The 144,179-nt window shown below is 39.2% G+C and overlaps 1 long non-coding RNA gene and 1 other non-coding gene across 2 annotated transcripts; one reads left to right on the plus strand and one right to left on the minus strand.

The window, feature by feature from the left end:
• Nucleotides 1–15,591: 15,591 nt before the first annotated feature.
• On the minus strand, nt 15,592–114,221 carry LOC143661044 (uncharacterized). The gene is made up of 5 exons (XR_013164396.1): nt 114,026–114,221; nt 112,973–113,045; nt 103,124–103,233; nt 80,711–80,816; nt 15,592–15,638 (listed from the first exon to the last, which is right to left on the minus strand). It is a non-coding gene; the product is annotated as an uncharacterized LOC143661044 (long non-coding RNA).
• LOC143675281 (U6 spliceosomal RNA) lies at nt 97,020–97,125 on the plus strand. Its single transcript, XR_013171518.1, has one exon. It is a non-coding gene; the product is annotated as a U6 spliceosomal RNA (small nuclear RNA).
• Nucleotides 114,222–144,179: the final 29,958 nt, after the last annotated feature.

The raw sequence follows: 144,179 nt of genomic DNA on the forward strand, positions 1-144,179 counted from the left end.
TGTTCAAACTAATCTTCAAAATCAAATAAAAAATCAAACCAATGAGGTGAAGGAAAATATGGCAAAAGAGATGAAGCATATAAAGAAGACATTGGATAATCATACAGAAAAACTCAAAAGCTTGAAAAAATAAAATGGCAGGATTTATGGGAATGAAAGGCACAATAGAAGAAATGAGAAACACAATGGAGATATACAACAGCAGATATGAATAGGCAAAGAAAAGATCAGTGAACTATAGGACAAGACATCTGAAATCTTATACACAAAAGAACAGATAGGGAAAAGAATGGAAAAATATGAGCAGGGTCACTGTAAATTGAATGACAATATGAAGCACATGAATATACATGTGAGGGATGTTCCAGAAGTAGAAGAGTAGGCATAAGAGACAGGAAGAATAATGGAGGAAATAACCACTGAAAATTTCCCATCTCTTATGAAAGACATAAAATTACAGATCCAAGAACTGGGGCATACCCCAGACAGACAGATTCAAATAGATTTACACCAAGACACTTACTTATAATAAGATTGCAGTTTTGCATTTCCTCAGGAAGCTAAATATAGAATGGCTAGGTATATATTCTGAGGAACTGAAAGCAGAGACATAAATGGATATTTGCACACCGATGTTTATAGTAGCGTTATTCATGATTGCCAAGAGATGGAAATAGCCCAAATGATGAGTGGATAAACAAACTGTGGTATATACATATGATGGAACATTACACAGGAATAAGACAGAATAAAGTCATGAAGCATACAACAAAGTGGATGAAACTTGGAGGACATTATATTGAGCAAAATAAGCCAAAAACAAAAGGAAAAGTACTATATGGTCACACTAATATATACTATAATGAGCAAATTTTGAGAGTTAAAGTTGAGAATGCAGGTTACCAGGAGACAGAAAGAGGGTAGAGTTTGGACACTTGATACTGAAGGAATAAAATGTTCAACATGATTGATTATAATCTTGTAACAATACTATGTGCTGGTTACACAATATTGTAAGTACAATGAACAATGCTGTATGTGAGTATGGTTGAAAGAGGAAGGCTAGGGGCATGTATGATACCAGAAGGAAAGACAGAGGATAAAAATTGGGACTGTATAACATAGCAAAATCTAAAGTGGACAATAATGGTGAGTAAATGTACAGATATAAGAAAGTTTTTACTTGAGGGAGAACAACTGAATATCACCATCACAAGGTGTTAAAAATGGGATGTTATATGGAAAAATAAAATTAATGCAAACCAGGGCTTATGATTAACAGTAACGTTACAGTATCCTTTCATTATTTGTAATAAAGGCAATATACGAAAGCTAAATGTCAATAAGAGAAGGATATAAGGGAGGAGTATGGGATTCTTGCTGTTTCTTTTTTCTCTCTCCCTTCTCCTCTTTTTCTTTCCTGAAGAAATGGAAATGTTCTGATATAGATTGTGATGGTGAATGCATAACTAAGTGATTATATCAGGAACGATTTATTGTACACTTGTGATGGATTTTATGACATATGAATAAAGCTGTTTGAAAAATAAACAGAAGGATATAAGTGCTGGAGAAGCTGTGAAGAGAGAGATGTACCTATTCACTGTGATAGGGAAGTAGAGTGGTGCAGCCCCTCTGGCAGGGTGGTGGGTCCACAGGAGGCTAAGTATAGGGTTGCCATATGATCCTGCAATCCCAATATTAGACAAAGACTTGGAAGAAATGAAATCAGGGACATGAAAAGGCATTTTCACACTGGTGTTTATGGCAGCATTTTTCATGATTTGTAAGGTGGCATAAGGGTAAATCTACTGATGATTGGAAGGGCAAACCACAGTCTATATATACAATGCTATAATGAGTGGCTGCAGGAAGGAATGAAGTCATGTGGCAGGCAACTAGGTGAATGACTCTTGAGGACATTATGTTGAGTGAAATAAGCCAGAAACAAAAGGAGAGATACTGTTTCTCCACTAATATAAACTATTATAATGAACAAACTCTAAGAATTGAATTTGAGTGCACTGGTTATCAGGGGATAAAAAGTGGGCAGAGATTGGGCAACTGATCATTAAGGAAGACAGAATGTCCAAACAGGACTCAGTGTAAAGCTTCCCAAAGTGTAAGCTCTTACAGCAGTCACAGCTGTTCCTGAATTTTAACTGTTATTTCTAAATTTTGAGAGGCCGTGCTCTCCATGTGTAACCTGGTAGTTCCCTGGAACACTGGGGATCTGGGTGACACCTCAGACTCACAGGTAAAGCCCTGCAGCTCTGGAAGTCAGCATTACTCCACACAGCAACTGTTAAAGAAGTTGAAAAAGAAATCAGACTCCAATTAGAGAAATGTAATGGACCTGGGTAGGACAAGATAAATCATGATAAAGGGTAAAGGATGGTATTGTCTGCATTTTAAAACCTCAATTTCTATGTGAGACCAAAGGAAGAGATGATTAGTTGGTCCAAAATTTAAATTTTCTATGGCACACTATCTAATTTAACTTGTCTGGTGAGCTTATTTAAACAACCTAATTATATGGAACCTAAAATAGGGAATGAGATCATATTATTCTGTATAGGTTCATGTAATACCCAGATACATCCAGAGAATTGTTAGCAGAAAATAAAAAAGTATTTGTAAGTCCCTCTAAGGAACTGGGGGAAAATGTGGAACTATTAAACTTCCCCACCTGGGGAATTCCTGATACTCTCTCAAGTATTTGGGACTTTCAATTTAATAAGCTTGCCCTTAGGAAACTTATTTCTGCAATGGTGAAGCCAGGCTGCTTGTAACTATGCCTAAGAGTCACCCCCAGGAAGCCGCTTTTGTTTTTCAGATGTGGCCTCTCTGTTTAAACAAACGCTGCAAATATACTCACTACCCACCCCCTTACATGGGACATGACTTCCAGGGATAATGTAAGCCTCTGGCTCTGGTATTATAGGAGTGAGAACTCCTTCTTGACCAAAGGAGGAAAATAAATGGAAAAAAATAAAGTTTCAGTGGCTAAGAGATTTCAAATGGCCAAAAATTCATTCTGGAGGTTATTCGTGTGCAAACTTTATCAGACATTCCAAACTACCTCAGTATGCCAAACCCCAACCAACAGTATTTCTGAAAACCCTATGGAGTTTTCAGAACCCTTAAACTCAATCAAACTCTCTATGATCTTTTTTCTTAGTAAACTCATTTTTTTTTTTTTCAGAAACCTAAGGCTTCCAGATTAATCCTAAAATCCAGAGGTACTGGTCTCTCCAAGAACATCAATCAGTCTCATTCCTCAACACCCCTTTCCAGCATGAAGAAGTTAAAATGGTCATTGCCCAGATATCCCCGAAGACTGAGAGGAAGATGAAATGAGAGGGAGGAGGTGTTGCTGAGAGATTACGGTTTAGCAAATGACTATGACTACTGACTCATTATACAGACTTTTTTTTATGTCTATTGTTTTAGAATAGCCAGAAGGAAATACCTAAAGTTGTTGAACTGTAATCCAGTAGCCCTGGTCTTTGATAATGATTGTATAACTATACTGCAAAAAAGACAAAGAAAAAAAAGTCAGTTATCCATGTTTATGTGGATCTACTGTTCAATTTTTTGTTCTGGTCCGCTGATATCTATAGCTGACAATATTACACTGTCTTAGTTAATCCACCTCTATTGCAAGTCTTAAAATTGGGTAGAGCCCAATACTAATGGTCAGTAAGAGGGTTGGAGTAAGGGGTATGGGATGTTTGGGGTTTTCTATTTTCTTTTTCTTTCTTTTTCTGGAGGAATGCAAATGTTCTAGAAATAATCATGGAATTCACAAATATGTGATGATACTGTGAACCACTGATTGTGTACTTTGGATAGATTGTATGTTATATGAATATATCTCAATAAAATTTACGAAAAACAAAACAAAAATAAAGCAGGCCCACCGGCACCCACCAGAATGGCTGTGCCAATGGGACAAGGATCCATGAGAGTGAAGCTTTCGGAAAGAAACAGAGACATGACTGGAAGTGGACATATAACGATGCTCAGCAACAGCCTGTCAAGACTTCCAATGAATGTTCCTAACTGAGGGTAACCATGTGAATTATCCCCTCATCATGTGCTGCCAGCTCACAGCCTCACTCTCAGACTTAGGCTGAAATACATGTACAGAGGCAATGTGATCTTACCATAAACTGGCTTCATCCAAATGCCCAAGCTTTTTGAGAGCACTAACTCAAAAAAAGAGCTCTGAGGAGGTTTAGGACTACACTAAACTTGTGATATTAAAATGGTTTAGAGGCAGGAGAAGAACAAAGAAATGAAGATGGTTGCTGTCTCCATTCCCCCCATCCCTCATCACCTACTGATAGGAGAAAGCTCTGGATTGGAATTCAGAGAATGGGTCAAATCACCAGCCATCCTATTTATTGGCTGACCCAAGTCCTTGAGCCTCAATATTCTCATCTATAAAATGAGGTAACCAAGATTCCTCTCCACAGTTCCTTCTTTCTAAAGTTCTGTGATTCGTAGTATGGAAAAAAAGAATTATAAGATTAAAAAATAATCCAGTTTATAAATAATTGTGTAGGTCCCACAGAATTCCCTATTCTGCATTAGGGTGTATATATTAAAAGAAAGTGCCTCTGCTCTCAGTTTATAATTCTGATCTGATATTAGAGATGATTGAATAGTCTACTGCAATACACAAGGTTGGTAAGTTAGAATGAAGCCTGCACTAAGAATCAGAAAATCTGACTCTGAACTCCAGATGCATTTCTTCCAGCTATGCATCCTTCAGAAAATCACTTAGCCTCTCTGAGTATTACCCTCCCCTTTTGCCTACTCCACAGAGTCAGCTAGTGATTAGTGATAAAATGTAATGATGGAAGTGAAAGCATTTTGTAATCTTTCAAGCCCTGTACAAATGGAAGATTTTACTTTCATCATTACCGTTCCTCTTATTGTGGCCGATTCATCGAGGCGCCCCACAATGTTTCTACCAAGCCTGGAGTACAGTGTACTCCATACTATTCCATTTGAATTGAGCACCAAGATAATGGCCAAAGGTCAGCCTGTCTCATCTTTGGATGAGTCCTGGAGCTGAGTCCATGGCTGACAGACAAGACATAGTCACGGGAAAACGTGGCATCAACAACCGAAGGACTAGGAGGTTGCTGAGATAACAGAGGAATCAGCAGAGCTCCAGGTGATTCAGGCCATGTTTAGAGGTGGTCTGTGGCTCAAGCCTCCCAGAAGGATTTGGTCCTAATGAGATTCAGACAAAGGAATTGAGATAGTTTGGTCAATGTGCATTAGAATATTGCTGCAAAAGTGATGGAGTTGCCAAAAAGTTTAATTTAAAAACTCTGCCCTAGATCCTTCTCCCCAGGTAAGATGTCAAGTTGGAGCTTAGAAGCTGAAAAACTTCTTCAGGGAGCTTTGAGGATCAGTAGCCCATGGTGCTGAACTTAGGAGGAGGCTATTATATCATTTTAAGGCTGTCCAGTCTCCTTTGTTATGGTACTCATGTAGGCCTCCTCTCCCTGGTGACTAGGTCCCATTGGCTAATCTTGCTCCCTTAAGGCTGGGGTTGGGTAACGGTCAGGTACCTATAACTATGTTTTTAGGTCACCCATGGCAAAAGCATAAACTAAAACCAAAATCAAGCCTATACACACATTAAGCCCACAAACCAAGCAGCTAGTAGAAGCCAGGTTCCTAAAGCCAAGAGAGAAATTCAACAACTAGCCAGTAAAACGCATGAGTTAAATTCAAGAACTGAGAAGAAAAATCCCAGAACTGAGTTGCCAAACCAACAGTGTGCTTAAAGCCATCCAAGACCAAGCGTTGCTTAGAAAGTTTGGATCAACACAGGCAAGGAAGCACTAGTAGAAAGAGCCAACCAAGAACACCGGGAGTCATTTTGAAGCAACCATATGACGAGCTGCTCCAAGCTTTCATTCACCCTTATTTTCATAAATAAAAGCAATGTTGGATTAAAGAAACCAGCAAAGAATATAACAACACGACCAGCAACATCCTCTTCCCTTTTCTAACACCAAAACCTACTATTCCTAGAATGGAAGGAAATGCATGGAAATAGTGCCAGAGAGGATGGGCATGACTTTATTTTGTCTCTTCTACCTACTTCTCTGAAACATTCTCTAATGACATGTATTATTTTTATAATGGATACAATATAGGGTACACTTTAAAAACAAAATAGAGGAAAAGTTATGATCATTCTTTATATTGGTAATAAAAATGTTTCCACTGCTAGATAGGCTATTAGTAGATCTTTCTACTAAGTATTATAGACAGTACTGATATGCCCATTCTAGCGTCAGAGACTAACCTTAGCAAAAAGATACAACAATGTTGATTCAAGCTACTGTGGGAGACTGGCAGGATTGCTAACCTTAGGTAAGCAGGGATTTTGGTTTCCCTCAAATTATATCCGAAGGGCAGTTAGCTCCTTTGGCTACTTATATTCCTCTCTTTTGGGTCCCTGGAATATCTCTGATGCCTTTAGAGGAGGAAGGGGGAAATAAGAGGAATCAAAGTCATAATACAGTGCATGCACAACCCAAAGGGGCACACACCAGACGAACGCTTCCATCAAGGAAATGCATCTCCTCCAATCCAACCTAAAGCATAATTTGTGTATAAAGGGAGAAGAGCCTGAAAATCCTTCTTTCTTTCCAGCAACTTCAGTTAACACTACATGCACAATCAATTGTGCCCTAATGCTTATTTTGAAAACAAGGTTCCAATGTAAGTGATATGTTAGGGAACAATTTGAGCATAACACAAATCTCACATTTGCTTCGGCATGAGTTTGTGAGGAACACAAAGTAAACGCTGAATTATGCATAGCAATACATAAAACACACACATACAGGACTAAAACATCTGCCCATTACCCCAAATAACCACATGTACTGTGAGCCACACCTATTCATGTTACATACAACTTTCTGTTCGATTTCAGATAACCTTCCTTCCATCACTTCACAATAACCCATTTACTACAACCCTTCCGATGCCCACTTCTGCCAAAAAAAAAAAACAAAACAAAAAACAGGTATTTTTCAAGGCAAAGTGGCATATTTTTTGTAGTTTTATGTATTTCTTAAGTATTTATAAAACTGTGCTACTATTTTTATTAGATTTATATCTTTCTTCTATGTGTTCCTGATCAAGTTTTCGTGGTACCCGAAGGCCCATTTTCTCCCATAGGCTCTACAGTTTTTCTTGTGTGAATTTACACAGCACAGTGGTTTTAAGAACACAAATGTCACATTATAGAAATGACTATATAAGGCTCTGCTCTAGGCTTGGTGGAGAAAGTGGATAGAACCTGGGTCTATCTATTAATGACTTTCCAATATTCCTAGGAAATCTGTGTTTTTCTGAATCTCAAATTTCAAGAACAGTCAAGAAGATGGGAAAATGGGAGAAGATATTATAATTCTCCAGTGAGAATTAAAGTCTAACAAACAACATGGAGACATTACTGGCTCTGAGGAATCTGTTGACTCTGAGCGGGAAGTCAGAGCCAGAAACACTGACACATGGAATCAAAAATGAACTGTAACTGCAGGAACCAGGACAGCAGTAGATACAAGAGAAATGGTCAAGATCTAACCTGTCTGTCTGACTTGCAGCTGTTGACCATGTTATAAGAATTGTGTGTGGCTCTGCCAATGGTGATTCATTCTTACAAATAAAATAAATATTAATTTTTATATGCAGTCATATTCTTCTTTATACAAATTCCTTGAGTGGTGTTCCAAGAAATAAAAAGCTTGGAAGAAAATTAAGCTCTTAATTGTCTATTTGATTCTATGTTGTGCTGTTACCTTGGTAAGAAATACAAATATTATGTTATTTGAATACTACTTAATGATTTTTGTTGGTTTTCCAGTGTTTGAATATTCAGTGTAGGCTACAGCTCTTTGCAAATATTGTTTAAACTATCTGTTAGATATCCTTAAAAAAGTAAAGAGTATAACAAATGTTGAGCATATTTTAAGAATAACTTATGATTTGGGATATTCCTGAGAACTCCTAGGAATTCTGATTTCTTATTCCCAAATCCTAAAGACTATTATCTTCCTGGAATTTGGAAACCCTAAGCCCAGACATGGTCCTTGGCCAAAATAAAGCTTGGGCTGTAAGGAGCCCAAATGACATGTTTCTCAGAGATACAGTACAACCCTGAAAACTGGGTCCAATATCCTTGGAGCCATGCACAACTATTTCCACTAATTACCTGAGATTACTGGAATTAGAAGTCAAGATCAGTTTATTAAAATATATTTTCAAAAACACAGGCTTGGAATTTAACACATACACACAATATACACACACAGAGAGACGAGACCAAAAATATAAAAATATTCTTGCTTTTTTTTCATAAAAGCAGTCTCCCCTGGCCCATAAGTCCCAGTTGCAACCCAAATGATGATAGAGCTTTCCATTTTTCACTCTAAGCACACATCCAGCTCTTCGTCTATGTCCCTTAATTTCAGAGGAAGCATGCATTCTTCTTCAAGGCCCTTTCGAGGTTCACAACGGCACAGCTGCCATAAATCAAACACTGGTGGCATTTGTGAAGTTCAGGAAGAGCACTGCAAGTAACATTTTTCCCAACTTTGCTGAGAAACAGTCAAGTCTAGAGATTAATGAAATGAAATCTCTTCGACATGAACACGAATAAGGCTGCTAGAGCAGTTCTCTCTTGAAGTGATTTTTAATTGGTCTCTGAGAAGATTTAAGCCACATCCTCCAAATCCTGAGGGACAAACAGTCTTCATTCTCCCACCTGGAGGGATAGCCAAGGAAAAACTGCTTTCTAACCTCAGAGCTCTGTGAAAAGCTGACTAAAGCTGGAACATCTTGAAGGCATTGAAAGAAAATGAAGCAAACAAATGTACAATGAATCCAAGAAGAACCAAACTCATCTATGCCTTCTGGGCAGCAATTTTCCTTCCATGGGACAGAGAAAACCTATCATTGGTGATGGCTTGAGAGAGGGGTGGCATGATCTGACGTGTGCACTCTAGATTGAAAACTGACTTCTCTCAAACCTGCAGATGAACTAAGCTATGAATACATGGAAAGATACTGTATTTGTACAATGCAATTATCCAGAGAGATTTTTTCAAGATATACCGTAGAGTCATAAGAACTAGCACATAAAACTTCTAGAAGAAAATGTAGGGAAACATCTTCAATACCTAGTAATAGGAGGTAGCTTCCTAAACTTTACACTCAAAGCACAAGCAACAAAGGGAAAAATAGTTAAATGGGAACATCTCAAAATCAGATGCTTCTGCACCTCAAAAGACTTTGTCAAAAAGGTAAAGAGGCAGCCAACTCCATGGGAGAAAATATTTAGAAATCACATATTGGACAAAGGTTTGATATCCTGTATACACAAAGAAATCATACAAATCAACAATAAAAACACAAACAACCCAACTATAAAATGGGCCAAAGATACGAATAGGCATTTTTCTGAAGAGCAAATACAGATGGCTCAAAAGCACATGAAGAGATGTTCATTTTCGTTGGCTATAAGGGAAATGCAGATCAAGACTACAATGAGATACCACCTCATACATATAAGAATGGCTGCTATTAAACAAACAGGAAACTATAAATACTGGAGATGATGTGGAGAAATTGGGGCACATATGCACTGCTGGTGGGAATGTATTATGGTTCAGCTACTATGGAAGACTGGTGGTTCCTTAGGAAACTAAATCTCGAGTTGCCCTATGACCCAGCAGTAGCACTACTTGGTATATACCCAGAAGAGCTGAAAGCAATGTATCAAACAGACATTTGCACATCCATGTTCATAGCTGTATTATCCACAATAGCCAAAATATGGAAACAAACCAAATGCCCATCAACAGATGAGTGGATGAACAACATGTGGTATATATGTATGATGGAAAATTATGCAGCAGTAAGACAAAATGATGTCCTGAGGCACATGAAAGATAGATGAGCATTGAGGATATAATGCTGAGTGAAATGAGTCAGACACAAAAGAATATATACTGTGTGATTCTACTTTTATGACCATGGTAAAGGTAAAACCAGAGGCTTATAATACAGAATATAGAGGACTCAGAGATACATAGAAGCTAGAGATGGGTGAACAGTTAGCTAATGAAGTTGAACTTCAACGTAAGGGAATAGATACAAATGAAGGCAGTAGGTCTATAAGTAATATTACCATATTGAAGATGAACAAGATTGAACAGGGTTGTATAGACCTACGTGTCCCACTGATTAACACTAGAAATATAAATTAGTTCTTGCAAGAACTACTTCAAAGGTATGATTCATGTGCAGAGAGTGTTTAAGTCCAGGGTACAGGGGGAAAACTGCTGCCACATACTATGGGCTATGTTTAAAAGAAAACTTCAGTACTACCACAGCAACAACAGAGGTAAATAATGGGGGGGGAGGGATAAAAGTTAAGAGGTTTAGATTTCCTGTTTGGTGAGGGTGTGTTTATCGGTTTTCATTTTCTTGGAAACAATGGAATTATCTAAAAGTGAGAGTCTTGATGGACTGTAGCCTTTGGGTACTATACATAATCCCTGATGAATGCAGGTGGCTGAAGGCTGTACTGACAAGAAGTAAATGGCGAACAATGGTGTATGCTTATGAACCAGTGCTGCACTACTAGAAAAAAGGAGTGAAGTCGTGAGGTAAGTAATGACGTGAATGAACATGTGGGACATTTGGTGAGGTAAAATAAGCCAGAAACAACAGAACAACAATGGCATGGTCTCCTTTAGAAAATGCTTACAAGAAAACAGGGACCTAGATTGTAAGCTTTTATAGAAGACACACTTAGTCCTGAGTGGTAACTATTATTTTGAATTTCGAGAGGCTGTTTATATATATATATAAATATATATATACATATATATAAATATATATACAAAACCTGATATTTATAGATAAGAATGTAGCCTATCAGGTTGGGGTCAAAGTAAGTGAGAACACAGTGGTTAGAAAGACACTGTCTATATTTTAGAACCACACATACTCTTTGAGATCCCTGGAAGAAAGGTTTATTTGGTCTGCTACTAAAATTTTCTATAGCGCACAATCTAACTCAATCTATCTGTATAGCTCCTTGGAACAATTGAAACACAGGGAGCACAAAATAAGAAACAGGTTCTTTAATCCTGTATAGCCTAATGTAATGCCTGGATACATCCTAGAGCATATTAAGCAGATAATCAAAACATATTGGCAAAGTCCTTTGAGGGATGGGAGAAAATATATGGAACTATTAAACTTTACCATCAGAAAATCCCCTGATACTGTGTCAAACTTTAGGGACACCCAAATCAATAGGCCATGCCCTTGACCTTGAGGTTACTCTTGTGAAGCTTATGTAGGTAGTGGAGAAACTTAGCCTACCTATAGGTCTGCCTATGAGTTACTTCTGGAGGACCTCTTTTGTTGCTCAGATGTGGCCTCCCTCTCTCTAAGCCCAACTCTGCAAGTGAAGTCATTGCCCTCCCCTTACACGTGACATGACATCCAGGGGTGAAAATCTCTCTGGTGATAGGGGAGATGACTACCAGGGATGAATCTGACCCTGGCACTGTGGGATCAATAATTCCATCCTGACCAAAAGGGGAAAAAAGTGTAACTAATGAAGTATCAGTGGTAGAGAGAGTTCAAATAGAGTCAAGCGGTTACCCTGGAGGTTGCTCTTACGCAAGCTTCAGTTAGACCCTTCTACCTATCATAACCTGCCAAACTCCAACCAGGACCATTCCAGCCAATCCCAAAGTACACCAAGGCCAACACATAACATTCCACAAGGGTTCCATGCAAACTAGAGTAATTTTTCCAGAAACCTACAACCTCCACATATGGCCCTGGACCGCGTAAGTCCTGAAACCCAGAGGGCACAGCCTCTTCAGATGGAACATAGTTCCATCTCCCTACCCCATATTAGTGACAGACTCTTTCAACATGAAAAAGTTAGAAGGGCCGTAGTCCAAACACCCTTAACGAAAGGGATGTAAAGGTCAAAGGTGATGGTGGAGTTATACAGAGAAGATAGGATTTAACAAATGAATATGATTGCTGAATCATTAAATTGATATCTCTTTTAGTCTCCAGTATCTTAGAGCAGCTAAAAGGAAAAACCTAAAATTGTGGAATTGTAGCCCATGTCAAACTCTGAAATAGGTTCTACAACTAACTGTGGTGCTGTGCTTTGAAATTTATTGCTTTTTTGTATATATTATTTTTCACAAAAAAGAAAGAAAAAAGTCAATTGTGGTGTTAAAAAAATATTTAAGCCTTCTAGCTTCCTATATACTGGAGCAGCTAGAAGGAAAAATCTGAGATGATTGTATGTTAGCCCATGACAAACTCTGGGATCTGTCCTGTAACTATTTCTCGCAGTGCTTTGAAAACTATTGCTTTTTTCTTTCTTTACTTTGTATATGCTATTGTTCTAGTTTGCTAGCTGCCAGAATGCAACACACCAGAGATGGATTGGCTTTTAATAAAAGGGGATTTATTTTGTTAGTTCTTCAGAGGAAAGACAGCTAACTTTCTACTGAGGTTCTTTCTTACGTGGGAAGGCACAGGATGGTCTCTGCTGGCCTTCTCTCCAGGCCTCTGGGTTCCAACAACTTTCCCCAGGGTGTTTTCTTTCTGCATCTCCAAAGGCCTGGGCTGAGCTACTTGGGCTGAGATGACATATGCTGAGCTGCTTGAGCTGTGCTACATTGAGCTCTCTCATTTAAGTACCAGCCAATTAAATCAAACATCATTCATTGCAGCAGCACGCCTCCTAGCCAACAGCAGAGGTAATGAGCAACAGATGAGGTTCACATGCCATTGGCTCACTCCACAGCAATAGAACTAGGCACCTTCACCTGGCCAAGGTGACACTTGAGTCTAACTACCACAGCTATATTACACAATAAAAAAATTTTTTTTTAAATGAATAAAGTTTCAGTGGCTGAGAGACTTCAGAGTTCAGAGGTTATCCTGGAGATTATTCTTATGTGTCATATAGTCATAAACTTATGACACATAGTTTATGGTATATAAATATATACCATAAATATATACCAAAAATATAGTTTATGGTGTATTGGAGTGGCTAGAGGGAAGTGCCTGAAACTGATGAACTTGTTCCAGTAGCCTCGATTCCTGAAGGTAACTGGATCACTAAATAGCTTTTATAGTGTGACTGTGTGATTACAAAAACGTCATGTCTAATGCTACTTTTGTCCAGGGTATGGACAGATGAATAAAAAAATATATGGATAAAAATTAAATAAATAACCTGGGGAGAGAGAGGGTAAAAATTGGGTAGATTGAAATACTTGGGTCTATGAGACGGAGGGGTATGGGATGTAGGAGTTCTGTTTTTCTTTTTATTTCTTCTTCTGGAGTGATACAAATGTTCTAAAAATGATCATGGTGATAAACACATAACTATGTGATGATATTATGAGCCACTGATTGTATAATATGGCTGGACCGTGTATAGGTATTTCTCAATAAGAATATAAATTAAAAATGCAGAGGTGAATGTGTCCGTGAAGCATATATGGCAAAATACTAATTACTGTATCTGAGTGGTATGTACATGGCTATTCATTGTACTGTTTTTTTCTATTTTCTGTATGTCTGAAACATATGTAATAAAAATGTTTATCTTAATGAAAAGAAAATACAACTTAAATTCAATAAGCAATATTGAGTTGAATTTGAAATTCAAATCGCCAAAGTTTTTTTGTTTGCTTGTTTGTTTGATTTTGTGCTTGTGTTTTAACCAGTAGATCTTTTGGGCCCCTGGTAAGTCAAGGGCTAATGAGGTACAAAGGCAAAGGTGGCTTCTATAAATAGAATCTTATTATTTCTCCCTCTCTCTGCCTAGCTGGAGAACAGTAAAAAAAAGAACCAGGAGGAGAGCAAAGTACCTCTCAAATGCCTTGGGCACTGCTGGTAAGAAATGAAATCGAGTCCAATGAACAGATACCCAGTCCTTCTAAGGTTTAACGGGAGGACCAATGGCTTTACTAGGCTTATAAAATAAAGATTTCTGAAGTCAATATAGTCCACCTCGTGATGACTTGCTCCAAGTTTTCATCACCCTTTGGGTGTGGCTCTGACAAATGAACTCTATACAATAGGTAGGTAGGGGGTCTTATACACTCTTAACTTATGATAAAAACTCCCTGCTCCCACGAATTATTCTTAGTTACGAATACAGACCATTTTTCTCTGAGCAGTCTTTCAATCCCAATTTATATTTAACTTCTTTGTCCTATATACTATTGAAGAAAAACCCCATGTACAAAAACTATCTTAATAAAACTGATAACTTCCTACTTTACAATTTTCCTATGAAACAGTCCATAATTCTAAGCAATTATATTTCTACATTACTCCTGAACTGATGGAGTAATCATAAAGATGGATGGTAGGAAAAAAGTGGAAGACTCCAACAATCCAGGATTGTCCCGCAATTCCACTGCCTGCCACAAACCAGAATCTGCATTAAGAAACAAAAAAGCAAAAACAAAAACTCCTAGTGACTCACTTGAGCTCCTTTGGATAAAAAGGCATGAATATGTGAAGAAAGGAACAGGAGAAATGGGAGCCTGAGTTCCAGTGTCAACTCTACCTAACCAATTTTATGAATTTGGGAAGCTGGTCAGTCTCTCGATGTTTCAGTATTTCATCTGCGAAACAGTGGACGATGGTGAATGATCTCTCAGTTTCCTTTACAATTCTGAAATTTCGTGAAGGCTGCATTATGTCTTAACATAACACCTCAGCATATTTTAAATATGAATGCTGGTTTCAATGGTAGCCATTTTTAAATTGCTGTTGACCTCACGGCATTCCTGACACTGCTGCCATTGCCTGAAAACTTGGCAAATTAAAGAAAAAGTTAGACAAAATTTGCAATGACTTGGCTGATATTAGGGATGGTACTGGACATGTCTTAGGGATGGTACTGGACAACTGCACTTTCCAACATTTTAGTTACAAATCACCTAAAGACCATTGGAAGAAGGATTGGAAAAACTGGTCATAGTTAAATGGTTTCTGTCGATAACTTCTGGTAAGATGGAAAGAATGCCAAAAACAAAACTTGTAAATAGCTTTCTGCATCTTAAGAGAAAAATCCTGGAGGCAATAGTGAAGCACTCTTTAAAAAAATGCTGCAACACAGAAACTCTTATTGGCAGAGAGCCATGTTCTGGGGGGAAATACAATCATTGACAAAATGTTACAAAATATTTCAAGAGTCAACCTCTGAATTTGAAACTGAAGGAATACTTAAACCAATTTATTTTGTTTATATGTTTCCTTTACTCCATATGCATTTGAGTGATAAATGATAAGATTTATCTCTAAGTCTAAAAGAGCTCTTGCAATAGGTATCACATATATTATAATATAAAAAATAGGATACAATATGATGTAATATAAAATACAATACTGTATCATACCATAACATATTAGATTAGATCATACCCATTGCCAGACAAATTTTCATGCTACCACTAAAAAAGATAAAAATGTCTTCATGTTACCTGTGATGTGTTTTTCTTTCCAACTGGTGACACGTGCTGCAAAGAAAGAAAAATTTTGAAAACTCCAGTCAGCCATTGAAGGTACAGACCTGTGTCTGGGAGCTCATAATTCACTACTCATGGACCCTACCAAAATTTCTTAAATCCTAAAACTGTGAACTATTGCTAGAGAAAATATGCCCAGGCCAGAGAACAACTCATCTGATGCCTACTATAATAAAAACAGTTATCAACAAAAAACCCAACCATTTGGTTTATGAAATAGAGGAGGCTTCACTAAGACTTTTTAGTTCTAGCACCTAGGACGTGTCTTTACATTTGCTTTAGGCCTTGGATTTAGTTCACAAAAACTGAACATGGCCACTAAACCTTATGAAACGTTTTTGTTTGTTTTCCTCCCCTTGCAGCCTGTGAAACTGGATGTACAGGGTGAAAACTGGTGATTTCACCAGCATCCATTTCTTCCTCTTCCAACAATATTACCTGGCTTCCCTTTGTGGAATTTCTTCCCCAACATTCACCCACTGCTGTTTTAAAAAGAATTAAATTAAATCCTAATTGACCTGAGCCAAGTAGAATAGTCCAGCCCCTTGGCCACAGTGATTAATTAGTTCAAAGATTAGCGCATACTCCAAGTCTAAGGTAGTGAGACCTTAACTGGAGCTTCTGGGAAAGAGAAGGACTTGCTCTTCCTCTGGCATCAGAATGAGGATGCAAAAACTTCAGTCGGCTCCAGCCACCTTACTAAAGCAACACACAGAGGAAGTCAAGCTGACAGGTCTCTACTGATCATATTGTTTGAACCCTGAGTCAAGTCACTCCTCTGGACTTCACAATTACATGAACCAAGAAAATCATGTTTTGTTTAAACCATCTTGAGGCACTTCTGTTTACAACATGAAAAGTCCTACGAGATGTAAGATGGCTTAGTTGCATCTAAGATAAGAATACATTTAATATCTATTTTCTTACTCATTTATTTTTTCTTTTTAACTTTTTTATTGTACAGTATAACATATATACAAAGCCAAAAAATAAAAAAGCAACAGTTTTCAAAGCACTCTTCAACAAGTGGTTACAGGACAGATCCCAGAATTTGTCATGCGCTACAATATGATCTTCTCATATTTTTCCTTCTAGCTGCTCCAGAATATAGGAAGTTAGAGAACTTAAATATTTTTTTATCATCACAATCGACTTTTTTCCTTCTTTATTTGTGAAAAACAACATATACAAAAAAGCAATAAATTTCAAAACACAGCACCACAATTAGTGGTAGAACATATTTCAGAGTTTGACATGGGTTACAATTCCACAATTTTAGGTTTTTCCTTCTAGCTGCTCTAAGATACTGGAGACTAAAAGAGCTATCAATTTAATGATTCAGCACTCATATTCATTTGTTAAATCCTGTCTTCTTTGTATAACTCCACCATCACCTTTGATCTTTCCATACCTCTCTTTAGGGGTGTTTGGGCTATGGCAATTCTAAATATTTCATGTTTGAAGGGTCTGTCACTAATATGGGGTAGGAAGATGAAACTTCCTGATGTCCTGGAGAGGCTGGGTTAGGTTTCAGAACTTATCTGTACTGGCAACCCATCTGGAGGTTGTAGGTTTCTGAAAAGTTACTCTAGTGCATGGAACACTTATGGAATCTTATATATTGCCCTAAGTGTTCTTTAGGATTGGCTGAAGTGGTCCTGGTTGGGGGTTGGCAGGTTATGATGGGTAGCAAGGCCAAACTGAAGCTTGCATAAGAACAACCTCCAGAGTAGCTTCTTGACTCCATTTGAACTCTCTCTGTCACTGATACTTTATTAATTACACTTCTTTTCCCCATTTTAGTCAGGATGGAATTGTTGATCCCATGGTGCCAGGTCCAGATTCATTCCTGGGAGTAATCTTCCATGTCATTAGGGAGACTTTCACCCCTGGATGTCATGTCCCACATAGGGGGGAGGGCAATGATTTCACTTGCAGAGTTGGGCTTAGAGAGACTGAGGCCACATCTGAGCAACAAAAGAGGTCCTCCAGAAGTAACTCTTAGGCATGCCTATAGGTAGTCTAAGTTTCTCGGCTACCTACATAAGCTTCACAAGAGTAAGCCCCATGATCGAGGGCATGGCCTTTGATTTAGGTGTCCCTAAAGCTTGACACAGTATCAAGGGATTCCCTGATAGTAAGGTTTAATAGTTCCATATTCTTTCTCCCATCCCTCAGGGGACTTTGCCAATACTTTTTGATTAACTGCTTAATATACTCTAGAATGTATCCAAGCATTGCAATAATCTATACAGGATTAAAGGACCTCTTTCTTATTCTGCGCTCCCTGTGTTTCAACTGTTCAAATGAGCTATACAGATAGGTTGAATTAGGTTACGCCTTGCAGAAAATTTCAGTTCCAGACCAAACAAACCTTTCTTCCAAGGGTCTCAAAGAGTATGTGTGGTTCTAAAATATAGACACTGTCTTCCTTACCCCTATGTTCTGAATTACTTTAACTCCAATCTCTTCAGCTCATTCTTATTTCTAAATATCAGATTATATATATAAAACAGCCTCTCAAAATCCAGAAATAATAATCACCACTCCAGACTTAATGTGTCTGCCCTAAAAGCTTACAATCTAGGCCCCTGTTTTCTTATAAGCATTTTCTAAAGGTGACCATACCATTGTTGTTCTTTTGTTTCTGGCCTATTTTGCTTCACAAAGTGTCCCACATGTTCATTCACATTGTTCTCACTCACTTATTTTTTAAGAATTTACAGAAGTAGGAGCAGTAGAAAAATGAATACTATTCAGACTCTAATCCTCAAGAAGAACAAGGTAGATATGTGAATCCATACAATATAAATAACTGCAATAGTAGAAGGTACTGTGGGGAACACAGAGGATAAAGTGACTATTTCAGACCAAGAGGTTTGGAAAGCAAGGAAGAGTGGAGATGGGACACTGTGGGAGGAGCAAACAGAAGTTGCAAAGGCCCTTAGGCATGAACTGGCCTTGTTCTTCTGGGGAACCAACAAATGTCTGCTATGGCTTACATGTGGGTTTCAAGCTAAGAGCAGAGAGATGTGGCTGGAAAGGAAAGTTGGAATCCAATTATGAAGGACTTTGTACGTTTGGTCATCAGAGACTTATGAGTGGGGACTAACACTGGCAGATTTGAATTTTAGAAAAATGCAGAAAACATCCACAAGTGGCAACACAAGAGGGCATTATCTAATAACCGGAATTTGCCTGGTTCCTTAAGATCCTCATTTGAGCCGGTGTTGTTCTCGTTACACTAGACTTGCTCTTCCTCCCCCACTCTGCTGCAAAGAGGGATTATAAGGTTGATGCTGACAGACTCCTGCACTTTTGTACATTTCTGATATTCATCTGTGCTCTGGAAGATGGCTTGAAATTCCCCATGGAGAGTGCAGACAGAAAGGTCAACAATTACACAAAATGAATAATGGGCTTGAAGCAATCAGGCCATGCAGCTGCTGCAATGAATTCTTTGAAGCCGGCCTGCCAGGTGTCTGCATCTCTGCCCAGGGGCCCTGGCCAGGCTTCCATGGCCAAGCCCGTAGTTAACTAGTATTCCTAGGCAGTTCGAAGAGATCCCTAATGGAAGCTGAGAATCCAGAAAGGCCATAGCTCTGGGCAAGGAGGAAGGTCTTCTTGATGCTTCCTTGGAAGTTCAGGGAACGACCTGTTCTCAGATATAAGGGGTTGAACAATGGGCCAAGAGTTAAAAACTCCAGCCAGGGGACAGCTAAGCATCCATGCACAGCTACAAAACTGCCTAAGGTCACCTTCTGTTCTTGGAGGACACCATAGAATGTAGAAAAATCAGTAAAGCAGGACGACTTTAATGAGAACCTACTACATGAAAGGTGATGTGGGGAGTACGAAAGTGAATCCCACATGGGGCCCAGGAAAAAAACGGAATTGGCCAATGTGTACCAGATGAAGAATGGCAGAGCTTTAGTGAGGCAGGCAGGGAACTGCACACATGCAAACTATAGCATCTGTTGTAATCAATAGCGATTCCACAAGGAAGGTGACATCCCAGCTAATGAGGAACTAAGGACCAGGGAAGTGAATGATCCACGGTAGGAGAGGAGGCCCTGGGACCCAGGTCAGTCTGATTCCAAAATTGTACCTCTTTCTAGTCTGCCACCTTTAGGAGGTAAGTCCCAGCTTTTGAACGAGAGTTATGGGAATTTCATCAAAACCCCAGTACAAGGAAGGGTAAATCTTCCTACAATGTCACCAATGAAAAATTGGGTGCAGGTAAATTATTTTTTCATTAAAAGAAACTCAGTTCTCTTTTGGCCTGTGATGTAAACTTCACAGGCATTTTTAAGAGGAAAAAGTGGACTTGAGGTTATACCAGGAGGATTCTGAGGGCTTCCCTTGGCAATGTGGTGATGGCAGTTTTTGAGAGGTATCAATATAGAAGACGAAAGGGATATGGCTGGCAAGGTAGGACGCAGTGAGGTGGAGAGGACCCTGAATCCCAAATAGAAGACATGATGCTCTGAGGCCATTCTCTGCCCTCTCCCCACTATTCTGTGCCCCAGAGCTCATCATCAGGCTCCCTGCCCTCCAGCATCCAACTGGGTTTGGGAGAAAGAGAAGAAAGCTCAGTAGAGCAGAGGGCAGTGAGGAGTCAAGTCAGAGCATTTACTCCCCATTTCCTCACTGCTGGGTGCCTGCAGATTGGGTTTTCCTCTCTACTGAAGGCCACAGCTGTTTAGGCACCCATTCTATATAGCTCCTGCCTCTGAGTTCTGCTCATTTTTCTTTCCTTTCACCCTTTAAGTTCCAGAGGTAGTAATGTCTTCCCAGTGCTCCCATTCCATGGATCTTGAACCATCTCCTATTGGTTTCACTAAACTGTAAACAGCCCCGTTCAGGGCTAGCTTCATAGAAATGTGACTTGTGAAGTCACAAGGGACCCATGTTCAAAAGGGCCCCACACTTGGTTTAATATTCTTGATATTCTTAACAATTTTTATAAAAGGGGCCCACATTTTCATTTTGTACTGGGCCCCATAAATTATGCAGCTTGTTCTAATCCCTTTATTAAACTCTCTTAAAGTACTCAGTACAAGTGTGCCATCTGCTTCCTGCATGGCCCTGAACCTCTTATGCCAAGGGTAACTGATTTCCTCATAAAGAGGTAAGGATTTTCCTTTAAAGAATTGCTCAGGGAAAAGACTCAGGTGTTACTACTGGGTCAACCCACCCACGGGACAGGAACAAAAATCAAGACCATGGAAGGCAGCAAGTGGAGGCATGGGCTCTGGACTCAGGAGGTAGAGGTTCGAGTCCTGGCAGCATGACATATTAGCTCTCAGAAGCCACTTACCCTCCCTGAACCTCAGTTTCCTAATATTGCTAACACCCTGCCTAATTCAAGAGACATTTTGTCAACCAAAAAAGCTATAGACATGTGCTAATCCTTGGTAGATAATGGGATGTTAAATAAATACTTGATTTGGGGGAATCATCTTGAATTTAGACTCAAGACAGACCATAACCTTGGGAAGGGTATGGCATATAGACAATAATCTACCCATCAATCCTTCTGTCCCAGTGCTTCCTAGAAATCAAGGATGTTTCCTGCTGGAAGTGAGTCAGGTGGGAGCTGAATTCAGAAAGGGCTACAACAAGTTCTCCAGTTTCCAAAGGCTATGTGTCTGAGTGAGCCATCCCAGGACTAGGGAGGTTATTAGGAGGAAAATTCAGCAAGAAAATGGCCCAAAAAATAAGCTATTCCTTCTCTATTCCCTCCTTTGGCAAGAAATGACTAGTACCAGGACTAAATGCTCAGCTGCACTTGGATCCCAACTAAGAAAGAATAATTAATTGTAGACTGGTTCAGCACTATCTAGCCCACCCTTCACTATGGCAGAGGGGTGCTTTGGGCCTCATTAAAACACTAGGTTTGGCTTTCCAAGCACTTAATAAAAACATCCATTTATTTCATATTTGCCATGTGCTGGCACTGCATTATGTGCTTTCCTTGTATTATCCAGACCTGGGTTTGGCAAATTTTTTCTTAAAGGGTTGGGTAGTGAATATTTTCGGCTTTGCAGGCCAGATGGTCTCTGTCACAACTACTCAACTCAAGCATTGTAGTACAAAAGCAGACATGTAAATGAATGAATGTGGCTATGTTCCAATTAAACTTGATTTACAAAAACAAGTGGCAGCCGTAGTTTGCCAATCCTTGATCTAGAGCATCGGTTCTTAAACTTCAATGTGTATCAGAATCACATGGGAGGCTTTTTAAAGCTCAGATTGCTGAGCCCTACCCAGAGTTACTGATTCAGGGAATCTGGAGTGGGCCTGAAAATTTGCATTTCCAACAAGTTCCCAGGGGATGCTGATGCTAATCTTCTGGTCGCCTAGCAGCCTGAGAGGCCTTTCCGAATCCTGTCTCTTTTACCTACAGCTGGGCAATCCTGGGTAGCTAGATTTTCTTTACATTCCCACACTTCATCCATAAAAGGAGAACAATGAAAGCAACAATTTCACAAGGTTTTCCAAGAGGGTAGCTGAGTCACTGCAGATTCAGTGCTTACAACAGTGCCTGACACAGAGTAAGTCCTCAAAAAAATGTCACCTCTCACCGAATGCTTGTTGGTATTACCTCATTTTATCCTCTTAACAACTCTCCTGGGTAGATCAGCTGGCTGTTTTAGATGTGAGGGTGGGAGCCGGGCCATGAGGGATTAAACACACTGATCACAACCACAGAGCGAGTAAAGAGTAAGCTGAGAATCCAACCGAATCTAGGGGTGACATCTCTGACCTCAGCATTCTTCTCCCTTCCTGCCTCCTGAGACAAACAGAGCTCTGGGGTCTCTCTCATTGCCTCTAAGAGGCCCACAGGAATACAAACCTATGGGTGATGGAATTTTGTCAGCCAAGCTTCTAGCTGTATTTCCAGTGTCTTTACCTGGAACTCAAGCAGGACTCATGGGCTACTGACTCAATACTCACTGGTGGGTTTCCTCAGGCCACACCAGCATTAAAGAACAATGGAGTCCACTGCCTCCACCCAGCCCTCCCCAAGGTCAGGAGTTGTCGGCCTGTATGTGATCACCTCGGTTAGGTCCGATGGTCCTATAGCAGCATTTATAAGTACTGGGATAGATGTTTTATATAAATTTATTTATTTAATCCTCAGTATAAGTCCCTGTATAACGAATTAGGAAACTGAGGCTCAATGAGGTTGGGTTAAGTCATGCAGGTAGTGCCTGAGGACATCAAGTTGGAAAACACAGATCTAAATGCTTCCAAAGCATTTGTCCTTTTCACTTATGTGATGTTGCCTCTTCAAAATCTATGAAAATGGGAGTAGATTAAGGAAATGACACACTAGAAGTTACTGCTTAGAGCAAAGAATTTGAAATACCCAAAGTGTAGTTTTATCTCTGGCAATTTTTGTCAATTTCTCTGAAAACTATGAATAAGCTTAAGTGAATCCATGCCTCTCAGATAAAGATGGATTTGCAAGTGTGATTTTACAGACTTGAAAGTGGAAAAAGCTGTGTGGGTATTGCTTGCATGTGGGTGGCTTTTATGAGAAAAGGGAGGGAGACTTCAATGAGAAGAAAGGCAGCGCTGGGGCGGTTTTGACCCCTATCCTTAGAAAAGAAAAGGAAGAATAATCAAATGTATGCTGAAAATATAACAGCAAACAAATTCTGAGGTGACATTTTGGCTATTGGGTTTTTTTCTTCCGGCTCTGTGACAATGAGTGCCTGTTCAGCTAGCTTTTCCCAAAGCCAGAAAAAGGTCTCTTCACTAAAATGTCACAATGCATCTTATTTTCCAATTTCAGCATGTATTCCAACGGGAGACTGACACTCCATCCTGCCCTCACGCACTACTTTGAAAGTAACAACAGCAAAGCACAAAGCAAGATAGGAGGGAAAAGGAGAGTTGTAAACTGGCTCAAACTCTTTCATTTTGCTGAAGGTACAGGCTTTAGGTAGGGATAAGGCAGAGGAGAAAACAATGTGGGTCAAAAATATCCAAATGTAAGTTCCTAACACATCACAATAAAGACATTTGACCTGTTTTCAGCATTCTTATGATCCTCAGGATGCTAATTATTAGAATTATATTTAGCAATTAGAGATTTTTTCACGGGACAACTTAGTGGTTTTACTAAAAGTCTTAGGTCTAAAGATTAGCCATCATTTTGTAACCTGGAGCTTTGAGCCCTAACTCAAAGGAAGGCATGACTCTGTTTCTATAACTAAAACCCTGCCCCTTGGGCATCCAAGACCACATATAATCTGGCCTTTGTCTACCTCTCCAGCCTATTTTCTGACTACTCGTTCTCTGTTCTCTCTATGCTCTATTTTTAATTTTGCTGTTTCATTCTTAGCAAAAGATGGTTTTCAATCATGCCCCTTTTCCTAGATTGTGCTTTCAGCACCCCCACCTCCCAATGCCCTCATCTCTTTAACTCATACTTATCTATAACCATTTAGTCTGGGCCATGTTGTCCAATCTCAGAGTGTGTTTATGGTCAAATAAATATAATCTATACATATTTTCAAAATTACTCAAGTTCTGTACCTATATGACAATCCCAGATACTACAATCTTCTCCCAACTGAATTATTACAATGGCTAACCAACAAGCACACAAGCAAACTTCCCATTTTATTCCATATTCCATGCTTCTCCTGGAGTGATCTTTCTAAAACCTCAATCTCCTCTTCTGTCTATCTTCACTTTGAATCTTACCACCCAACTATACCAAACAAATTACAGTCCTCAAACATGCCATCTACTCTCATATGCCTATGCTTTTACTTTGGTCATTTTCTCAAATTGGAGTGTCCATCTTCCTTTCTTAGCCTGTCCAAATCTTAATCATCTCTCAAGACTCAGCTCAAATGAACCCCTTCTATTTAAGCATTTCTACATCAGGCATTATTACTCTCCCCCTGTTGTTTCTGCTCTCCTCTCTTAGGAGACTTGTGGTATAATTTGCATGACTGTTATTTATTTGCCTGTCTCTATCTTCTACTAGAGGATGAACTCCTTGAAGTCAAGATTTTCTCCTCACTTATCTTTGGGTCCATATCAAAGTGATTTGCATAGTAGATGCTCACTGTTTATTTACTGAGTTTAAATTTGTAAAACATTTTAGTATCTATATTGTATTCTCACATGCATTAACGCATTTTGTCATCTTAACAGATCTATGGAGTCTGTATTATTATCCAAATTTTACAATGAGAAAATTGAGCCTCACTCAGTTAAGTAACCTGTAGGATGTTGCAAAGTTTAAAGGTGGCAGATCAATAATTGAAACTAGGTCTTTAATTCTAAACTTCTATGATTCTTTAATTCTATTCAAAATCTTATGTCAGAAAGGAGTGGAGAATGATTATTTATTAGAATGCAACAAAGAAAAAAAGACTGGCAAATGCTCTTTCCTTATTTGCAAGGCTGTATTATGCCCCATTGGAAATGAACATTATAAACATTAGCTTCAGCAATGTAACATAATAGCAGCTTCTTTTATTATCATTGTTTAAACATTTGGGTAGTAAGCAGTTACACCTCATCCAACATATGCTCTGAGTCAAACATATATTCTCTATGCAAATTTTATGGGGCTATCTTCATTAGGTGTTATTTATTCAAAAGGCAGGAGATGCCAATGTGGACAAAATACTGTACAATACTGGACTATGGGAAAACAGCTTAATTATGTAGGTCAAAAATGTCCTTAACCAGACAACCAACAAAGTCTCAGTAGCATTCAAAAATCACTTTACAAATATGAGGGTGGGACTGAGAAACTGATACAGGGATATGCATGCACATTTTACTCCTGGTACATTAAAATAAGATCTGACTATTGTAAACATGTCTCATACAAAGTCCCTGAAGGAGCAGATATCTTTTCTTGAGGTTTGAAAGTACTTAAATCAGCACAATAAAGGACATGTTGATGTGGAAAGAGCATGGTTTTTATAACCTGCAGAACTTCATTTGAATCCTAGCTTTGTCGCATACCATGTAGGTAACTTGGACAAGTTACAACATCTCTCTGAGCATCCTCATTCTCATCAGTGAGATGGGAATAATGATACTGAACTCACCTGAATGTTCACTGTTCAGAAGATCAGTTGGTACAAACCTATGTGACACAGTTAACCCTATTGTAAATAATGTACTATAGCTGATAATGCAATTATAAAAATTTTCTTTCATGAATTTTAACAGGCATACCATACCAATGCAAGGTATTAATAATAGGATGGCATATGAGAATCTGTATTTTATCCATGAATTTTCTGTAAAACACCCTACAACTTCATTAAAAAAAAAAAGTATGTGACAAGAAAACCTAGAACACAGTATATAATTAATTCATCTTTTTATCACATTAGCTGCACATTCTTTTCTAAACACGAAATTCCAGAAGCTGTGGATGAGGTTAGAGAATTTTTGAAAAGGTATATTTATCCTCTTTCTATTTCAGACTCTAGAATTTCCTTCCTAAAACATACTCGAAATTTAATTTTCCTGGTCCCTTGAGAATGAACATCCTAGTCTCTCCTGGCACTAGCTTCTGTTAAATTAGGAACACAGATATGCAAAATAACCTGGAATGGAAGAGCAGCCAGATAAATTTCAAAGGACATAAAGCAAATACATGTATGAGATGGCCTTTCCCTCTTTGCAATTCTTCCTATCTGAATTAAATTGGACCCACTGGACCAGTGGTACTCAACTCAAGGTGATTTCACTTCCCAGAGAACATATGACAATATCTAGAGACATTTTTGATTGTCACAATAGGGTGTTACTGGCATCTAGTATGTAGAGGCCAAGGATGCTGCTAAGAACAGCCCTCCACAACAAGGAATTAGGTAGTCTAAAGTGTCAATAGTTCCAAGGCTGAGAGACCCTGAGCTGAATAAACTTTGAAGATACCATGCGCCACGACACCAGGCATAGGTAAATGTGAAAGGTACTGACTCAATCAAAGTAATATTTAATGAATTTTGTAATAGTTATAAAATCTTTCACAAGGTCCTAGAAAAAGTGATCTAAGAGAACTTCAAAGCAAGAGAGGAATTTGGCCATTGGCAGACTCATCATTTATGTAGAAAATTCTTTGCTGATTGGGACACTGGTTTCTCTAAGATTAGTCATTGGAATGCTTTTGCAATAGGATACAGTGACAGTTTATGTCACAGATAGTTTGTAAAAATTGCAAATTTTACAGAGTAATTAAAAGAGTATTTATATGCAAATCACTAGTTAAGCTACTTAGCTAGAAGCTGTCTCTAGTTAGAGTCGCCTACAGGAGAAACTTTTGACTCTGTTTTAAGCATTATTTGGAGAGTTATCTACTTCTGACTAGAAATAAAAGGACTAGAAATTTAGTTTGAAATTGTTGTTACTGCTTTTACGGAGAGAGTTGTGAGATTTATTTTTCCATATCCTAAACCCTGGTGCTGCAATATATAACACCATTTTCTTCTTTTCTTTAGTTTCCATAACATTAAAAAAAAAGTTGATAAGGATTTGGAAGAGAGGAGAGGGCTAGAGAATAGGGAGTAAGTCTCTATTCCTCCTGGGGTGTTCTTTACCAAGAGAAAGAGGCTAAGAAAGATTTCAAGGTGAGACAAACTGGCCATGTATTTCTCTCACATTCCCTGGTCTTTCCTGGCTCAGAACACAGCACCCAGCCAACAGGCATAGATAGCACTACGAATAGCTGGTTTTCTTGGTTAGTGAGAAATTTTGGACTCAGATCCAGAACTGATTATCCAAGTTAAAAAACGTCTGTGGGTCCTCTCAGGGAGCTGGTATCAAATAGATCAGTTACAGTTGGTCATAAAGTACAGTCTAGCTTCATGTTAGGATGGTATTGGATATGGAGCATCTGAAAATCTACAGTATCTGAAGAGGGCCTGCTGGACCTTCCAGCTAGCCATAGCGTGTTAACGGGGAGCGTCACAGAACTCAGTTACAGGGGTCAAAATCTGTGGCAGATGGACACAACAGGTTCTCATGGGTCTGAGCAAATGTTAGTAGAACTTATCTGCAGTTAAATTGGTGCATAGATAAGAGGCAAACAAAGTCCAGTGATAGGATAACCCTCCTGTGAAGGATCAGGAGACAGTCTTGAAGAGGGCAGTGAGGACCTCTCCTGCTGTAGGCAGACCAGCCTGACAAACTACCCCACTGGCCTTTAGAGACTGGAGCAGAGAGGAATTATGCGACCCTCATAGGAACCTGAGATATTAGGGGACTGGGTAAGACCATATCTGGAGACAGAAAATAGATGGCTGGGACCCAGACATCAGGCAGAGTAAAAGGATAAATGGACCAGGAATTTCACACATTTTTAAGAAATATTTATTCCCCATATTGAGAGATACAGTCAGCCCCAGAGCCAACTTCTAGAGCCTTAAATGTATCAGGTATTTGGGGAATCCTCTGACTACAGGATGAGGTTTGATAGACAAAGAGTATAAAGGGGCTATCAGTAAACCACAGTGTCTAATCATATGTGAAGATCTCTCACATCCATTGAGTGCTTATAATGTTCAAACTCACATAGCAATCCTGTGAATTCATCATTATTACTCTACAGTACTAATTTAAAACACTGAAGTTCAGAGACATTAAATACCAGTTTCCACAAGATGGACAGAACTACTATGGCCCATACCACAGACAGAGTGACTTAAAACACGGTTTTGGAGGCTAGAAGTCCAAAATCAAGGTACCCGCAGGTCACATTCTCTCTGAAGGCGGTAGCGTTCTGGTGGTAGATCCCTCTCTGCCTCCATGGCATGGCGATCTGCCTCCCTCTATCTCCTCCTCTGGCCTCTGCTTCTGGGTCCAAATTTCCTTTTCTTATAAGGAAAGGCCATATGGGATTAAGGCCCAGCCTCATTCTGTTTGGTCTCATCATAAAATAGGATCTCTGAAGATCCCACTCACAAATGAGCTTATGGAAGATGCTATCCAATCCCAACACACAGAAAGAAAAAGGCAGAAGGAATTCAACTTATGCTTACCACCCAAAGCCTGTCCTTCCCTTCCTCTGCACTGAACAGGCACCCGAAGTTCTTTATAAATGAAAGCCACAGGGAAGCCAGGAAGCAAATGGTGGGAACCTACCTGAAGGACTTGAGTACCGGATTCTAGTTCCCAAAACCATGGGTAAGAAAAGACCAATTTCAACCTTTTGAAGAACTAGCAGCTATTAGCAGAGAATTAAGAGTCACTCAGACAAGAGGGAATAAAGCTGAAGCCCAGTTACTGAGCCTGGGGATAAAGCAAGTGAGGAAGCAATAGCAAAGCTGAGCCACTGACCTCTCAGCCTGGTCTCACATTCCGACTGAGAATGTGATTGCCTAGGTTTGCCAGATAAAAGCCAGGATACTCAGTTAACTTTGAATTTCAGATAACAATGAAATGGTTTTTAGAATCATTAATTTTTAAATATTTCATGGACATATACTAAAAAGTTATTTGTTGTTTATCTGAAATTCAAGTTTAATTGGAGGTCTTGTGATTTTTTTTGCTAAATCTGGCAACCCTAGAAATTGGGCTCAGACCTGAGCTGAGTCACAACTGGGGAGTAGCACCCCAGCTTTATGAAGGCAAAAGGGGCACAGAGACAAGAAACCTAGTAGACAGCTATTCTAAATAGTACCCCCCACACACACTTTGTTTAGCAAAATTAGTTGCCCACTATTCTACAATTTAGTAATTACAGAGTGAATGTTTGGCAAAACTCAAAATGTATTCTTTTTTTTCTTATTTTTATTTTTTTATTAATTAAAAAAAGAATTAACAAAACAATTAGAAATCATTCCAATCTACATGTACAATCAGTAATTCTTAATAACATCACATAGTTGCATATTCATCATTTCTTAGTACATTTGCATCGATTTAGAAAAAGAAATAAAAAGACAACAGAATAAGAATTAAAACAATAATAGAAAGAAAACAAAACAAAAACAAAACAAAAACAACAAAAACAACAACAAAAAACTTATACCTCACATGCAGCTTCATTCAGTGTTTTAACATAATTGCATTACAATTGGGTAGTATTGTGCTGTCCATTTCTGAGTTTTTATATCCAGTCCCGTTGTACAGTCTGTATCCCTTCAGCTCCAATTACCCGTTCTCTTTTTTTTTTTTAATTAATGGAAAAAAAGAAATTAACCCAACATTTAGAGATCATACCATTCTACATATGCAATCAGTAATTCTTAACATCATCACATAGATGCATGATCATCATTTCTTAGTACATTTGCATTGGTTTAGAAGAACTAGCAACATAACCGAAAAAGATATAGAATGTTAATATAGAGAAAAAAATAAAAGTAATAATAGTAAAATCAAAACAAAACAAAACAAAAACCTATAGCTCAGATGCAGCTTCATTCAGTGTTTTAACATGATTACTTTACAATTAGGTATTATTGTGCTGTCCATTTTTGAGTTTTTGTATCTAGTCCTGTTACACCGTCTGTATCCCTTCAACTCCAATTGGCCATTATCTTACCCTGTTTCTACCTCCTGCTGGACTCTGATATCAAGGACATATTCCAAATTTATTCTCGAATGTCTGTTCACATCAGTGGGACCATACAGTATTTGTCCTTTAGTTTTTGGCTAGACTCACTCAGCATAATGTTCTCTAGGTCCATCCATGTTATTACATGCTTCATAAGTTTATCCTGTCTTAAAGTTGCATAGTATTCCATCGTATGTATATACCACAGTTTGTTTAGCCACTGTTCTGTTGATGGAGATTTCGGCTGTTTCCATCTCTTTGCAATTGTAAATAACGCTGCTATAAACATTGGTGTGCAAATGTCCGTTTGTGTCTTTGCCCTTAAGCCCTTTGAGTATATTCCCAGCAATGGTATTGCTGGGTCGTATGGCAATTCTATATTCAGCTTTTTGAGGAACCGCCAAACTGCCTTCCACAGTGGTTGCACCATTTGACATTCCCACCAACAGTGGATAAGTGTGCCTCTTTCTCCGCATCCTCTCCAGCACTTGTCATTTTCTGTTTTGTTGATAATGGCCATTCTGGTGGGTGTGAGATGATATCTCATTGTGGTTTTGATTTGCATTTCTCTAATGGCCAGGGACATTGAGCATCTCTTCATGTGCCTTTTGGCCATTTGTATTTCCTCTTCTGATAGGTGTCTGTTCAAGTCTTTTTCCCATTTTTTAATTGGGTTGGCTGTCTTTTTGTTGCTGAGATGAACAATCTCTTTATAAATTCTGGATACTAGATCTTTATCTGATATATCATTTCCAAATATTGTCTCGCATTGTGTAGGCTGTCTTTCTACTTTCTTGATGAAGTTCTTTGATGCACAAAAGTGTTTAATTTTGAGGCGCTCCCATTTATTTATTTCCTTCTTCAGTGTTCTTGCTTTAGGTTTAAGGTCCATAAAACCGCCTCCAGTTGTAAGATCCATAAGATATCTCCCAACATTTTCCTCTAACTGTTTTATGGTCTTAGACCTAATGTTTAGATCTTTGATCCATTTTGAGTTAACTTTTGTATAGGGTGTGAGAGATGGGTCTTCTTTCATTCTTTTGCATATGGATATCCAGTTCTCTAGGCACCATTTATTGAAGAGACTGCTCTGTCCCAGGTGAGTTGGCTTGACTGCCTTATCAAAGATCAAATGTCCATAGATGAGAGGGTCTATATCTGAGCATTCTATTCGATTCCATTGGTCGATATATCTATCTTTATGCCAATACCATGCTGTTTTGACCACTGTGGCTTCATAATGTGCTTTAAGTCAGGCAGCGTGAGACTTCCAGCTTTGTTTTTTTTCCTCAAGATACTTTTAGCAATTCGGGGCACCCTGCCCTTCCAGATAAATTTGCTTATTAGTTTTTCTATTTCTGAAAAATAAGTTGTTGGGATTTTGATTGGTATTGCATTGAATCTGTAAATCAATTTAGGTAGGATTGACATCTTAACTATATTTAGTCTTCCAATCCATGAACACGGTATGCCCTTCCATCTATTTAGGTCTTCTGTGATTTCTTTTAGCAGTTTTTTGTAGTTTTCTGTATATAGGTTTTTTGTCTCTTTAGTTAAATTTATTTCTAGGTATTTTATTCTTTTAGTTGCAATTGTAAATGGAATTCGTTTCTTGATTTCCCCCTCAGCTTGTTCATTGCTAGTGCATAGAAATGCTACAGATTTTTGAATGTTGATCTTGTAACCTGCTACTTTGCTGTACTCATTTATTAGCTCTAGTAGTTTTGTTGTGGATTTTTCCGGGTTTTCGACGTATAGTATCATATCGTCTGCAAACAGTGATAGTTTTACTTCTTCTTTTCCAATTTTGATGCCTTGTATTTCTTTTTCTTGTCTAATTGCTCTGGCTAGAACCTCCAACACAATGTTGAATAATAGTGGTGATAGTGGACATCCTTGTCTTGTTCCTGATCTTAGGGGGAAAGTTTTCAATTTTTCCCCATTGACGATGATATTAGCTGTGGGTTTTTCATATATTTCCTCTATCATTTTAAGGAAGTTCCCTTGTATTCCTATCTTTTGAAGTGTTTTCAACAGGAAAGGATGTTGAATCTTGTCAAATGCCTTCTCTGCATCAATTGAGATGATCATGTGATTTTTCTGCTTTGATTTGTTGATATGGTGTATTACATTAATTGATTTTCTTATGTTGAACCATCCTTGCATACCTGGGATGAATCCTACTTGGTCATGATGTATAATTCTTTTAATGTGTTGTTGGATATGATTTGCTAGAATTTTATTGAGGATTTTTGCATCTATATTCATTAGAGAGATTGGTCTGTAGTTTTCTTTTTTTGTAATATCTTTGCCTGGTTTTGGTATGAGGGTGATGTTGGCTTCATAGAATGAATTAGGCAGTTTTCCCTCCACTTCGATTTTTTTGAAGAGTTTGAGGAGAATTGGTACTAATTCTTTCTGGAACGTTTGGTAGAAATCACATGTGAAGCCATCTGGTCCTGGACTTTTCTTTTTAGGAAGCTTTTGAATGACTAATTCAATTTCTTTACTTGTGATTGGTTTGTTGAGGTCATCTATGTCTTCTTGAGTCAAAGTTGGTTGTTCATGTCTTTCCAGGAACCCGTCCATTTCATCTAAATTGTTGTATTTATTAGCGTAAAGTTGTTCATAGTATCCTGTTATTACCTCCTTTATTTCTGTGAGGTCAGTAGTTATGTCTCCTCTTCCATTTCTGATCTTATTTATTTGCATCCTCTCTCTTCTTCTTTTTGTCAATCTTGATAAGGGCCCATCAATCTTATTGATTTTCTTATAGAACCAATTTCTGGTCTTATTGATTTTCTCTACTGTTTTCATATTTTCAATTTCATTTATTTCTGCTCTGATTTTGTTATTTCTTTCCTTTTGCTTGCTTTGGGATTAGTTTGCTGTTCTTTCTCCAGTTCTTCCAAGTGAACAGTTAATTCCTGCATTTTTGCCTTTTCTTCTTTTCTGATATAGGCATTTAGGGCAATAAATTTCCCTCTTAGCACTGCCTTTGCTGCATCACATAAGTTTTGATATGTTGTGTTTTCATTTTCATTTGCCTCGAGGTATTTACTAATTTCTCTTGCAATTTCTTCTTTGACCCACTCGTTGTTTAAGAGTGTGTTGTTGAGCCTCCATGTATTTGTGAATTTTCTGGCATTCCGCCTATTATTGATTTCCAACTTCATTCCTTTATGATCCGAGAAAGTGTTGTGTATGATTTCAATCTGTTTAAATTTGTTAAGACTTGCTTTGTGACCCAGCATATGGTCTATCTTTGAGAATGATCCATGAGCACTTGAGAAAAAGGTGTATCCTGCTGTTGTGGGATTTAATGTCCTATAAATGTCTGTTAAGTCTAGCTCCTTTATAGTAATATTCAGATTCTCTATTTCTTTATTGATCCTCTGTCTAGATGTTCTGTCCATTGATGAGAGTGGGGAATTGAAGTCTCCAACTATTATGGTATTTGTGTTTATTTCCCTTTTCAGTGTTTGCAGTGTATTCCTCACGTATTTTGGGGCATTCTGGTTCAGTGCGTAAATATTTATGATTGTTATGTCTCCTTGTTTAATTGTTCCTTTTATTAGTATATAGTGTCCTTCTTTGTCTCTTTTAACTGCTTTACATTTGAAGTCTAACTTGTTGGTTATTAGTATAGCCACTCCTGCTATTTTCTGGTTGTTATTTGCATGAAATATATTTTCCCTACCTTTCACTTTCAACCTATGTTTATCTTTGGGTCTAAGATGTGTTTCCTGTAGACAGCATATAGAAGGATCCTGTTTTTTAATCCATTCTGCCAGTCTATGTCTTTTGATTGGGGAATTCAGTCCATTAACATTTAGTGTTATTACTGTTTGGATAATATTTTCCTCTGCCATTTTGCCTTTTGTATTATATATATCATATCTGACTTTCCTTCTTTCTACACTCTTCTCCATACCTCTCTCTTCTGTCTTTTCGTTTCTGACTCTAGTGCTCCCTTTAGTATTTCTTGCAGAGCTGGTCTCTTGGTCACAAATTCTCTCAGTGACTTTTTGTCTGAGAATGTTTTAATTTCTCCCTCATTTTTGAAGGACAATTTTGCTGGATATAGGAGTCTTGGTTGGCAGTTTTTCTCTTTTAGTAATTTAAATATATCATCCCACTGTCTTCTAGCCTCCATGGTTTCTGCTGAGAAATCTACACATAGCCTTATTGGGTTTCCCTTGTATGTGATGGATTGTTTTTCTCTTGCTGCTTTCAAGATCCTCTCTTTCTCTTTGACCTCTGACATTCTAACTAGTAAGTGTCTTGGAGAACGCCTATTTGGGTCTAATCTCTTTGGGGTGCGCTGCACTTCTTGGATCTGTAATTTTAGGTCTTTCATAAGAGTTGGGAAATTTTCAGTGAAAATTTCTTCCATTAGTTTTTCTCCTCCTTTTCCCTTCTCTTCTCCTTCTGGGACACCCACAACACGTATATTTGTGCGGTTCATATTGTCCTTGAGTTCCCTGATACCCTGTTCAAATTTTTCCATTCTTTTCCCGATAGTTTCTGTTTGTTTTTGGAATTCAGATGTTCCATCCTCCAAATCACTAATTCTATCTTCTTTCTCTTTAAATCTATCATTGTAGGTATCCATTGTTTTTTCTATCTTTTCTACTTTGTCCTTCACTTCCATAAGTTCTGTGATTTGTTTTTTCAGTTTTTCTATTTCTTCTTTATGTTCAGCCCATGTCTTCTTCATGTCCTCCCTCAATTTATCGATTTCGTTTTTGAAGAGGTTTTCCATTTCTGTTCGTATATTCAGCATTAGTTGTCTCAGCTCCTGTATCTCATTTGAACTATTGGTTTGTTCCTTTGACTGGGCCATATTTTCAATTATTTGAGCGTGATCCGTTATCTTCTGTTGGCATCTGCGCATTTAGACAGAGTTCCCTGGGTATTGGATCCAAAAGTTTAGAAGATTTTTCTGTGAAATCACTGGGTTCTGTTTTTCTTATCCTGCCCAGTAGGTGGCGCTCGTGGCACACGTTTGTCTGTGGGTCCCACCAGTAAAAGGTGCTGTGGGACCTTTAACTTTGGAAAACTCTTGCAGTCCGGGAGGTTCGCTAGCCGAAGCGGCTTGAGCCGGTCCGGGGTCCGAACGCAGGGAGGGTTGCTGGCTGCCGCAGCCCGGGAAAGAGCCCGTCCGAATTTCCTAGTCAGCCCGGGGCGACAAGCGTGGAGGGAGGTCACCAGCGGCAGCGGCCTGCCCAGGAGGGTTCACGTTCCCGGGGAGTCACGGGTTTGGAAGGGGCCTCCCCCACCCGTCACCGTTCTCCGCGGCCTGGGGATTTCCGATCCAATTCTCTCAGTTGGTCCGGGGGGCCGCGCGTGGTGTGGGCGCCAGCCGCCGTGGTTTCAGGGGACCGCCTCTCCAATTCTCCCAGCCGGCCCAGGAAGGGGGAAGGGAGTGACTCCGGCCGCTTGCCACCCCGCCCGGTGAGACCTGCGCGCCTCGGTGATCTCACCTGAGCAGCTTCTCTCAGCCAGCCAGCCTTCCAGGATGGGGTATGCTGTCTTTTTTATCTCTGTTGTGGCTTTGGGCACTTTCTGTATCGTTTCTACTCCCCTAGTAGCTGTCCTGGGGAAGAAACTAAGATCCGCGCGTCTTACTAAGCCGCCATCTTCTCCGGAAGTCCTCAAAATGTATTCTTAATGATTTAAAAAACTAAACTAAAATACAGTAGGATAAAAGAAACCTACTATCAGTAGAACAGGAATGAGAGGCCTTACTTACCATGCTAAGCTTGATAAAGAACACTGATCTGAAAAGCAGTCAACTCATACTTGGAATTGCCATTTAAAGAGGTCTGTGCTCCAACTAATAGAAGGGTAACTGCAGGGATCTCCTAGCTGTCCATAATGTGGCCTGATGCCTTTTCCTATTGAAACTGATATCTTTGGCTGTAGGGGTATTTGACAAGTAGATTTTTGCAGGCACTCAGGCTGACAATCATATATAATATTCTCTGCATGAGTAAATATCTTCCCTGTAACAATCTTACACGTGAGTTTTTGTGTGTGTGTTTTGTTTTGTTTTGTTTTGCTTGCATGGGCAGGCACCAGGAAACAAACTACACCTGAGTTTTTGAAACCAATTTCAAGTCTTTCTACAGAAGACTCCACCATGATTTGGATTGTCTTTCTGCTGTCCAGCCTCATCTTAAGTTAGGCTGCCCTGGCTCATTCCACACTGGACATCCTCTTCTCTTTCAAGTCCTAGACCACCACGAACTCCTCCCTGTCTTGGGGCATGTGCCCATTCTTTTCATTCTTGTGGAACTCTCTACCTCTGGCTCTTGGATGGCTCCTTCTCTTTCAAGGTGCCTCAGACAAACCTTCCCTAATAACTGCATTATCTAATGTTACCCATCGAAGAACCATGGAAATTATCTTCACTTTTTCAGTTTATAAATTGAACTTGACTGTTTAACCCCCACTATACAGTATAAAATCTTAAGGATATAGTCTATCCCTGTTCTATTTTCCACTGTATGTTCAGTATCTAATACAGTGCTTAGCAGAAAATAACACTTTATGGAATAATACATGTATAATTGATGAATGAATGAATAATCTAAATGAGTTACTGAGTGAATGAAATTAATGCTTTTATCTTTCCTCTGTGAATCATGCTTTTTTTCCTAGTTTATTTTTTATGATTTAAGACAAGATCTTTTGTCACCTCTTATTAGCATCCTTTAATTGCATGCAGGTGTGCATTAACTTGTTTATTCATCTACTCTTTCATTCATTCCAGATCCCCTTATGTATCAGGCACTGTGCAGATTCTGTCCTTTTGAAGTGTGACAATCCAATTTAATTCAAAGTAAAATTGTAAAACATGTAACAAGATGGCAAATATCACAGGCTATCATAGGTCAATAATGTAGTATGTTATAAATCGATTCCTCTTTCCACATGCACTTCACAAGGCCTGCATTCATTAGTTGTAACTTTTGCCTCCAGCCCCATGTGCTTTCTGGCTCAAGTTTGAAATCCTTTTGGAAGGCAGGTGATGGCTATAAAAGGCTTCAAGGTAGTCTGTACAACATAGAGAAGGGGAGTGACTGGGTAAGACATGAGAAGAGAGCAGAAGACAGAGTTCATGTTAACTTGCTGTCATTTTCTGGGGCAAGCCTGACCAAATAGGCCCCTGTCTTAGTTTTCTAAAGCTGCCAGAATGAAATATACCAGAAAAAGAACGGCTTTTATAAAGGGAATTTATTACGCTGCAAGTTTATAGTTCTAGGCCCTGAAAATGTTCAAATTATGGCACCAACATGGGGTTACCTTCACTCAAAAAAGGCTAAAGCCATCCAGAACACCTCTGTCAACTGAGAAGGCATGTGGCTGGCATCTGCTGAGGTCTTTGGCTTCTGGACACCACTCTCAGCTGAGAAGGCACGTGGTGACATCTACTAGCTTTTCCTCCTGATTTCAAGAGGCTTCCCCAGGGGCGTTTTCCTTCTGCATCTCCAAAGATCTCTGGCTGTGTGGGCTCTGTCAGCACTGAAGCTTTTTCCAAAATGGTTCCCTCTCAAAGGACTCCAGTAAACACCACCACTTTGAATAGGCAGAGACACACCTCAATGGAAACCACCTAATCAAAAGGTACCACTCACAATCGGGTGGATCACATCTCCATGGAAACAATAAAAAATCCCACCCAGCAGCATGAAATGAGGATTAAAGAACATGGCTTTTCTGGGGTACACCACAGTTTCAAACCAGCACAGCCCCCTTCCCCAAATTCTCTCTCTGCAATCACAGTACCTAACTCTTGGTCTCATTCTCCTTCAAGAGTTAGTTTTATGGCAAGTGTTGAATGTGCAGATTGTCTCTATCCTAACCTGTGAATGTAATTTGTATTTATGTCCTCCTCATCGTCTTTTCCCAAAAGCCCATGGTGCTTCCTTTTAGAGAAACTATAATGGCTTTGCTCTAACCTGGTTTGTTTTGACCCACTATTTCCTCAAATAAGCTCCTCTAGTAGCCTGTTTATCTTAGAGACAAGGCTCAGGGTAAACAGAACTTTTCTCTTGGTCTGTATGGATCTTTATTGCTATGGTAAATTATTCAGAGCAGAAATGAAAGAGGAAATTACAGAAGACAGGATAAGAGGGGAAAAAATTAAAAAACTGCTGTCAAAGTCTCCAGTATGTCTTTGGTACAGGATCACCCTAGGTGAAATTATTTTAATTTATCAATTTTCAGAGATAAAAAAATATCCCCCTGCAAAAATCACAGCATTCACAGTAGTGTGTGGCACTGAGGAGCTGCGCCATATGATAAAGCAAATTGAGAAGAGGTATTTGCAAGACCATTTCATGGTGAGGGGAAAATCATGTGAGGAGTTATAATGTGGTTAATGGCATTGCAAGGCTGATCTTGCTAATTTCACAATTCTCTTTTATGCATAGGTTATCATATTAATTAGCTACATCTGGAATATTTGTCATTTTAATAGAGCAATTTTTGCATTTCCCTTTGCTTTAGTTCTGCAGCCTCTGACCTGACATTCAGAAGATCCAACAGGTTTTAGCACATTAACTGCTATGGATGATTTTAAGTGAGTCGCCTTGGAGTGGTAAAACCTTTGAGGATGGCAAGGTGAAAAGTGGGTAGGCTTGGAAATCAGATGTGTCTCTTAATGGCAGCATGGATGTAGCCAATTTACTTAATCTCTCTGAAAGTGTTTCGTCTTTAAACTAGAAATATTGGACCTACCTTACAAGCTTATTGTATTAAAGTAACTTCTCACCTGCCTAACTTGTAGTGTAATAAATGGCCCATATATAGTAATAAAGCACAATTCACTTTTTTTCTATTTGTTTCATGATTGCAAGATCCATGTGAGTGGACTTAATAGGGAACAATAGAAAATTTAAAGATGTTAAAAAGAATAAATTCATATCCCAAAGGTTTCACAACATTCCTTTCCTTTCCATTCCTTTTGAGTAAATCAGAGGTTTTAGAAATGGCAGAGTAGTAAAAGCTAACATTTCTCAGAGATATGACAGAAGATGTCAATAATTTTCCATAATCTTAAAGGGAACTTTTAAGTGAGAAAATAAAAAGTCACTGACTTTGGTTTCAAGTCCAAGACATTTTTAAATATTTCATTATGGCCTGGACACTACATGAGAAATTGGATCCAGGACTTATCTTTTAATCACAACAATTATTGTATCTACAGTAATAACAAAGGCAGAAGGAAAAAACTGCAAAAATGTGAATCATCTGTATAAGCTCATGCCAGCTACAGTTACAACCATCTGGAAAGCTTATCATTTATCCTTAATATTTTCCTCCATAAATTAATTCCAGCCTATACTCTGAAAAGCTGACACAAGGCAATAGGAGTTGGACTGAATCTTGACAATGGTTACCTGTGAAACATTTGGAACATTCTGATGTTTGGTTTTGACAAACCACATCTCTCTCAGTAAAGTATGGATATCCAAAAGCTGTAATTTTCATCCTTGTGTCCAGTGTCTCCATCAGACCCTTGTTTCCTTTCAGGGAGAACTAGTTAATTGGCATCTCCCTCCCTAAGCCCTTAATGCCATATACGCTTCCACCACGATAATGTGCGACTCTTTAGCCAAAACAGAAAGAAAAGAATGCGCCTCAAGTACAGTATATCAGATCAAAAGAGGACTAGTTTACATTCTACATATAATGGAACTAACCAGTGGCCACACAGACCTTTATCATTGCTTCTGCCACACACACCTGAACTCCTAGCAATTCCTGGGAGACATCCCCCCCTCTCTCTCACCCAGAAATTTGAACAGCCTCCCAGTGCCTACAGCACTGTTTCTCCCCTCACTTCAAATAACTCTTAGCCATCTTTGAGTCTCAACTTAAGATATTTCTCCAGAAAATCTTCCCTGATCATTCCCCTAAGGCTGGTTCTGATGTCCTTCCTCTGTGCTCTTCTAACAACTACTAGAGACTTGAGATGTCCTTTTACAAGTCTGTTTCTCCTACTAGACCATAATCTGCTAAGGGCAAGGTCTGAGTCTGCTTCCATCTTACATTGCTAGGACCTTGCACATAGCAGGCACTCAATAACTAGTGGGATAAATGAATTTTAGGAAACCCATCTTGAAACTACTCACTTAATTATGATACCTCTCAGAAGCATAAAGCAAATGTTTCAGCATCCAGCTAATTTCAGTAGTACAGGCTACCAAGATGGATCATTTGGACTTGAATTATGTAGTTTAGTTTTGATAAAAACTTATCATCCAGGGCGGTGTGATGGTGGCTCAGTGGCAGAGTTCTCACCTGTCATGCTGGAGACCCAGGTTTGATTCCGGGTTCCTGCCCATGTTAAAAAAACAAAAAAAAATTATCAGCCGTCAGCTTATCTTTACTTTGCTATGTAGATATGGCTCTCACATTATCGTTTTATGATTTAGGTTCTGATCAAAGCAGAAAACCAAGATATAAGAGAACAAAAGTTCTGGCTCTGCCATTAACCCTGGTGGCATCTTGATGCTCTCCAAGCCTCAGGGTACTCTGTCACTGTCAGCCCTGTCCCACGGGCTCCATGAAGGAGGATGAATGAAGGGATTTAAAGACCCAGAGCGAGCCCATAGGACTGTTGTGGGGATAAATATGCCTATTTTTGCAGTTGAATATCATCAGCCTTCAACACCAAAAACTCTTCACCTTCTCTCTTTCTGTCACTTCCTCTGAAATATCCACATTGGATTCCATTGTTTCCCTGTGGATCCGAGATACAGCCCAGTTCTCAGTTTAGGCTTTACAATTGCCTTTGTAAACTCCTACTAACCAATCCCCTAAGGTCAGTACATTTTAAACACAATTTCAGCTACTCCCCATCCAGGCCAATTAAAGAGCCCACCTGCTGTAGATTGGGTTGCCTCCCGGAATATGACCACATATGGCTGCTAAAGGAGAAACAATGAGGAATGGCAAAAACACATGTTTATCCTTAACCCTGTTATACGTAAGAGCTTTCAACTCTTTGGTAAGAGCGGTTCAGTGGGGAAGCGTGTGTGTCTGCTGCCTATAAGAATAATTGTCTGTCAAGTGGTTTTGCAGACACCACACATTCCCTCAGGGAAGCAGGAAAGAAGGCAGAGGGATTGTAACCTGGAAACCAGAACAAGTTGAGGATTCATTCTCACCTTGTGACATCTGCAGTTTAGGAAATTGGGAAGGCTGCGGAATGATCTCACTGACATGAAGCCTGAGACTCGCACCCCTCCCCGGCTCCTCTGCCTATCATCTGTCTAGTTTTAAAGGCAGGGAATCTGAACTGTACTTCAAAAAACTCAAACGATGCTCACAAAAACCATGGCCCCTGGTTCAACGACTGTATCTACAGAGAGGAGAGTTGGAACTTTGGCTTCATTTTCTGTATCTTCCATTACACGCAGTAGAAAAATTTAATGGCCATTTGAGACTTTGCAATTGGGTTCATTTCGGCTACCCTGGGTACTTTCATCTCCAGGAGAACAGACATTTGGGCCAGCAAAGGGCACTTGGCCTCTTAACCAGCCCTCTGAGCCAGGGAATCCCAGGTAATGATGTCTTAGCTTTTATTTTTCACAAGTAAATGTATTTCAGTCTTTTCCATAAACTTTGTACTTTATATAAGTACCCAAGAACTGCAGCTGAGACAAATCCTTAGCTTTTACTATCAAATCTGTAAGAAAAAATAACAACAGTTTTACCTTATGAAAAAGGCCAGCATGAGGAACATTACAGGATCTATTTTATCAAAACCTTCAGTTAAATTCTCTCCCTAGCCTCCCCCCCATCCCCCCCCCCCCAATTAACTTTGAATGCAACTGGGAATCTCTCCTTATAAGACAAGTATTGATATGAAAAAAAAAGAATTTTTTTTTTTTTAGCAACATTAGAAAATACTAACAGGAGGTTCATACAAGTAGAGAAATGGGATGTCTTCCATACCCAGTGCTTTTATTTCCCCATAGATTCTGCTTAGAGTCTCAGCCTGATGGTTGTCATCAAAGTCAGAGGATGGGTCTCATTTTCCTTAATCTATAAAACAAGGGAGGATGGGGGGGGGGTATGGAATGGACTAGCTGATCTTTAACACAGACCTTCCCACCAGCTAAGCCATGACACCCTGGTATGTCTCAGTAGATTACAAGCACGGCAAGACACTGATCAACCCTCCTGATGACTGGGCACAGTCTGAGGCAGCAAGAGCTGCTAGGCCAGTCACTTTCAGCCACAAGCATCCTTCAGTGTTTATCTCTATGTGTTATAAAATTATTTTTATTTTACATATTTGCCATGATGTGAAAAAAATATTGGAAAACATTGTTTTAAAGTCTCTTTCAGCTCTGATATTCTACTATTCTAACTTATATTTCCTTTAATCAAGACCTGAGCCATGACTATTGCAGAGTCAATTTGTGCTGTGGTCTGTGTGATAGCACCCTCTAGAGTTGTGCATTATATAATATGTATAACACACACTGCCATATACAACAGCTCTGAACCAATGAACCCAATATGAAAAGAAGGAAACACAATGACAAGGCACAGTGGATACTAAAGTAAAAGTGCTTTGTACACAGAGTAGCTTTGTCAGTGTTTTAATTTTTATATCATCTTTGGGACTTACAAATGTCATGGTAAGTGAAAGCTGACCTTATGGGACTCTTTTTTATGGAAACCTAGCACATCTCCTGTGGGAAACAGTGAGGAGAACACAATAAAACAGAAGGGGAAATAAAGAGGAGATGGAAAGGTTTCCACTTAACTCTCAGGGAAGCTCCAAGTTGGGCAGGTATCCTACCTCACAGCACAAGTGAGTTGAGGAAACTCTGTTCAGTAAAGGGAGAACGGGTGATTGCAAAGGGGAAGAGATCACTTGGATGCAAAACCGTGTGGATCCTTATATTTTCCTTTGACCCAGGCATAAGCTGTATTTTGTTTCCTCAAGAAACAGGAGCTGTAGAAAATGAAGGATCCAGTTCATTTGGAAACACTAGGAGTACTACGAGAACCTGAGAACATGAGAACACCTCATTCCTTGTAGAAGAATTGTACCACTGGGGGGGGAAGAGATGCTTCCCACAAGCAACCAAGGGAGATTGTAGAGCAGAGCTGTAGGGATGGGAGAAGTGACATAAAGGTGGTAAAGCAGGAAGGAGTAAATAGTTAGGAGGTTCATACATGCACCAAAAGAAGGCAGTAAATTCAACAACTTTGAAGGCCTTCAGATCAACATTGGCCATAATCAACAGAACAAAAAACAACAACAAAACCAAAGGCAAAGCAGACACTGACTATTATAGGAAATTTGTCTCTTGCTGTTTGCTAATTGCTTATATGTTTGCTTGATTTTTAAAAGCCACGCACACTCATTGTGGGAAACCTGAGGAAAGTGGGAAACAGTAAACAAATAAGAAAAAAATTACCCTTAGGGCTATAGACAAAGATAGGCACTGCTAACGATGCATGGAAAAACTATAATATATTCAGCCATTTCCTTATGGTGGAACTTCTGGGTTCATTCAAATTTTTTATTATTATAAATAATATTTCAATAAACATCTTTTTCCCTGACTTTGATTACTAGGAAACTGAAATCCTTTGTTCCTATTCCTTGACTTTTTCTTTAGGATGGATTTTTTTCTGAGACTGGGTAAGAGTATGAACATTTTAAAATTCCTGATGTATAAAAATAAATGAAGTGTTTTCCAGAAACATTGTATCCCTTCCCACCAACACTAGAGAGCTCTTCTTTATGTCCTTGATTAGCACTGATTATAACCTTTCCTGTAACTTTGCCAAATTGATGTGGTATCTACTCATTGAATTTTTTTCATATATTATTTACCAGAAAGACAATTTTAATGGCAGAAAAGAAATGCACATTGAGCCCTTAACCCTGCTAGGGGAAAGAAGGGATTGGGGTAAGGGGTGGGGAGGAAAAAGCCTGGATTAAGTGGGCCAGATTCAGTCTGCTGCCTATTTTGTATGTGTCCACAAGCAAAGGATGGCTTTTAAATATTATAAATGCTTTGAAAAAAATAATCAGAAAAAGAATATTACCTTGTGACTTGTGAACATATGAAATTCAAATTCCAGAGTCCATAAATAAAGTTTTATTGGAACTCAGCCACGCTCATCATTTACGTATTGTCTATTGCTGCTTTCACAGTGCCACAGCAGAACTGAGTCACTGTGACAGAGACGTTCTGGCCCACTATCCTAAAATATCGATATTCTGGCCCTTTACAGAAAAAGTTTGTAGACCTCTGGTTCAGGCAAACACTTACCCCACTGGGAGATACAAAAGTGTTCAGGCTTGTAAGAAGTGGTTGGGTTGCTCAAGTGCCTTCGATAAGAACTTCAGAAGTTCACCTAAAATAGTGATCTTCTTCACCCATTAGGAGCATGGGACTGCAGTAAAGTGGCCCTGAGCAGAGGTGAGCGTAGTTCAGATGTCCATGGAGAGAAACAAAGAAAAGTAGATGACCAGATTCTTACAAGATAATTTCATAGCAAACAGAATTCGAAAACTATTCTTCTGAGCCACCATATTATTTGCCTTGTTAACAAACTCTGTTAACAGCCTCTGAATTCAAGTCTTGCTAGAAACACACACACACACATACACACACACACCAAAAAAAGATATATACATAGATACATATAATAGAAGAGAACAAAGCAAATCCATCAAGTTACTTAGTAACATAATAAATGATCCAGGTACTACGAAATTTAGAATTTAATGTAGAGTTTGTCATTAAACTGTCATGTAAACTGGGGCAAGTCACCTGACACATCTAAGAGGTAGAAAGGGGAAGAGTTCATTTTCCTGTAGCTCTAGATTCACTGATTTTGGTTACAGTAATTCAGCAGTTCTCAAAGGGTGATCCTCAGACCAGCAGCATTAGCGTCACGCAGGAACCGGCTAGAAATGCGAACTCATGGACACCCCAAATACACAGAATCAGAATCTCTGGGTGTGGGGCATGTAATTCTGTGTTAACATGTTCTCTGAGTAATTCTCAAGCATGCTAAAGTTTGAGAAACACTGGTTTAAATAGCATGTTTTTCTCATAAAGATGACTTCGGCAATTCCAAAAAGAGCTTAAGATTTTGATTCTAAAATGTCAGTGACGCTATTTATATTTGCAAATACCTTTGTCCCAAACACACACACACACACACACACACACACACACACACACACACACACTTCTATCCCATGTCTATTTCTCCTTGAAAACCATTTGTTTATTTGAAGACCACACAGAGAACATCGTTTTAAGCAGGATCACCATCTCTCTGAATAGAGATCACACATTCTAAGTGGGAAGGAGAGAAGAAAGAAGTACTTGGTACCTGTACCACTGTGAGGCTGCAGTCTGGAATCAGCTCGCCCAAGCAGAGGCAAAGACCCTAATGGAACCCCTCATTACTCAGGCAGTGATGTCAACCTTAGCAGTCATATAAATCTTATACTTCTCTATGTTTTCAAACTGAGAGTTGATGAGAACGTCTGAGTAAATTTCTGCCTAACCACAAATGTGAATGCCATCCTATCAGCTGGTGTGTTGGAGACACACTGTTCTGGAAGCCCTGAATGCCTAGACTCCTGTGCTACTCTGCCAAACACTGGTCATGCAACCCTGGAAAATCACTTATCTGTCAAAATCTCAAGGATTTCATGTAGAAACTAAGAATAATACCAGCTATTGTATTCACCTAACAGGTTTATGAGGAAGATCAACTTGAAAAGGGATGCAAAAGCCCTTGAGCTCTACCAAAATGGACATTATGGTTATTCATTAATGTCTAATAGACTTCAGAATATATTGCTTATATTATATTCAGGCGTATACTCAATTGAGAAACTCAACCACAGTGCCTTAAATCATGTAGAATTTTTTTTTTTTCGTGTAGCAAATCCAGAGGCAGGCATCTCAAGGCTGCTTCAGTTGCTTGCGAAATTCAAAAGGACCCAGGTTCCTTCTAGCTTCCTACTCATAATAATGCAGTGTTCAGTTAAAAAGGGGCAATCCCACTTCCCGTTCTTCTAAATGGGAAGAAGCCTTGCCTATTCAATCTGTGCTTTATATCAGGAAAACATAACGGTTTCTTGGAAGCCCATATAGAATTTTGCTAACATGTCACTACCAGGTCACTCAAAGGTATGCAACCAGATTAATAAAAACAACCATTCAAATGAAACAAACAGTACAATTAAGAATACATGTTAAACTCCTAAGACTAAAAATATTTTAATACTAATATAGCAAGAATAGGACTTTACCTTTAGAAAACAAGGGGGCGATGGGACTGTGTAGAGGTATCATAATTTCAGAATGAGTGAGGCTGGTCACCTGAAAATCTGGGATTTTCAACTTTTAGAGTGAGATAAGGGCTTTGCCCTCCAACAAAAACAGGACTTAGGGTACCTAGAATGATTGCTGAGTAGGCAACCAAGAGTATTTGTCATCCCTTGCGTATCTTTCTATCCCTTTTGTTTCAATCTTTTAGTGTCATTAACTTGTCTCTTATGAACATCTTACTATTGGTTTACTTTTTGTTTGTTTTATTATTAACTAATCTAGTATTTTTTCTTTTAATGTATTAATTTATTCCATTTGCATTACTGTGATTCCTAACATATTCTGATATATTTCCATCACTTCATTCACAGCATAGCCTCTTTCTTTTTTCTTTGCTTCTTTTTTCCTTCTTCCCTTTCCCCCTGTTGGAATGGAATAAAGTTTCATTTAGGTCCCTTCTTATGCTCTCTACTGGTATCAAAGAAGACACTATTTTTATTCTGAGTTATCCTTAATTTTTTTTACCATGCATATTTGACTTGGTGACATCTAAAACAAATCATTCTCTCCTTCCTTCTGCAAAAACATCCCAAGACACTAAGTACTGCTGCCCCTATCTCAGCCACCTCTGATTCCCATCCTGCCCAAATTCAGTTCCTAATGAACTGCTGAATTCAAGTTCCCAAATTTCCATCAGTCAGAGCTCTTTCTGCAACAAGTAGAAGGGCACTTTCCCTTTATATATGATACAATTTGGCTGCCCAGTGACTCCAGTGTTTTCAGTTCATTCAAAGTTACCCTTGATCTTTCAGGTTGATTATTTCCTCTACTGTGGAATTTATACCATATTACCAGTAATTGGCCTGAGAAAGGTAATAGGTAACATTATTTGTCTCCCTTCTTTGATGCCATCCTGGAGACCCTGACAATACAGGGAAAGTGCTCTGCAACTCTCCTCTCAACACAGCTGAGTTCCCTCTCTTCCCAATGCATCTACTCTAGGGGAATCTATATCCTCCAAGATTTCTTTGGTATGGTCAGACGTAGGATGACCATATTACTTAGGCTCCAAACCGAGATACTTTTGAATATCATACAGGGTACTAACTTAATTATACCAGGATAACAGGCATTAACCAGGACTGTATTGGGAAAACTACCCTACTTAGAGGTTCTTATGCCTACAGAAGTTCTAGCTTCTTGCCTTGGCCTCCTAAAGTTCCAGACGTTCATTCATTCATTCATATCCCCCCCCTCACATACACACACATACTACATATAAACACATACATCAATACATACATAAATTAGGTCCCAACATGACCATAACTTTCTAAGTGAAATAGGTTCTCAGCTTATATTTTCTAGGTTTTGTTTGATTAGCCTAATGAATAAAACAAGTATAAAAAATGACATACCAGTTAACTGGGGCAGACAGAAACAGGGAGAGTTGCAGAAGGACAAGGCCAAAGGGAAATAATAGGCACTACAGCCACAGAGTGGCAGTTTAGCTTCCCTTCATACTCCCCTTATGGTTTTGCTGAACTGTGCTGTGCCCATTTACCACTGACCTAAAGTGGAGATATTATGAGAAAGTGCTTTATGAGATTCTTTGCTACATTTACTGTCAAAATAATTTGCAGAACATGGGTATTTACTTTACATGGTGTCCTCTTTATAAGAACTCATAGGAGAAATTTCTCACAAGTCTGGTAACCAAAAACATATGTCTATTCTAACAATTGCTTTATGCTTATGTTATGGGCCCAGAACCATGACACTATTTTCTTTTTTTTTTGTTTTGAAAACCATGAGCCTCAGAGCTAAATTTGTGGCCTTGAGGATATGTACAATATGTGTATTTTGTGTTCCAACTTCTCTCTTTTTTTCAACATGTATTTCTATCCCTATTTTCCCTCTAACCTGATTTCCTCACCTATCTTTGTTTCATTTCATCTGTAAGGAGTGTATTTTTGTAAGGTGCATAAGTCAGTTCTTAGAGCAAGGTGAGAGATTAAAAAAATGGTATAGCAGAAACCAAAGCATAAACACATCAGCTTTTACATATGAGGTCCTACTGCATTTCACTTTTCCTTAGCCCTCACAATACAAAAAGATCTAACACCTGGAATTCCAAGGACACAGTCAAGAAATACCCAAAAGCTGTTGTTTCTGCACAGAGTACAGACTGAGACATTTTTGGTAAAGAAATAGTCAAAAAAAAATAAGTAAGCCCTATACTTTCCATAATAATAGCAACACATTTGCAGTTAAATGCATTTTAAATGGAATAGGAATCTCATTCAGTTCTTTGCCAATACATTTACCTCTCCTTTTTTTTAATTGTCTATTTTGATGACTATAGGGACATAAATCTATTTCAACAGTATCATATTCAAAGATGCACATGTAAGCATAGATTTAGGACTTTTCACTTTGCATATGAAAACATGGCAGGGATAAAAATTAGGTATTACATGTCAGCAGACTTAACTCAGAGTTCTTCTTATCAAAGATTCTTCATTAAAAAATGTCACTTGACTAATTGTACTTTCAAATGCCATGAACACTGTCACAAATCATTTAGAGTTTCTAGAAGTAAGAATCTGTTAGGAAGAATGTGCTATAATGATTTGGACACTATCCTGACATTTTATTCCCGTGGTATAGGATTTTTGACAGGCTCTCCTTAATGGAAAAAAAAAAGTTTATAAAAAAGCTGAAAACTTCAATAAATGACTATAGTATAAATAGAATTTCCCAATGTACTCTATTTCTATTACCTTTAGCTTTCTTTTTCTGAAAATTGTTTATTGGCCGTAGATCCAAATGTGGAGCATGGCCTTTATTGCCTTCCAGGAACATATTTCAAGATGTGCTATATAAACTCCCAACTATCCCTCTGTTTCTTCTTGCCAGCAGCTCAGTCATCTGGATGATAAATAAGCTCATGCTGGTGTTAGAGTTTAACTAGCAATGAATTTCACTTTATTGCAATATTTATGAAAGCTTTTTAAAATGTGGTTAAGTGAAAGCCTTCTCATGGGCTGCAATCAATATTTCTTAACATGAAGCAGAGAATCCAAATCTTCAGTTTCCTGCCAATTGTGAAATCTATGCTAACTTCTTGACAAAGGACCCCAATTTTAGTAGTCAAGAATATTCTTGATGTCGGGAATATTTTTTATGGGGAATTATTATTACCATGAAAGTTGAAATGTTTGGTATTTTATTTGGGTACACACCTACCCCCCCCCCCATTCTCACCCACCTCCCCACTATAAGAGAACATGTGGCTGGGGAATATAGGCCAAGAAACCTGAGTGACAATAGTTACCATTTCCAGGCTGCAGCACTGTATTTTCTATTAAATGTGGAGGGCAATTAGCAATGTTTTATAACAGCTGTGAGAATTTGTTCTTTGATCTCATCTGATTACAGCTCTGACACTCTTAAGAACAAGTTGGTAAGCAGTGCAGGCTTCAGAGACCAGTTCTGAGTTTGTAGGAGAAGAGATGGCCTTTGGGGAACAAGAGTCTTAGACAGAAATGGGCTCAAAGGTGGCCCAGGTTGGGAGAACAAATGATCCAAGAAAAATGTTGCCTTGTTAGCATGCAAAGATAATTCTCTTCCTTGGGGTAACTAGGACCTAAGGCAAAACCCATGTCAGCACTTGACAAACCAAGATAGGAACCAGTCAGGCAGATCCAAGGTGGAGAAAAAGACTTTTCTTATTCCTGGAAATAAGTTGAAAGAATACTTTCTAGACAGGGGAAGGGAGACCCAACCCAGTTCTTTCCATTTTCAATCCCCTGATTGATATTTCAGTATTTGTGAGGAGTCCTTTAGGTGCCTTTCACCAAAATGGACCTCAGGCCCCAGCATGGGCTGCTCTGATCTGTGGTGAAGCCAGAGAAGTTCCCAAACACAGCATAGTGACAGGTGCTAAGCACAGGATTTGGAGCCAGCCAGAACTAGGGTTGAATCCCAACTCACTGGTGCCTTGGATGTGATAAATCATTTAACTTCTCCAAGCTTTAAATTTCTCATCTGTAAAATGGAAATCATTGTTTCAAATACAAGATAGAAAATATGGAATAAGTAAAGAAAAAAAATGGTGGGTCATATAGGGGTCAGTGAACCTCTCAGTCCATGGGCCAAATTTGGCTTAATTTTGTAAATAAAATTTTATTGGAACACAGCCATGCTTGTGTTATTGGAACATAGTTACTGATTATGGCTGCTTTCACATTACATAGGCAGAGTTGAATAGTCACAGCAAAGAATTATAAGCCCAGAAATATCTACCATCAGGCCCTTTGAAGAGAAACTTTGCCAATTTTGGTGCTTTATTCAAGAATATATATATTTATAATATTGTGCTATCATCAGCATCATTCAATATCAAACCTTTTTCCTCACCCCAAAGTAATTCTGTGCCCTCTAACATCACTTTTTTTAGAGGGAGAAGAAGAAGAGGATTTGTAGTTAGTCCTTAGAGACCACTACATCCCTAGCTATGCCATGGTGTGTGTAACTTGTCATTGCACAAGTCTCAAACAGAATTCTTTTTGTTGCTGGTAACAGAACACCTAGATAAAGTGGTAGTCTTAAGGGATGGCAGAACCATAGATAGAAGGAGTCTAGGTCACTGAATTTCTAAGCAGAAGAAAGCTCTTAACCTAACTGAGAATCCACTATGGACTATTAGATAAACAAGAAATTAACTTGGATTTTGCTTCTGTCAATCTGTGTTTAGATCTACTTGTTGTAGCACTTTAGGCTACCTCAACTGACAGTCATGAAGACTTTGTTAGAGTATACATTATTCATTATGGCTTCTTATCATGTCAGCATAGTAACCTCCTGCACCAATTAAACTTGTGTCCATTTGAAATGTTTTCCTCTAGGAAGCCTTTTATTTCCCATTCCTATTCCTTCTTTTCTGCCTCTGTGACCTCCAGGAGCCCATTCTCTTTCCTCTTCCTCCCAGCTATCCCTTCCTTTCCTTCTAGTTATCTCCACCCTTATTCCATACAAAGCTTCATCCCTTCTTTGATATAACTGGTGTCCCCCCTTACAGCATGTGACTGAAATATTCACAGAATGTATCTGGTGACAATGGCACATTCATCTTGTTCCCCCAAAATCCATTGACAGCATAGAAAAGCCCTTACAATGGCAATAGTCAGAGAGAGAAATAGATACAAGTAAAACACGTAAGGGAGAAAAGTAAAAACGATGGTCAAAACGTGGTCCCTTCCTATTAGTAACCTTATACTTTAAAACGAATGCAGGAAAACCCAGAAAGTATGTATATAGCTTTTGCTAAGAGATAGGAGAAGCTACTAAAAAGGATATAAAGAAAACCCAAGAGTTTAGATCACAGGGAATAAGATTTGAAACCTAATTTCAAGTTCCACTGAAGTTCATGATATGTGTCTGGAATACTGTCAATACTAAAGAAGAAAGATACATGTTTTAAAAATCCCTCTGTGTTTACAAAAGCCACATTATATCATCAAGGGCTTGACCCTAGATACCCTTCTCCCACAATAGAGGGAGTACAACTCACCGAAGGGTCACATTCGCGTATAGGCCCTGTGCCCAAAAATCCCAATTGAGGAGCTTAGCTCAGAACACTGCACTGGGGAGCTCTACGGCACCTCCACTTTAGGTGGCAAAGAACACTGTGTGTCCATGCATTTTAAATGGAGACCACTTTTTGGTAACTTTTTTTTTGAGACAATGGTTACTGTCTTTGGGGCTAATATACTGAAGCCCTCTATGACTACTGATATCCACATGGCATTTGCCCTTAGGCTTAATGTTTCCCACTTATTATGTATTTTGAGTTCTGCCATCTGCTTGGATCAGTTTTACTTCCAGGCCAGCAGTTGTCATTTTTATCCGTTTTTTATATGGTTGATTCTGTTCAGTCCACTTTCAAAGTTAAAATCTGGTTCTTATGTCAACAACAAATGGACTCAGGATGTCATCAGCATGGCAATGTAAGAAATCCCCTGAAAAAGCCTCCCTAGCGATATAGTGAATAAAAGGACAAATCCCACTTCTTACAACTATGACTGGACTTGAGAAGGACTCCACAAATAATGACTCAAAGAAACAGAAAAATATCAGGTAAGAAAACTCCATCCTGGACCACAATTCCATTCCCATTTCCCTCTCTCTCACACTTGGTCTCATGCAGCCTTGGAGTCTCAAAGAGGCAGCAGAACCGGGGCCCCTGCTGTGGTAGACAGAAATTGTAAAGCAACTGATAGCAGCAAGTTAAAACTCCATGCATATCCAGGCACAGGGACCTACATTGGAAGAGACCCAGGATAAAAAACAAGCCACTGAGGAATGCTGTACACAAAAGGGCCATAAGCAGTTAAAAAGAAAGACTGCAACAGAAATGCTGGCAAGACCTGCTGTGCCCTCACTCAATTCAATCTCAGTTGGCTAGACTACCTAAAGGTAAAATGAACTTTTCTAAAGTAACTCATCTTTCTGGATTGATCCCATCTGTGTCCCTGGGGTGGGACACCCTAACAGAGAAGAAAACAGAGGCAGAAAAGCATCACAGATAAAATAAAAGTGTGTGTGTGTGTGTGTGTTGGGGGTAGTTTTCAGCTAAACTGCTGTAAGATAGGACAAGTCTCAGAACTAAGGAAATGAGTGAGGGAGAGACGTTAAATAAATCATAGGAGCTGGGGAGAAGAGTATACCAAAAAAAAAAAAAAATCCCCACAAAAAAGCACAACATACTCTAAACAGAATCAATCCTAATAGAACTACTCTGAGATGCATACTAATCAGTATGTTAAATACCAAAGATAAGACAGAATTCTAAAAGCAATAAGAGAAAAGCAATTTGTCAAATACAAGGGATCCTCAATAAAACTAAGTGGCAATTTCTCCTCAGAAACAATGGAGGCAAGAACAAAGTGGTATGATATATTTAAGGTACTGAGGGAGAAAAGCCGGCATCCAAAAATTCTTTATCCAGCAAAACCATCCTTCAAAAAATGAGGGAGACTTTAAAGTATTCACAGATTAACAGAAACTGGGAGAGTTGGTCAATAAGAGACCTGCACTACGAGAATAACAAATGAGATTTCTGCAATTTGAAAGAAAAACACAGGAAAGAGTGGCTTGGAGAAGTGTGAAGAAATGAAGACCATTAATAAGGGCGACTAAGAAAAAAAAATGTAAAACCCAATAGGACTGTATCATCAATATGCAACTGCATTCTTTAATTCATATAAGAATCCAAATATAATTAAACAAGAAAAAGGCATATTTCCTGATAAAAGACATACAAAATGAAAGTGGAATAAACACAACCTAAAAACGGGAAACTGAAGAACATGGAAGGCTACAACATGAATGCTACTGGAGCTAAGTTGGCATCTTTTCAAATTAATAGTTTATAAATGTAGGTTTCATAATATAAACCCCAGAGTCACCACAAAGAAAGTATTTTGAAAATATACAGAAACAAATATGAGAAAGATCAGTCAGATACAACACATAAGATCAACTATGTAAAAAAGAAGTTTGCAATAAAGGAAAAAGAGACAAAAACATACATGACATACAAAAATGAGAGGACAAACTGGCTGAAGTACTGTTTTTTATAGCAACAGCACTAAATGTTAGTGAAGTAAACTCACCAATCAAAAGCACAAGTTGGCAGACTCCATAAAAAAAGCATGATTCAACTATATGTTGTCTATAAGAGACTCACTTTAGACTAGAGGCACAAACAGGATGAGAGTGAAAGGATGGAAAAAGATATTCCATGCAAATCATAACCTAAAAAGAGCTTGGATGGCAATACTAATATCAGACAAAACAGATTTTAAGTCAAAAGCTGTTACAAGAGAAAAAGAGGGTCAGTATATTAATAAAAAAAGCAATACACACAGAAGAAATACAATCATAAATATTTGTGCATCTAACCATGGTGCCCCAAAATACACGAGGCAAATACTTTCAAAACCTGAAGCAAGAAATAGACACCTCCACAATAACAGTTAGAAACTTCAATACAGCATTTTCATCAATAAATAGAAATAGACAGAGGATCAATAAGGAAACAGAGAATTTGAATAATATGAGAAAGGGAATTAGACCTAATAGACATACACAGAACATTTCACCACAAAACAGCAGGATATACATTCTTCTCAAGTGCTCATGGATCATTCTCCAGGATAGACCGCATATTGGGTCACAAAACAAGTCTTAATAAATTTAGAAAGACAGAAATCATACAAAGCATATTCTCTGACCAAAATAAAATGAATCTGGAAATCAAGAAGAGGCAGAGAATTGGAAAAGCCACAAACATATGGAAGTTAAATAAAACTTTCTTAAACAATCAGTGGGTCAAAGAAGAAACTGGAAGAAAAATCAGTAAATATCTGGAGACAAATGAAAACAAGAAGACAACATATCAAAACTTGTGGCATGCAGTGAAAGCAGTACTGAGAGGGAAACTGATAGCCCTAAATGCTTACATGAAAAAAAAGGAGAGCTAAAATCAAAGGCCTGCACAGCTAAACGAACCAGAAAAAGAACTGCAAATTAGCCCAAAAGCAAGCAGAAGAAAGGAAATAACAAACTTTAGGGCAGAAATATATGAAATTGAAAATAAAAAGTAATAGAATTAACAAAAACAAAAGTTGTTTCTTTGAAAAGATCAATAAACTTGACAAATCTTTAGCTAGACTGGCAAAGGAAAAAGGAAAGAAAGAAATTCATAAAATCATAAATAAGAGGGGGATGGTAAGAGGATACTAGGAGGGGGTACGGGGGTAGTTCAGTGGTAGAATTCTCACTTGCCATGCAGAAGACCCAGATTCGACACCCAGCCCATGCATTTCCCAAAAAACAAAACAAGCAAAGAGACAAAACCAAACCAAACAAACAAACATAAAAAAAATCAACAAGTGGTGCAACAATAAGGGGATACTTACATGGAAAAAGAATGAAATGTGACCCCCGCCATATAGCATACAAAGGAAAAAAAAAAAAAATACTATGAGCAACTGTATGCCCTGTTCTAGTTTGCTAGCTGCCAGAATGCAATATATCAGAAACAGAATGGCTTTTAAAAAGGGGAATTTAATAAGTTGCTAGTTTACAGTTTGAAGGCCGAGAAAATGTCCCAGTTAAAACAAGTCTATAAAAATGTCCAATCGAAGGCATTCAGGGAAAGATACCTTGATTCAAGAAGACTGATGAAGTTCAGGGTTTCTCTCTCAAGTGAAAGGGCACATAATAAGCCCTTCTCTCTCATCTGGAAAGACATGTGACGAACACAGCATCATCTGCTAGCTTTCTTTCCTGGCTTCCCTTCATGAAATTCCCCGGGAGGCATTTTCCTTCTTCATTTCCAAAGGGTGCTGGCTGATGGACTCTCTTTTCTCATGGCTATGTCATTATGCTCTCTTCAAATCTCTCTCATTCTCCAAAATGTTTCCTCTTTTATAGGACTTCAGAAACTAATCAAGACCCACCCATTTGGGTGGGTACATGTCGTCACCTAACCCAGCTTAACAACCACTCTTTATTGGGTTACATCTCCAGGGAGATGATCTAATTACAGATCCAAACATACAGTATTGAATAGGGATTATTCTGCCTTTATGAAATGGGATTTTGATTAAAATATGGCTTTTCTAGGGGACAAACATTCTTTCAAACCAGCACATCCACAAATTACACAACTTAGATGAAAGGTACAAATTCCTAAAAAAACACAAGACAACCTACAATGACTCCACAAGAAAGAGAAGACCTCAACAGACTAATTACAAGCAAAACGATAGAAACAGTTATAAAAAAATCTCCCATAAAAGGAAAGCTCAGGACCAGATGTCTTCACAGGTAAATGCTACCAATCATTCCAAGTATAATAAGAGTGCTGCTCAAACTCTTCCAAAAAATTGAAGAGGGAAGGAAACACTACTCACCTAATTTTATGAGACCAACACACCCTAATACCAAAGCCAGAAAAAGATACTAAAAGAAAAGAAAATTAAAGACCAATTTCTATTCTGCATATAGATGCAAAAATCCTCAACAACATACCTGCAAACTGAATCCAACAGCACATCATAAGAATTATATACCATGATCAAGTGTGTTTTATCCCAGTTATGCAAGGGTTATTCAATATAAGAAAATCAATTAATGTAACACTTCACACATCAATAAAACAAAGGGAAAAACATATCCTCATCTCAATTGATGCAGAAAAGCATTTGACAAAATTCAACATTCATTCTTGAAAAAATACCTACAAAAGTAAGAACAGAAAGAAAATTCCCCAACATGGTAAAGGGCATATATGGAAAACCCACAGCTAACATCATACTCATTGGTGAAGGACTGAAAGCTTTCCCTCTATGATCTAGAATAATACAAGGATGCCCACTGTCACCACTGTTATTCAACACAGTACTAGAATTTCTAGCCAGAGTAATTAGGCAAGAAAAAGAAATAAAAGGTATCCAAATTGGAAATAAAGAAGTAAAAGTTTCACCATTTTCAGATTACATGATCCTATATACAAAAAGTGCAAAAAATCACAACAAAGCAACTAGAGCTAATGAATGAGTTCAGTAAAGTGGCAGGGTAGAAGGTCAACACATAAAAATCAATTGGGTTCAATACACTAGAAATGAACAACCTGAGGAGAAAATCAAGAAAAAATTCCATTTAAAATAATAACTAAAAGAATCCAGTATCTAGGAACAAATCTAACCAAAGATATAAAGGACTTATCACAGAAAACAACAAAACACTAATAAAAAAAATCAAAGAAAATATAAATAAATGGAAAGACACTCTGGTCATGGATTGGAAGACTAAATATCATTAAAATGTCAATTCTACCCAAAATGCTATACAAATTCAATGCAATCCCAATCAAAACTATAACAGCTTACTTTGTAGAAATGGAAAAGTCAATCATCAAATTTATTTGGAAGAGCAAAGGTCCCAAAATAGCCAAAAACATCTTGAAATAGGAGAACGAAGTTGGAAGACTCAGATATCCTGACTTTAAAGTATATTACAAAGTTACAGTGGTCAAACAGCATTGTACTGGCACAAGGACAGATATATTGACCAGTGGAATTGAACTTAAAATTCAGAAATGGACCTGCACATCTATGGCCAGTTGACTTTTGGCAAGGCTGCCAGATCTGCTCAAATGGAAAAGAAATGGTATTGGTAGAACTGAATCTTCAAACCCAAAAGAATGAATGAGGACTGCTATCTCATGCCTATACACATATTCTCTGTATTAAATAGAGAATATGGATACAGCCAACATTATCATGATTTAATTCTATCAAATGTCTTCATAGCAATCGACAGGTCAGCACTTGCCCAACCAGATGAACAGTAACAGCACTTGGCCAACTTGACACATGAACTTGACCATGACAGTTCCCATTCAATCCATAGCCCATAATGTTAATAGACTGTTCTTTGAATGACAAGAAAAAGATCTGATTATGCCCTTTCTCTAATTAAAATCCTTCAATGGCTTCCCCTTGGTCTTTAGGATAAAATTGCATGAGAGTTGCAGGCAACACAAACCACAATAGCTATTTTAAACAGAAAGAGTTTTAATCTAAGGGAATTGGGTGCTTAAAAATTAGTTGGAAGGACTGAAGGAGTAAGCTCTGGGACAGGTCTGTGCAAATGGGTCTCATATAGATTCAATAGAAGCTATGTGCCAAAGGCACTGCTGCCTCAACCACAAATAAGAATGTGAATTGGGAAGCTACCATTCAAACTGTTGATTTCAAAAATATTGTTGTAGTTGTGAATTTAGAATTAGGAAAGCATTGCACCACCACTGCCTCTCAGCACCTATTAAGAGCTAGAGATCAGAAACTGGGAAAATTCAGTCTTCAACACCATGCTTGCTAGCAGATGCAGTTAAAAACACCAGGAAGATGGGATTCAGCTCTGCTTTCCAAGTTTCAGGGGAGAACATCTCATTGGTAGATGAACAAGATAATTCTGTATGTTAAAATTTTTAGTTTTTTCCGGGCCAAGATGGCAGCTTAGCAATGTGCGCATTTTAGTTCGTCCTCCAGAACAACTAGTAAATAACCAGAAACAATACAGAACAGCTCCTGGGGCCACATCAGTGACTGGACACACAGTGTACCCCAGTCTGGACCAGCTGGACCAGCTGCGAGCCCCCCCCAGAACCGTGAGTTCCCCAAGCCGCAGCGGCTGGTGCCATTCCCCCATGGCTATTTCCCACAGGGGAAAGGAAACAGACTTTACCAGAAGCTGGGGCTGAGCCCAATCAAACACCAATTGTAGAATTAATTAACAAATGCTGACTACTAAAAATAGGCCCCCAGCTCAGGTGAAACTGGTCAAAGTGAAGGTCGCTCATTTTTGCCCCAGCACCAAGGGGGCAGGGCTGACAGAAAAAGGAAAAAGAGAAGGAAACAGGTTTTTGTGGCTGTGTTTCTACAAAGGCTTGACTGTCTTTGGATTCAGTGGCAGGGCTCCTCAGGCTGCAACTGCCCCGGGCATAGGCAGTGTATTAGTTAGGGTTCTCTAGAGAAACAGAATCAACAGGGAACACTTGCAAATATAAAATTTATGAAAGTGTCTCACGTGACCATAGGAATGCAGAGTCCAAAATCCACAGGGCAGGCTGCGAAGCCGATGACTCCAATGGATGGCCTGGATGAACTCCACAGGAGAGGCTCACCAGCCAAAGCAGGAATGGAACCTGTCTCCTCTGAGTCCTCCTTAAAAGGCATCCCGTGATTAGATTAAGCATCACTAATTGCAGAAGACACTCCCCTTTGGCTGATTACAAATGGAATTAGCTGTGGATGTAGCTGACGTAAGCATGACCTAATCCTATGAAATGTCCTCATTGCAACAGACAGGCCAGCGCTTGCCCAATCAGATGAACAGGTACCACAACTTGGCCAAGTTGACACCTGTCCCTAACCATGACAGTCCACCCCTTGTCAACTTGGCACATATATATCACCTTAGACCATACTTAATTTCCAAATGAAAACAAATAAGCGCACATTTTTTTTTTCTGACAATACTCAACTGTCCTGCATATAACTGGAAACACATTAAATCTCTCCAGAATAGCGTGCAAATCCTTGGGCAACATTCATTCTTAAACTTGATATCTTACAACTTAAATAGTATAACACAAACAAAACAGCATTACAGTCCTCGTTTCTGTAACTGATCACGTGGTCGAAGTTCATATTTATCACTACCTTCTTCCACTACCCATTCCATGTTCCCTTTCCCCTCAGCAAGCACTTCAGCTGGCCGTGATTCTCTGCCTGGTGGGGTGACCCAAACCTTCATTCCTGAAGTCTCAGAGCCATTAGTGGTCCTGCCTGGATTGTGTTGTTGCAGTTTTCCATTGATTTTAATCACAGGGCATGGTAGTACTAATAGACGCCCCAGGGGATCTCCTATATTCCAAGAAAACTCTTCTTTACCTCCATTATGTAGTTGCAGTCCTACTTCCTTCTGATAGTCAGGGTCAATTACCCCAGACAATAATGTAATCCCCTTCTTGGTGTGTTGATCCAGAGGCATAAGTAGCCCAAAGTGGCCAGGTGGCAATCTTAACTTCCAGTTCAGTGGTATCACTGTTGTTTCTCCTGGAGAAAGCACAGCCCGTTTTGGAACTAAAACCTGTAGACCAGCAGAACTCAGGGTAGCAGGGACAGGAAGCAAAAATTTTCCTAGTGGATCACTAGGAGTAATAGTGAGTGGCACCACACCCATTTCCACCCCTTGGTTCCTGGACCCATGGATCCTGGCTATGGGAGAAACAGCACCATACAGAGGACGCTGATTCAGAGCATACACAGCTTCCTGGAGAACATTACCCCAGCCTTTCAAGTTTTTGCCACCTAGTTGGCACCGTAATTGAGTTTTCAAAAGGCCATTCCACCGTTCTATCAATCCAGCTGCTTCTGGATGATGGGGAACATGGTAAGACCAGAGAATTCCATGAGCATGTGCCCATTCCCGCACTTCATTTGCTGTGAAGTGTGTTCCTTGATCTGAAGCAATGCTATGTGGAATACCATGACGATGGATAAGGCATTCTGTAAGCCCACGGATAGTAGTTTTGGCAGAAGCATTGTGTGCAGGGAAAGCAAACCCATATCCAGAGTATGTGTCTATTCCAGTTAGAACAAATCGCTGCCCCTTCCATGAAGGGAGTGGTCCAATGTAATCAACCTGCCACCATGTAGCTGGCTGGTCACCTCGGGGAATGGTGCCATATCGGGGGCTGAGTGTGGGTCTCTGCTGCTGGCAGATTGGGCACTCAGCAGTGGCTGTAGCCAGGTCAGCCTTGGTGAGTGGAAGTCCATGTTGCTGAGCCCATGCATAACCTCCATCCCTACCACCATGACCACTTTGTTCATGAGCCCATTGGGCAATAACAGGAGTTGCTGGGGAAAGAGGTTGACTGGTATCCATAGAACGGGTCATCTTATCCACTTGATTATTAAAATCTTCCTCTGCTGAAGTCACCCTCTGGTGTGCATTCACATGGGACACAAATATCTTCATGTTTTTAGCCCACTCAGAAAGGTCTATTCACATACTTCTTCCCCAGACCTCTTTGTCACCAATTTTCCAATTATGGTCTTTCCAAGTCCCTGACCATCCAGCCAAACCATTAGCAACAGCCCATGAGTCAGTATACAAACGCACCTCTGGCCAGTTTTCCTTCCAAGCAAAATGAACAACCAGGTGCACTGCTCGAAGTTCTGCCCACTGGGAGGATTTCCCCTCACCACTGTCCTTCAAGGACACCCAGAAAGGGGTTGTAATGCTGCAGCTGTCCACTTTCGGGTGGTACCTGCATATCGTGCTGAACCATCTGTAAACCAGGCCCGAGTTTTCTCTTCCTCAGTCAATTCACTGTAAGGAACTCCCCAAGAGGCCATAGCTCTGGTCTGGGAAAGAGAAGGTAATGTGGCAGCAGGAGTGGAAACCATGGGCATTTGTGCCACTTCTTCATGTAACTTACTTGTGCCTTCAGGACCTGCTCTGGTTCTATCTCGTATATACCATTTCCACTTTACAATAGAGTGCTGCTGTGCATGCCCAACTTTATGGCTTGGTGGGTCAGACAACACCCAACTCATGATAGGCAACTCAGGTCTCATGGTAACTTGGTGGCCCATGGTTAAGCGTTCAGTCTCTACTAAGGCCCAGTAGCAGGCCAAAAGCTGTTTCTCAAAAGGAGAGTAGTTATCTGCAGCAGATGGTAAGGCTTTGCTCCAAAATCCTAAGGGTCTGCGTTGTGATTCTCCTATAGGGGCCTGCCAAAGGCTCCAGACAGCATCTCTATTTGCCACTGACACTTCCAGCACCATTGGATCTGCTGGATCATATGGCCCAAGTGGCAGAGCAGCTTGCACAGCAGCCTGGACCTGTCACAGAGCCTCCTCTTGTTCAGGTCCCCACTCAAAATTAGCAGCTTTTCTGGTCACTCGATAAATAGGCCGGAGTAGCACACCCAAATGAGGAATATGTTGTCGCCAAAATCCAAAAAGACCAACTAGGTGTTGTGCCTCTTTTTTTGGTTGTGGGAGGGGCCAGATACAGCAATTTATCCTTCACCTTAGAAGGGATATCCTGACATGCCCCACACCACTGGACACCTAAAAATTTTACTGAGGTGGAAGGCCCCTGTATTTTTGTTGGATTTATCTCCCATCCTCTGACACGCAAATGCCTTACCAGTAAATCTAGAGTAGTTGCTACTTCTTGCTCACTAGGTCCAATCAACATGATATCATCAATATAATGGACCAATGTGATGTCTTGTGGGGGGGAGAAACGATCAAGGTCTCTGCGAACAAGATTATGACATAGGGCTGGAGAGTTGATATATCCCTGAGGTAGGACAGTGAAAGTATATTGCTGACCTTGCCAGCTGAAAACAAACTGTTTCTGGTGGTCCTTACTAATAGCTATTGAGAAAAAAGCATTTGCCAGATCAATAGCTGCATACCAGGTACCAGGGGATGTATTGATTTGCTCAAGCAATGATACTACATCTGGAACAGCAGCTGCAATTGGAGTTACCACCTGGTTGAGTTTATGATAATCCACTGTCATTCTCCAAGACCCATCTGTTTTCTGCACAGGCCAAATAGGAGAGTTGAACGGGGATGTGGTGGGAATCACCACCCCTGCATCTTTCAAGTCCTTAAGAGTGGCAGTAATCTCTGCAATCCCTCCAGGAATACGGTATTGCTTTTGATTTACTATTTTGCTGGTAGGGGCAGTTCTAGTGGCTTCCACTTGGCCTTTCCCACCATAATCGCCCTCACTGCACGAGTTAGAGAACCAACGTGGGGATTCTGCCAGTTGCTCAGTATGTCTATGCCAATTATACATTCTGGAACTGGGGAAATAACTACAGGATGGGTCCGGGGGCCCACTGGACCCACTGTGAGACGGACCTGAGCTAAAACTCCATTGATCACCTGGCCTCCATAAGCCCCCACTCTGACTGGTGGTCCAGAGTGACGTTTTGGGTCCCCTGGAATTAATGTCACTTCTGAACCAGTGTCTAATAATCCCCGAAATATCTGATCATTTCCTTTTCCCCAATGCACAGTTACCCTGGTAAAAGGCCGTCGGTCTCCTTGGGGAAGACTTAGAGGAAGGTTAACAGTATAAATTTGTGGCAGTGTAACAGGTTTCTCCCCCATAGGCACCTGGCCTCCCCTTCATTCAAGGGGCTCAGGGTCTGTAAACTGTTTCAAGTCTGGAAATTGGTTAAGGGGCCGTGACTCTGTGTTTTTGTGATTCAGGTTAGACTTCTGTTCCCTTGACCTAGAACTCTTTTGTTTATACAGCTCCAACAAGAATTTAGTAGACTTCCCTTCTATTGTATTTCTAGGCACCCCATGATTTACTAGCCAATGCCACAGATCTCTGCGTGTCATATAATTTTGATGCCTCCTTTGAGTTTGTTGTCTATTATAATACCCACGTCTACCCTGTCTTTGGTGATTAAGTGCTGCCACCTGGCTTCTGCCAACTCGGGATCCTGTCATCCCCATTGTGTTTAAGGATTCCAGCTCAGTGACAGCAGTTCCTACAGTAATATCTGACCTACAGAGAAGTGCAACCACAGAGCTCTTGAGGGATGATGGTGCTAGTCTCACAAATTTATTTCTCACTGTTCTGGTAAAAGGTGCATCCTCTGGACATTCCTGGGGTGTAAGAGCAGGCTTTGCATGATAAATCCACTCTAACATCCCAATCTCTCTAAGCCTCTGGATCCCCTCATCTACATTATACCAGGGCAGTTCTGGCATTTCAACCTCAGGTAATGTTGGCCACCTTTTGATCCATGTTTCAACCAACCACCCAAACAAGCTGTTAACACCTTTTCTAACTGCTCTAGCTATAACATGGAATGCAGAATCTCTGCTTAGTGGGCCCATATCAATAAATTCAGCCTGATCCAGCCTTATATTCCTCCCACCATTATCCCACACTCTTAAAATCCATTGCCACACATATTCCCCTGATTTCTGTCTATATAAATTGGAAAACTCACACAGTTCTTTTGGAGTATAATGTACCTCCTCATGTGTGATACTTTGTACCTCACCTTTAGGGGCCTGTTGGGACTTTAGTCTAGTTATAGGTCTAGAAGAAAGGAGGGGTGGTGGGGGTGGGTCATGAAAAGAATTAGAAATATCTTCCAAGCCATTTGCTTCAGGGCTTTCATTTGCAGTTTCATCTGGTGAAACAGGATTAATAACTCTAGGGCTAATCCCTTCAGGAGGAGGTTGGGTGGCCAATTCCTCAAGGCAGGCTGGAGGTGGGGTGGCTATGTCCTCAGGGCAGACTATTACAGGGTTATCTAAAGAAGGCTCAGCATGATCTAGGGTTTCAACCTCACCCCCAACATCATTATCAATCCATATGTCACCATCCCATTTGTCAGGGTCCCACTCCTTTCCAATCAATGCCCTCACTTTAACGGCAGACACCATGCAAGACTGAGATTTCAGTTTACGTTGTAAAGTTGCTACTCTAACAATAAGATTCTGAGTCTGATTTTCAGAGATCTCAAGTCTACGGCTACAGGAAATAAAATTTTCCTTCAGGATACTCATAGAAACCTCTACATCTTTCAGACGGCACTTAAGCTTCTTGTTTGAAGCCTTAAGCCCATCCCTTTCACCCTTTAATGTAGACAGTGTATCTAACAACAACCAACCAACATCTCTATAACTCTTATTTCTACAAAACTCTATAAAGGTGTCAAAAACATTATCCCCCAGAGTCTGGCTTCGTACAAGCGAAGCATTAGGAGAATCGAATGATGATATTTTGACTATCTCCTTTGCCATCTCAGTCCATGGATTGGAAGTGTCATTCTGATTATGGGAATCAGAGTCCTTAGTGTCTCTGAGCCCAGTCAGAGTAGAAAACCATTCATAAAAACCCATTTTTAAGATTCTGTTCCTTAAGAACCACTCTTGGTACCAAGATGTATTAGTTAGGGTTCTCTAGAGAAACAGAATCAACAGGGAACACTTGCAAATATAAAATTTACGAAAGTGTCTCACGTGACCGTAGGAATGCAGAGTCCAAAATCCACAGGGCAGGCTGCGAAGCCGATGACTCCAATGGATGGCCTGGATGAACTCCACAGGAGAGGCTCACCAGCCAAAGCAGGAATGAAACCTGTCTCCTCTGAGTCCTCCTTAAAAGGCTTCTCATGATTGGATTTAAAAAAGGCTTCCCATGATTGGATTTAGCATCACTAATTGCAGAAGACACTCCCCTTTGGCTGATTACAAATGGAATAAGCTGTGGATGTAGCTGATGTGAGCATGACCTAATCCTATGAAATGTCCTCATTACAACAGACAGGCCAGTGCTTGCCCAATCAGATGAACAGGTACCACAACTTGGCCAAGTTGACACCTGTCCCTAACCATGACAGGCAGAAACAAACCGATTTTGAGGGCTTGTCTGGAGCCTGTGCCTTTCCCAAGGGAAGGGTGAAGCCCAACTCAGGAGGTATCCCTCTCTCAAGGAATTCAGACACCAGGGCTTGTAATTTGAAGCCATTAAAACCAGCCTACAACCTCTCCTCTGTCTCCACCACGCCCCCACCCAAAGTTAAAGATACTGCATCATCTTATGCTGGTGGGACCTGCAGGCAGACTAGCATCACATACTGGGCAGGATAAGAAAAGCAGAGCCCAGAGACTTCACAGGAAAGTCTGTCAACCTGCTGGGTCTCACCCTCAGGGAAAACTGACACAGGTGAATCTTTCCTCCTCATAGGAGGCCAGTTTGGTCTGGGAAAATCCAGCTGGGGTCTATAATACATATGTAGACCCTCCTCAGGGTGGGGGGAAATAGGCACCATACAAGCAGGGCAAGAAACAAGAAAACAAGAACTGAAAAATTCTCCTCTGTTAAAGAAAACCTAAGCTAGAGGTCCAGAAAAAAAGCTGAACTGAATGTCAAAGAATAAATAGACAACAAATTCATCCAGCAAGAAAATCCTAGGTAAAAGAAGTAAAGCAATCTCCAGAATAAACTAATTAAGCTAATTAAATGCCTAGATGCCAGCAAAAAATAACAAATCACACCAGGAAAATTGAAGATATGGCCCAATCAAAGGAACAAACCAACAATTCAAATGAGATACAGGAGCTGAAACATTTAATTCAGAATATGCGAACAGACATGGAAAATCTCATCAAAAACCAAATCAATGAATTGAGGGAGGATATAAAGAAGGCAAGGAATGAACAAAAAGAAGAAACTGAAAGTCTGAAAAAACAAATCACAGAACTTATGGGAATGAAAGGCACAGTAGAAGAGATGAAATAAAGAATGGAAACCTACAATGGTAGATTTCAAGAGACAGAACATAAGATTTCTGAACTGGAGGGTGGACAATCTGAAATCCGGCAAGAAACAGAAACTATAGGGAAAAAAATGGAAAAATATGAGCAGGGACTCAGAGAATTGAAGGACAATATGAAGCGCATGAATATACATGTTAGGGGTGTCCCAGAAGGAGAACAGAAGGGAAAAGGAGGAGAAAAACTAATGGAGGAAATTATCTCTGAAAATTTCCCAACTCTTATAAAGGACTTAAAATTTCAGATCTAAGAAGTGCAGCGTACGTCAAAGAGAATAGATCCAAATAGATGTACTCCAAAACATTTACTAATCAGAATATCAGAGGTCAAAGAGAAAGAGAGAATCTTGAAAGCAGCAAGAGAAAAGCAATCCACCACATCGAAGGGAAGCCCAATAAGACTATGCATAGATCTCTCAACAGAAACCATGGAGGCAAGAAGACAGTGGAATGATGTATTTAAATTATTAAAAGAGAAAAACTGCCAACCAAGAATTCTATATCCAGCAAAATTGTCCTTCAAAAATGAGGGAGAAATTAAAACATTTTCAGACAAAAATTACTGAGAGAATTCGTGACCAAGAGACCAGCTCTGCACTACAGACAGATACAAAGACAGAAGAGAGAGGTGTGGAGAAGAGTGTAGAAAGGAAGACCATGAGTAAAGGTAAAAAGAAAGAAATTAGAAGGACATATAAAAGCCAAAAGGCAAAAAGCCCAGGCATTAAGAACACTTATGTTGATGGATTAAGCTTCCCAATTGGGGGACATGGACTGGCAGAATGGATTAGGGAACGGGACCCATATATATGCTGTCTCTACTCAAAGGACATGAGGGCAAGGACACAACCGGACATTTGCACACCAATGTTTATAGCAGCATTATTTACAATTACCAAGAGATGGAAACAGCCAAAATGTCCATCAATAGATGGGTGACTAAAAAAACTGTGGTATATACATACGATGGAATATTATGCAGCTTTAAGACAGAATACAGTTATGAAGTATGTAACAACATGGATGGACCTTAAGGATATTATGCTGAGTGAGATTAGCCAGAAACAAAAGGACAAATACTCTATGGTCTCACTGATATGAACTGACATTAGTGAATAAACTTGGAGAATTTCATTGATAACAGAGACCATCAGGAGATAGAAATAGGGTAAGATATTGGGTAATTGGAGCTGAAGGGATACAGATTGTGCAACAGGACTGAATGTAAAAACTCAGAAATGGACCGCACAATATTACCTAACTGTGATACAATTATGTTAAAACACTGAATGAAGCTGAATGTGAGAATAATAGAAGGAGGAGGGCTGGGGGCACAAATGAAATCAGAAAGAAAGATAGACGATAAAGATTGAGATGGTATAATCTAGGATTGCCTAGAGTGTATAATGATAGTGACTAAATGTACAAATTTAAAAAATATTTTTGCATGAGGAGGAGCAGGGGAGTGTCATTATTGCAGGATGCTGAAAATAGATGGTAATTAATATTTTAAAATTTCAACTTGTGTGTGAGACTGGAGCAAAAAATGTTTATTTGGTACAGGATTTGTATTTTGACTAGTGCATTTCCTAACATAACTTATGTAGATAGCTTGGTTGAACAACATAAGTACATGGAACCTTGGGTAAGACAAGAGATTTTGTTGGTTTGTACAGAATGATGCCCTGATGAATCCCAGAGTGATTCGATCAGTGAGTGGAAAAGTATTTGCAAAGCCTCCTTTGGGGAATGGTGAGAAAGGGGGAAAATTCAACTTCCCCAAGTTGAATTCTTGATATTCTCACAAGCAGTGTGGACAACCAAAGCTATAGGCTGAGCCCCCAATCTTGGGGTTTGTTCATATGAAACTTAATCCCACAAAGTATAGGTCAAGCCTACTTAAAATTAGGCCTACGAGTCACCCCCAAGAGAACCTCTTTTGTTGCTCAGATGTGACCTCTCTCTCCAGCCAACACAACAAGCAAATGCACCACCCTCCCCCTGTCTATGTGGGACATGACTCCCAGGGGTGTGGACCTTCCTGGCAACGTGGGACAGAAATCCGAGAATGAACTCGGACTCAGTATCAGGGGATTGAGAAAAACCCTAGAATGAGCTGAGACCCAGCATCAAGGAATTGAGAAAATCCTCTCGACCAAAAGGGGGAAGAGTGAAATGAGACAAAGTGTCAATGGCTGAGAGATTCCAGCCAGAGTTGAGGGGTTATCCTGGAGGGTATTCTTATGCATTAAGTAGATATCACCTTGTTATCTAAGAGGAAATGGAGAGGCTGGAGGGAACTGCCTGAAAATGTAGAGCTATGTTCCAGTAGCTATGTTTCTTGATGATGATTGTATAATGGTGTAACTTTCACAGCATGACTGTGTGATTGTGAAAACCTTGTGTCTTATACTCCTTTTATCTACCTTGTCAACAGATGAGTAGAACATATGGAATAAAAATACATAATAGGGGGAACAAATGTTAAAATAAATTTAGTTTGAAATGGTAGTGATCAATGAAAGGGGAAAGTAAGGGGTACGGTGTGTGTGGGGTTTTTTTCTGTTTTCGTTTTATTTTTTCTGTTGTCTTTGTTTCTTTTTCTGAATTGATGCAAATGTTCTAAGAAACGATCAGGATGATGAATCTGCAGCTATTTGGCGATATTGTGAATTACTGATTATATATGTAGAATGGAATGATCACATATTGGGAATGTTTGTGCTTCTTTCTGTAATTTCTTTTTAATTAATAAAAAATTAAAAATAAATAAATAATGGGGGAACAAATGTTAAAATAAATTTAGTATGAAATACTAATGAAAGCGAGGGATAAGGGGTATGGCATGTATAATCTTTTTTTTTCTGCTTTCATTTTATTTCTTTTTCTGTTATCTTTTTATTACTTTTTCTGAATTGATGCAAATGTTCTAAGAAATGATGAATATGCAACTAAGTGATGATGTTGTGAATTACTGATTATATATGTTGATGTTTTAGTTCATTTGTTAAATTTTTTTAATTAATAAATAAATTTTTAAAAATTTTTAGGTTTTAAGACACTGAAGTTTTAGAAGAAGGCTCACTTAGAAGAAGGTTAGAAGTGAATAAGGTGGATCCCCATTGTTCTAAAAATGTCAACCTGTATTTCCAGTCTTTTCTATCAGAATTCTTCCCATTATTCCTTCCATGCATCCTTCAGTTCAGCCACATTGATGTCTTATATTTTTCCAAGCAGGTTAACTTTGAATTCCCTCTACCCTGGGATGCACTTTCCTTCATTTTCAGTCTTTAGAGCCACCATCCATTCTCCACAGCTCACTTCAAACATCACCTCCTCTTACATTCCCAGTCACAACTAATCACTTCCCCCTCTCTGTATTCTTTAATCATTTCTTGAATACCTATCACTAAACCTTCATTTTGTATTTTAGTGTTGGCATGCCCATGCCCCCACTAGACTGCTAGGTCCATGATGACAAAAATCATCTTGTTCCTTTTGTAACTGTTCTGCTTAGTCCTGGGTCTAAAATATTCAGCAAATGTATACTGACAGAAAGAATCTTGTTGAGCAAAGCTAGAATTTTCACATAAGACAAAGAGAGGAAGACCCATATATATACTAAAAATTTTACAAACAGACTACAAATGCTGAGTCTGTTAGAGCAGAATGAAGTAATTACGGAGCAGAAAAGATAGTTGGTATCTCATAATAAAGGGCTAACATAAAGCATAAAACCTCTTGCTCTCTTTTCTCAGAGGAGTTTAGAGTATGGAACTCATCAAACTTAAGTACCAAACGATCAGGATGATGAATCTGCAGCTATTTGGCGATATTGTGAATTACTGATTATATATGTAGAATGGAATGATCACATATTGGGAATGTTTGTGCTTCTTTCTGTAATTTCTTTTTAATTAATAAAAAATTAAAAATAAATAAATAATGGGGGAACAAATGTTAAAATAAATTTAGTATGAAATACTAATGAAAGCGAGGGATAAGGGGTATGGCATGTATAATCTTTTTTTTTCTGCTTTCATTTTATTTCTTTTTCTGTTATCTTTTTATTACTTTTTCTGAATTGATGCAAATGTTCTAAGAAATGATGAATATGCAACTAAGTGATGATGTTGTGAATTACTGATTATATATGTTGATGTTTTAGTTCATTTGTTAAATTTTTTTAATTAATAAATAAATTTTTAAGCAAGTCAAGCGCCTGGCCTGTTATTTATATATCTCCTTCTTGTGGTAATTAGAGAGACTTCATTTTCTTTCACAGTAGTCATAATTAGAATTTAATAGAAACAAGGCACACTTCATTTTTTTAAGAAACCTGCAATATTCATGTGCTTTGAGGTATATTAATCCAATAAGTTTCAGCTCTCTGTGCCTTGCTAAGGTCTTAGTCATGAACAAAACAGACAAGAAGAATATATTCAAAACATTCTAGTGGGTCCTTTCACTTCAGTGACATCTGGTACTTAATGCTTTGTTGTTTTCTTTTTCCCATAAAGTTAGATATTTCAATAAAGATGCAGAAGGAATGTCAATTATTTTATTATTTGAAGGTCCTTTCATAAAATATTTTCATTTGAGGGACTAGGATTGTTTCAGTGCCTAAACCACTCTCTTTGGAAATTACATTAATTCTTCTAGGCTTCTGAGGTGAACTATTATATTAGAGTTGCTCCCAAAAGAGATAGTACTTTGGCACTGACAACAAAGATGTTGTTTTGTTGAAGCTCAAGGCCACCATACTCTATGAAGCCATGCATAATCACTCTGCCAATTCAGGGTCTCCTGTTTCTGAATTTCTCTACTGTATTTAAGGCTTCCATTCAACAAATATTTATTGACTACTTGCCATGTCCAACACACTTTCCAGGACAGAGATGAAACAAACCAAGATCCTGTCCACAAGGGTACTTATTAGAGGAGATAAACCATGTACCTATTAACTGTAACATAAGGAAGAGAATATGCAAAAAAAACAAATATGGTAGTTAAAAGTGGGTAAGAGGAATATTTGTGGGAAATTTTTCGAATACATTTCTACCTCCTTAAGATACTAAAATGGTGTTTTGAAAGAACATCCTATGTCAAGTTGATTCTGGGGAGTGCTAGGAACTGTGGCAAGCTGGAAAGCACTTGTTTCTTTTTACCAGAAGCAGCCACTCCTCAACTCCAACTAACTATTCCATGCAGGGGAGCAAGCCTAATGCTGCTGTATCTTACAATCTTTCAAATGTAGCGATGAATTTGAATTTTTGTGTTAAATTTGCAATTCATTCAAAATAGTTTAGAGTCCAGTGCAGCCCCCACTCTGCTCAGGCCAAACTAAAATATATGCAAGTTAAATTTGGCTTCTAAGCTGCTGGTCATTCATTCAGCACACTTATTAAACCTACCCCTATATCGGGTTCTGTGTGCTGTGCTGGAGTACAGAAAACAGTGCTCCTGCCTGGAGGGTACAAACAGGGCAGAGGAAATTGACAGAAAACAGATGATGACCATTCTCTGTGTGTAACTGGCATCTCAGAGCACTACACAAGCACAAAGGAGAAGAAACTCAGTTCTGAGGGATTAATGAAAACTTCAAAGAAGTAAGATATGAGTTCAATCTGGAAGCACCAGTAAGCATTTTCCAAGAAGCCATCTGGGAAGGGACAAGCAAAAGGAACAGCATTTGCAAATGCCAAGAAACATGAAAGTATCTCTCCCCATGAAGACTGCAAACTCTGCCACGGCAATGCTATACCTCTTTGTTTCCCTTTGGCACGCTTGATTCAAAGCCAGGCACAGAAGACTCTCAATAAATAGTTCTTGATGAATTGGGAGGCTCAAGGATGTGAGATATATTAACATTAAGTAGGTCCCTTTTGATCTGGTGGGATTATCACAATATTCAAAGGGCCTAAAATCCTTCATTTACTTAAACACACCATGGTGTAACAAGGCTTTCATGTTAGGAAGAAAAGGAAGTTAAAAATCATGAAATTCCCTCTCCCAAGCTACATGTAGTTAACCTTCAACTGCTCACAGGCTGATTATCTAGTAATGAGAAATTCATATTCTTTGAAGTTTCTCTCCTTCCTCTTTCATTCCTTTTTCCTCTTGTTCTCTGATCATATTGCCACCATCAGAAAATCAGTTAGGAGCCAGACATCCAGATCATCCATTTTGCTATACAACAATAGCTTTGATGTAAGAGCTGAAAAAGGGCACATAAGACCTATAAGAGATTTTTGCATTTTCTAAGAATTTTGGCCATCAAATGCTCTGGTTCCCATTACTGTGGACATACTGAATCAGCTAAACATTTCAAAATCCAAGAGGACTGATGTTTCAGACTGCCTTGTCAATAAAAGGATATTGAATCATAACTCCTTTCGCCATAAAAGCCACAACTCCTAAGCAGAAACAAAATTTCTTCACTTAGGCTGTGGACAACTGCTACTAGTTCCCATGAGGGCCAATACAACTAAACACTTTCTAAGAGGAATGGATGTGATTTCAAACTATGTTTGTCTGCAAGCAACAGAGTTTGGAGATTTGTATTATTTTGTGCTATGAGCAAGAAATGGAAACAGAAAAATACATTGCCATTCAACTTACTATGAAGAAACTGTAAGAAATAATGTGCTAGCATAGGAGGTGAAAAAATATTCTACCTCAGTTTTCTGAAGGCTATAAGTCTATCAGGATTAAAGGAACAAAAGGGAAAAAAAATTTCTTTTGCAAACTATTTCATGGCACATCAATTTTACCCAGGGAAAATATTTTTCTCTTTTGTTACTCCCTCCCCAATCCCCAATTTATACAGTCCTCTGCAGTTTCCCCCAACATCATTTACTAAATATATCATAATATATTCTTTCCCTGAGGCCACCATTTCAAGAGACACCTTCCCCCAATCTGGGAATATCTCAAATAAATCATCCCATTTAGACTTTCTTCCCTCAATATATTTAGTGCTGGAAACACATTGTGAAAGTAATCAAAGCAAAAATTCTACTTTGAAATGTCAACATATTTGGGGTGTAGGCTTAAGGTGCAGAATGACTCCTGAGGGCAAAATCAATCACCACTTTGGTTTGTTGAGACTCCAGAACTATTTTACAAGTGTTTTTGTTAAAATAATAGCCCCTTTTCCTTTCTTCCCCCCCAAAAAACTGTGCCCAGCACTTTCCATTTTCATGTGGTTTTGGAGGAAAATTCAATCCATATATTTCTGGTCTTATTTAAACTCAGATCATTACAAATTTTAAGCACTGCTTGTCCTGTAGCCAAGACCCTTGGCTATCTATGTAAATACATTCCAATCTTGGAGAACGAGAACTTGTTTGAAACTCAGTTCCTCAACCATGAGGCAGGGTTATGTTGTGAAATTCACATCTCCCTATTTCTATTACTTCCTTCTAGGCCAGAGGTTAAGGAACTTTAGTCTGTGGACCTAATCTGGCCCACAGCCTGATCTGAAAACTAAGCATAGGTTTATATATATTCTTTTTTTTTTTTTTTTTTTTTTTTTAACATGGGCAGACACCAGGAAGCAAACCCGGGTCTCGGGCATGGCAGGCAAGAACTCTGCCATTGAGCCACTGTTGCCCACCTAGGTTTTATATTTTTAAAGGGCTGTCAGAAAACAAAAACAAAGAATAATGTGTGGCAGACACGTATGTAGCCACACAGCCTAAATTATTTACTACCTGGCCCTTTACAGGAAACATATGCCAACACATGATCTAGGCAAATAGACATCCTCCTATCGTTTAACTCATTCTCAAATTTCTAAATACAGTTAAGACAAATTATAATTCAAGCAACTCACAAAATAGAAGAAAGTTTTTTTACATTTGATTTATCTTTTCAGGTACTGTCTTAGTTTTATGTTCACTCAGAAGCACACAAAAGACAAAGATTCAAGTGCAAAAGTTTATTTGAGGGTGATACCAGGAAACACTGATAGTGGATTGTGCAGTGAGACAAGACAGGGAGGCAGGCAATAAAGAACTTTTTATCAAACCAGTTATTTATGATGAGTAAATGAAGTTTAAAGCTATAGGGGAACTTCAGTCAGTGAAGTCTACTACCTCATAATGACCCCATATCTGAGGTAAGGAAGTTGGAGCATTAATATACCAACTCTCATCAAGCAATGGTTGAGGGCTGCTCCTAGAAGATGATAAATCTTCCCAGAGTTTTCAGATTGCTGGCACATCAGCAGATTGGCCTCCAGTCATCAGTGGAAGCATTTGGGCCAAAAGAGGTGATCGCCAGTGGATGAAAGTCTGCTGAAAGTATGGCCTGAGAAGATATGGGTGAGGCACTGACAATATATGCTACATTCCACCTCTTGTAATATGTCATATTTTAAATGAACCCCACAAGTCACTACTTCTCAAAGATGGTCACAATTACTAAAACAAAAAAAAAATTTATGAGAGGAAAGAGAGTGAGATAAATTAAAATCTCTCCTTCACAAATGATATTTTTCATCTCTTTTCTACAACCCATAACATATCTCCCTCACCCTAAACCAGCACTTTTTTTGGTTTACATTGCTTAATCCCTAAATGTTTAAGCTTCTGATTAGCAAGCGCTTAACAGTCTGTAACCACTGTGCTTATTTGCCCATTCAAAACAAATACTGGGCGGGCCACGGTGGCTCAGCAGGCAAGGAACCAATCGAACCCGGGTTCGATTCCTGGTGCCTGCCCACATAAAAAAAAAAAAAAAAGTCTTTAAAAGAAAACAAAAAAAAACAAAAACAAAAACAAAAAAACAAATACTGGGATTGAATGCACCTAGAGGTAGTACAGCAAATCTGCTGAGTTCCAGACATATTCCTCCCTGACCTATTACAGAGTAGCAGTTTTTTCTCTACATGATAATCGTGGACATCTATCCTTGACAATATAGTGTAGTCACTCAATTCTTGACCCACTTGTCCAATTGCATGAGGAGTCCATAATGTCCAGGTTACAATCCTGAAATGTCCTCCATCTACTAACACTGGAAACCTGGACTTCTAATTCAGAAGAGACTAAATTTGGGGAATAGGAATCTCAAATCTCCTGCAGATATCACTGGGAATGACCATAAGGGGACCATTCCTACTTCTACATTTTGTTCTTTCTACCCAAGTTCTCAAGTTCTCAAAGCCACAATACCATATAATGGCCATTGGCTTAAACTACATATTACAACTTGAAGGATAGTAGCCCCACCCTGAAGGGTATCATCACTACACTAGCTCCTTAGCTATGCTTTAAGAGGTCATACTAACAACTCTAACAAGTAGCACCTTCTAAGCGGGTAGTATACGATAGGGCCAGTGGACCCCAAGCTCATGTGCTCCTTGTCACACATCTTCCTCCCTTAAAAATAGGTTGTTTTATCCAAGGTGATTCAGGGTCCTATGACAATAAATTAAATAATAATTATATATTCACTCTGTGTTCTCAGATAGAGAGCCAGTGGTCCCAGTGGTCTATCCATACCACTCTATTCAGGGAAGGCAAATCCATACCTGGAACATATATACCAATATAAGAAATAATGGATTTCTTCCTTCTCCAGGTGGGAGAGGTCCAATGTAATCAATTTGCTACCAACTGATTGGTTGATTTCCTCAAACAGTGGTACCATATTGAGGGCTCAGCATTGGTCTGTACCAATGACATTTTGGAAAATCTGCTATAGCAGTTGGATCAGCATTGGTGAAAGGGATTCCATGTTTTGAGCCTATGAGTAGACTCCATCTCTGCCACCATGGCTACTTTATTCATGAAATTCTTGCGCAAGTATTACTGCCAAATCAAAACCTTCTGACATCTACTGGACAAGTCATCTTATTCAATTTGGTTTTTCAGTGCCTCCTCTGTGGTGGAAACTCTTTGGTAGGCATAAATCTGAGACACACAGATCCATACACTTTATGCCCACTCTCATCGAACTATTTACATGCCCCTTTTCTACATCTCTTTGTATCCAGTCTTCCAATGTTGTTACCTTCAGGCTCCTGAGCAATTTGCAAAGCCATTCACCATTTGCCCAAGAATTTATATCTTTAACTTTAGGGCACATCTCACTGTACACAAAGTTGATGGTCAGGTGTACTGCTCAAAGCTCTGTCTACTGGAGAATTTCTGCTCACCACCATTTTTGAAGACCACCCATGAATATGGCTGTAGTGTAGCAAGAGTCCATATTGAACCAACCCATTTGTGATCTAGGCCTGGAAAGTTTCTTACCCCATTAGCTGGTCATTGCAAACTCTCTGAGACCATAGTATGAGCTGAAAAAGAGGCATCAATACAACAGGGGTAGACAAAATGCAATCTGGACCACCTGTTCACTCAGCTGTGCCCTATGGACCTACTCAGGCAGGATCCTGAATATACTATTTCCATCATACAATGGATTGCTACTATGCTTTCCCTAGTTTATTACTTAATGGGCAGACAATATCCAACTCATGATGGGCAACTCCAATTGCATAATAACTTAATGTCCTCTATGAATCTGAAGACCATGCCAGGAGCTACATTTCAAACAATGACTACTATTCTGCTGCAGATGGCATGGCTTTGCTCCAGAGGTCTGTGCTATTGCCTTCCTACTGGAGCCTGCCAGAGACCCAGCACAGCATCTTTCTCTATCACAGATACCTCTAATGACTTGGGATCTGTTTAGTCATGTGACTCAATTGGCAGAACCACTTGTACTGAAAACTGACAAACTGCTGTAGAGACCTCTCCTGCTCTGCATTCCATTCAAAATCATTAGGCTTATGAGTCATGTGATAAATGAGTCAGACTAGCATTCCTAAATGTGCTATAGGCTGACACTAAACTCTGCCTACCAAATCTATGCTTATCTCTTAGTGGTAGGAGATACAAAGAAAAGGATATCCCAACATGTGCCCAGACCTCGAAATCACTAAAAACTTCACTCACGTGCCAAGTCCCTGATTTTTGGTAGGGTTTATTTCTCACAGTCCAACAGTGTGCATGTATCTTACCAAAGATTCCAGAATACTTGCTACATTCTACTTTCTGGATCCAACTGATATGGTATTCCAATAATAAAATGAGCAAGATACCACAATATTAAATTTTCAACAATAATATGCCCCCAACTTTAGTATAAACTCCCATCACTAAGTACTTAGGGAATAATTAAAATCCCCAAATTAAATTTCTGTGGATGTGAAAGGCCCCACATAATTAAAATCTCAATTTAAGTTATCTTGCCTTTGTGAGTTAAAAGTCCTAAGAAATTAAAGTTCAAATTCATTCTCCCCAGTTTCTTCTTCTGATACTTGAATCTCAGAGGAGTTGTCAGGACCTAGATGGAGTTAGGAGTCCTTTAACAGTGAAAACAGGCTCTCACTGGAATGGATATAGTTTCTTGAGGACCTCTGAAGTTAAATTAGTACCATGCCAAGTCTTTATTGTGCCTGAATTTCTAAAGTTCAATTAGTTAGGGTATCCATTGGTCTTGCACCCATTACATTTAAAGAGCAAGCCAGTTCCTTGAGTAATTTGCTCACGGTCATAGATTACCTAGTAAGTGACAGCACCAAGATGCTGCCCCAAAAGCCTGCACCCTTACCCACCCTACTCTCTTTACCAGTTTTAGTCTTGCTAAGATGACAGTTAATCTATTCCAGATGTCCATAATATATATATTTGGACTTTAAACTTGAGAGGTTAAATTTAGCACTATGTGTGTGGCACTATATAATCACCATATCTTGAGGGGAAAACATATTTTCTTTTCCCTCAGAGGATAATGCAGTTTTCCTTGAAAACAGCAACTCCTGTCACCAGATGCTACTTGAGGAAGATATCTTTTCCATCTGATGTATTTAAGACCTCCGAATTTACATTTCCCCTTTGAGTCCCCAGATTCTGATATTCCAGGACTGAACTGAGCATAGGTTCTTATCTAATGACACAGAATCCACATTCACTTGTGAACAGTCACTTCACTGTTAGGGCTTTTTTTTTTTTTTCCTAACCCTTAATAAAGAATTTCTGAGGTCTAAGAATCAAGTATCCCAGGAAATGTTTTTCCCTCATTCATAATTAAGTAACCTAGGGTCAACTTGAAACAAAATGGTAGTTGATGACTTTTAAGCTCCAATACAATCCACCTAAATCCAACCATAACCCTGTCATATTATTTCCCAGACCCTAAATTTTGGGCAGCCAACTGGGTGCTGTCTGATCAGATCTGGTGTTAAAATTTGAAACCAGACCTTCACTGGTATCCTGCAGCACATACAGCACTCAGCTGATTTTCACTTTAAAAGTAGAAAATGCCATTCTGCTTTTACTGTCTAAAAGGCATGTATTTAGAAGTATACGTCTCCCTATATTCTAATATATGCCTCAGCTACACTTCAGTGGCTCATATTCAAACAACAACCAATACCAGGGCACCCTAGCCTGCTAAAATTGTCTCCCCACATGGGCACTGCTTACAGGAAGAAGGGCTTGCACACTGTCAATGGGAATCTCCCTCCTAAAAAATGCAGGCTACACATGTCCAGTTTCTCCTTCTAATTCCCCAGTCATGTAAGTCAGCCCTACTCCACCCCACCAAGTGAAGAGTGAGTGAGGAAGATGAAGAGAGGCCACTCCTCTATACAAAAGGAAACTCTAAGCTGGGGACTAAGCATTTTCTCCTGAAAATGACTAGGAAGATTGATTCCTGGAAGGAATAGTAGAAAATGGTTTTGTTTTTGCTTGAAGATTTAAAGACCGTAACTGGAAAAAAAAAAAAAAAAGAGTCCCAGGTGGGGCAGGGGGTAGGGGGGAGAAAAAGCACATGGGATTAGGTTAGCATCTATGGGAACCAATATATTCTTGCTTTAAATCACACATACACATATACACCACCCCAACAGCTGGTATAAATTCAATTAGAACTCTACAGTATTCAAAGGGAAGGAGAAAAAACAAAAAGTCAACAATCAGTTCTCCCTGATTTTTTCAAAACAGGCAAGGTTCGTGTAACCAGAAGTCATGGAAAAAAGCTTCTGCTAATGAATCAAAAGATGATATTCATGATCAAACTTACATCATCATGTGAGAATTACTAAGTCCCCTACCCTCTCAGATACCTTTTTGTCACATGACAAATGAAGGTATTAATGCCTTCTCTATCTACTTTATAAGCCCAGAGTAGAAACTCAAATGAAATAAGGAAAGGTTGTTTTTTTTTGTAAAGCATAGAATGAGCCATCTTTGCTCATTAAAATACCTCTTTTGCATGCAAGGGATAAGTTTGGTTTCTTTGTTGGTTGCTCAGGTAGTTGGATAGTTGGTTGGTTTCAGGGGGCACTTGCCCACTTGCCTGACCTAGCAAGAAAATCCAATTCATTTCTAAATCAAGGTTTTTTGACCACCATGATTCCTATAGTGTATCTAATATTCTGTCTCTTTTTCCCTTTCCTTGGAGTAGACCTAAGGCTAGGGTGACTTCTGACATAGTACTAGCTCTTTGTTTGCTTTCTTAATCTCATTGGGTACCATCTCAATTTTTTAATTTGTTCCCCTCCTTTAAGAATAAAGGCAATAAAAATAATAAAAAAGGTAACCACATTTAGTAGATATCAGACACTGTGCCATATAAATAACCTCATCTAATCCTCATAACAGTTTTAAGGGAGGTAGTTCCCTATTTTATATAAGAGAAAACAATGACAAGTTATCATTAATGAACTGTATACAAAAAAATTTACCAAGATTTATGGTAGATCTGCAGAAAAATTGTAGAGTCACTGGTTCTTCTCTTGTGGAATCCATTCTTAATCTCAAGTACAGCCTCACTAGCTCATAAACTAAGTCCACATGGCCATCTAACCTGCCCCCCTACTTCTCATTAAGTCCTTATAATAAGCCTGTACCGTTAAGAAAAGGGAAAAATGATATTTTTGAAGGTGTCTACAATTTGAGCCAAAAGGACAAAAGAATTCCCTCTGAGGAAAAATTGTTACTTTGCTTGGGATGCCGCGTTTATGAAATGTATAGCCTAATCTGGAAGAAGGTTAATAACTAATGAACTTCTCTGTTCTGCCTAAGAAAGTAACAGATTTCCTTTATAAGAGTACAAAGAAAAAATTGTTTTGTTTTGTTTTCCTCTGCTCTGGTTTGATTTACTTTGGGGGACATACCTTCAAGAAGTCAACAGCAATGAGAGGATTCTCAGCTGATGAAAAGGATGAGTCCCAAAGACATGGAAGCAGGCAGCATAGAAGAAAGTCTTCAGTACGCAATTTCCTGTGGGAAGAAATTGTTGATGAACTAGTGAAACAATGAAGATAACATTAATTTAGAAATGCATTCAATTAAGTGCAATAATCTCCTTCTCCCCCCACTCCAAACGTTCAACAAAAGAAGTTTGTTATCTGCACCAATCCTTGTATTAATCATGCTTGGGGGCATGATGATAAAGAGCCTTGTTTATGCTTTGTGTAAAGGGGTGTAGAGAGATGATAGAATTTACAGATGGAGGATAAATAAGTGGTCAAGGGGACATAGGGTGCAAGACTGGAATAAATGTTGACAGATGATAAATAACAAATGTAAGAATCCACCTACTCTCCACCTAGAGGGCCCTTAAGAATATTGGAGAACAATGTTCTGGAGCAGCTAGAAGGAAAAGTCTGAGATGATGGTATAGTAGCCCATGACAAACTCGGGGGTCTTTCCTGTAACTAGTTGTTGAAGAGTGCTTTGAAAACTATTGTTCTTTTCTTTCTTTGCTTTTGTATTAGGGTTCTCTAGAGAAACAGAATCAACAGGGAACACTCACAAATATAAAATTTATAAAAGTGTCTCAAGTGACCACAAGAACATAGATTCCAAAATCCACAGGGCAGGCTGTGAGGCCGATGATTCCGATGGAGGATCTGGACGAACTCCACGGGAGAGGCTCACCAGCCAAAGCAGGAAGAGAGCCTGTCTCTTCTGAATCCTCCTTAAAAGGCTTCCAGTTATTAGACTGAGCATCACTCATTGCAGAAGACATTCCCCTTGACTGATTACAAATGGAATCAGCTGTGAATGCAGCTGACATGATCATGATTTAATTCTATGAAATGTCCTCAGTGCAACAGACAGGCCAGCACTTGCCCAACCAGACAAACAGGTATCACCACTTGGCCAAGTTGACACATGAATCTGACTATGACATATATATATAAGTTGTAGAGTCTAGGTGTCTTAATTTCAGGTCCCGGATTCTTTTCAATCCATTATGTCCCTCTCAATAATTTAATGAATGTGAAATAACTTTATACCCTGTTATTCTCTATTCTAACATAAGATATTTTTATTAGAGTAACAGAAATCATTGTTACTCTAATGAGTAACACAAAAGAAAATGAAGTGTCTGTCCCTCAAAATATAGTTCCTTATCTGACTTTCTGAGGCATGCAAACATTCTCAAGAGAATCTGGTTTATTTAGAAAAGATTTACAACTATATTTGACCAGAATGACAATTTTTAAATCAAATATATTGGATAATTATATTAATAGGAACCAAAACTAATCAAATGTTGTGATACAATTCCAGTTTTAAAAGAAAATATTTCTATATCTTGATTCATGAAACTAAGTGCGTGGGATGATTTATTAAACAGAAGTAGAGATTAGAAGTTGAAAGTAAGCTTACATCCTGTCTTAGATGGGCCCAAAGAAATTGAAATAGGGTCTTAGCAAGGTCCAATGATAGAAATTTATACTATGCCTTAATAATACTGTTTAGATTGACCGGAAAGATAAAATTATGTTACAGCAGCTCTTAAATGAGCAGTTAATAGATAGAAATGGAAGTCTGAAGATGAAGTTTCATTATCCCACAAACATCTCTTGGTATCCACTGTGATTCAAGATATAGGTTGTGGGTAAAGTGGTCAAAATTAGTTGTTACTTCTTCCAAAAAGCTCTGATAAAAAGAGACTTACTAACTTGATATATTAGGCTAAGATAATGGAGAATTTCCTCTCTGGCCATTGGTCCACCAATACATGATAATTCTGGTTCATCTCATTCCATCCCTCAGATGTCACATGATTCAATCCCTTCCACCAACCTCAATCATTCAACAAGCACTTATTGAATATCTACTATGTGCAGCAACTCCTGCCACTTAATTGTCTGTCTGCCTTTTCATTTTGAATAACTTCTTCATCTTCTAGTATAATGCTTGGCCTCAGAGCATGTTTCCCACATCCCAATTTGTGGTCTTTCTTTTACTGAGATGATAGACTTCTCTGAGAACAAGCATTAATTTAAAATTCAACTTTATTCTTACTCTCAGCTACAGAGCCTTCTTTCTCATCTTTGCCTGCAAATTTTCATTAAATGAAAAAATCTTGTACCTTGGTGATCATTTAGTCTAATCATTTAATCTTATATGCAAGAAGACTGGGACCTAGAGATATTAGGTGATTTTGCCAAAGTTACACAGCCAGTGAGTGACAGGACTCCTTTTACTAAACAAAAACCTCTCTCATTCAATAACCTCCACAGTATACTGTGGTAGGCACTGCAGAAAGAAACGAGAATAAGGAAAACACATTCCCTAACCTCTAGGGCCTTACATATGAGTAAGTCAAGAATGCACATAGCCACAATTAGCAGTATCACAGGATGCAAACCATTTCACAAAAACAAACAAACAAAAAAACACTGCTATGGATTTCAAAAGTAAAGACCTCAGTTCAGTTGTATTTAGAGATTATTCATGGACAAAGAGGCAATTAAGGCTAAAAGTGTAGACAGATGTATTTTTGTTATTTCTAATTACAAGCAAAGAAAACCCAACTCAAACCGGCTCAAATAATTACAAAATATTTTTGCTGATTAATACAAAATTCAGAGGTATAGCAACCTTCTGCATTGGTTGGCTCAGAGGCTCAATGCTGTCTTCTGTTTATGACATTTCTATTCTGCTGCGCCCAATATCAGTCTCTACATATGGTTGTTTCCCCTTATGACCAGAAGTTGGTTCAGCAGCTATTGGGGTTATATGCTTCCCTATTCACAGAAGAAAATAAGGAATTGCCTCTGCCACAATCATGAATCAATTTTTTTTCTTTTCCTGATATAAGGGAGAGCAAAAGCAAAGGCATAGAGGGAGGAAAGCTTACAGTATGAGTATCTGAGTGTGACTGACTGACCCTCAACAATTAATCCACATTTCTGTGGGTGGGGACCTTTGAAGATATATCATTAATTAAAGTGTGGTTCAACTAAATCAAGGTCAGCCTTAATCTGCATTACTGAAGTCTTTCATAAGCAGAAAAAATTCTGAGGCAGTGAGCCAAAGGAGCCAGAAGTCTAAAGTTAGTAGAAACTAGAAGAACAGAAACAAGAGGAGACAGATTAACACGTCACAGGAGGCAGAAATGCAATCCAAGGAACCCCAAGGATTGTAGCAAGCCAGCACCAGACTGCTATGGACTTCAGGGAGAAAGCATAGCCTTGACAATGCCCTGATTTGGGACTTCTGGACTCCAAAATCACGAGCCAATAAATTTTCGTTGCTTAAGCCAACCCATTGTATGGAACTATTATAGCAAAATACGTTTGCCTAGAGCTTTTAATATATATATATAAGGAAATGGTAAAAAGAGTGAGAGGAAAAATTGTAATGATAGACTAGTCCACACTTTTAAGATATTTGATCATCAAGGTGAGTTAATTAATTTGTTAGTAAACTGAGGATTATTGAAAGTTTTGAACAAGAGAGGGATGATGATCAGAAAATTACTTTAGAAAGATCTACCTGGCAACCATTTTCAGAACGGTTTGGAGTAAAAAAAAAGAGCAGTTAGGTGACTAATATATCATATTTAATGCTAAAGTCCTGAATTAGATAGGTATAATAAGAAAAAAAAAGTTAGATGTAACATTAAGAAGATAGAATCCAAGAGTGTTTTTTAAGTTACTAGATGTAAGGAAGAAATAATGTCAAAGTTGAAAATAATCAGAATCTGAGAAGGTAGACATGAGAGTTGGTTGAAAGATGTTGAAGAGAGAGAGATAATGAGTTCAGTTTCAAAATTCTAAGGAATTATGTGGAGATTTCCAGTAGGTAGACAGAACTCAGTCCGCAGGAATTGGGAGAGAGGCAAGAGTTGAATCAACAGGAGCTTACCAGTGAGTGTGAAAGTACAGGGAGAGTCCAAATATAAAATACAAAACCTCAGGTGGCTTCTACAGCCTATGAACAAACTGTGGACTAGGACCTGAGGAAGGTTACTTAGCATGCAAAGAAACATAAGGACAACAGAAGTTACAGGAGGTATCAGCAAGGTTACTTAGCATGCAGAGAAACATAAGGACAACAGAAGTTACAGGAGGTATCAGCAAGGTTACTTAGCATGCAGAGAAACATAAGGACAACAGAAGTTACAGGAGGTATCAGCAAGCATTCCAAGATGTGGCTTAGAGTTGACAGTATAAAGGTTAAAAAGAACGCAGAATGAGAAAAAAGCCTCTCAAATCTGGAGATTTTGAAAGTTTCAGCTGACATTGCAGAGAGAATATTCAGGAGAAGGAAAATGGTAAAATGAAAGGAGTGAATGAATTGGGAGATGAGGAAAGTTTGATGCTATCTCCTTGTGCTGTTTTGAAACTGTTGCGTACTCCAGAAAAGCCACGTTCTTTAATCCTGATTTAATACTGCTGGGTGGCATCTTTTTGATTAAGCTGTTTCCATGGAGATGTGACCCACCTAATTGTGGATGGGACCTTTTGTTTAGGTGGTTTCATGGAGATGTGTCTCCACCCACTCAAGGTGGGATCCTTTAAGAGGCAATCATTTTGGAAAAAACTTCAGAGCAGACAGAATCCACAAAGCCAGAGACCTTTGGAGACACAGAAGGAAAATGCCCCCAGGGAAGCCTTATGAAATGCAGAGAGAAATCGAGCAGATGTTGGCATGTGCATTCCTAGCTGACAGAGGTGTCCAGAAGTCTGAGACCCCAGAAGCCAGCAATGTGCCCTTCCAGTTGACAGAGGTGTTCTGGACAGCATCAGCCTTTCTTGAGGGAAGGAAACCTCTTGTTGGTGCCTTAATTTGGACATTTTCATGACCTTAGACCTGTAAACTTGCAACGATATATTCCCTTTTTAAAAGAAATTGTGTTTCTGTTATATTGCGTTCTGGCAGCTTTAGCAAACCAAAACACTCCTATAGGCTTCCCTACTCTGCTGGTGCTTCTATAACAAATAAGAGCAGCCATACTGTGTCCTGTATATCTCACATCGGTCCCCAAATGCCTAAAAGGCTGTCCATGCCTGGTCTACCACTGGGTCACCAGTATATGGAACAGAGCTGGTTTTCCAGATTTGCAAGGAAATGGGGAGCATAGGGAGAAGTTTGATTAGATAGAGCAGGCAAAAGGAAAGCACCGGTATAGAGGAAAATTGGAAATGTACTGAGTGTGAAGATAGCACACAGGTGTTAATCTTGGGAAGGAGGCACACTCAGGAATGCCTCAAAAAAGAGAGAAAGTAGGGAAAAAATGGAGACAGAAAAGGGATGTTGAGGGACTTTCCTTGGGCAGCCTCAATTCTCCTTGGATCATCGAGAGATGAGACTGGGAGGAAGACAAGACTAATGATGCAATACCAGTCAGAAGTAAGGTCAGAGCTGGCCACTGCTCCGCTACCATTCCTGAATAGAACTGCTGTTCAGTTTTATGGCTTTTACTCTTTTCTGTTTGTTCTATTTCTACTGCTCTCTTCAGAGGCACCTCCACATCCCTCCAATGATTTTAATACCCTTCCTCATTTAAACACTTCCTATTTGGGGTTTGTGGGTTAGAGATCTAAGATCCTCTCCTTGTGTGACATTTAGATTTCTGCTTTGATAAAAGGTTATCTTTTCATTCATCACCATTAAGGCCACAGGGTTTGCTTTACCAGCAGACCAGGAAAAATGTCCTGGATAAGGGTGCTTAGACATGGGTGCTACCCTGGACCCTCCCTAACTCAAAGGTATTGGATCAATAGCTTAGCTTGTCTGAGCTTCAGCTTCAGCATCCAATATTAGGACACTGAACAAAACCATCACAGTTTTATCTAACCCTCCTAGTCTGTGATTCTAGAAGCAATTCCAGTGTTGAAGGTTGGTAAACTCCATCAAACCCCACATGGAAACCACATCATCTCCCTTACTAGAAATAGGTATTTGGGGAATTGGCCTTGAGAACTTTTTAAGGACTCTTTTATTGCAAAGATTCTGCAATGTTTGATAAGGTAGTTGGTAAGTCCTGGGAAGGTATGGTCAGAAAAATGCTTGGCAGGAAAAAGGTGTCATTCAGGAAAAGCACCATTGATTTTTAAAAAGTGAATTGTAGCTTTCTCCTCCCCTTTCCTTTGTAAACTGTGATTAGGTTGCACTTTGCTCAAGTTTACAGTAATGATACCTTACACATCTCAGCACTGTGCATTCTGAAGAGAGGGCTTGAAAGTATTTTACTCGAGTCCTTTCCTAGCAGGGTGCACTGCCAACCCTTCTGCTTTGTCCCTCCTCCATGATTAGTTAAGCAGCAGGAATTCTTTTCAGGGCAGGAAAGCTAAGGAGGCAGCTCTCAAGTATGTTCCATCAAGAAGCACATTCCCACTGGCATAGATGTAAAGATGTCCTGAGAAAAGAAAGAAGAGAGCACTCCCATAGACTGAAAGCCTAAGATGTCCCAGATAAGGTATGCCTTATATTTTCTCCTGGTTCAAACCTCATTCCTTACAAATGACCACTAAATACTCTAAGACAGGCTAACCTGATACTATGTGGTCCCCCTCTACTAGGCTTTTGCCTCCTTTTTTTCCATTTGACCCTACAGTCTCTATTGATGAGCCAAATGAAATCACCAATTTGAAAGGACTCATGACAAACAAAATGGCAACACGTCACAATTTGGAATCAGAGCAGCCACTGTTTCAAGGCTGACTGCCTCTATTCTAGGGGTCAGAAGCAAGGAGAAGTGAGAAAAGCATTGGATTTGTAGTCACACAGGACAGAAAAAGGTATGAAATGGAAACTTTGATGGCCTCAAAATTGTGTCAAAAGTCAATGATACTCTATTTTGTTCTAGATTTTCCCACAGTTCTCCCACTGATGTTTTTTCTGTGGCACTCATCCTTTTCCATGTCACCAAGAATTGTGTATAAATAAACCTTCCTTATTGTTAAGTATAGAAATGTTTCCTACACTTGAAGACAACTTCACCGACCTCAAAGGATTTTCAGGTGTTTTATCTCATCTGATTTACATGAGTATGTAGTGAAGTTCATTCTCCCATTTTGCAGATGAGGAAGATGAAGTACAGAAATGTTAAATGAGTCAGTCTAAATCATTGACCCAGGAGACATTATAGATAATTTTTGAAGGAGCAATTATAAAAAAAAAAAATTCAACCTAATAATATTTTAGGTAAATATTTATAGAAGTCTAGCATACATACAGAAAATCAAAAGAAAAAATCACAAGTGAACAGCTCAAGGAATTTTCACACAATAAATACAGCAGAGATGCCAGCACACAGATTAAGAAACAGAAGATTACCAGCACTTCAGAAGTCCTGCTAATGCCTCCTTCCAGTCATTACCCTGGGTATCTGTGGGTGACCATGATCCTGGCTTCTACTACCATCCATCAATTTTGCCTGTTTATAAATTTTATATAGAAGGAATCATATAGTATACTATTTTGTGTTTACCTTATTTTACACAATATTATGTACATGAGATCAATTTGTTTTTTTTTTTGTATAGCTATAGTTCATTCTTTCTTAATTCAGTTTATGAACATGCAAATTGTGTTTACCTACCTTATCTCTGATGAACATTTGAGTTGTTTCCAGGTTTGGGATATTATGAATAAAGCTACTACGAACATTCTTGTACATGCCTTTTAGTGAACATACATAATTTTCAGTTAGGTAATCTAGGAATAGAATTCCTGGGCCATAGTGTTCAGCCTTAGTAAATAAAGTGTTCAGATTTAGTAAATACTGACAAAGAGGTTCCCAATGTAAATGTATGAAGTGTCATTCTCACTGCAGTGACTGAGTTCTAGTATCCCCACATCTGAGCCAACGCAGCATTGTTCATCTAGCATTGTTTATCCATTTCATTTTACCCATTCTGGTGGCTGTGTAGTAATGTATCATTATGGTTTGAATTTGAATTCCTCTGAAGATTAATGAAACTAAGTGCCTTTTCTTATATTTATTGGCCATTCATAAAGCACTTGTTCAAGTTTTTTGCCCATCTCTGTATTATGTTGCTTCTCGTTGATTTATAGGAATACTACGTATACTTGATATGTTTTCAGTTAAGTATTACAATATACCATTAAAATATTTTTAAACAAAATTTAAAATGTCTTTTTACTTCTAAAACTATATTTCTTTCTAATGAAAAAATCTAAGCTGGGAAGGATGCAATGAGACAAATATCCTCATACACTGCTGGTGGCAATTTAAATTGCTATAACATCTAAGAAAAAGACTTTGGCAATATACATCAAGAGCCTTAACATTATTCATACTTGTTGGTCCAATAATATCAATCTTAAGGAAGTATTCGAAAAAAGAAACTATGATTTATGAACTGAGATGTTTTTGCAAAGTTATTTAATATAGTGAAAAATTGGAATTTTTTTTTTTTTTTTTTTACATGGGCAGGCTCCGGGAATCGAACCCGGGTCCTCTGGCATGGCAGGTGAGTATTCTTGCCTGCTGAGCCACCATGGCCCGCCCAATTGGAAACATTTTAAACACCAGATTCTCTGGGGATAGTTAGATAAATCATGTCATAGTTATAGACCAGAATAATATTCACATTCTGCCTTAAATTAAAATATAGCCTTGTAGAGTATAGCTTTGGCTCTAACAATAAGTGCAAATAAGATGAGCTGCAAAATCATAATTTTTAGAAAACACATAAGGGAGCTGAAGACAATAAAACTTAAGTGAACTTAATTATAGAAAAAGAGAGCCCTTTCTAGGAAAGAGATACCTGAGTGCTCTCATCCTTACAGACGGACTGAAGAAAGAGGAAGCCATCTTAGATGAGGTTTATGAGAAACAAGTGGTATATTTAACAAGATTTTATTGGTTGTGTATGAACTACTATGAACAGAATCCTAAGGAGTGCCAGCCACTGCCAGCTGCCATGGCCTGGAGCTTCAAGAGCCTGCACAGCACTGCAGAGCCTCACCTAGTGCAGGGGCTCCAGGTCCCCAGTACTGGGTTCCAGGCCACTGTCTCCTGCTTACTGCCACCAGCCACCAGGTGAGTCCATACCCACCTACCAACTCTTTTCCACCAGTTTTTTTGAAGGCAAAGGTATAGTACACTGAAGGCTTGGGGAGGGGCAGGACTGCAGAGAGAAACCACTCAAGATGCTCAAGGAGGCAATCTAGGCCATAAAGTAGTACACTAAAACCACCTCCAAAAGCTAGGGACAGAACAGGAAGAAACAGAGATTTCCCAAAACTAAAAAAGCCAAGAATGGGACTGTTCTAGTTTGCTAGCTGCCAGAATGTGATATACCAGAAATGGAATGGCTTTTAAAAGGGGGAATTTATTAAGTTGCAAGTTAACAGTCCTAAGGCCATGAAATTATCCCAATTAAAGCAAGTCTATAAAAATGTCTAAATTAAGAGGAGGTTACCTTCACTCAAGAAAAGCTGATGACATTCAGAGTTTCTCTCTCAACTGGAAAGGCACATGGCAATGTCTACTAGCATTCTCTCTAGGCTTCCCCCAGGGGCATTTTCCTTCTTCATCTCCAAAGGTCGCTGGCTGTATGGGCTCTGGTGGTTCTCATGGCTCTGTCATGCTCTGAAGCTTTCTCTAAAATGCTTCTTCTTTTAAAGGATTCCTGTAAACTAATCAGTATCCACCTGGAATGGTGTAGTCACATCTCCCTCTAATTGAAGGTTAATACCCACAACTAGCTGAGTCACATCTCTGTGGAAATAATCTAATCGAGTTTCCAACCTATAGTACTGAATATTGATTAACAGAAAAGGCTGCCTCCACAAGATTGGATCAGGATTAAAACATGGCTTTTCTAGGGTACAAAATCCTTTCAAACCAGCACAGGAACTATACAGCAAAGTATAAACGTTCATCACCAAAACATTTGATACCCAGGTAGTCAAGAAATTGATCACAATTCAGAAATCTGGTGACTGTCCTTCAAAGAAGAAAGAAATCTTTCAAATCCCACAGATACGGGAGAGGTAGGGCAATATGGTGGTATAGGGAGGTATAGAATTTAACTAGTCCTCTAGAGGAGGTAGTAATAGCCAGGAACTGTTTGGTACAACTGTTTGGGGTCATCCATGACTGGACACAGATCACAGAGGAGGAAGGGCTGAGATCACAGCACAGACGTGTAAGCAGCTCCATTTGCAGTTCTAATTAACAAAAGTGGACTGCTGAATACAAGCTCCAAGCACACATAAGCCCAGAGCAAGCAGGAAAAGAACCCTGAGGTTCTCCCAGCAGAAAGGAGGGAGGGCCGATAAAAAAAACAAAAACAAAAACAAAAACAGAGACTTCTGAAGTTAGCCAAGCTCAGAATACTGGAAATAGGCTGTGCCCTGAGAAAAGGGGCACATAGAGCCAGGGACCAACTCCAGCTCTTGACTGACAAAACTTGGGGGCTCAGTACTGGCTCTGAAAAGGGAATTCATGTTTGTTTGTTTATTTAACTATTCCAGGCAGCTTATTAGAGAAAACCTCAGGCATTTTCAATTGACAGCACTGAACCAGACAAGGGTGGAGTTAAGATATATCTGACAGTCAAAGTAACTAGTCAAGTGAAGGAGATAATTCCTGAAAGGACTTATTTTCCTCAAGAAAAGGGGGCAGGGCCCAACTCATGTGGCACTTCTCATTCAGAGAATTTAGACCCCAGGAGCTGAAAACAGAAACAGCTTAAGCATGCCTTCTGCCTCAGCCTTTGTCTCAACTACACCCGATAGGGACAAACTGAGACTTAATGGCACAGGTAGTTTCACCATAGAGTGAATTTTAGAAGGCTAGTGGGAGCCAAATATAAAAAATAAACCAGGGTTTATAGCTACAAAAGGAACAGATAGAAACAGTATTAAAAAAATAATAATAATAAAGCAGACTTCTGGGAAGATAGCTGAACAGAGTAGATCGAGATCAGCTGTGCTCCAAGGAAAAGTTAGAGAAGGGATGGGAAGGTGACTGAAGCAGTGATTTGGGACTGCAGCTGACCTGGGAGAGGCTTCTGCACCAATAGGGTGGCCTTGGTTGCAGAGGCCAAGGAACTGAGAGGGAGAGAGCTGGAACCTAGCATGGAGTGCGGAGTCTGTAAGAGTGAATGGATGGGAGCTGGGAATTATGAAGTAACGCATGTCACATTCCTTGGGTGTGATACCCTCATCAACACAGCCCCGTGACCGGCAATTCACAACATATCCATGCACCTGAACCCTGTCACCCGCTCCCATTCCCAGTGCTCCAGGTGCCCCCACCCCACCAGCCCCCAGTGTGTGTACCTGTTCCACATCCCCACCCCAAGTGCAGCCCAACCCACCTTTCCTGCACCCCTCCCAAGCACTACCTCTCTCTTCCTGCTCCATGAAGACTGTTGCCAGCACATATAGGCTCAGGGTGATAATCTCCATACCCAAGCTACCTGCGCCCCCCACCCACAGTGTTGCACAGCCTCACCCCACCCCCACAGGAGCTCTGAGCATCAGTTTACAGCACTCCTAGTCCCACACATGCGCACAGGTCCCCAGTCACGTTCTTCAGCTCTCAAACTTCACTCTTAGAATCACTCATGTGCACAACCCTCAGCCACACTTCTCAGATCTGAAAAGTGCTGACCTGTACAACTGGGTCACATCTGCCCCCAACCTACAAAGGCATAACACTGACCTACTGCCACAGTTCTATGCATGTGTACAAAGGGCCCCACACCCTAGACCAGTGCACACCAGCATTATGACCCCCAAACAAGTGCACCCACACAGCTACATCCTCCGTGGCTTCTGGGCATCCACATTCACAAGCATCAGCATAACATCCCCAACCTGTGCCTATACCTACCCTGAAAGGAATCACTGCACTGTTGTGCCCCGTCCCCTACCCTGCTCCCTGCTGCACATTCATCTGGCAAACACAAGGCCTTAGACTACTGAAAGAAATCAACTCCCAAAGTAAATAAATTAAGATATTTCCATGCAACAAAAACAACAGATCACTAAACATATCACAATGCAGACAGATAAAGCCCTGCCTAACAACCAAATTAAAACACCAGAGGAGACACAGACATTGGAACAACTAATCAAAGATGTTCATACAACTCTAATCAATAAAATAAATGGGATGGCAAATGACATAAAGGAGATCAAGAAGACAGCAGAAGAGCATAAAGAGGAATTTCAAAGAATAAACAGAAAAATAGCACATATCACATAGATTAAAGACTCCATTGACCAAATAAAAAACATACTAGAGGCACACAACAGATTTGAAGAGACAAAAGAAAGAATAAATGTTCTAGAGGACAGATAACTGACTTCAAAGACTCAAAACAGCAAATGGCAAAAAAGATGGAAAATTTTGAATTAGATCTCAGGGAAATGATAGACAAAACAAAGTACACAAATATAAGAATAATTGGTGTCCCAGAAGGAAAACAAAGGAGTAAAGGGCTAGGAAGAGTAGTTGAAGATATAATGGGGGAAAACTTCCCAACCCTTATAAAGGACATAAATATACAAGTCAAAGAAGCCCAATGAACTCCAAAAAGAATAAATCCAAATAGGCCTTCCTCAAGACACATACTAATCAATATGTCAAATGTTGAAGAGAATTAGAAAATTCTGAAAGCATCAAGAAAAAACAATCTACTACATACAAAAGAAACCACATACGCCTGGGTTCAGACTACTCAACTAGCACCATAGGGGTGAGAAGTCAGTGGTATGATATATTTAAAATAATGAAAGAGAAAAACTTCCAGCCAAGAATTCTGTATCCACCCAAACTTTCCTTCAAAACTGAGGGAAGGATTAAAATTTTCACAGACAAACAAATCCTGAAAAAATTTGTCACCAAGAGACTGGCCCTACATGAAATACTAAAAGGAGTTCTGTTGGCTGAAAATAACAAATACAGGAAGGAGAGACAGGGCACAGAATTGAAGAGTACCAGTAAGGGTAATATAAAAAGGGAAAGGGGGAAAAGAATGTATGGATCTGACAAATAAAATAAAAAGATAAGATGGCAGATTCAAGAAATGCCTTTTTAGTACAAACTTTGAATGTGAATGGGCTAAAATTACCAATTAAAAGATACAGGCTGGCAGAATGGATTAAGAAACATAATCCAGCTATGTGCTGCTTATAAAAGACTCATCTTAGACACAAGGATAAAAATAGATTGAAAGTGAAAGGATGGAAAAAGATTTTTCACACAAGTTGTAACCAAAAGAAAGCAGGAGTAGCTATACTAGTATCAGACACAACAGACTTTAAATGTAAAGATGTCATAAGAGACAAAGAAGGACACCATATACTAATTAAAGGGTCAATTCACCAAGAAGATATAACAACCATAAATGTTTATGCTCCCAATCAAGGAGCTCCAAAGTACATGAGACAGACATTGGCAAAACTGAAGGGAGCAATAAATGTTTCTACAATAATAGTAGAAGACTTCAATACACTACTCTCCTCTATAGATAGAACAACCAGATGGAGATCAACAAGGAAATAGAGAAGTCAAATAATATGATAAATGAATTAGAGCTAAGAGACATATATAGGTCATTGCACCCTAAAACACAAGGACACACATTCTTCTCCAGTGCTTATGGAACATTTTCCAGAATAGACCATATGATGGGGCACAAAACAGGTCTTTATAATTTTAAAAACACTGAAATTATTCAAAGCACTTTCTCTGCTCACTATGGGATGAAGCTAGATCTCAATAAGTGCCAAAGAACGAGAACATTCACAAATATAGAGAGATTAAATAACACACTCTTAAACAACCAGTGAGTCAAAAAAAATTGCTAGAGCAATCAGTAGCTATCTAGAAATGAATGAAAATGAGAATAAAATTTATCTGAACTTGTGGGATGTGGCAAAGGCTGTGCTGAGGGGGAAATTTATTACCCTAAATGCCTATATTAAAAAACAAGAAAGTGTAAAAATCGAGGATGTAACAGCATACTTGGAGGAACAGGAGAAAGAACAGCAAATGAACCCCAAAGCAAATAGAAGAACAGAAATAACAAAGATTAATGCAGAGACAGATGAATGGGAGAACAAAAGAACAACAAAAAGAATCAATAAAACCAAAAGTTGGTTCTTCAAGAAAATCAATAAAATTGATGGGCCACTAGCAAGACTGACAAAGAAAAAGAGAGAGGATGCAAATAAAGAAAATCAGAAATGTGAAGGGGTAAGTTACCACAGATTCTGAAGAAATAAAAGAAATCATAAGAGGATACTTTGAATAAATATATGTCAACAAACTAGACAGCTTAGATGAAATGGACAAATTCCTGGAAACACACAAACAAGCTACAATGACTCAGGAAGAAACAGAAGATCTCAACAAACCAATCACAAGTAAAGAGATTCAACCAGGCATCAAAAATCTTCCTACAAAGAAAAGCCCAGGGCCAGATGGCTTCTCAGGGGAATTTTATCAAACATTCTAAAAAGAACTAACAACAATCCTGCTCAATCTTTTCCAAAAAACTGAGGAAAAAGCAACTCTACTTAACTCATTTTATGAAGCTAATACCATTTTAATACCAAAACTAGGAAATGCTATAAGAAAGGAAAACTATGGGCCAATCTCCCTAATAAACATAGATGCAAAAATTCTCAACAAAATATTAGGAAATCAAATCAAACAACACATTAAAAGAATTATATACCACAACCAAGTGGAGTTCATAACAGGAATGCAAGGATGGTTCAATGTAAGAAAATCAATTAATGTAATAAAGCACATTAACAAATCAAAAGGGAAAAAAAATCACATGATCATTTTGATTGATGCTGAAAAAGCATTCAACAAAATTCAACATCCTTTTCTGATAAAAACACTCCAAAAGATAGGAATCAAAGGTAACTACCTCAATATGAGAAAGGGGATATATGAAAAACCAATAGCCAGCATTGTACTCAATGGAGAGAGACTGAAAGCTTTCTCCCTTAGATCAGGAAAAAGACAAGGATGCCCCCTGTCACCACTATTACTCAACATTGCACTAGAAGTTCTAGCTAGAGCAATCAGGCAGGACAAAGAAATAAAAGGCATCCAAATTAGAAGGGAAGAAGTAAAATTCTCATTATTTGCAAATGATATGATACTATACTTGGAAGATCCTGAGAAATCTAAAGCAAAATTACTTGAGCTAATCAAAAAATTCAGAAAGGTGGCGGGATATGAAATTAACATGCAAAAATCAGTAACATTTCTATACACAAGCAACGACCTAGCTGAGGAGTCAACTAAGGAAAAAATTCCATTCAAAATAGCCACTAAAAGAATCAGGTACTTAGGAATGAATTTAACTAGGGACATAAAGGATTTGTACACAGAAAACTACATAACATTCCTAAAAGAAGTCAAAGGAGTTATAAATAGGTGGAAAGACATTCCCTACTAATGGATAGGAAGGCTAAATATAATTAAGATGTCAATTCTTCCCAAATTGATCTACAGATTCATCGTGCTACTAATCCAAATTCCAGCAACCTACTTTGAAGACTTGGAAAAGCTAATTACCAAATTCATCTGGAAGGGAAAAGACCCCAAATAGCTAAAAGCATCCTAAAAAAGAAGAAAACAAAGTGGGAGGATTAACACTTCCTGACGGTAAATCTATTATAAAGCCACAGTGGTCAAAAAAGCATCCCAAGACCATGCACAAAGACAGAAGCACTGACCAATGGAATCGAATCAAGAGTACAGAAATAGACCACCAAATCTATGGTCAACTCATTTTTGACAAGGCCCCAAATCCTCTGAACTGGGACAAAATAGTCTTTTCAATAATTGGGCATGGAAGAACTGGATATCAGTAGCCAAAAGAATGAAACAGGACACCTATCTTACACCCTACCCCCAAATTAACTCAAAGTGGATCAGACACCTAAATGTAAGAACTAGTACCCTAAAGCTTCTAGAAGAAAATGTAGGGAAACATCTTCAAAACCTAGTAATAGGAGGAAGCTTCCTAAATTTTACACCCAAAGCACAAGCAACAAAAGAAAAAACTGATAAATGGGAGCTCCTCAAAATCAAATCTTGGTAGTGGTTCAGTAGTAGACTGCTCAACTTCCATGCGGGAGACCCAGGTTTTATTCCCAGACCAGGCACCCAAAAAAAAAAAAAAAAAAAATCAAATGCTTCTGCACTTCAAAAGACTTTGTCAAGTGCTCACCTCAGCAGCACATTTACTAAAATTGGTACGATAGAGAGAAGATTAGCATGGCCCAGGCCAAGTATGACACACAAATTGATGAAGCGTTCCATATTTAAAAAAAAAAAAAAAAGACTGTGAAAAACGTAAAAGGGCAGACAACTCAGTGGGAGAAAATATTTGGAAATCACATATCAGACAAAGGTTTGATATCCTGTATACACAAAGAAATCATACAAATCAACAACAACAAAAAAAAAACAATTGTAAAATGGGCTAAAGATATGAATAGGCATTTTTCTGAAGTACAAATACAGATGGCTCAAAAGCACAGGAAGAGATGTTCATTTTCATTGGCTATAAGGGAAATGCAAATCAAGACTACAATGAAATACCACCTCACACCTATAAGAATCCTGCTATTAAACAAACAGAAAGCTATAAATATTGGAGAGGATGTGAAGAAATTGGGACACTTATATACTGCTGGTGGGAATGTATAATGATGCTGCCACCATGGAAGACTGGCAGTTACTTAGGAAACTAAATCTCTAGTTGCTCTATGACCCAGCAATAGTACCACTTGGTATATATCCAAAAGAGCTGAAAGCAATGACACAAACAGACATTTGCACACTAATGTTCATGCATTATTCACAATCGCCAAAAGATGGAAACAAACCAAATGCCCATCAACAGACAAGTGGATCAACAAAATATGGTATACACATATGATGGAATATCATGCAGCAGTAAGACAAAATGATGTCCTGAAGCACATGATAAGACAGATGAGACTTGAGGACATAATGCTGAATGAAATAAGCCAGATACAAAAGGATAGATACTGTATGATTCCACTTTTCTGACCATGGTAAAGGTAAAATTAGAGGCTTATAATATAGAATATAGGAGATTTAGAGATTCATAGAAGGTAGAGATGGATGAACAGTTAGCTAATGAGGTTGAACTCTAATGTAAGGGAATAGATAGGAGTAAAGGTGGCTCTCTAGTGGGCCTAAAATTAATATTACCATATTGAAGATGAACAAGTTTGAAAGGGGTTGTATAGACCTACTGTTCCACTGATTAATACTAGAAATATAAATTAGTTCTTGCAAGAACTAATTCAAAGGTATGATTTGTGTACAAAGAGTGTTTAAGTCCAGGGTACAGGGGGAAAACTGCTATTGTATGCTATGGACTATGTTTAAAAGAAAACTTCAGCACTACCATAGCAACAGCAGAGGTAAATAACGGAGTGGGGAGGGACAAGAGTTAAGAGGAGGTTTAGATTTCCTATTTGGCGAGGGTATGTTTATTGGTTTTCTTTCTCTTGGGAACAATGAAATTATCTAAAATTGAGAGTGTTGATGGACTGTGGACTTTGGGCACTCTACTTGCTCCCTGATGAATGCAGGTGGCTGAAGGATGCACTGATTGAGAGGTAGACTGGCACTACCTAACTGTAATACAATAATGTTAGAACACTGAATGAAGCTGAATGTCAGAATGACAGAGAAAGATAGATGACAAAGACTGAGATGGTATAATCTAGGAAAGAACAAAGGAATATCAATACTGCAGGGTGCTGAAAATAGATGGTAATTAATATTTTAAAACTTTAACTTATGTGTGAGACTAAAGCAAAAAATGTTTATTTGGCACAAAATTTATATTTTGACTAGTGCATTTCCTAATATAACTTATGTGGGCAGCTTAATTGAACTCCATAGTACATGGAACCTTGAGTAGGGCATGAGATTTTGTAGGTTTGTCCAGAGTAATGCCCCAATATCCCAGAGTGATTTGAACAGTGAATAAAAAAGTAATTGCCAAGTCCCCTTGGGGGAATGGTGAGAAAGGGAGAAAATTCAGCTTCCCAAACTGGAGAATTCTTGATATTCTCACAAGCAGTGGGGACAACCAAAGTAACAGGCTGAGCCCCAATTTGGGGTTTTTACATACGAAATTTAACCCCGCAAAGGATAGGTGTGGTAGTTAGAGTCAGGTGTCAATTTGGACAGGTTGAAGGTGCCTAGTTCTATTGCTGTGGACATGAGCCAATGGCATGTGAACCTCATCTGTTGCTGATTACATTTGCAGTCAGCTAGGAGGCATGCCTGCTGCAATGAATGATGTTTGATTTAATTGGCTGTTGTTTAAATGAGAGAGCTAAATGTAGCACAGCCCAAGCAGCTCAGCATACCTCATCTCAGTACTCACAGTTCAGCCCAGGCCTTTGGAGATGCAGAAAGGAATCACCCCCAGGGAAAGTTGTTGGAACCCAGAGGCCTGGAGAGGCCAGCAGAGATTGCCCTGTGCCTTCCCACATAAGAAAGAGCCTCAGTTGAAAGTTAGCTGCCTTTTCTCAAAGAACTATACATTAACTAAATAAATCCCCTTTTATTGAAAGCCAATCCATCTCTGGTGTGTTGCATTCTGGCAGCTGAGCAAACTAGAACGATAGGCCAAGCCTACTTAAAATTAGGCCTAAGAGTCACCCCCAAGAGAACCTCTTCTGTTGCTCAGATGTGGCCTCTCTCTCTCAGCCAACACAACAAGCAAACTCACTGCCCTTCCCCTCTGTTTGTGAAACATGACTCCCACGGGTGTGGACCTTCCTGGCAATGTGGGACAGAAATCCTAGAATGAGCTGGGACTCAGCATCAAAGGATTGAGAAAACTTTCTCAACCAAAAGAAGGAAAGAGAGAAATGAGACAAAATAAAGTGTCAATGGCTGAGAGATTCCAAAAAGAATTGAGAGGCTGTCCTGGAGGTTATTCTTATGCATTAAATTGATATCACCTTTTTAGTTAAGGTGTAATGGAGAGGCTGGAGGGAACTGCCTGAAAATGTAGAGCTGTGTTCCAGTAGCCATGTTGCTTGAGGATGATTGTATAATGATACAGCTTTTCAATGTGACTGTGTGATTGTGAAAACCTTGTGTCTGATGCTCCTTTTACCTACCTTATCAACAAGACAAGTAAAACATATGGATTAAAAATAAATATTTTTAAAATAAAAAAATTAATTAATTAAAAATAAATAAAGATTAAAAATAAAAAAGACAAGTAAAATATATATTAAAAATAAATAAATAAAAATAAAACTAAAATAAATATTTTAAAATAAAATTTTAAATATTTAAAATTTTAAATAAATTTTATTTAAAAATAAAATTTTAAATAAATTTACTATTTTAAATAAATTAAAAATAAATAAATAATTTATTGTTAAAATAAATAATTTTAATAATATTAAAAATAAATAAATAATAGGGGGACAAATGTTAAAATAAATTTAGTAGATTAAAATGTTAGTGATCAATGAAAGGGGTATGGTATGGATGAATTTTTTTGTTTTTTTATTTCTTTTTATGAATTGATGCAAATGTTCTAAGAAGTTATCATGATGATGAATGTACAAAAAAAAGAATTAGATTGGTGAGCAATGGTGTATACTTATGAACGAAGGTTGTGCTGTAACAAAAAAGGAACGAAGTCGTGAGATAAGCAATGATGTGAATGAATGTGTGGGACATTTAATGAGGGAAAATAAGCCAGAAACAAAAGAACAACAATGGTATGGTCACCTTTAACAAAGGCTTACAAGGAAACGGGCTCATATTGTAAGCTCTTATAGCAGACACATTTAGTCTGGAGTGGCAATTATTATTTTTGGATTTTGAGAGACTGTTTAATATATCTATACAACCTGATATTTAGAGAAAAGAACAAAGCTGATCAGGTTGGGGTTAAAGTAATTCAAAACATCAGGGTAAGGAAGACAATTTAGAACCTCACATACTCTTTGAGACCAAAGAAAGAAAGGTTCATTTGGTTTGGAACCGAAATTTTCTATAGCACATACTCCAACTCAATCTATCTGTGTAACTCATTTGAACAAGTGAAACACAGGGAGCACACAATAAGAAAGAGGTCCTTTAATCCTGTATAACCTAATGCAATGCCTGGTTACATCCTTGAGTGTATTAAGCAGATAATCAAAACATATTGGCAAAGTCCCTTGAGGGATGGGAGAAAAAATATGGAACTGTTAAACTTTACCATCAGGAAATTCCCTGATACTATGTCAACTTTACGGACAAGCAAATCAATAGGCCATGCCCTTGATCTTGAGGCTTACTCTTGTGAAGCTTATATAGCGGAGAAGCTTAACCTACCTATAGGTATGCCTAAGAGTTACTTCTGGAAGACTTCTTTAGTTACTCAGATGTGGCCTCAGTCTCTCTAAGCCCAACTTTGCAAGCGAAATCATTGCCCTACCTCCTATGTGGGACATGACATCCAGGGGTGAAAGTCTCCCTGGTGTGGGAGATGGCTCCCAGGAATGAATCTAGCCCTGGCATCATGGGATCAACAATTCCATCCTGACCAAAAGGGAGAAAGGAAGTGTAACTAATAAAGTGTCAGTGGCAGAGAGAGTTCAAATAGAGTTGAGAGACTATTCCAGAGGATGGTCTTTTGCAAGCTTCAATTAGACATTGTTACCTATCATAACCTGCCAACCCCCAACCAGGACCATTCCAGCCAATCCTAAAGAACATCTAGGGCAATATATAAGATTCCACAAGGGTTCCATGCACTAGTTAGCTTCATAGAAACCTACAACCTCCAGATGGGTCCCTGGACCAGATAAGTTCTGAAACCTAGTGGGCCCAGCCTCTCCAGAACATCAGATAGTTCTATCTCTCTCCCCATATTAGTGACAGACACTTCCAACATGAAAAAATTAAAAGGGCCATCACCCAAACACCCCTAAAGAGAGGGACAAGAAAGATCAAAGGTGATAGTAGAGTTAAAGAGAAGATAGGATTGCTGAATCATTAAATTGATATCTCTTTTAATTTCTAGTATCTTAGAGCAGCTAGAAGTAAAAACCTAAAATTGGGGAATTGTAACCCATGCCAAACACTGAAATATGTTCTACAACTAATCGTGGTGCTGTGCTTTGAAGTTTATTGCTGTTTTTTTATATATGTGATTTTTCACAAAAGAAAAAAGTTGATTGTGATAAAAAAATATTTAAGCCTTCTAGCTTCCTATATTCTGATGTAGCTAGATGGAAAAATCTGAGAGAATTGTATGGTAGTCCACGACAAACTCTGGGATCTGTCCTTGCTGAAGAGTGCTTTGAAAATTATTGTTTTTTTATTTCTTTGTTTTGTATATATGTTATACTATGCAATTAAAAAGTTTAAAAAATTGATAAGAAAAAACTGATAGATTAGCAATAATTCAGCAAGCAAGAGGAAGGATATTCCCAGCAGAAGGCAAAGGAAGGCAGCAAAGTTTATTGGTAACTGAGTGAGCTAATGTCACACAGAATAAACTTCAAATCTCTGTACTCCTACTTTATATTATGGGAATTCCAATCTCATCATTTGCATTATGGAGCAATATCACTAATTCTTATGCCTGGCAAACAAGCACCCAGTAATAGTAGTTTGTGGCTGCTGTTAGTCTTGAAGATAGTCATAGAAATATGGAAATGCATAAAGATCATAAATATTGATGAATAGCAAAGGAAAAATGAAAAGAATAAACCCAGTTGTATCGAGATCATGGACCACTCTGCAGTGGTCCATGTGAGGTTTTAGGAAAGGTTAATGCTAAACTCTGGAAAAATAAAGAGTTTGGGCTCTTATTTAGTAGGAAATAGTGGTATTTGAGGCTTTTCAAGGAGACTTTTATATTACCACGCAGAAGAGATTAGCTGCTTCCTGTCTGGAACCAGAATTCAAATTCACATTTTTGCAAGCCCCAAGGAAGTAACACAAAGAAGAGAAGTAGGCTGGGTGATGGCCATGCAACCCTGCGTCAGGACCCCATTCAATAGGGGTCGGTCCCTACCTTGCTCCAAGGTGACTGTTTCCAGGGAGAGTGCGGGGATATGTGGTCAAATTTTTCTGATTTTTCAAAACATATATGGATACTTATATGAAATCTCCTAATTTTTATATGTTAGATAAATGTTTTAAACATCATGAATGGATCAAACATATTGATGAGAGTGATCAGGCACATACATAGCTCCCGACTGAGGCCTCTGATCTGGGGCTTCCCCATATTTGAAAAAGATCTTTGACTTACCCTTACACAGCCAAGTTCTAGGAAAGAGATCTCCTTGTTGTTTGGGTTCACAGTGTTTTCCCGAAACAACGAAAAAATCTGCCCTCAAACATGAATTCAAACTTGTACATCTAGAGGAACAGAAAAAAAATGCTGACACCTTTAGAATGGCAGTTTTTCCTGCTTCTAGCCATCATTTAAAAATAATATTGGGCTCCAGTCTCAACCAAAAAACCTTATAATAAATTTCAACATTTCCCTTTTCATAGAAATAGGGCCTAAAACAGCATTTTGTGGCCAGAATATGGAGTTTTTCATTATTTCCCTCCATATGATTATTTCTTTGAGGTTTAAGAAAGGTTAATGCTAGAATGACATTGAAAATTCTCCAGTACTTTACAACATAGTCATAAACTATCAACATGTTGTTTCCTTCACCCCTAAAATGTAGCTAGCTTTCACTGAGTGCCAAGCTCTTGACATTCACCAATACTAACCCTCACAGCAACCCTATGGGGAAAGGAACAAATAAGTTAATTAACTTGCTCAAGGCTTTATACTAGTTAAGTAGCAGAGATGGAATCCCAGCATGTGAACTCTTTCCACTGCCCATGATGTATCACTAAAGATATAACAGGATATTAAAATGGAAAGTTCACTGAAGTCTCAAAATTCAATAGCTATTACATACTTCAAAGTCAGATAAAAGTGTAAATTTTCAAGGGTATGATAGTCTATACTGTTCACCAATATTTACTGGTCCATCCTAGGGGAGAAATAGCCTCAGCCTCATTGTCATCAGGCTTGTCCATGTGACTTGCTGTGGCCAATAAAATGTGGACATAAGAATCATCATACCATCCAAGCAGAAGCTTTTTTCTCTTGGTAACAATAACTGACAATGTTCTAGAGAAAGGCCATCTTGTCAGCATAAGAAAAATGGAGAGCAGAATAGCAGCTGACCCATGAAGAATATGTACTGAGAAATAACCCTTAGTTGTCATAAGTCACTGAAATGTAGGGAATCATTTGTTACTGTAGCACAACCTAGCCTATCCTGACTGATAAGAAGGTAGTCAAAAGCCAGTCAAAAAATTCAAGTGCCTTGCCCACATTGAGGGTATACATAACTCAAGGATGAAGATTAAGGGAATATTTGTGAATAGGATTTTGGGGAAGTGCAATTAGTAGATTGTGACTCTCACTCCTATCCCCATCTGGAGAGATAATGGGGTACTTGCCCCTTATCTTAAACCTATTGAGAAGGGCTTCAACAGGACCACACAGAAAGTGTTATGGTATCTTACTCCCACCTGGGAAATCTATAAACCAAGATATTAACTAGCAGACCACTCTAACAGTGGCAGCAACAGAGAGATTTCTGCTTTGCTGACATCATCTTGCACTACCAAAGATGCAGAATGTCCCCTGGACAGCCAGTGTAGGGTCAACATGTGTCCTGTCCCAAGGAGTGAAGAACTTTTCAAGGAAGAAGCTGGAAGTAAAATGCTGGATTCCAGGGGCTGAAGAAGCAACTATAATGAGTGAGATGGAAGAGAGGTCATCTCCTGTACCAAGGAAACTCCCTAAGAAAGAGCCCTAGAAATAAAGGGAATCCTGAAGAATGCATAATTGTACTTCTTGGGTGACAGAATTAGCTTTCAATACTTAATAGGACTATAAAATATTATTTTCAGCACCCAATGGTCTCAAGCAACTAAGAACTTTCTATTGCTATCATCTCTCTTCCACTCCTCACTCCTCCTCCCACTAATCCCAGAGTGATCTGAAATCTGGGCTAGCAAGATACAGAAGAAGAGAAGGAGAAGGAAAAGTTGAAAGGAGGGAAAGAGAGAAGAGGCTGTATTCCACAGAGAGTAAGCATCTGGCTGCAGGCCTGACCCAGGGAAGAGGAAAACTGTAGCTGGAAATAAGTTAGAAATTAGGATGATTACATGAGTCTACAGATTTTAATATCTGTTTAGAGCTATTTATAATACCTATTAATAGCCAGAAAATTCTTGAGGCTGCCTAAATTTTCATGAGGGTGGGAGAAGACGTAAACCAACAGAATATAATTAAATGGACATCAGAGTTGCTTGATCATATCCCACAGGTGGTATTTGTGCAAGCACTAGCTGCACAGACCACAATCATGCACTACATTATTTTATAGACTAAACCTTAAATAATCAGAGAAAAGAGGAAAGAGCCATGATTCTGAAAGAGGACTACCTTTTGGCTACATGCTCCCACAAATTTTCATTTCCCGAGAAGCATACAGATGTGAGCAATATGGGAAAATAAAATTCTGCCTGTCCCTGCTTCTGGTACATAGATGAGTGGACAAAATTCACTACAGGCATCATCTGACTTCTTCTAAGGAAATTTAGAACTAAAATCATATTAAGTCTCAAGAGGCTTTAGCTTTAGGGTCATAGACCACTTAGACACACACAGACACACACACACATACTGTCTCAGGTTCATGTATATGGAAGACTCCAGAAGCTGAAGATAAGACAGGCTGTCAAGGATTCAGGTTCACCCCCTGCTCCACCTTGAAGGGTCTGGAACCATTTCATCAGTTAGCTACTGTGTTCTATTCACTTCAAGATCTGACATGCAACCAACCATCTGTAATGAATGCAACTCAGCTTGGAAAGAAGGGACCTGACTGAAACATTTCCAACAAGAGACCCTCTGAAATTGTAGCCCAGCAGGCTTGGTAGCCAGACTCTGGGCTATCTCAGTGACCCTAAGTGTTAGAAGGGAGGACAATACGTGTAATGGCTGGTTACCTAGGGATGTGGACAAGCCACACATTTTCCACTAAACCTTTCTATTCAATCCACTTAGCTTTTCCTCTATCTACCCCCAGTAAGAACTCTGGTTCACTCAGGAATGGTGAGAAAGAATCATAGTTGAAAAATGGTGTTTTAACTCACTCTGACATCACCAAAAATACATTTACTACAGATCAGCTTCAGCCATAACACAAGAGCTTGTGGGCACCACAGAAGGTGTTGCAATTATCTGGTCCAAATCTGAAAGATAATCAGACTCCACAGCTGGTTTTGGAATTGCTGAGCAGTGACATTCACTCAGTAAATGCTTTGAATCCTTGAACTCAACTGAATAAAGTTGACTCTTGATTCACTAGAGTCCTGGGGATTAGAAATGCTCTTCTTCTGAAGTGTCATGCAGTGAGGAGCCTGGCACATGGGAAATGAAAGGCTTCCCTAACCCTTCACCTAAACATTAGTCAACAAACATTCATTGAGCAACAATCTTTGACGGATACAAAGACAAAAACAATGAACCCCCAATGAACTTAGTATAGTAGGAGAAATAAAGTAAATGCACAAAGATGATAATATAAGAGAGACTGTATTTCATGTCTTAGGAGATCTTGAAAGATAAATGGAATTTGGATCCACAGAACAAAAGGAAGTTGTTTCAGGCAGAGGGGACAGCTCAGGCAGAGGTAGAAAAGCAAAGGACTGGTTCAAACAACAGTAAATGGCCCAGTGGGTGGACCCAGAGTTTTGTGGGGAAGCTTAAGCATGCTAAAAGCAGACCTGAGTCAAGAATTTGCATTCAAATACCTATTCTGAAGTCATTCCAGGAATCCTAGGAAGGGGAATGGGGAATCAGAGAAGAAAGGAAAGCCAGTGAAGGGTAAGCTCATGGGTACTTGTCTCTGGACAAATGGAAAACATTCCCACTAGAAACCTGCTAACTGGCTGTCTGTGAAAATTTCACAGAGTGAAATTCCTTAAATAAGGAAGCTGGGCTTTATTGTTCAGTGAGTAGCCACTGAAGGTTTATGAGGATTGAATAACCTAATCAGATCATTACACAGACCAATCTCATAACGGTGAGAGCAAAGAGATGTCTGAAATGGAAATTCTAATCACTCTTCAGAATTATCCTACCAGCTCCCACCCCTCATCGGTTGAGGGTTGCTTCAAGAGTGTTACCTCCATGGGACTGCTAGCTGAGTAGGCACCTGCCTCCAGAGAAAGCCCTCAGGCAAGGAGACCACAGGTACTTGAGGCAAGAAGCCCTTGGGGTATACAGAGAACTAGCTTCTGAAGCTCTTAAGTGACACTCTGTGGTGAGCTGCTGATGGCATCTAAATACAGGGGTGAAGCTAAAACATTAGATTAGGAGGAAATACTGAAGACCTTATATACTCCATTCATCTGAATTCAAATCAGTAAATATTTTTGGCTCTTAGGCCCTCTGAGAGAAAAAAAGTGAAAAGTGAATTAAATATGCTCCTGTCATCAAGAGGCATATAGTCCTTAAATAAGGAAGCTGGGCTTTATTGTTCAGTGAGTAGCCACTGAAGGTTTATGAGGATTGAATAACCTAATCAGATCATTACACAGACCAATCTCATAACGGTGAGAGCAAAGAGATGTCTGAAATGGAAAGGCCATTCAACAAAGGTCTGAGCTAAAGTAGCAGCCATGGAGGATGGAGAGCTGTGTGTGGGGTGGGGGGTGGCGGGGTTATATATAAGAAGTGGAGACTAAAGTAAAATTAACAGGAGGAAGTGAAACTGGCAGGAGGTAGCTACTGAATTGATTTTTTAAAAGATGAAGCTGAAGGAGAATGCAAGAAACTCAGATTTTTAGCTTTGGGGAAATGCTGTTAGCATCAAGAGAAACAAAAACATCAGAAGAGCAGAAGGTAGGGAGAGGAAAAGTTCATTTTTTGCCCATGTTGAACTTGAATTCACAATACACCTCATCCACCAGCCAGTTTCACTCAGCCTTTAGTCATTTCCCCTAGATCTTGACTCAGGGCTGCTAACGTTTGCAAACCTTTAAAGCAATTTCCAGGTCTTCCTGGCCCAAATAAGTAGAGCTGGAAGTCTAAGCCACATCCATTGTCATCAGCTCACAATAAACACCAGACTGTTTTTGTGTTATTTTTGCGTGTGTGTTTAAACTGGGATGGTCTTTCCACAAAAGCACAGGCCTGTTCCCACCATGAAGTCAATCTGGCTAAGCAGATAATAAACCTTCTCCCCACATGGAGGTTAAGGCTAAAACAAGGAAGAACACCTGGCTTTAATGACCTGCTGCATTTGGGAGCCTTCCTTCTAAAGGGGTACCACAGGCGGCTCCCATATGTGTGTCTGTCAGCATATAAATACCTCCAATCCTTGACAGTACAACTTATAGCATTCCCTGCTTCTATTTAAACCACAAGCGCAGCTGAAAGAATCAAAGTTTTTCTACTCCCCATGCTGAGGTTCTTAAAGCTTTGTTTTTTTGGTTAGTGGGAGATAAAAGTAGAGGTGGGAGGTTACCAGAAGGTTCTCCTTTGGAAACTCCCATTAGCTGACAGTGGGCTAGGGGTGGAGACTCACAGGGATTGTGCTTATTCATCTCTTTCTCTGTAAAACAGCTGCAAGATGTCCTTGGGAAACCTAGGACACCTAAGCAAAGCACTCAAATACCTAGGATTTCTGCCAGTGGGAAGCCTAATAAGTGGGCCCTAGGGTCAAACCACATTAACACTCAACTGCTATTATTAGAAATTGGGAGTGAAGAAGCTATACCAGTGAGCAAACTGAGTGAGCAAAGCTCTAAAAGCCGGATGGCAGGTGGAGGGGTGTAGTCTGAGGGAATAGCTGTCACTGATGGGGTTCCCTGTGGGTGCCAAAGGGATACTGAGGCCTACTTGGAGCTGTCTGTCCTGGAGCCAACGGCCATGCTTTGCTCCCATCTGTACTCTCTACAGAGCCCGTTTAAATTCCAATTGGGAGAGCTGTGCTCAGAGCTAAGAGTGCCACCTACAGGCCCTTCGTTGCTAAATATTTACTGGAAAATCTGAAGAAAGCCATTCACAGTTTGCTCAGTATCCTAGCGTATCTTGAAGCATCACTTGATAAAGCAGGGTGTGGGTGTGTGTGTGTGTGTGTGTGTTGAGGGTGGCATAGGTGATACACCAGAAAAAAATTTAAAATAACAGATTCTTGGCCCAAACATAACTGGAAGGAGGCAGGTGATAAAAACAGATAGTGGGAGGTCGAGAGAGGGCTTTGGAAGAGAGAACTGGTTCATTGCTACCTGTCCCCACCCACTCTCACTTAGTCTGAACCTTCAGCAGGACTCAACTCTCACTGCTCCTTCTTTCTACCAGCATCTCAGATACTTCCTGGAGGTCTGGGCTCTGGGCTCCTGGTAATTTGTGACAGGTAGTTATAGAATGACTCCGCCATTTTTTACCAAAGATTTACTGAAATTTCCAGTGTTTCAGGAAAGTGAATGGCTGCTGGTTCCCTCCCTGCTCCTCACTGCTCAGCATTGCCCTCACCACAACCCCACTCCAATCCCCCACCTCCATCCAATAGCAGCTACTGATTTTCTCAGTAGAGATATGAAATTTGTCCTTTTCTTAGAAGAGTACTGAGCATCAAACCTGAAAGCATAAGGGCCTTAATGTGTGTATTTTCTCCCAGATATTTTAAACATTCAAGATTTAACCCAGAGGAATAAATCTCTAAAGGTAGAATTTTAGGCAAAGTAGAGAGGTTATTTTGGAGCAGGACCCTCCTCTGAATCCTTAAACTGCATCATATAAGCTGTATCTGTACATATTCACCTTTATCACAAATATTAAATTAACACCACTCCATTTTTTTTTTTTCCATTGGCCAGGCACACCAGGAAATAAACCTGGGTCCCCGGCATGGCAGGCAAGAACTCTGCCACTGAGCCACCATCACACCCCACCCTCCCACTGCTCCTTTTTATGTAGTGTAACAGAAAGCCAGGCAGAACTGAGTGCAAACGTCAGCTCCACTTCCTTCCAAGCCAAGTGACCTTGGGCAAGTCACTGGATTGATCTAAGCCTCAGTTTTCTAACCGGTAAAATGAAAGAAGCAATGCTTCCCTTCACAGAGTGAGTGACAGATTCTAATGTTTTAACATATTTAAAGTAAATCCAGTGCCTCACACTAATAGGTACTCAGTAAATGTTAGTTCTTTTCCCTTCATTTTCTCCTGCCAGACTCAAATGCAGCAATGATCAGTAACTATTTTCTGAGCCAGCTTGCTTCATGGATTTCACTGTATTTCAGGTAGCCTCTTCCAATGTATCATAGGTCATACTTTTCCTTATTAACAGAAGGTCATTACATTAATTAAACACCTTCTCATGCTTGTCAGTGACATCTTAATTTAAACCCAAGATCTCCCTGCTTCTAAACAGTTCCCAGTGTGACAAAAAGGAAATCACAGTCCTCTGATCACAGAGCCACCGTTCAGCAGGTACCAGCCTTTCCTAATGCACAGAAAGGCACCGAGTCAGCGTATAGAAAGAAAAACATTTGCCAGAAACTCTAAAATGTATAAGAGGGGCTAAGAGGGAAAGTGAGTTATAATCACGCTGTTGATTCTTTTTCCCTTTTATTTCTCCTGAGACTAGAGTTCATTTTCCTGGCTCCCAATTCAATGACACCATGTTGCACACGTGTATATTTTTAGAAGAGCCATATTATTGTTGACCTAGTTCATGTGCTGCTTTTAATCATCCAAATCCTGGATGATGGGCCCAACACAATAGGGAGGCAATGGCTAGACAAACAGGCCATTTCCTGAAATGTACAGGAACATAATCCAATTGGATTATCCAAAATTCCATCATTGTGTATAATACTTATCTTCTTGAGTCAGAAATGAGGGGACATTCCTCAATTTATGCCCCCACTGAATTGAACTTTTGTTTCCATCCCTGCACTCCTTTCAAAATCTAGAGTGATTTTCTTTCCCAATGAAGTCACACCATCTATCTTGATATATCCAGATGTGAAGGGTGATGTGGGAGAGGCAAATCATGAGGAAATTTGTTCTTCTCTCAGAAACTGACCCTCAGGCTGAGCAAGTAAAACCAAGGTGAGGATGAAAGAAGGAAACATTTTGACTCTCTCCTGATTCAAAGCTGAGGCTCATTTTTCTGATCATACAAGTGTGGCTGAAAACAACTAAGGGGAATGCATGCTTCCTCTGTAAAGACCCTTTACTTTCTGCCTTTTAATAATGGGCAGTTGTAGTCACAAGGAGATGAAAGTGGGACCACCAAAGCTGATTCAAAGAAGCTGAAAAAGAGGTTTGGTCAGAGAATCACTGCTTGTAACGATAGGATGTTTTCCTAGCCATGAGTCTGAAGCATTACAGCAACCTGTGCAAGTCACCACACTGTACTTATGCCCTCAGTATTTCCAGATATGGCCAATGGAGGACAGGAGAGAAAAAATGACATTTTATATCTTATTCATGGAATCTGGGATTCATGAAAACTTGGAGACCGAAACTAAACCACTCTGAGGTCAGGAATAACCTCATAGGCACATAGTTCATATCCAGCTTATGTTTCAAACATTCATTTGCCGAGAACTGAGCACATCTTTCCCCATGGAAACAGTGTTATGTGTTTATGGTTAGTACCAGTCCAGCTTTTGTACTCCATGCACAATCGTAAGAAGCACAAGCAGGTGCAAGACCCTGTTGTTCTCTAACTCCCTAGGGCCTTAAGAGTAAGCCACAATACATCAGGGATGCCCAAGTCACAGGATAAACACAGTGTGTCTTCCTGGAATCAGTTCTATTTGGTGATAAGCATTTCAAACATAACTTATGATTGTATGGAGTAGAAGGCTAAATTCACATGAACCTTTAAAATTAAACCCAGATGTGCACAGAAATTATAAGCAGTGATTAACCCTGTAATTACAATATATACATTCGCATTGTTTGAGTTACTTTTTTTCCAACAAGCATGACTACACTTATTTGGGGGGAAAACACTCTTCTAAATCAATAAAATATAGACTCTTGAAATAAATCTTTCACTTGGCAAATTCAGCCTGTCTCTAGACACAATTGATCCACTGACTCCAATGCTGAGGTCTTTCTGTGGGAAAGCCTGAGAAACTCTGAGATGGACTGGTCTGCACCGTAGATGCAGAAATCCTGTGTTCAAAGCCCAACTTTACCACAATACCAGGCAACCCTGAGCATACTATTTCTGTTGCTTAATCATCTAGCAAACATTTGAGTACTTACTATGTGTTAGATTGAGCTAAGCGTACTCCTCACCTATAAAATGGGAATAGTATTATTAACATACAGTACTACTGAGACCACACTCAAGGTACTCTACACAAAAGCATTTCATAACTAGAGTCCCCTAACTCATGACTTAAGTTACTTTATGAACTAAGAATGATTTTCTGGATTACATTTTGAACCTAACCATCATTTATAACAGTGTTTCCGTGGAAGACCCTTCATGTTAGGGCACCAAGGAAACCACTACGTCCTTCTCCCTATCTTTCTTTCCTTCCTCATCACTCTCCTCCTCTCCCATACGACCTATGGGAATGGCCAGCCAAGATAATGAGGTAATTTTATGAGTAACTTTGTCTTTCCCATTTCAGGCCCAACAGCTACCATCAGCTTTTAGAATCAAAAAGAGAATATATTGGTTCAAAGACACTTCTGTTCCTGTAGGGCCTCATAGTGAACTGATTACTTTCTCTCTCTCTCTCTTTTTTTTAATTAGAGAAGTTGTAGGTTTACAGAACAACCATCCATAAAATAAAGGATTCCCATACACCACTCTATTATTAACACCTTGCATTGGTATGGTATTCTCAATATAGAACATATCAAGCCTTCATTTCTAAAGGACACTCATGTGGACAGGTATTTTCAGGTCACTGCAAAGTGCTGAAGAAAATAGAAGCTAGAACAAATGCAAATCTTTTCCACTAAGGTGTGCCATTGCCATCTGCAGTCCAATAGTCCTCGTCCTTCAGGGATTTCTCCATCAGCTTCTCAGGCCTACCTTCCAGGACTAATGTGTACAGTCTCCTGAAGGAGCTCAGTCCTTGGGGCCATCATACAAAAGAAATGCCACTCTGCAATGAGAAAGAAAGAGGAAAAAGTAGAGAGGAAAGAAAAGCAAACCCTAAATCAAAGAGAATAGTTGTTTTCATCTCAAGGAAAGCTTTTTCAGAGACTGGAGGTGAGGGCCACGGGACAGGACTATTGTCAAAGGGCAGGAAAGTCACCAATATATCTGGTTGAAACCCACCCTCAGAAACAGCTGAATGAAGTTCGATAGTCTTCTATTAGGCCAAAGAAAATCATAGAGCCTTTCAATTTTTTTTTTTTTAGTTTTAATACTTAGAAGGTTTGTAGGCTAATTGAAAACAGATTTGACAAAGCATCTAGAAGGAAAGGAACCAATGTTATGGTTAAGATCACTCAAAAGAAAGTAAAGACCACTTCCTGACCACCACTGCACATGCCCCTGAAAACAAGGTGTGTTGTTTTTTTTTAATGAACATACATGTATTGAGCACCTGCTATGTGGGAAACACTGGGAAGGTGTTCAGGGATGTGAAATGAGAATAGGTAACCTCTGACCTCTGTTTGTTCACAATCTATTAGGAAAACAAATGCATACAGAAGGAGCTTTGCTAGAAGGCAGTCTATGTTAAAATCACCAATCACTGCCCTGGAAATATAGAGAGACAGAGATTAATTATGAGAGATCTGAGAGAACAACTTGAAGGAGAAAGATTTTAAGATAGTTTCTTTTATTAAGAAAGAGTATGATGGAATAATTGGATGGAATTTGCTGAGATTAGTAATTTGGTAACTAAAGGAATAGGCATTGGTCAAAACTTCCAGCTGCAAAGAGAAATTAAAGAAAATTTAAAGAAGGAAGGAGGGAAGGACAAAGAGAAGGAAGAAGATAGTGAGGAAAGAAAAACCAACATGCTTGCATGAATTTGTTACCCATCTTTACTTTGCATGTATCCCGTCAAGTTCCATAGATTTAACTAGTTAATTTAGATGGAGGGAGCTTAGCAGACACTGTTTGTCACCTTACCTAAATCCATCCCCTTTCTTGCATACACACAGGATTCCACTTTTGGAATGGCTTAATGTAGGAATAAGGCAGGGTGGCTCCATCCAGATCCACAGCCATGAATCCCGATTGGTCGAAGCCTCTGGTGGTGGCCGTAGAGAAGATGGAGGAAGCTGAGTACTCGTGACTGCATCACTGAACTCCCCAGCCCTGGAGCCCAGGCTCCTCGGCTTCATGCTGTGTGAGGAAACAGATGTACATCCATACTGCTTCATGCCAGGAGACTCAGGTTTCTGTTACTTGAGCCGAGGGAATTCTGACTGACACCAGGATGTATGTTATGTTGGCTGTGCTCTGGTGGGAAATAGGCACAGGCATTGATTCTAGGAGCTGATGCTCATGGTCACTGGGTTTTTTTTATGAGGAATAATGTAGTAAAACCTTATTATAAGGCTTCTCACCGAGGCCCCAAATTTGGTTAGGTCCAGAGTCCCCTTACTTCTTTCTGCAGGCCCTCCCATATAGTTTGCTTCCTGGGTCTGGCAGGCTCTACACTGTTCTGCAATTAGATAGGAACAAGCCACTATTTGGGAGAATTTAGAGGTAAAGGAAGGGGGAGTCTGATAACAAACTGATGAACAAAACTGGAGTTCCCAAACCACTGACCTGTGCTGACAATGCCTCCTCCCTGCCTATGGCATATAAACATCAGGCATCTCTTACACTCATCCACCGATACTTCAAAGTATTTTGAAACATCATTTCACGTGTATTTGATCTTTATGAAAAACTATGAAGTAGATAGAGTGGGTATTTCTCCCTCCATTTTATATATAAGCAAACCAAGATCCAGAAAGATAAAATGACTTTTGTAAAGCCACACAGTTGATGTTCGAAATGTGATTTTAGCTTTCATTCTCTATAGAAATCAGGAATATAGAGATATATATACACATATATATTTTATATTATTAAATATAAATATACAATTGCATGAATATATTTAACATTTATTATTAAATTATATGTAATTAAATATGAATACAAATCACAAAAGATTTAGGCCAAGAGAAGTTTGGACATGATAACTGGGGAGAGAGGCTAGATGCCTTAAAACAAAATACAAGAGAGTTACAAAAAAAATATTTTGAGGGGGATTTTGACTTGCAAACCAAGGCATTCTCACTACACCATGCTCAATAGCGTTTGTCAAGTTCTTTTTTAGCCTCTGCTATGTAGGAGTGCTCGTTGGGCTGGGTCTTAAAGGATGAGGAGAAATGAGACGGGAAGCTGGGAGGCAGGGAGAGAACTCCAGGCCACCATGACAAAGAGGCATTAATCAGAGTGGTACAGGGGAGTCTCAAGTGCTTTGCCCTGTTGCTGGAGCACTAGATGCAGTAAACACCAAGGAAGCACAATAGAGGAGCGCAAGAAAAAATACTTTTTTGCCTGCTAAAGGTTCATTCCTGGGTGGTGCTCTGGTGGCTCAGGAGGCAGAGTTCTCACCTGCCATGCCAGAGACACAGGTTCAATTCCTGGCACTTGCCTATGTGAAACAAAAAAAAAAGAAGGTTCATTCCTACCCTCCATTGGGGCCCTTGAAAGCCAGGCTAAGGAGCTTGGATTTTATTGTATAAATCCATGACCTTCAAACTTATTCTGCTCGTATTCCCTCTAAAATAAGTGAAAAACTAGGTACCTAATGTCTGCAGCTTACTTGGAATTGGGTGAAAAAAATAGCGTGAATTGATAAAAGCATATATGAATGGCTAGATGGATACAATAAGACAAATATAGTAAATTTCTGAGTTTATAGAATCTATCTGGTACTTATATGGGTGTCCACTGTGTAATTCTTTCTCCTTCTCTGTATGTTTGAAATTTTTCATAGTAAAACATTGTGGGGGAAATATATACCTCTTACTCATAATTAAAGTTTTTCATCAATAGGTTTTATTTTTCCACATAGTAAAAGGACATAGTAAGCAGCTTATCAAATGAAATAAGATAAGAATAGATTATTTGTTAAACAAGTATTTCGTGATGCAATTTTATAACTAGATTTTAACTACTTTATTGCTAAAACACACTGATTCTGAAAGCAATCAATAATATATTTATCCTTGGTTTTGATACAACGATCTTGAAAATGTGATAGTCCTACAAAACATTCTAGTTACATATAAAAGACACAGCATCATTAACCTTGACTCTCTCCACTATCTGAATTCAGACTATCCCAAGACCAGTGAAATTTATATTCTACCCTTAGCAGAGAGATGTATAAGACAAGAAAACAGGAAGTCCTCCAGGATCCAGGTACAGTAAAATCAGTATTTCTATTCATACATTCTTTTCTTACTCAGAAGGTATTACACCCCAGGGCAATGCACCATAGTAAGACTTAGGATGGGTAAAAAATTTAGCTTTCTCTTGCAAGGTGGTAGGCTGAATTATGTACTCCAACAAACACACATCTTTAATCTTAATCCACATCCCTGTGGGTATAAACCCACTGCAAGTAGGGTCTTTTGAAAATGCTAATTTCAGTTAGGGTGTACCCAACTGAAGTAGGGTGGGCCTTAAACCAGATTATTGGAGGCCTTATAAAGACAATCTAGTAGACACTACAAGCAAGAAATGAGAGGACATTGCCACCATGTGACAAGAGTGCAGAAATTTAAACCACGGAATCTCCAAGATTGCAGGCAGCTAGCACTAGAACACTAGACTCTGGGAGAAAGCACGTCTTGTCAATATCTTGATATTGACTTCTAACCTCAAAACCAAGAGCCAAAAAATTCCCATTTAAGCTACCCTACTTTGTGATATTTGTGATAAAAGCTCTGGCAAACTAAGATACGAGTGCAGACTCATTTAGATATTGAAGATCAGGAAATTAATTTCTTAAAATCCATCCATATAGTGTACACAGAAATGCTAAGTATTCAAGGAGCCTGATATAAACAACCTACTCTCAAATATTTAGAAAATAGATGATAAATGCAGAAAGCAATACAATAAATGTGTCAAAATGTTAAAAGCTGGTGGGAGGTATGTTGGAATTCTCTATATGGGTTTTATATTTTTGTAGTTGTCCTATAAATTTGAAACTATTTCAAATTAAAAGGTTTATGAATGAAAAAAGAACATCAATCTATCCGTGCATATATAACACTTGAAAAGTCTTTATGTACCCCAGTTTGGAGCATTCTCTAGGTGGGGAAAATCATCACCTATAAGATATGCTGAGAAAAGACAGTCTCCATTTGTGTTTTAACCATAGCTATGGAATGGTCATGGATGAGAAATTTAAGGGAGGGATTAGTAGGACATCAACTAAGAAGTTACTATAGATTCTTCTACCTGAAACAGAGCAGAGATTGTAGAGTGGGAACTGGAGAAGGAATCTGAGAAACACTTCCAAGAGGCAGTGTTCAATATGACTGATAACTATAGAGATGCAAAGAGAAAAGGAAAAAGAATGCCAAGAGTGACTATTTCACCCATTTTGGTAAGGAATAAATATACTCTATAGAAATTTAATGTGTGCAGCCTCCAAGGATAACATGTATTGCAGAATGAAATATTTCTGCAATCTTTGATTTTAGCTTTTTCCAGTTATATTAAAATGTGTGTCCATTCTAGATACTGCCCCTCAGTGCTGTGACCCCAAACAGCTACACAAGGGACCGTGTGTCTGAGAGTTCACTGGATCTTGGGTGTGTATTATCAGTTGAATTTGTCCAACTCATAAGGGATTGGATATGTTCAAGTCCTAATCCCTGGTCTTACAAATGTGACCTTATTTGGAAACAGAGACTTTGTAAGTGTTATTAGTTAAGGAGAACCTTTAATCGAAAATAACTGGTATCCTCACAAGAAGAGATTTGGACACAGAGAGAAAAGGTGGCCATGTGATGACTGAGGCAGAGATTGAGACCCAGATATTGCTGGCAAACCACTAGAGGCCAAGAGAGAGGTACAGAGCAGATTCTTCCCTGTACATGTCAGAGGGCACCTGGCCCTGCCAACATCTTGGTTTTGGACTTCCAGAGTCAAGAACTCTGAGACAATAAGTTTTTGTTGTAAGCCACCAAGTCGGTGATATTTTGTTAAAGCAGTCCTAGGAAGCTAAGACATTGTGGCTGCTTGGTCTAAAGCAGCAGCACAAGGGAAATGAGGAATTGGGGAGTAGGGTATAGGCCCAGCTCTACCTCAACCTTCCTATGTGACTTCGAACAAATCACCTAACCATCCTGGCCTTTGTGTGTCTCATTCGGAAAACAAAAGATGTCAACTAGATGATCTGCAAAGTCCCTTGCTTCCCTAACCTTAATATGAAGCTAAAAATCAATTGGCTCCAGACAGGCCACCTCCATAAGAGTAGAGAGAGAGTTAAGAAGTTGAGGGAAGAATTTGACACATCATGAAGATGAATTAGCTGTAGGGAGAGTCAATAGGTGTAAACTGCTATAGGCTAGAGGGCCCCTAATCAGCACCTGGAGGAAGAAGGTGCTAATGATACTATAGGGACAAAACCACAGATAGTTTATTACACAGCAGGCAGCGGAAAACCCAAATTTATACTAATGTAATCTGAATCTATGCCAATAGCAGCCCCAGTGAAGGTCCTTGGGGTGGATGAAGGCATGCCGAACAGCTGAAAATGATGGCTAATAATAAAGCCTAAAGACAAACTAATATATGCATTTATCATCTTTTTCTTTAAAAAAAAAACACTGTATTAGCAAGCTCCTCTCCACAGCTAAGGAAAAGTGTTAATTATTTCCAATAGTCTATAAACAGTTGGAGTCATCTTTTTATCAAGAATTGAAAGAAAGACACAGCTTTTACACAGGTTTTTTGCATTCTCTATCTGGGCTCATATTTAGACCCAAGTTGAGTTATCAGAGACAAAGCAAGAGGAAGGAAGGGTTATAAAGTAGAAGGGAACGAGAGGTACAGAGTAGGTAAACTCAGGCTGGAACCCCACATACCTGAACAACAGTTCAATTAGGACTGGTGCCTGTAGGTTAAAAATCCATTAATTAAGTTTAAGAGAACCAGACAAACCAATTACCTAACTCCATCAGGGGTAGGCAGAGCCATCTCAGTTTTTCACCATCTGTGATCTAACTTCAACCAAGTTCTGTGATCTCATCTCTCCAACCTAACCAGTTCCACTTCCAATCAGATTTTGCAAGTGATATGCTTGGAAAAACTAGTTGATTTTTCTGTTATTCCCACTGACTCCTCTTGGAGCCTTCAGGTTAGCGTGGACAGCATCCTCACACCCCTTGTTCCATTGGCCAGGACCCTTCCTCCTCCCTGTCAAGTCTCCTACCCAAACATAGTTCATCCTTCAAATCTCACTTTCTCTTTGAAGCCATCAGGCCTCACTCCATTTCTAAGTTCCTAGTATTATAGACCATGATTCATAATTTAGAATTTTATTTTCCTAAATGTTATCATTCTTAATAGTCTTGTAGCTAAGGGACAAGATCACTTGCCCCTTGTTTTAACCTTCTGTAATCAAAAGGACAGTGTGAGGGACTTACGGGCAGTCTAACAATTGATTGGTTGCTTAACTGATTGATTGATTAACTGACTGATTGAGGGGCATTAATACAAATAGCCTCAGTGTTCTGCCTCCCCAGGTTTCAGAAGTGGCAGGGTTGTCCCTTTATTCTTCACCCAGGACTAAATGTGGGTATGAGAGTCCTGGAAACAGAAATAGTTTCCCCAGCATCAACTACCATGCCTGGCACTGCCCTGGTATGGCTGTCCCTTCCCAGCATCTCATGACTCCAGTCAGGATGCCCTAGACACACACTCTCAAAAGTTCCTGCTGGCAAGGGCTGTGGGATAATAAACGAGACTCTGGTGTTGGGGGTAATGAAATGTCAGGAAGAAGAAGTCAGAGAAGGTGGTGGCTGGAAGGAAAGATTCTAAGATACATTCCCACTTGTGGAATGAGCAAGCATTGTCCTGCATTGTTGTGACAACTGGAAAGGTAAATGGAAAAGTGCGTGGTGAATTGAGGCACCTTGGACAGACAGGAAACAGAGATATCAGCTTGAACACTACAAAAAATGGGGAAGAAGAAGTAATCAAAACTCAGGATGAGGAATTTCAGCACAGTCACCAGAAAACCCCGTGCTAGAACTTACCTAATCCTTGGTCTTCTTGAGTCAACTCATTCCTTAAAAGCACCAGAATACGTCTAATAAAGTAGCATGGGAGAAGCAAATTTGCCCGAATCATATGCCAGTCAGTGAGTTCATGCGCAACCTATGTTTTTCATTGATTAAATATATGAATACAATCTTGCATCAGAGGGCCCCAAAGGGTATATGGGAAGAGAATTCAGTCTATACATTATAGCAGATACTCCCAGGTATATGATGCATAGCACAGAAAGTGGGATATTTATACAATTTATAATAACTTAGTAGCCAACACATAAATAATGCTGTTACTATGTGCCAGGCAATGTTATAAGTCATTTATAAATATTAACTCCTTTAACTCTCACACCAACCATAGGTAGGTACTGTTATTTTCCCTACTTTAAAAATGAGGAACCCAAGGCACAAGGAAATCAAGTATCTTGCCTAAGGCCACTCAGCTGCCAAGGAGTAGAGCTAAGATTTGAGCCCAGCATGTTGGGTTCCACAGTCCTTGATCTTAGCTGTTCTGCTTTTTAAGTTGGGCTTTTTAGACTGGTGACATCAGCAGCAGATGTCTCTTCTTTTACATATACCTCCCCCAATTCCTTCCATACAAAATAACTGTATCTTCTCAGCTTGGCATTCCTTAATCAGCCCTATTGTCCAACTCTCAGAAGGTGAAGCTAAAGAAAATTTATTGGTTCACAGGCATATTGTAGATAAATGATCTACACTATTCTACTTGCCAACTTGCTGTATTTTGTTTTTATTTCTGTTTTCTAATTTAAAACCATCATTAGTACTCATAGAGTCTTTTACTGACAATGAAATAACAAGCTGCTCCTTCCTCCTCTGTGGACACCAGTCAGCATGGGTTTCACACTCCACCCCTATACAGGGATGTATCCAAAGAGAAGTGTCTTCTCTGCATGGACCCATGGCCTGGACAGACACGACCTCTCAGCCTCTCAGAGCAAGGGCCATCATCCTGGCTGACACCCCGAAAACTCACCAAAATGCCGACCATGCAAAAATAAATGAAAATTAAAAAGCTTTCCCAGAATTATCTCAATATCAAAGTTTTGTCATATCCACAAATTGGGGATGAAAGAAGGGATCTACAGACTCATATGAGAGTTTGGGCTTAATTTTCATAAACAGGTAACTTCTGAAGGTCAGTAGAAGAATCATCCCAGCTTCCTCAAGCTTTTGGATGACAACATCTCCACTTCACCACTGCTCATTTCCTGGCATTTTCTGGGGTTTAAAACACTGACAGCTTCCTTCTCTGTCTCTCTGCCAGTCCTCCTCATACTCCGTCTTCTCTCCTTCCTTCCCTCCCAAGTTGAAGCATCTAGATCCAACCCTGTCCTCTTGTCACTTTTCCTTGTCTTAGTCTATACTGCCTTACTTCAAGTGTGTGAAAAGCCTCTGAGCCTGTGTTTTTAGTCTGTTTAAATACAAAATAGGCTCTACTGGATCTGGGGTAAAATATGCTTTGAAGAAAGAATCAGTGGAGGCCCATATTTACAGGACATTTATTGCTGCCACTTTGTGGGGAAAATGAGTCTTTTATGCTTTCAGTAATGATTCCCCAGGCCCTCTTTTCAAACCAGCATGCTCATAAATTGCTTGTTTTTACAGCAGGGCAAAAATGTTCTAAAGCATGCTCTTCCTCACTCACCAGGATCAGCTGGTAGAGAGGATGGATGGACAAACACCCAGGGAGAAGGACAGCATGCTGGCCAGGGCTGTGATGCCAGCAGGCTCAAAGGTCTCTCAGCCCACCCTGGACTTTCTTCCCAAGGTGGAGAGGTACTGTGTAACTGAGGGAGCCCATGCAGAGAACACATATTTCTCAGAAACACAGCTGGCTCTTTAAAGAAAAGAAAACCCAAACATTAAGCAGTGTGTGACTCTGTGGCACTTTGCTGGGGTTGAATGATGCTGGCCAGATGCAGTTTGAAGAGGGTCCCCTCAGGTAGGACATCTGGACTCAGTGTACCCTGTCTTTAAGTGTGTCAGAAATGACTCCTTCAAAATCTGGAGAATGTGCTCAGACAAAGCCAGCTATGAGGGGTGTAGCCCTCCCAGGATGTGCTTTGCAGATCTAGAGGACTTCCTGCTCCACGTCCAGCAGTTTGGCCTCTGTTCCACCTGGCTCAGGATCACTGTCGCAACTACCTCTACCATCTTACCTCATTTTAGTCATTGCCAACTCCCCAGAACATGATTCAAGGGCACCAACAAGAGAAAATAAATCCAGGATTGCTTTATAGTTGCAGGCAAGTTAATCTCTATTTATTTAAAAAAAGGGAGGGGACAGCATTCAAAAGGTTGTAATTCTTACTGAAGGGCAGTCTTGGGCTTTATATATAAAAATTATTTATACATTAATAAGTTTAATTTAATGATTATATAATGACTATGACTATTAATATAATTAATAGTAATGCTACGAAAGAGGACAGAGATGTTGCCTAAGAGTCAGTTCTTCTCAAATAAGAATGTGTACTTGAATCACTTAGTGATCTTGCTAAGAGGGAGATCAGTGGGTTTTACATTAAGCAGGTTTTGGTTTCAGTGGGTCTGGGATGAGAACAGAGATTTCTGACAAGCTCCCAGGAGTATCTGGTGCTACTGGTCTAGGGAGTCCTTTTTTTTTTTTTTTTTTTTTTACATATTTTTATTGATAAATCTTAACATACAAACATTCCATAATGGTGTACAATCAATGGCTCACAAAAGATTTAGAGTGGCTTCAATTTCACACTTCAATTAAGTGGCAAACAATTAATCATCACATAGTTGTGTATTCATCACCAGGATCATTTTTTCTGTGACTTTTTAAACATGGGCAGGCCCCGGGAATCGAACCTGGGTCTCCAGCATGACAGGCGAGAACTCTGCCGGATGAGCCATCATGGCCCTCCTGCCATGATCGTTTTTAAGAACATCTGCATCACTCCAGAAAAAGAAAAAGAAAACACTCATACATACCATATTCCTTACCCCTCCCTCTCATTGACCACTAGTATTTCCATCTATCCACTTTATTTTAACCTTTGTCTCCCCTATTATTTGTTTATTTTTAATCTATAGTTTTTACTCATCTCTCCATATAGGGAGCACATTTTGAGTAGTTAAGGTCCTAGGTAGAGAGAACAGGCTTTGGAGTTGGACAGACTCAAGTGCAAATAGCATTTCAGCTACTCATTACCCTCAGGACACTGGGTAAAATCTCTAACCTCTGAGCCTCAATTTCTTCATGTGAAAAGTTAAGTGAATAGTAGTAATACTTTTCCATCCTCTCTACCAGAGTTGACAGGAGTTTTGGTTGAAAATATATGTGAAGGAGCTCTGGAAACTCAAAAATGTAACACAAATGTCTGTTATTACTACTGACTCCTTTCAACAATCCTCACTATTTTGTTTACTGAGGTGCTCCAAGATTTTCCTTAACAACCAGAAGAAATGCCTTTTGTAATATAATCATCCACAGGATTCAGAGACAGAATAGGTGAGGAAGCCACTCCAAAAGATTTTTTTTGCATTGCTTTCTAAAGACCGGTGCTGAAACAGGTAGAGATAAATCACCTGTCCTATTTTAAGAGAATTCTAAAGGAAAGAGATCCTATCAGATTTCTTGGTAGGTTGTTTAATCTTATGTAGAAAGAAGCATTTCTTGTGTGAATCATGACTGCATCTATATGATCTTTATAAGTGGTTGATTCAATAAAATTATCAGTGATGCCTCGAATTTGGTAATGAATAAACAAAATGGCAGATAGAAGGGTTAAATTTTTTTTTCCTAATCTCTTTCAATACATGTTACTCAATTAAGCAGAAAAAGCATGGGCTTTAGGGTCACATACCCCAAGTTTAAATGTGGAGGTCATAGCTTGCTAATTGTGTTGACCTAAATAAAATGCTCAATCTCTCTGTCTCAATTTGCTCATCTGTAAAATGGGACTAAGAATTTCTACCTCATAATATTCTAGGGAAATGTTAGAGAAAGTAACTGCAAAGGCCTAACACCTAAAAAGACAGTGAGTGAGTGCCTGAAAACTGAGTCCTCAGAAAACTAAGTTTAAAGAAGTGATTTAGTCCAATCCCGCAGTTTATAAGTGGCAATGCCAGGACATAAGCTCCAGGGGCAGCTGAATCCAAGGCCCTTACCTTTATCCATGCAAATCCAGTTCATAACCTCCCCCTGAATATAACCCTACATATGAAGACTTGTAACTAATAACAAATGCCCTTATAATTTCTACCTCTTATTCATCTCTCTCTTTCCTTAAGCTTATTTAAGACTATAACACACATGCACATACACAACCACACAAACACACATAGATAAAAGTCACAGTCACTGATTCAGGTTAAAAAATATCTTGGCCTTTTTAGTTTCATTCCCAGCCCTGTCCTGTTCCTGGAGGTGGTAAATGACCACTTTCTACTACCTTCCTCAACTCCCAACTCTATAAATGCATTGGCAGGGAAGCACGAGTTTATTCAAGGAGCCACGTGAACAAATTAAACGATTGTAATTTTTATATCTCTAATACATTGAAGCTAAACCCAATACACAGGAACTAATTTGTGACAGGCTCTTCTCTAAAATAAGCCAAAGTTAGAGATAAATCTCTCATGGAACCCCAGAAAAAGGCACAGACATGAAATTGCTAGAGTGTGACGAATATTGAGTCTCAAAGGCACTTGGCTAAATTGGGTTCCAAAGGACAATATGTATGAAACCCCAAATATTCCATAAGTACTACTACCTAACCTCAGTCTCAGTGTACTTTCTGACACCTTCCATCAAGTTAAAGTCTAAAAAGTTGAATAAATATCACTTGCCTTTGGTTTATAATGATATTTTGAGCTCTCACAAAAAGGACTGAAATGGCACTTACCATAAAGCCTGGCATGTGGAAACTGTGAATTTAAAAATTGATAGCTATGTGTTTTTAGAGAATATCGTGGTTTTAAAACATGCCTGCAAATGCTGATACACCTCCCATCACACGATAGAGGCTATGACCCGCCCCTTGAAACTGGGTGCACCTTTGTGAGTTTCTTGAATAGAACGTGGCAAAAGTGATGCTGCATGATGCCTGAGGCAAGATTAGGAAGGGACAGGTAACTTCTGATGGCTTTTCCTGGGGTAAGCATGCTGTGATCCTCCAGCTGTCCCGAATGAAGTTCGGCTACCCTGAGGCTGCTGGGAAAGATGTCTGAGAAGCTCCAGTTTTTGAGCCTTCCCCACCCAGGTACCAGATGGGAAAAGCAGCATTGATTTAGAATGAGCACTGGATAGGGAGTCACAATAGCTGCTTTCTTGTCCTAGATCTGTCATTAATTAGCTGAGTGACTTTGGGCTAAGTGATTTTCCTATTTGGGCTCTAACTTCCCCACCTGAAAAATGATGGGATGGTTTAGATCACTTTGAGCTCTAATAGTATGCATTTCTAAACTTATTGGAGTGACTGACTGATATAAGATCCTTTTCCTGGGAGATTGTCACCAGAGGAGGATGAACTGGGAAAGTGGGAGCTTAAAGAGGAGGCTGAGGGAGCTGATAAACAACTTTATCCTCTTGACAGTTTGGCTATCCCCTTAGCCTCCTTGGACACTTCTGCTGGGCTTCCAGGGGACAGGGCAAGGAAGAGACTGAAAAGCAGGCACCCCTAAATCTGCTTAAATGTTGTGCCTTCATTTGGGCCAAGATAACAGTGGGAGGGAAAGGGACTTCCCCTGCCACTACTGCTTGTCTCTTTGTGGTGACAATATCCAGGTGAGAAGTTTTGTGGACCCAGGGAGAACACATATCCACCATCCACAGTCAAAAAAGACACCCATACATCACTTACCTCTGTAATCTCCACCTCCTTTCTTCATCTGACCCCACTCTGGAATAGATGTAGAAAATGCTGATCTGGGATTTAAGAACTGGGTCACTTGGAGTGAAGTCCTGATCCAACTATACTGCTACCACTTGTGTGAATGTAAGCATTCACTTCAACTGTCTGAATGCCTGTGTTTTATCTCTAAAATGAGGCAATATATCCAAGAATAGTTTATGGCAAAGGATTGTGGTGAAAATCAAGTGAAGCAGCAGGTATTAAAATGCTCTGAAAACTCTAAAGGGCCATATAATAAAACTAATGGGGACTAAGTAAACCCTTCCTATGTAATGAGAAACAGAAGTAAAATTTCTCATTTAATTATCTCAAGGATTAAATAAGGCCAGAGCACTGAAGTAACCTGCTAAAGGACCATACAGCTAGAAAGCTTATAAGCAAACCCATTTGTTGTACTGTAAAACATTTGTTTCAGAAATAACCACTTCAATTTTGAAAAATAAGAAGAAAGGGCTTCATTTCTACCGCCTGCTGTTTGTCCTCAGGTGAGGTTGGTTCATGATTGGGGCTTGCCCTGTACCGATGTTCTCAATTCTGGCTGAACATTTGAACTACCTGGGGAGCTTTAAAAAATACTGATACCTGGTTCCTCCCACAGAGATTCTAATTTAACTGGGTTAGAGTATGGCCTAAGCATCAGCCTTTTTAAAAGCTCTCTTAGGTGATTCCAATGTGCAAATACTGATGCCCACCAAAACGGGCAGAGCCCAACTGAGAATAAAGGTGCCACCATGCACAGATCTTGGTGCCGAATGCCCTCATCCCAAGTGAGAAGCAGGAGAAAAGGGTAGGGATGGGGGGAGGAAGCAATGGCTGAAAATCTGTGAAATCCAATATTCATGGCTGCATTCTGATGGCAGCTTTCCCAGCAGATACTTTACCAGTCATGTCCCAGCCATAAAACATAGAGCTCTCATTTCCTCAGCAGTCTTATATACTCTGAGTGCTTTTCAGCATTATTAACCCCCATGATCAAAATAGATAGGGAGGCTGAAAGCCAGGGAAAACCTCTCTACATCTTCTGAATTGCAAAACCACACAGTGAGAAAGAAGTCAGCCTGTATCCAAGCATTCTTGCTTGAGTCACAAAAACCTGGAGCCTGGACAAATTCACACTATGTAAATAATAGGTTCAGAAGAGACATAGATTTTGAGAAATAAAAGTGTCATAATTAGACTCGTGGCCATTAGTATAACGGCTTGCCTTGTTTGAACAGTGTTTCACATAAACGAGGCTGGTTCAGTTTCTCTTAGGCACATTTCTATTCTAAAAATAGGATATGGAGAGGGACCATCTATCACTTAGACCTGCCCAGCATCTAAACCCTCCACTTAGTTGGAGGACTCCTAAAATTGGTAGGAGAAAATGTTCCACAACTGCGGTGGAAGTCCAAGAAAGATATAGTACCTCTCCCTCCTCCCAGGAGGATGGGCTGTGGGCATGTGAGTTGCAGCTGCCAATCAGAGACTCCCATCCAGGCTACGGGTGTTTGAGGGAAGGGTGTGGAACTGGCCAGAGATTTTTTGTGGCAGAGAACAGGGTCCAGTAGCAGGGCAGCAAGTGTCTAGGGGAAACAGAGTATAGCAGCATGAGGGATGTCCAGAAACTTTGTTGCCAAGAGTGGTAGACCATGCCCAGCTGGCAAATGCAACTGTCCTCAACAGAATCTTCCCACAGTTATGCTTCACCTCTCTTGATGACTACCTGAACCTGTGGTCAAACATCCCTGGATTGTGTGAGCTACCCAATTACCCTCTAAGAAATTCCTCTATTCCTTAAATTAACCAGAGTAGATTTTAGTTGTTTCTAGCCAAAAACTCTATTAGCATAGGATAGCATAAGCAGACCTAGTCGGTGCTCATGTTTCCACACCCCGCAGATGTTTATAATATGGTATTGTCTCAGTATTGATGATTCTCTCGCTCCTAATTCCTCAAAAGCAAAATCTGACTATGTGCAGATTTACTTCTGTATCCTTTTCCACCTCTGGAGAATTTTGAATGCAGTACACGTGAGTGGTAAGTCACTTCAAGTTATGATTTAAGAAATAAGCTTTAATTTTCTAGTGTGAAGAATGGAAATAAAAATAATGTATAGCCACACTCAGAGATTATAAGAAGGGCTAAGTGGCAAGAAGCAAGCTGTTGAAGTACCAAAATTTAATATTCAGTTTTTGATTTACAGATAATCCTAAAGCCTATACCTGTCATAAGTGGTCCTTGCATATGGTACTCAAGTCCACTGCTTCCAAAATTATCTCTAAACATTTTTGTCTAACACTTTTTCTGTGGGTGGGGAGATAAAATGTTTTGATCCGAAAGATTTTTTTCTTGGTAGCTAAATTGAGGCTGGGATAGGGAAAGAAATCCAAACCTCATTCTTCAGCCTTCTGCTGTAGTATATAAGTGTGTCAAATTGCATTTCAGATTAGGAGTCAATGGGAAAAAAGTTATCACAGATCAGCCAAGGTGCTGATGTAAATGTCACCAAAGCAGCTGAATAGAGAAGATGGAGCATCACCTAAACCAGTAATTTTCAAGCTAAAGACCAACTACTTTATGTCCACAGCCCGTGGTGATCTCTCCCTCCTTGAATACTTCTTGTCTCTACTTGCCATCCGCATGTAACAAATGGCCCTTGATTTAAAAGGAAATGTGGTACAGCTGGAAGAATATGGAGTTTGGAATCAAATAGACTTATGTTTGAATACTGCCCCTATTATTAAATCACTAAGCCTCTCCAAGTCTCATATCTTCTTCTGTAAAATGTATAGAGAAAATTATACTGAATACCCAACACAGTGCTTGACACATTATTTGTGAAAATCAATAATACCATTCAGATAGGGTAACTGAAGAGGCTTGAGGAATATCAACATCCATTCATTTGTAGGACACATTTATTGTCTATTCATGTGTAAAGCTGTATATACACACAAAGAAAAACAAAACCCAGAATTTGACCTCAGGGGGGCAGTTGATGATTAAAGCATTGGCTAGAGTTCATAATAATCAGAAATACATCTGACACATGGTCCGCCTTCCCCTCACTGCCTCAGAAAACAACTCAAATCCCTCTCCTAAAAATTCAATATTGGGTGGTAACAGTAGAACATTGTGAATGTAATTAACTCCTCTGAATTATATATTGGAACGTGTTTAAAAGAGGGAATTTTAGGTTGCATACGGTTGCTAGAATAAAATTTTTAAAAGCCATAAGAACGAACAACTCAAACAGTGAATCTTTGTTACAGTTAATGAAACAGTATTACTATAATTATACTATTCGCTATAGTCCAAAGTTTGTTTACATTAAGGTTCAGTGTTTGTGTTGTACACTAATATAAAGTGTTAATAATAGGGAAAATGGTGGGATGGGGTTATAAGGGAACTCTGAATTATCCGCATGATATTTTGTAAACCTAAAACCTCTCTAATTAAAAAAAAATATTTAGTCCAACAATGGCTATTTTTCTAATTGTCCCACAAGAGTTAGCCAAATAATCCCCTTCTCTATAATACCTCACCCTGTGCACTAGTTCTGCCTCTGAGCCATGGTATGCTGGTAAATGTTTAGCTGCGTTTCTGGGAAAACAAAACAAAACGCCCCGGTCTGTAGTTTTGCCAACTTCTATAAGGTAAATATCCCACCATGGCTAATTTTAAGCTACCAACATGGCATCACTGACCACATCGTTAGAAAAGTGTGCACTGTCAGCTCTGGTGAGCTGATGTGTGATGCTCCAACACAGCACTGCGGCTCCACGTAAAACTGAACACACCTTCAACCCCACCCCGCTGTACTTGGCACACACACTGTCATAACCCTGCTCTACCCAATGCACTCATTTGGCTATATGGCCACTGCCCCCAATACACTGGGACCTGCTGGCACTAGGAACTTTAGCAATCATGTGTTATAGATAGCTCCAGCACTTGGTACACGATCCGGCCCAGAGTAGGTCCAGAGTGAATGCTCACAGAGTGAGAGAAGTCATAGGAAGTGTTCCATTCTCTGGTACTCCTGGTCTCCCTGGAGCTATGATGATCTGGGCTTTTAAAGTTCATGAGCTTTGTCCTCAGCTTCCCAACCCCCTCTTCAGCTTCTCAATGTCCTTAGCCTCTCTTCCCCTTTTCCATTAAGTATAGCCTGGAAAGGTTCTGATGGCAGCCATTTACACCTATCTTGTTCCTAGCAATGTGCCATGTCTTAGCTCTCTCTGACAATAAAACATTGTCCTTAATTAAAATAATTTCAGCTGGAGTAAAAATTTGAGGTCAGCCCCTCATTTTGTATTGTGTAAGAACAGTCTTGTAGAAATATCACTATTGAAAGTAACATTTCCATATTTGCAAATACTCTCAGGGACTAAAAAGCTTGTGATACTTGGAAATTCAGAGTATTTTAACCTAAATTAAGGCCAAAGGGTCATTTACTAAATTCTCCTATCCGTTCTAAAATGCACAAGTCCAAGAAGTCATCAATACAACTTTCTCCCTTTAGTAAGGACTTGGTATCTACAGACCGCATGAGGATTTTGAAGCTCTTGTTTTAGTCATCCTACCCTTGAAGAAAAAACTGTCTTCAATCATGTTTCATTTAATATGAGAGCTGAGCCCTGACAAATGATATAAAAATAAAATTAGATAAGTGTGCTGAGAGATCTTTAAAAGAACATTGTTAATAATAATAAAGATTACTAACATTCCAACTGCTTACATTCTAATGTGCCAGTCATTCAGCAAACTCCTTTATGTACATATGCTCCTTTGCAACCTTGTATAGAGCAAAGAAACCCTTGAAGATATAGATGATTGCTACTTAAATTTCTCTTTTGTAATGTTGAGATTTTTCATTTTGGACTTCCCTAAAGTAATGCTGTAAATTTCAGAACTCTGGTGCAGGCAGACCAATAACATGCAAGCCTTTGAGTATTTATGGAGGACTCATTTACACACTACACTCTTCAACCAGCAAGAGCCAGGCCAACCCCTATGAAGCATTAATTTAAGGCATGACATGAAATAATATCTACATGAATGGATTATATCATATTCAATCACATTTGTTTCACTATTTATTTAATTAAAAATGCAGCTATATTTATAATGGCAGCCTATGCCTTCCAAGATCCACAGCCTTATTTCCTCCTGCAAGCACTCACCGACAACGAACTTTAAGTACTTCTCTTCATAGCCAGATGTATCCAGTCTTCATTAGAGGTGCCTGAGCACACAGACATTCACCATAGCCTTATTGATAATTGCACCTGATTAACCACAAACTGCAGTGGAAGGAGGACTGAATGCTTTTCATTAATTAACATAGTCAAGGCAAGGCAAACAGCCTCCATGAGGGATAGCTTGTATAAAAATAATTGACTCATTAATCTCAAACATATGAACATGTTCGCATTAGCAAGGTCAATCGCTAGAAAGGATTCAGACCAGAGGAGCACATTCACGCAAGTATGGTTTTGTAGTTATTTCATTTGGACTAGTGTGGAATTCCTTAGAACAGTGAAGGTTTTCAGAAGGACACAGTCACAAAAAAGGAAAAAGTTTCATAATGACAATCTTTCACTTCACTTTTTCAATCTGCCAGCACATTTGGGGAAAGACACAGTCTAATTTTTTATTCCAGCACATAGTCAGCATCTGAACCAAGAAAAAGCAATCCCATGGGCACATGTTTCCTCATGCCCCAATAATGTGGATATAACCATCAAGCTGACCTCAACAAAAGCAGAAGTACACAGGTTAGGGAGCAATAAGCTCTACAGACATTGCAACCTGGGAAGTGTCACTAGTTGGAAAGGGGATTGGGTAAGGAAGCATTTAAGACGGGAAAGCAGTCATTTAAAATAACCAAAAGGAAGTACTTGCTCACACAGCAGGTGGTAAACATGTGGTACTTGTTACCCCTAAATAGTTGAATGAACCAAGAAACGTTAATAGGTTCAAGAAGGCGTTTCAAAAAAAAATTGCGGATGCCTAATCTCTTACCAATGGCTGAAGAGATGTTAGATATATTTCTAACTTTTGATGTTACAGAAACAGCTGCTGTCTCCTTTACAAAACTTCCCTGGCTCAGGAGTGTTAAAATGAGATGTTTGTGAAAAAGTTAGAATGGCCACAGCCCAAACACCTCTAAAAAGAGGGACAAGATTAAAGGTGATGGTGAAGTTATACAGAGAAGATAAGATTTAACAAATGAATATGATTGCTGAATCATTCCATTGGTATCTCTTTTAATCTCTAGTATCTTAGAGCAGCTAGAAGTAAAAACCTAAAATTGTGAAATTGTAACCCAAGTCAAACTCTGAAATATGTTCCACAATTAATTGTGGTGCTGTGCTTTGAAATTTATTGCTTTTTTTTAGCATATATGTTATATTTTACAAAAAAGAAAGAAAAAAGTTGATTGTGGTGATAAAAAAAATATTTAAGCCTTCTAACCTCCTATACTCTGGAACACCTAAAAGGAAAAATCTGAGAGTATCATGGTAGCCCACAAAAAACTCTGGGATCTGTCCTGTAACTACTTGTTGAAGAGTGCTTTGAAAACTATTGCTTTTTTATTTCTTTGCTTTGTATATATGTTATACTATACAATAAAAAAGTTAAAAAGAAATGAAATGTTCGGTGGGGTGGATATTGCATCGACCCAATGTGGCATATCTTTTGCTCTTTTGTTATAAAATGTAGCTTCTCAGGAGCCCATCTACAAAGGCATCAGAGAATCTCAGCTCTTGTATGTTCTGAATTCTTAAAAGTGTCATTGGAGAATGGTCTCTAACTCTCTGAGGTGGCTAAGAGCTATGTAGCCCAGAAAAATGTGTTCTTAAACTTAATCCATTATGTGGGTGTCAACCCATTGTAAATAGGACCTCTCAATGAGGTCGCTTCAGTTAAAGTGTGGCCTAGTATTATTTTTTTAATAATCCAGATAATGTTGAATTGTATGAGGTAGTATTTTTTTAATAATCCAAATGCTGCATTCTTCATGAGCAAATTCTAGGAGTGTCACATCCAAAAGCAACAAAAATCAATTCTAAAAACTTAAACAAATATGACACAACTAACATCTAAAGGATTCTCTTCCTTTCCATGGCCCCACAATCTACTCATTATCACAGTTGTTATAAATATGTTCTCTGGGTTCCTACGAAGCTTCAGCCTGCCTTTCCCTCTCCAAACTTTCCTCTCTTGCTTTATTTGTGAAACCAGTTGAGTTTCTTTTCACATCACAAATTATACCCATTAGCATATCAAAGTCCAGGAGTTGAACAAACACACACATGAAAGTATCATACCTATGAGTATTTTTATATTCTTTTGTCCCCCTCACAATTATTCCCAGCCTTAGAAAGCAATGCATATGTTATATTATACATTTCCACTATTTTATGTGAGAGGTGTGCCATTCTAGGGATAAGTTTAGAAAACAAGTATCTAACAAGTATCTCAAATCAACGAATAGTCTCTTGAGTACATATTGCTCTATGGACACTGTGCTGATGGCCAGGGTCAGGGAAACTGATGTTGCCTTATAAAGACTACAGTTCCTGGGGACCACCCAAGTAGACATCTTCGCTCCCACTATCACATTTGTGTCCCCACAATGGCAAGCTCAGGTGAAGTTGCTTACCCTGAAAGTATATGACATTCCTCTCATCATAGTATAGTAAGTATTCTAATTCAGCAGTTTTAGAATAAAAGAATCAATGCTTGAGTCTTAGTTCCACCATTAAAAAGCTACCTGACCTTGCACGGGTTAATTATCCTCTCTGAGCTACTAGTTCCTGATCTTTAAATGGATATTAAAAACAGGCATACCTCCCATTGAGATTAATGATATAATGTACATAAAACACTTAAGTACTGGGCCTGACAAAGTAAGTACACAATACATAACAAACGTGATTCTCACAGATCCCTCTAGGGTTCCATGTAGATCGATAGTGTGTCACAGAAACTGGGAGTATGTTTGGTGGCATGAAAACTCCAGCTGCTATAACTTGCACAATGTATCCCCAATGATGTGGGAGATGATTCTTCAGGGAATGGCCAAATAGTCAACTCATTTTTCCAGTGTTCCACCTCAGCTGGCTGTTCAAGATGCTAGAAAACTGCTTCTGCTCCAGAGGAGAACATCGCCTGGATCTTCCCCTGGAGTCGCTGTGGCAGGTGGCATTTGTCTTGTCTTCCACAAACTGTTGTTCTCATCAAGGATCATTGCTTGTCTAAGCCACATATTAATTTCTAATATTCTGGCATGGTCTCCTTCCAGTTTTTATAGGCTCCCATGTAAGCAGATCACTCTGGGCCTATTAAATACTGTAACTGCTTCACAGCCAAATAGTCACTTTGTAAACATGCTGTGAAAGGGGACATTTTCAATGAGCTGCATTAGAGGTCAGTGCTCTGAAGAGAAGCTCATTACTTTGTGAGTTCATGACTCACCCACTCACATTTCCCAAATTTGTGGGAGGGTAGAAGGATGTCACAACAAATATACACCATGGAATTCTCTCACCCAACCCACACAACCTTGAGGTCTTTCAGAAACCAAGCTTTCACCTTCGTGATCTGAATCACTCAGGAATTATTTACTTTACTTCTAAGGAAGAAAGCAATTATTTCTATTGTAGCTTGTGTGGTAAAACAATCCACAAAACCAAAGAAAGCCCCATACTTATTGTAGGAGCAATGAGGTAGCATATAAGGAAACAGCAGAGGTAAATGGGATTCATCTCAGCATCTTACAGGCATTAATAATGATTTATCCCAGGCTTGTGGAAAAGAAAAAATGTCCCAGATGAACTGAGATCAAAAGTGGTACATTTAACAGGATCTTGAGGATCCAGAAGGCCAGCTTGTTAAAAACCTTACAGAATCCATAGTATGATTCTTTAAACCTTGTGACTACATGAGGAATAAAGCCTATCCAGGGAGGGAGCACGCAGTGGAAACTGTTTCCAAGACAAAACTAGGAAGCCCTCAAGACATTTGAGGAATCAATATTACAACAGCGACTAACCCATCATGACCTCTCTGCCTTACTTCTAACCTCGCTGCAAGCTTCACAATCATCTAGAAGGAAGCAGGAGACCTACTTGAAAGATAGAAAGGGTGGATGCAGAGCACCAGACATCATGGGGAAAGCCTTGTTATCTAAATTCCATGAAAAGCATTTCCATTTTCAGAAGATGGATTAAGAAGAGCTTTTGAGAGTTCTGCCAAGATGACAATGATAACAGTTTAAATTATATTATTTAACTGAACACCTTCTCCTAGAATATCAGAAATAGCTATAGCTGATCCCTTAATCCAGAATTAGCACCAACATTAGGGTGAAACTGAAGACTAGGATACAAGAGGTTTAAGTTGTTAAATTTTCCTAAACATTTCGTGAGCCCATACTGTAAGATATTATACTAGCTAGTTGGGGACAGAAGAATACAAAGAGAGGCATTGAAACTTGTCTCAAAAGAGTTCAAGGGAAAGGGAGCAGTGTATTAGTCAGGGTTCTCTAGGGAAACAGGGCCAACAGGAGATATCTATAAATAGTATGAAATTTTATAAAAGTGTCACATACAACCGTGGAGATACACGAGTCCAAATTCGGTAGGGCAGACTGCAAACTGACACCCAAATGAAGGTCTTCCATGAATTCCCTAGTTGAGGCTGGTTGGCTGAAGTAGAGATCAAAGTTCACTCTCCTGATTGCTGAAGCTATCAGCTCTCTCCTAAAAGCCTTCAACTGAGGACATTAAATGTCTCTCATATGGAAGACACTCCCCATACTCCTCGAAGCTGAATGCAGATATAATCAGCCACAGATGCAATCAAAATACTGATGTTTAAAGTCCATGAAATGTCCTCACAGCAATGGATAGGTCAGTGCTTGCTTGACCGGACAACTGGGCACCAACACCTGGCCAGGTTGACCCATGAACCCAACCATCATAAGCATTAATTAGGGAGCGAGAGATTAAGAACTACATAGCAGACTTGATAACAGATGTCTTAACAGAGATATATATAATAGTATCTTGGAATACTAATGACAAACATTATAGAGCGAGAAAATTCAAATTGGATTTCAAAGGAGGACTTGGAAGAAAAGAAAAATGGCAGAGGTGATTCTGTAGTGTCTACATCAGGTGCCTGGGAAGATAGTGATGTTACTGATCAGAATAAAGCAACAGGGGAGCAAGTTTGGGAGGAAAAAAAGTTGAATTTGAGATAAATATGAGTTCTGTCATTTCACAATAATTTTAACAGCAACAACTATACCTGCTCACATATATATATATATATATAGTATGTATATGTATATATAACTACATAATATACATATGTGTATATTTATATAACATATACACACATATTGTACGTATATGTACTTTTTTTACATAACATACATATATGCATGTATATACATATGCATATACACACATATGCCAAATTCAAACCCATAACTAGTCAAGAACCCTCTTTATCAACCTCCCTGTGAAAGCATAACTGCAGGAAATGGAATAGCACCTATAAAGTCTATAGAATCCTAAATGCAAAATTAAGAATGTGAAATACAGCCATTAGGAAAATAGATAATATAAATATATTCCTCTCTTTCATTCAGACACATAAAGTCAACCCCCCACCCCCTGATTAAAAACAAATGGCAAGTGGATTTAGAACAAGAACTTTTAGGACCCTTATCAGAAGATCTGAAACAGAAGGGAAAAATAGGTCACCCTGCTGCTTCCAGCATTCCCCCAAAGAACCCTGTGCCTTCAGACAGCAAGTATGTCTGCTTCTATTTCTGACTTTTCCTTTAGGAGGCCCCTCAGGGCTTGGCTGCCTGGATCCAAAAGAACACAATCCAGGGCTCTCTGGCAACTTGCTCCAGTTTCTATATTAGACTCAGCATTTGTGTATTGATATTCTTTCTCCCAGATCCATTTTCTATCATTAAGAGGCCTGATACAGGCAGCCAGAAAAATCTGCCAGCCTGATTACCTTTTCCTGCCAAGGCTCATCCCTAGATATTCAAATTGAAAAAAAAAAAAAAACAATGGGAATGATTATAAAATTTTAAATGCATTATATACCCACATAAGGAAAAAGGCATTAACCTTTCCTGTCATACTCACCTGTCTTCAGTTTGAGAAGGCATTCTTAGAGTTCAGGGGTTTATAATAAAACCAAACAGGTGTTCTGTCCAGCAGAAACTGGACATTCTACCTTAACAAAATAGAAGACCCCTTGTCTGAAGAGGGATCATTATGTAGGGAACACTTGATCTCATATATTGATCTGCATTAAAGCTTGGTTTAAGTCTGATTTGATACCACCCAGTTGTCCAATGGCATGCAGGGAGGGGTGGGGGGAGTAGGGGAACCCTTAAGCCCAGCTCAGAGCAGTTAGGCTAGACAGGCAAAGAGAAAGAATGATAACAAATAGCTGATCTGGCAGACTGTGTGGTGTAAGGAGAGGGAACCCTGAGCAGGAGAAAAGGGGAAGCCCTGAAGGCAAGACCCAAAAGCTCACCCTCCAATAAACTGTCCAGGAAAAATTCCACAGATGGAATCAGGAGTGGCTTTCAAGGGGCCCAGCAACCGATTTCAAGTTTAAGCACTCACTGAACAAACATTGATGGCAAAAGGCTTCAGGACCAGTGAGCCAAAAGACAGTATCTCTTCTTTTCCCTGTCCTTCTCCCTCCCTCCACCTATTTCTCTCTCTTTCTGTCTTTCCTTCTTTCCCTGCTATCACATACCACAAAATTTGAGGGTTAGCTTCTCTGATGCTTAGGTTCTGGTGTCAGCTTGACCAGGTGATGTGCCCAGTTGTCCGGTCAGGCAAGCACTGGCCTGACCATTGCTGCAAGGATATTTCATGGCTGACTGATCAACCAGGAGACTGGTTTATTAAATCATCAATCAGTTGACTACAGCTGTGGTTGATTACACCTGAGATCAGCTAAGGGTGTACCTCTCATAAATAAGATAATACAATCAGTAAAGACTCTTAAGGGCTAAGAGAGACTCTTTCACTGCTTCTTCAGTCAGCCAGCCTCTCCTGTGGCGTTAGTTCAGATCCCTCTTCAGAGCTTGGATTTTGGACTCTTCCATTCCCATGGTTGCATGAGACATCTTGAAAAAGCTCATATTTACACATATCTCCTATAAATAAGATTTCTGTTTCTCTTGAAAACCCTGATTAATACAGCTTCTAAGGAAAAAGCTAATCTGGTTGGCATGTACATTGGCGGTATTAAAACAGGGATAAAGCAGATAAGAGATGTGGGGTGAAAAGAGAATGTGGGGAGGAGAGATCACTGTAGCAGAAACTCTAGGCTAAGTAATTTATCACAACTAACCTATAATCTAGCTTTGAACTACTCTACATACAAAATGACTCATGTACCATTCATTAACTAATGAAAATAAAGCATAACCTACATCAAGGGAAACAAAAATTTAATTTTGTGGTAAAATGTAAATGTGGAGATTTATTATTTCAAAATGAAACTGGTAGTTATTGAACATAACTGCACACTGAACAGCTCATTTTATCTTCATGGTAAGCTTATAATGCAATCATTATCACCCTCATGTTGCAGATGAAGAGACAGGCTCTGAAAGGTACAACAAGTTGACATTAAGCAACTTAATGGACGGTTTATTCAATGACAACACATGCTATAAAATTGTTCTTCATTTGTCCAAAAGCCTGACAGAAGCAAAGTCACTAACAGTACCAAGTTCTTCAAGACATAACTGATGTAACCAATAAGCAGAACCTTTTCCACTTAGGCCAAAAAAAAAAAAAAAAGAATTAAGCTGGCATCAGGGGCTCTTGGGGCAGACACAACACATTACAGAATCAACTTGAGAGCAGTACTTCACTCTATGTTTCCTTCATATGAAGCCTCTTGTGATCCTCATAACAATCCTGGGAGATATAATGTTATGGCTGACATTCCCATTTTGTGAAACAGAGAACCGAGGCCATGAGAGAAGAAACAGCCCCCATATTGTCATAATTATGACAAATCCTGCATCTCCGGGTGCTGAAGCCTGCACTCTTGGCCCTCCAGACCACTTCCACTCCTAGTAAACAAAATTCTCTCAGAGGATGGAGGACACAACATGTATATATTGTGCAGAAAATCCAATTTAAATTATGTGTATGAAGAGCTATATACCTCCCTGATAATAATTTACCTTCTATTCTTCCATATATTCTGAGCAATGATTTATGGGCCTCAGAAAGCTGACTTACACAACTGAGCAACTAAAGATCCTACAATTAAATGTACACTGGGCCACGCTTCCTGTTTTTCTACTATTGTCTGGTTCTGATTTTCTATATCCTGTTACAAAACTGAAACGCGTTCAAAAATAGGTAACTCTCTTTGTAGGCTCCACCTAGCTCTGCATTCCCAACTACCTTCCAAAGCCAGAGAAATAATTGTTCCATTTATAATATAAATGTTTATATAGATTTTAAATTTATATGAAATTTATATAGATTATAAATGTTATATATTATTGCTATGAAGTCTCAGGGTGCCTGGCACTCCATCTGACAGCTGCTTCCACCCCTCTGCAAGGGAAAATTTAGGATGGATCCTAGAGAGTTTACAGACTTGACTTCCTGCTCTAGCCTTGTAGATTGTGCTCCCGGATATAAGATTTAGCAACAGCAGAAATTCCAGAGTTCTGAAAAATATACTGTCAGCTGTGGTGACAGAAAACAGATGCTTGGAGCTCAGTTTCTCCTGGTGTCTGCTGGAAGATTTAAAGATTTTAACAAGGGATGGGAAAAGGGAGTAGGAGTAGGAGAAGTAGAGCTAAAGGCCATGAAATCTAGGTTTGGAAACAACAGTTAAAGAAGCTTGATAATATTATATTACTTTGTCCCTGCTAAAAAGAAGTAAAACTTAAAAGTCTAAGGAAAAGGATATACAGAAGAATATTCTTCATCAGCAGCAGGCAAACTGCATCATTGGCCTGGTAACTGATTTGAAATTGAGGAAACTGAATTTTTACTGTTAGTAGTGCTTTAAACAAGCATTTGCTTTTAAAACAAATTCACCTAGTCTTATCCACATAAGGGTATTATAACAGTTACCATGACAATGATAATTCAAGCATGATCGATTCCTGCCTCCACTTGCTAATCCAGGATTTTAGTCCCATGAAGTAATCCCCCATTATCTCATATATTTCCAAGTCCCCAGGGAATGTCTTACCTGCGCTCACAAAAAATCCACTCATTCAAGTACACCCTACCACCACCCTAGAGTCCTCAAGGGACCTACCCTTGATCTAAAATGACTGGGAAGAAAGACAGCATTCACTCTTCTGCTATATGGGACCCACTTGGAGGAACCTTCTGCTTCCTCACTTCTTTGGTTTCTGCCCTGCTGCTTTCTGGAAGTTTTAATGGAATAGCCCTGTCGTCTTTTCCCCATATGCCTTTAACTCCATAAAACCAAGAGCAAATTCCTAAGATTGGGCCAGAAAGAGGTAAGATTAAGTGGCAGACATCACATTATATCCAGAAAGCCCCTGCCCTCTGAAAACCAAGGTTTGTTTATAATAAATGCAAATTCATCATGCCAGAACCCTTTTCCCAAGAGGTTCCTCAATACCTTGCAAAAATAGACTTCTACCAACCCTACCTCAAATCACCATTCATTCATTCATTCAACAAATGCTTACCAGGTGCCAACTTTGCACCAAAAATAACTGAATCTCAACTTTTTAAGACCCCATACAAATAAAAGGCATATTTGCTCCTTCCAAAATAAAAGAGCCTGTCAGTAGCCACTGGTCATCACAACAATGTATTTTCAACTAGATCACCAACTGAATGCATATAATACTAATCATTCTGCATTCAAACATCCCTTTTCTAAAGAACTATTTGGAAGCCCATAGGCATAGCTGTACTTAGAAAGTTACTATAGGTTGTTGGGAAATTAAAACAATCTTGCCAGCAAAAGATTCCTCCATACCAATATAAAAGAGAAAGTAGGCATTATTATTAAAGAATGGACATTATCAGATTTACATGCATAAATGATGGCACCAAAGTGACAACAAAGCCTCATTTCATGCAAATTTAAACACTAAAGTAGAAAAAATAACAATTAAAACTTCTTTTATTTTCTTGAGCGATATATGGAAGCACATTGTAACTGTCTCCCACATGTGATGAGGGAGTTAATTTCAGAGGAATGTATTTACAGTTCCAAGGGTCAAAAGGTCTGTGATCTTGCATTGTAAAATTAAAAACTGGGCTTCTCATTGAGCCTATTATGTTTCCAAGGAGACACATTAAGGAAGGGAGTGTAAGGAAATAGTTAACTCCCTCACCAAAGAAAATGTCATAATTTTACCCTTACAAGGCTTTGAGGGCCCAGAATTTAAAAGGACAGATATTAATGAGCTGGAAATCACTGGATTTAGATGGGCATTACTATGGTTCTCTGCAGGGTATTTTACAAGGGTTATCTGTAGGCATACTCAGAGAGTTGAATTCTTCAGAAAAGAGCCAGGCACCTCTCAAGATGACAGAGTGAGACGCTTCACAGGGCCCTCACCCCACAGAATTTTTGAACAACCAGCAAGAACTGGCAGAAACATCTTTCTCAAAGCTCCAGAAAACAGTTAAAGGACTGCAGCAACAGGACAAGTGACGAATCGAGACAAAGGCTACTTTTGGATCTTGTAGAGCCCTGGATGGCCCCTCCCCACCTCCTCACCAGCTTGTCACAGAGTGGGCCTGCATTCCCAGTGCAGATCCCTGCCTCAGTTCCAGAGGAAACAAAGTAATCCTCATGTACAAACTGGGAGCATGTATGTCTGGCCCAATCTTTCTTCTGGTGGCCTGAGGGACTCACTGCCCCAGAACTTGCCCTGCATGTAGAAAGCAGCTTACAAAGCTCTCCTATAATGCACTATGGGAAAGTAGTCAAGATGGGCTGCCTGGGGAAAGAGACTTCTGGTTGTAGGACAAATAGAATACTACAGTGACAGGATCTAAGAGAAAACTATTTCCTAGAGAAGAGGGAACAACCCTATATAAGTAAATGGGAATTCCTAGGATCAAATGTGCATGCTCAGTAAATAGGTAGGAACAGAATGAACCAGGGAAGCCCCTATGCCTGGAGCTATTTTCTGAACTCTTTGTATGGCTAAGCTCTGAAAGAGAGCTCTTGCACACATCAGCCTACAAAGACTGGGAAAGAGGTTTTCCTTTTGCATTTTTTAAAATTGTTATCCTCTGACATCCAAGGAAAGCTCTATTATAAAAGTAGCTGGATAGAAGCTTAAGGAACAGATGCCTCAGACCTAAATTCCAGATATAACACATTAAAATATGAGAATGACCAGGTTACAGCAAAGCATTACAAAAATACAGAAAAACATGAAATGATGGCCTAGGCAAAGGAGAAGATTAAGGCATTAGAAACCATCAGTAAGGAGGACCAGACCTGGAACATATCAAAGACTTAGAAATAACTGGCCCTAAATATGCTCAAAGAGCTAAAAGAAAAAACAGACAAAGGAATTACAGTAAATCAGGAAAGTGATAGATGAAAACAAAGAAAATATTGAGAGATAGATGGAAATTTAAAAAAAAAACAAACATTAACAGAATTGAAAATTCCCTAGAGGGATTCAACAGCAGATCTGAGCTGGTAGAAGAAAGAATCAGTGAACTTGAAAATAAAGCAATCTAGCCTGAGGAGCAGAAAGAAAGAAGAATGATGAAAAGTAATCAGAGCCTGAGGAACGTTTGGGACCCCAAAAGGCATACCAGTATACACTTGTGAGTATTCCAGAAGGTGACAAGAGAAAGGAGCAAAGAAAATATTCAAAGAAATGATGGCTGGAAACTTCCCAAATTGAATGAAATACATAAATATACACCTCCAAGATACTCAGTGAACTCCAAACAGTATAAAACCAAATAGACCCACATTGCACCATGTGATAATCAAACTGTCAAATGCCAAACATAAAGACAAAATTCTGAAAGCCACAAGAGGGAAGCAATGTGTCACACACAGGGGAACTTCAGTAAGATTACATGTCAATTTCTCATCAGAAACCATGGAGGCAAGAAGGCAGTGGGAAGATATATTTAAAGTGCCGAAAGCAAAAAATTGCCAACCAAGAATTCTGGTAAAATCATCTTTTAAAAATGAGGAAGTGATTAAAACATTTCCAGATAAAGAAAAGCTGAGGGATTTTGTCACTACTAGACTGGTGCTACAAGAAATGCTAAAGAGAGTTCTGCAAGTTGAAAGGAAAGGACAGTAGAAAAGTAACTGATGCCACATGAAGAAATAAACATCTCCACTAAAGACAATGACGTGGGCAAATACAAATTCCACTACTATTGTATTTTTGGTTTGTGATTCCAACATTTACATCCTACAGGGTCTAAAAGGCAAATGAATAAAATGTAACAATAAATCAGTGGTTTAGGACGCATGTATAGTCATGTGATTTGTGACAAGAACTACATAAAGCTAGGGAGACAAAAGGGTATAGGAAAGAGTTTTAGTATACTGAGGTTAAGCTGGCATCAAAGCAAATGAGACTTACAGATTTAGGATGTTAAATTTAATCCCCATGGGAATAGTAAAGAAAATATGAGAGAATATAGAAACTCACACAGACAGAACAGGCAGGGTTAATGTGAGTTAAAGGGACAGGGGTGAAAGGACTGTTATATTAATGGATAGTAGTAAGAGTTCTGCAATACCGTGAATGTGATTAATGGCATTTAATGGCATGCTTGGGAGGGCTGGATTGAGAAGAGAATGTTGCATATGTTTCCACAATAAAAGAAAAATAGAAAAAAAGATAAACCAAAGAGATCATGACAATCAAATGCAATGCATGAAACTGGCTAGGATCTAAGAATGGAGGAAAAAAGACTCAAATGGACATGTTGAAACATAAGAAAAAATTGGAACATAGAATGTAAGCTTTATATCAACATTAAATTTCTTGAACTTGATAACTGCACTTAAAGTGATTAT

The sequence above is a fragment of the Tamandua tetradactyla genome, chromosome 2 (assembly GCF_023851605.1).
Source record: "Tamandua tetradactyla isolate mTamTet1 chromosome 2, mTamTet1.pri, whole genome shotgun sequence".
NCBI classification, from domain to species: domain Eukaryota; kingdom Metazoa; phylum Chordata; class Mammalia; order Pilosa; family Myrmecophagidae; genus Tamandua; species Tamandua tetradactyla.